At 29.1% G+C, this 144,179-nt stretch overlaps 5 protein-coding genes and 2 pseudogenes across 6 annotated transcripts; 3 read left to right on the top strand and 4 right to left on the bottom strand.

The window, feature by feature from the left end:
• Positions 1-41,889: 41,889 nt before the first annotated feature.
• On the top strand, positions 41,890-86,112 carry LOC132932973 (cleavage stimulation factor subunit 1-like). The gene is made up of 15 exons (XM_060999314.1): positions 41,890-42,118; positions 42,190-42,293; positions 42,403-42,573; positions 43,779-43,933; positions 52,538-52,812; positions 64,055-64,106; positions 76,967-83,550; positions 83,620-83,819; positions 83,887-84,041; positions 84,096-84,326; positions 84,387-84,547; positions 84,615-84,765; positions 84,840-84,933; positions 84,990-85,121; positions 85,589-86,112. The coding sequence occupies exons 7-15, from the start codon at positions 83,477-83,479 to the stop codon at positions 85,702-85,704; spliced, it is 1,314 nt and encodes a 437-aa protein (XP_060855297.1). The 5' UTR covers positions 41,890-42,118; positions 42,190-42,293; positions 42,403-42,573; positions 43,779-43,933; positions 52,538-52,812; positions 64,055-64,106; positions 76,967-83,476; the 3' UTR covers positions 85,705-86,112.
• On the bottom strand, positions 44,224-44,700 carry LOC132953647 (uncharacterized). The gene is made up of 2 exons (XM_061026019.1): positions 44,346-44,700; positions 44,224-44,264 (listed from the first exon to the last, which is right to left on the bottom strand). Exons 1-2 carry the CDS (start codon positions 44,698-44,700, stop codon positions 44,224-44,226), a joined length of 396 nt encoding a protein of 131 aa, XP_060882002.1.
• LOC132953646 (phospholipid-transporting ATPase ABCA3-like) lies at positions 53,630-75,342 on the bottom strand. Its single transcript, XM_061026018.1, has 17 exons — positions 73,569-75,342; positions 73,344-73,498; positions 73,123-73,278; positions 72,961-73,032; positions 67,358-67,496; positions 67,044-67,293; positions 66,004-66,116; positions 64,907-65,019; positions 63,998-64,232; positions 62,612-62,835; positions 62,277-62,555; positions 61,455-61,776; positions 61,149-61,390; positions 60,936-61,083; positions 57,675-57,885; positions 57,391-57,607; positions 53,630-53,809 (listed from the first exon to the last, which is right to left on the bottom strand). The coding sequence occupies exons 1-17, from the start codon at positions 75,193-75,195 to the stop codon at positions 53,630-53,632; spliced, it is 4,683 nt and encodes a 1,560-aa protein (XP_060882001.1). The 5' UTR covers positions 75,196-75,342.
• Positions 86,113-98,939: 12,827 nt separating the features above from the next.
• Positions 98,940-101,462, bottom strand: LOC132935719 (cleavage stimulation factor subunit 1-like). The gene is made up of 9 exons (XM_061002334.1): positions 101,333-101,462; positions 101,064-101,263; positions 100,842-100,996; positions 100,557-100,787; positions 100,336-100,496; positions 100,118-100,268; positions 99,950-100,043; positions 99,762-99,893; positions 98,940-99,430 (listed from the first exon to the last, which is right to left on the bottom strand). The coding sequence occupies exons 1-9, from the start codon at positions 101,404-101,406 to the stop codon at positions 99,315-99,317; spliced, it is 1,314 nt and encodes a 437-aa protein (XP_060858317.1). The 5' UTR covers positions 101,407-101,462; the 3' UTR covers positions 98,940-99,314.
• A 3,670-nt stretch (positions 101,463-105,132) lies between these two features.
• Positions 105,133-121,594, top strand: LOC132953645 (uncharacterized; annotated as a pseudogene).
• On the bottom strand, positions 114,367-124,114 carry LOC132932972 (putative zinc finger protein 840). 2 transcript variants are annotated; one of them, XM_060999312.1, is made up of 5 exons: positions 123,976-124,114; positions 123,510-123,870; positions 121,317-121,389; positions 121,020-121,212; positions 114,367-117,224 (listed from the first exon to the last, which is right to left on the bottom strand). In XM_060999312.1, the coding sequence occupies exons 3-5, from the start codon at positions 121,376-121,378 to the stop codon at positions 115,269-115,271; spliced, it is 2,211 nt and encodes a 736-aa protein (XP_060855295.1). In that variant the 5' UTR covers positions 121,379-121,389; positions 123,510-123,870; positions 123,976-124,114; the 3' UTR covers positions 114,367-115,268. The 2 variants fall into 2 exon arrangements, with proteins under 2 accessions (XP_060855295.1, XP_060855296.1); XM_060999313.1 differs by lacking the exons at positions 121,317-121,389; positions 123,510-123,870; positions 123,976-124,114 and having other exon boundaries at positions 121,012-121,114.
• A 6,976-nt stretch (positions 124,115-131,090) lies between these two features.
• LOC132953644 (ribonuclease E-like) lies at positions 131,091-131,776 on the top strand (annotated as a pseudogene).
• Positions 131,777-144,179: the final 12,403 nt, after the last annotated feature.

The following is a 144,179-nucleotide window of genomic DNA, read 5'->3' as shown; positions in this document are numbered from 1 at the left end:
CTCATCAAATGTGAACAAAACGAATGTAGTCGAATGGTTTATTGATAAATCTATAGAGACAGCACAGCAGTGCATAATATTATTTTTTTTTTGCGAGCGCAAAAATTCTAAACACGACCCTCGAGTATAATATGCAAATTTTGTACAATTGTAGAGTGTACGAGTCGCGACGCCAGCAGCTGTAATAATAAATTTATAGACACGTATTGCGTGTCGGCGCAGGAAGTGTGTTTCGAATCAAAATATTGTTTTTCGTCGATTGCGTCGCCGTTAATGCACCGGGCCAAGTGTATAATATTATGCAGAAGTCACCCTCGCGTTTTATGCATAGCTTATAATCATAATTCGTAGTGCCTTAGTATAATATTATTATCGTTTTGTGTTACCCATATCGATATGTATATGACTTGACCTCCTCACACGAGTCACGACTTCCGCCGTGCCGCCGCCGAACCGATTCCCTGACGATCCCACATCATTTAATATTCGAACCTAAAAACAAGATTATATCGTTAGAAAAACGATTATTTCAGTCAGTTCGTTGTAATTTCGTGTCATCAAAAAACGCCGAATAAAAATTTATAATGTTTTTTTTAATTGCAAAAAAAATATACTGTATAGGATATTATAGGTACATAATGTTATGCAGTAAAAAAACTCGTTTTCGAAAACAATGTGACATAAAAAATTGAACGTCAGCGATGTCACATTGTAATTCATAACATTATTTATACACATTACATACCGTTATCATAAAAAGAATTTAGATTTTGATATCATTTTTCAGATCGTGACGCTTCGAGCGGCGATCATTTTTGGCGATGAGGCCCTTCTGCAAATGTCTTACAAAAATCAGTATTATATTCTCTGCGTTCGTCGGCCGAAAATACACGTATATTATTGAACGCAGCATAACTTAACATAAACAATCGTAGTGTTATTATTTTACCATTATAACTACACGGTTGTATAATAGGTAGCCAGGTAGGCACAAAAATATGAAATAGGACAAAAGTCATGCATAAAACAGCACGAAATACATATCATTATAATTACTTCGGCATCATCGCTACCGCAGGACGATTCCGTCTAAAACTGCAATAATATTAAAACATATTATTTTAATAACGCGAGGGGATTTATTGAGACGAGTCTGAAGCTTGCGGTTCGCGTATAAAATAATCAAGAGATGGCGGGGTGGAGGGTATTATAAGCGTCGCTGTTTAATTATTAATAATAATAATATCGAATCGTGTTTTGTATAATGTCGCACGGGCACTATCATCTGCTCAAACCCCTAGGACGATGACGACGACGCCACCGCCGCAGCTGACGCGCTTGATTGACACATTTAAACGCTCGTCCCTTCGTAATATACACAGGAAACAATCAGTTTCATCGGTACGATAATAATAAATTGTATTAATAAAAATAATAATAACATAAGCGCGTGATTCTCTTAACGACGACGGCCCGTATTCGAAACTACAGCCACGACGGACGCTTTTCAAAAACGTTCGTCCGCGATTTATTATAATATTATTATTGTTTAAACTCGAGACTTAGGTAACCCAAAATAGGTCGAATCTTAATTAGATTGTGTTATTGATTCGACGACGATAATATTCTAATATGAAGCGTTGCGCATCATAAATGTTATTCTGCACGAATATAATATGAACATCAATTCGCATTTAATAACTATAATATTATTATATACGCACCGTCAGTGGAGCAATTATAAATCAAACCCAGGTAATAGGTATAAGGTTACGTATCGTGTACCATAGTACCTATACTGTTATCGTAATAAATAATAATACATATTAGTTTGCAGTATATTCCATTGTTGAATTAAATTTCCAACAATTGTCACGCACGAAATCATAATATAAAAGTATTATGCTTCTCATCGGTATTATAAAAAATTTGGTCACAAATATCGTTTAACGAAAATACTGTAATAATTATAATACTTTATGTAATAATTCGAGTCTCGAATTCAAACAATCGAACAGGGCACTGCAAATTTCATCAACGCATTTATTATATTATGTTTTATTATACTTTACGCCTGCCTACATAAATTCAGGGACATATTATAAAATTTACCATATTAGGCACGATAGGAAACGTGGCCTGCTGCGTTCCCATTAGAGAGCATCGGAATTTACGATATAAGAATAAAAATGTTACGATTTCTAAAATTAATAATAATATAAAAAAAAATGTTTGGTTTGATTAATATAAATATACGTATTATTTAATATTATAGAACATCTGAAGGGACACATAATTATAGTGTTGTAATTTTGTTTGTGAAAACATTGAGTTGGGATGGTTGACCATAATACTCGTGTCCTGGATTATTGTATGGTGGAAGAGTCAAACAATTGAAACGTTTCATGTGGTCGAGTGACCAAGATTTTAAATTGTAATTATTAATTTAGGTACTGTTTATAACTCGGATCAGTGTTTATATGAAATTAATGGGGGTGGTCAGCCTCCGAGTAGGGAGGGTGAAGAAACGATACTGTTGAATAGAGGTCACATATTCTATCTTGCCTTATGTCTCAAAATATCTAAATCAGGCTCTGCCAAAATTCATTGGCGTCCAATTGGACCATGCAAGGTAAACATTTGCGTATTTATAATCCAAAATTATTGAGTTTTGGCCCACTTCGTACATTGGTTGACCTTCAAAATGGTTAAATTCTATACAAGGTTTCTGCAGCTTAGATAAAAATATACGTATTTATTAAAATAAAATTTAAATTACCCCGCTGCCAACATTGCGCGCTGATACAGTGATCATACCCGTTACATGCGCTGCAGCTCTGCAGTTTGTCAATTTCCCCGCAGGATTAATTTTTCAGACTTAATTCCATCAACTTTGAGACATAAATAATGAATAAGACGCAAATGGTAGGACCTGATATTACACTATCTATGTAGTTATAACCGCCGTCATATACTATGTAATATTCGTAAAATCATTACTGTCCCATATTTAATAAATATATAGTATACTATGCTAATATTATAATATAGGTACACTGGAAAACGTCACGCCACAGACTAGATTATAATATCGTTTCTTCGAAGTCGTTTCGTGAAAAACAATTTTTTTCCTACCATAAATATATTATATTCGTATGTATACAGTATAACATAAACACGATATATTTATGAAAAAAGTAAATGCAGTATATTTTGTATTTGTTAATTTATTTATAACACAATATTTTTCGTTACGCAACGTATCCGATCGGAATTAAATAAGTAGGAAAACATTTTTCCCCGTTGGCCCGTATACAATATTTATAATACATCTTTGCAGTTTATGGCGGGAACTATTTATATTATGTTATGTAAAAGTGCAGAGAGCTTGTGGCCATAATATTATATTATAGTGTAGGAAAAGTTTTTTTAAAGAGATTACTCTTTTACAATCGACCAAGCCGTTGTAATTTTTCTTTGATATTTTTCTTTCACTCAAGTCAGAAAATATAATATTTACCTTACGATTTTTCATTTTTAATGAAGTACCAACTCTGTCGTTCTCTTCGTCTCCAGCTTGCAGGCCGTACAAATATACGTCTATGCGACTAATAATTTGATATTCCACGATATAATATATGCGCCTCACGCACTCGCTCTACCACTCTATTTTTCTCTTATAATAATATAAGATATATATGAACGCACATTAGGTTTTCCCTCGGCATCGAGAAAAATCCCTCAACCGTGCGTACTATATATTATAGTAATATAATATGTATATTAAAATATTATATACGTTGCTGCATATGAGTACTTGTGCATACTTTCCCGTCGAAGTCTTTAACGAAAACCTTTTGGCTTCTTTCTTATATGAGGAAAAATATAAAAAATACTAGATGATATTGCAGCCCGATAATACTGTCGTCGTATTTTATCGTTATTTGGTTTTCGGTTTTGACCCAGTGTTACATGTGATTTTATAGCGGTGATTTCACATGACATTAAACGCTAATAGACACGAGACACGACCACTAACTGCACGACGAATTAGTGTATTATACCTTATACCAGACGAACCGTAGGCGAACACACGGTGACACACATTACGTGGTGTTTAATTAATGTAATTTATTTATTTATTAATCCGATCGCGATTTACACGTTATGTCCATCGCATTCAATTGGACCTAACCTGTAGCATTTATGCTGTCTGTATGATTCGTCCTATTATATGCAGTTATACCTATTAAGTGCTGTGCATACGTTACAACATCCGAGATCGTAATTTGCAAAAATTATAGTAATTTTCCACACATCATCTGGTTTAAGACGAAAAATATAATATCATAAATCACTCCTTTCTTCCCACCCCCTCTCCCCTAACGTTTACTAATATTATTAAGTGAGACTTTAATTAAGTTCAATAGGTACAATATAGACTGTTATAAGATAATATATTTTTTGTTATGTATACGTCATATTGCAGGCAATGTGATACAGCAGTATTCTCTGTCGTATTAAATAATTGGGCATTGTAACTTTAATTATAACAAAAACAAAATGAAAACAAATTGTTATTTGATTAAAATATTACCAACACAATGTTTCCTGTCAGTTTAGTACGTATTATTGACTGGAAGTGCTTACGTATTTTCGTATGGTAAATGGTAATGATATACGCACTAATGCTATTGGTAGATGAGACTTTATTGTTCACTTTTTTCTGTTTATGTATTTAAAATACCCGTACCTATATCAAACCCTCGATATTATCTCGTCAAAATTATCGCAGTGTCGCAGAGATTATTTCATCCACTAAATTAATATGGTTTATCGAAATAAATAAATTAGTATTTTTTTCAATGTAACAGGGTAACATACTATAATATATTATTTTATATCTGCAATTTAAGATGTTTTACTATTATATCATTACGTCCATACGTGACATGTGATTTGTTAGTATTTAGGACTTTCTATTTGTGCATATTTTGCAGTCGTGTATAATGCATAGTGTTATAAAAAGTGTGTGCCGTGTTTAAATTCAATATTGAAATAGAAGAGCAATATTAAAAAAAATTAATAAGTTAAATTATAAAAGTATATATTACTATATAATGTAATAAGTAATTATTAATTGCATTACACATTTGACCAACACTATAGTTAAATATTAAATAAAGTGAAATCGGGCGCAATACAGTATAATATACCTACTTAATGGGTACACATTGCCCTATTAGTCCATTTAGTCTAAACAGATATATAAACCGTATACATATATACATATACTGTAGCAGGCGAAAGTCATTTACACATGTAGGTACACGCATTAAAAACAAATAATAGTAGTAATAATAATAATAATACCAAATATAATACAGCGAGATTACTGTACAGCCCATAATATATAATATAATACCAGCTAGTACGGGGTACAAAGCAAACGATTGTTATATAAAACGTTGTAATACGATATAATAATAACGCACTGCGAGCACATACGAGTTGAGTGCGGTGTATAATGCGATTTGGGGGGGCGTAGGCATATAAAATTGGTCATTTGAGCGCATTATGTGGGATGTAGAGGTATTTCTACGAAAGGGTTGTTGTCACAATGGGAAAACGATCGCGTCTTAAACCCCCGACTAACTACGGCGTACGGTCCGTATAATATGCTCTGCTTTCGTCTGGTAATCACTAAACCTACTCAAACACGTTAATAATATCTTCAACACGGCCGCCTGCAGCTATGCCGTTTACGAGCATAATATTTTCGTTGTTATATTTTTCTTTTAACCCGACCGCCGTCTGCGTGAAAGAGCGTTTAAAATATTCCACGCGCGGTCCACGACTAACCCAATAATCGTTTTTTTTTTTTTTTTGTTTTGCTTTCCCACGTCCGTCGTATTGCAGTTTTATCACGGACAGGTATATAATATTGTCACCTCGAACAGCGACCGTCGCGAGCATAATTATTATTTTACTCGTCCTTTCGGATAAAATAATATAATGGGTGGTTCAATTTTCACCCAAAAATTAGATTATATAAACATATTATTATTCCCTCTCGCCGTAGGCGTACGTTTTTCCAGTATAATATTTGAAGTGTTCGAATACATAATATTATACGCCTGCTATGTCGTATTTTGTTGTTATATTTTTATTTTAACGCAACCGCCGCCGTCTCTGAGAAAGTGTTTGAAATATTCCACGCGTGGTCCGCGCTTAACCTTATCTTTTTCTTTTTTTTTTTGATTTTCCGCTTCCATTATATTGCAGGTCTTATCACCGACAGGCATATTATTATCACCAGCTCGAACAGCGATTGCGAGGCGCTAGTAATAGGCCGTTAAATATACCTACCGGCTTCGGTGTTATTACTTATTGGTTATTAGGTAGCTAAAAACTGATTCCAGAAATAACGCAATATATAAGCTTGGCAGCAATCTCAAACAATTAACAGATCGTTCTCTGAGTTATAATAATATAATGGGCGCGTCCATTTTCCTCTAAAAACAATAGGTTTTCCATTGTCCTTCAATGTCCGTTTTCTTCCACAAAAAAACAAGGCTGGTTACCGTTTTCTTGAAACATTTTCCAGACATTATTGGTGGAACATCCGAACATGGACGACTACGGACAATATTATAAAATATTAATATTCCTTCTCCTTATAGGCATATAGATATTATTTTACGAATGTTTTAAGTGTTATATTATTATATACGATTAAAATACAAATAATAATAACGATAGAAAGAGCGTCATTATAATATTATTGACGCAGGCTATATTAATTTTAAACATTTGATAAGATAACTCGGACACAATGCCAAACCAATGCGGTTCAAACAGTCCGGTGCATCTTTAGTCTCGTCATCGTTATTATAATATAATATTATTATCTCCCGAAATTCCGATTATTGTGCACGATTTCCACTGAAATTCAAAATCCAAACAGTACACAGTAATTATTATACTCCTTCACAGCGCAGACAATATTAATTCAACGAATTATTCACATTACACGTTTTTACTATCGAACCACATTCGAACTCATTACTATCGTATTTATTGTATAATATAACACAATATTATTAGGTATTGTCGGTTAACTCGTCCGCGGGCTGTATATGATATGGAATTATTCAAATAAGCGATTCGTAATGATTATCGCCTTTGAACTGTATAATAATATAATATGGTTTTTATCGACAACTTACTGATTGTATATTATGTATATATTGGCCTAATCGTAATCGATTCAATATAATATCACTCGATTCGTGTGTATAATTACGACGATTAATCGGTCTTTTGAACTGTTTAATATTAATAATGTGGTTCGTGGCCGCGTTTTGGTTTTCGAACGTTCTGTAGCAAATCAGGCAAACATCGACCAGTGGTTTGGTAGGCAGGTATATTATTATCCGAGCCGGTAATAACCGAAATTGAATTTCGGCAGACGAACCCGCAGAGCTCGCGCGTTTTATGGCCAAAGGGTGACGCGGGTAATGCGGCCGACCACTTAAATAAATAATAATAAAAAAGAAACGCGTAACGATCGAGTGCACTAACAAAATTTGTATGAAATGGAAAACAATTTTTTTTTCCTAGAGAAGTGTATATAAGTTTTAAACGAACGTGCGGCGTGTATATACCATACATTACGGCGGTAAACGTCGACGTGCGGCGCGTGCGGGTGGTAAGTAAATTGCTTTGGCCTGCAGTGGAAAAACGTACATAATACACAACTTAGGGGTAGGTATATATAAAATATATATTATATAAGGCCGGGCGGGTGATGGTATACTAACTCTATAATATGCTATATACGGCGGGGGGATGCGATATTCCCTCTTTTTGCGCAGAATACACCCGAAACGAATACCTAACTATATACAGGTATTATTATTATAGGCGTACTATATTATTGTACATCTAAACATACCTGTATGCCTGTATCGTATATCACGTAATATAAACATATTGTATTATTATAATGTATTTGCGACCTTCGCAGACTTTGCTGACAGGGGGGCAGAATTTTCGGAAACACGATCTTTGTCGATTGTTATCGCAATATTTTTTAAGACAATTTATTGATATCAGTCATGATTCTAGACAATAATATAAGATTGCCTTGTATTTAAAAAAAATTTCAGCTCTCAGGAAAGGCGCACCCCTATAATATGTGTGCAACAATTACAATAGTACCTGTATGATTTATGTATATTATACTGTTGGGAGTCAGACGTTTGAGCATGTTTAGATTAAAAAAAAATTATCGTAGAAAATAAGTCATGATAATGATATTGTGAGCGCAATTTATTGCAATGATCAATTGAGAACGCTACGTCGAGTAGTTGTTTTATTCAAGTAGATAAGTTCCACGGGCCAAATTAAATCGATCATAAAAATATTCGAATTATGGTTTATAATATATATTATATTATATAGCGTTTTATTTCCAGTACTTTATTATATTTTTTTATATTGCACATTGTGAACATACGTTTTATAACTCGTTCAGTAACTAAACTGTTTATTAGTTTAAACGTTTCCATTGTTGTTATAGCTTCTTTTGATCGTAATGGAAATGAAAAAAAATAATATTTAGTAACATGAAAAAGTTTTCAATTGATTATGGATACTAGTATCGTTTAAATTAAAACTTTTAAACGAAAAACCCCTTCTAATCATTTTTATTCAAAAATTAAAAAATTAATTTCGTTTGTTATTAATTACAAACAGAAATAAGTGAAGGAAATGATTATTTTTCCTTTAAAAATCAATCTTCGTCTTACAAAAATAACCACTAAGAATCCATGCTCAAATTGCCTTAAATCAGCGGTTTCCAACCTTTTTGCATCCTGCAAGTACCACTCACACATTTTGAAATTTTTCACGTGAGTATACCACTTGACCTAATAATCTCAAGTTGGAAATTACCGCTGACCTACATAGCGTATTTCTAAGGTAAAAAAGGTATCTGTTCTCAAATATTCTAAAAAAGTGAGCTTATAATATGACCTATGTTACCATTTTAGGGTAAAAAAGTCACCCGTGCTCAAACGGCCGACGCCCTTATTATTATAATGAACGGTCTCCCGAATAAAAGTTTAATCTTCCGTCACCCGCATGTAGTCAATTGTTTAGACCTTGGCGGCACATATTATAACATTATACTATTATGAGACATACAAAATATTATGTACAATATAAAATAGTAGGTATATATTATTATAATACATAATAATATGTAGTGTGTCACTATAGTAAATTCCATATTATGGAGGGGTGCTCTCTATAGTATATCGAGTACTGACTACTGAGTAAAGTGTATTATAATATAAAATGATGTACAATATAATATAAAAAAAGTGGGCCGCGTTTAGCATTTTATCAACCAGTACGAACAGATACTGCTCCCCTACCATATTTTCAGTTTTTATATTCATTTTTTATATTTTCTTTTAACAAACGACGATTAAACACATATTTCAGTGGCAGCTACAAGAATTCACTAAATTAAATAACATAATAATATAATGTACCACTATTATAATTTTGTTATCAGTTTTTTATTTAAATATCTTATTACTGTAAATGTCAAGACTTGGATTTTGAATTAACATTCTTTTCTTTTGTCTTTTAAACATTCTACTTTACAATCATTTTGTAATTGTATTATTTCCAGGATCACCCTCCATACATTTTCCTCCCTCTACGATTCCACTACCTCCTAAATGTCGACCAGTGAAAAAGTTATTTATATATTATGTATATACTATGTAGTAGATATTTATATTAAAAAACGTTTACGCATACGAAATAATTTTAATAAAATTTCTCATTATACTAGTTCTGCGGGTTTGGTACAAAATTCCACCTGGAAAGTTATGATCTATATACGGTATTCGCATAATATAGAATTTTTTTATTTGTCCATCTCGACACCAACTGAAAGCAGTTTGCTAATCATTACAAGAGCTCACAAAACTCGTAAAGAACTATTATAGAAGCTACGAAAAATAATTATAATATGTATCTAACAAAACCGATAGTTTTATTAAAGCAACATAACGAAAACGTCAATACGAAAAAATGTGACATGAAAATAAACTACAACGGTCAACGCTATCACGATTACCTATAGTATATCCATGTATAATACATTATATAATAACCAATTTACGACAGAAACCGTAGTTATTGATAAAATAAAATTAAAATAAAAATGTTATCAAAATATTAATTGATGTTTATTGGCAAAATCTACATTAATGATCCGACAAAATAACGAAAAATTGTATACTTACCTACGTTATGGGTCGTTCTTAAAAGTAAAACCAATTTATAACTATATACATAAGACAATGTTTAAAGTTTAAAGTACAGTTACACTCGGCATTAAACTTGCCCAACTTTTTGTAACTACACTTAAACAAATATAAAACTTAATACAATATTTGAGAAAACGTGTTCACGATTTACATAAGTACCTATCACAGGGCTTAATTCAAATGTTTATACATTTTACGGTTTTGAAGGCATTTAATTGTTATTCTAAAAAATAAACAAAATATGGTAATTTAAACTTCGTGTATAAACGTTTTGTAAAATATCTTTCCATGCTAATCAAACAGTAAACACGGCGTTATAATTATTATAAAACAATCAACTATAGTATTATTTTTTAATTACAAAATTTCGAATTTAAAACTGTATGTAAATTACAATATAATTAATATGATATTATTATAATGAATCGAACTTGAATTATATCGATTTGTATTGTTATAGTACCTATTAATAATACATTATAATATGTATAAAAGCTAAAAACAAAATATTATCATATAATTATACCCATTTAATCGTTTAATGACAATTGTTTAGCAATTAGTGGCAATTGCTAATTGTTTTCAATAACCATATTATTTAGCGAGAAAATATTAATCAGATTCTGAAATCAGCCTTGAAATAGAAATTTAAATACAAAGAACAGAAATATGTATCAATACATCATCCGTGACGGTATTTTATCCAAAATATATATTATATTAAATGGTTAAGTATGTCCAGAAATCAAAATCTAATACCTAATATTTTGATAAATGTACAACCGGTTGTCAATTCCGTCGGAATAATGATCATAGGATGTGTATTGTGTATGGAATATAGATACATCCGTGTCTCATTTCTCGTGTACAAATAAGTCAAATATTGTATTATTAATATTTTATTACATAACTTAGATAATGCCAATGAAAATAATTTTTTTCTTAATTTTTATGTAACAGTTATACGTAAATGAAATGAAATTCAAATGTGACACAAAATTAATAATAAAAAAAAAATTAAATGAACTATGATAGCTTATAATATTTTTAGACGTCATAAATTCTATTAAATTCGTCTTAAATTATCAAGCGCTGTGGGATGTATACAGGGGCAATAATATTATAATATGCATCTAACATTATCATCTCGAATTAACATAAAATACCCATTGCAATATCGATATTGCATACGTGCAGTTGCTTAATATTATTATTTAGGATTCGAGATGGGTACATACAACATACAGTCACCAACCCCGGTTTATCACCCGCAATCATTTTCCAAAAATTTCCGTGGGTTATGTTATATTATACCTTGTATTTGTGTAGGTACCGCTATAGATTTACAAACGAGTTATAGTGGCTCATAAAATATAAGTACCTACCAATAAAGTACAATTTGTTTATTTGAAAATAATTTTAACATTCAAATTTTCATTTGAAAAACTACCAAACAAAGTATTCTTTCGTTCAGATGATTTTTATTCATTATATAATATTATGCATATTGGACAAAACATAGCAAATAAAAAGTGTTCAGTTTTTAGTTTTTACTACAGTCTACGGATTACCGCCGGAAAAATGACTTTAGTATAGATTGGTGTGTATGATAAAATTATTGAATTTAAAATATGACCACACTTATCGATTTTGAGCGGGCAGTAGCAATTTTACATAAGTAAGGCGATTAATTTATAGTGATCAGATCGGAACTAAAATTTACTAAATTTCTCTTAACGTACTGATTTTCAACAAATAGGTAAATTTTTTTATCGCCGTAAGACATAATAATATACTATGTTATAAAAAAATCGACTGTAAACGACTTAAATGTACTTTAATATTGTTTAGTTAAGCTTCAGTTATAATGTAACAATACTATTGTCACTATAATAAAACCAGAAGACATTATTATTTTTATGTGATGTCCGAGGGGAATGCCCGACATAAAAAGAGGCAACTCATTAACTAAACTAGATTCCTAGAAACAGAAAAAAAAATCACGTTTTTATCTTGCCAGTGTTTTAAATATTTCAGGTCCATAAGGCTCGTAATTTTAAAAGTTAACTGCCGATAAATTTCATGTTTTCACCTAATACAAAAATAAGATATCACTTATTTGTGTTTTGTTTATAATTGACAGAATTAACATTTTTTTTTTTTTTGAGAGGAGCTGTTTAAAGGACGGCGCACAAGTCTAAAATAATATACAGGGCGTAGTGAGCTGTCAGTACAGTAATTAGTGAGATATTTTAAGGTCGCGGTTATGGCGCTTATATAATGACATAATAATAATATCATAATTATGATTATGACTGGTATTTATAAGTTTCCGGACAAACGTCGGACTTCGCCACTTCAGGAGTGCAACGCGAGAACCGTCAACCGAATAACTCTGAACTAGGCAAAGTCTGACCGCGAAATGCCTCTGTATTACAATAAACCGCCCATTGTTCTGCTAAATACCGCGTACAAAAACCACCGCATAAATAATATTAATAATAATGACGATGATGATGATGATAATAATTATAATTATAACAATATCGCAATAATAAAATTACCGCGACCGAGTCACTATCCGTCCCTGTCCCCGCTAGTGTATATTAATTTGATAATAGCGACGGAATAGCGACACAATGACAATAATATTATAACCGCAGACGTGTATTGTTCCACGCGACTCCCGATGCTAAATTTATGAACGCGATAGGTCGACCAACCGAAATGCAAATGTGACCGTCGAAATGTACGCGATAAAAATGTCGAACGTTAACGTTAAAATAATATTATAAATTGGCCGTGATAATCGTACCATCATTATTATCATCAAAAGCAAAACCGTATTTTCCATCAACCCTCTTTGCGTCGTCGTCTCGACGAGCCACCGGTTGCAGCGCTAGCGTTGACTCGCGCGCGCTGTATTAAATTATATTATTATTTATTTTATTCTATTCTGTGTTACAGCCGTTCCGTTCTCTCTCCACTCGGCGGCACTCGCGCCCCACACTCGGCCGACCGACGACGACGACGACGACGACGACGACGACGACGACGTTCATTTGGCTCGCGTGTGCCGTACCGGTCCCGGTGCGGCGGCGATGGTCCTCGACGACGACTCCACCTCGTCACACTCTGCGCCCGCTGCCGTTTCCGACCTGCAGGACCCCAAGATCGACATGGCCGTTTCGTTCGTCGTAAGTATTCCTGGCTTTTGATATCGTTGTAGTTGTTACTTGTATTGCAGTTGTAGTTGTTATTGTCGTTATTATAATGCTGCCGGCGTCCCAATTTCGCGGTTCTCCTTTACACGTCATTTCACACTTAGGTTCGAACCACGTGTTATACTATAACGATCATAAAAATGTTCCATCAAAATTATTGACACTAATGTCACACCCCGCGGTGATCGAACAACGAACTTTGGGCTCGGGAGTGATACTTTCTCCTCCTCCTCCTCCTCCTACGAAGCACATTTCGCACATCGAAATTCAAAATATAGGTATAGTCAAAATTGAAAAGTGTAAAAAGATAATATTATTTCGGTGATGAAAAATCACACAATGATTGCAACAACTATGTATATTATTTTTTTATAATAAATTATATTGCGAACCCCTTCTCCGCAGCCATACTTCTACGACGATATTTTTGGTTTATATATATATATATATAATATACAATTTCAAACGAAATTACGTATTCCCCGAGTGACCGTATATCCTCGAGATCCCTTTTAGTTATATAATGGTTGTAGGTCACTGGTGATACGATTTAGGTAAGTCTTAACGTGGATAACATTTTACAGGTCTAAGATAAAAAAAATCATTGTGGTCGCATATTATTATTATTATATTAAAAACTATTATTTGGCATATTTTCAGTTATAATTGCCAGCTAACAATGTCATTTTATCAGATTATAAAATAACAATAATTATTGTTGAGCTGTAAATTTTTTTCGATAACATTTCCTGTACAGTATGACAATTGACAATATTATTATGACGTACGAGTGAACAACGCGCATTATACAATATATTGTACACGCTCGCCCGATTTTAAGATAATAATACTATTCAAAATTAAAAGATAAGATAATCGTTTGGAGCTGCCGTGCTGGTCACCATCGTATTACGCATCATATTAATATTACATAGTCAATTCAAACGTTTATTTTTATTTTAAACTACATTATTATAGCAAGTGTGTGTAGACGGTATGAGTGTACGACAATATTACAATATTGTTATTGCCATGCGAGATCATTGATCCAATCAACCTAGTGACCTTACACATTATATTATTATATTGTTGAACGTTCCAATAATGATACACATCGCTTTGTATAAATTAATCCGCACGCGTTTAATTTCGCTCGCCTATTATGGCATTTTGTTTTCTAATGCGTCCGGCCACGAATTAATTTATCTTGGCAACGACGGTTAGACCGAACGGTTGTTAACGGTGTCGATAATTATCATTCGTCGCAGCTGCGCCTTTTCCAGAATTAATTTCTATACCGCATCGAAAATCGAGTTGTATTGTATATGAGGAGGTACCTATGCTGCACTGCATTATACGATATTATATCCCCCTAGCACCCTACTTGCGTCTTCTCGCCACGGCGTCCCTCTGACATCGCCGGAACAATATTTAAGCCGAAAAAAAGGCATAAACGGATTTCCAAAGTTTTTTTATGAAACTTACCCGGAGCGCATGGAAGTTTGATGTCTGTGAATATAAGGATAAACGACTCCCGTTTAAAATCCCATCATCCATATTTGATTGTAGTTTAGAGTTAGTGGCTTACTTTGGGGGTAGAAAAAACGTAGACATTTTTATAACATAATATTTTATCGTTATATCATGAAGTTTTATGGGTATATTTCCCGCGTTTGAACGTCGGTTATACAGGTTAGGCGAGGCTTTATGGAAGTCGACTAACGCCGAATAAGTAAATTCGTTCAAAAAAAAATTATTACGGTGTTCTCTATAAAAATCAATCACAAATTTACAAAAAACTAAAAATGTACTTTTATCTTTCATATTACGGGCCAGCTAGAATTTATCTACCTATTGATTTTTAAAGCAATTTAAATATTTTTATTACTATATACCAAGATAACGAAGTCTATTACTGCAGAGGTCGTCGCTTATTATTATAATCAGTTCCTAATACGTAATAATATTATAATTTATAAGTAGGTATCGAATTGTTACATTTTAAATGTTATTTTATATTTTATGTCATTGATCTTTTTAATACAAGGAGCACAACTTGTGAATCAAAGTTCCATTTTAATGCGTGGTATTAAACTAGATGCTATATATTGAGATATATTATTAGTTCTGATAGAAAATAATATTAAATTAAACACAAATAAACACAATATAAATTCTATTTATACATTTTACGTAAACAATGTATTACTATTTATTTGACTTATTTTTTTTTGTTTTTTAAACAAATATTTATTAGGATATAATATTTTTCTCTGTCGATCAATATTTGCTTTGTTCAAACTTCCGTAAAGTATTGTTTTGTAATTTCGGTTATCAATTGAATTTCTAGTTATAAATGTTCATCAAAATAACTCCATGATTTTAATTAGTGAACACTAATAATCATAGATGTCAATCACATTTATTGAAATAATGATCGTCATATTAGTTAGTAAATAAAAAAAAAAATGTTTTTGGTCCGATTATATTGTCCTGATGACTTAAAATATTATTCTGCTACGCCTGACATGATATTATAATAGTAAGTTTTTAAGCTCATAATACTCAATAGGTACCTATTAACTAATAACGTTACCGGCATGGCATTTTTGAGAACATGTTTTGTTAAACCTTAAACGTATGTGTTAAATTGAATGATATTATTAAAAGTTGTTTTTTGTCACGATAAAATAACATGTTGGGAAACTTATAAACGAAAATATTTTAAGCCTTTATAGTGGGTGTAGACTATGGGATAATGACCGAGGGTCAAGTATGTATGATTTAAAATGTGACACTTTATCGAATTTTTATTCTTTCTTTCTCTTTTCGTTATTTTTTCGGGTGGACAGAATGGCTTTTGTCATTTTTTTCTGGGTCACAGTGACAGTCAGTCCCACAAAGTAATTAAAACGTTCGCTCGCATTTTACACGTCTGACAAAAAGCTACAAACAAATGAAGGGCAGAGGAAATTTAATAGTTTTCCATTGTATTCGACATTAATTAATGACAATAATTCCGTTTTTTTTATTTTAATTTTAATAACAGTCATTGCTACGGAATGCATTTTCAAATCGATCAGCAAATATCATACATTACTGACCATCAATATTATATTTTTTTCATCCGCATATGCGCATGCGTGCAGCCGACACACTATATTGAGATTCACTCGGACTTGACAGAGAAAAAACCGTTAGGTACAATGCGTATTTTAGACGTTATAGGTACCCTGCAGGAGGGTCGAATCGCACACGCAATATGTCCTGGAAAACGGTAATTTTAAATATTATCTTTTGTGCGTGCATGCCGAATATCGCAACCTTGTTTAATCGATATACACAAGTGGCGTATGGCAAAAAAAAATAATATTATCATTGTTGATTTTTTATTATTATTTTTTCAGAGGTAGTTAATTAAAATCGCATTTTTTCCCTCCTTTTTTATTGCTACGCTATGCACCCCGGTGAATGCGTCCGGCATTCCTGTGTAATCCCTTCGGGCAAGTCACCAACTCGTGTTTAATTCTATTCCGAACAATTCGTTTGATGTGCTCAACTTTTTCATAAAAGCCGGTTGACCGTTTTTATCTCGTAATTTTTTTTTCCAGAAAGTTTGTGGAACTATAAATTGTGGTGTACACGGCAAACTGCAGCAGTATATATATATATACTGCTGCTGTGGTGAGTTCGGCATAGTTATAATATGTATATAATGTACATTATAATATTATGTTCGTGCGGTTTTTTTTCCTCTGGTTAGCACGCGCACTGCAGCCGTCCTGCTTCCAGAATTTCCCTAAAGTTAATTAAAATTTTATCCCGGGCTTACACGTTACTAAACAACAATGAACCCTGGTACTATACGTGCATAATGTATTTGTGCTGTGCCTCTGCGGTATCGAATCTATATCCCTTTCGCTGGCAAAAAGCTTTTTAATATTGAATTTTTATCGTCACGAAAACGTCCGACGAACGCGAGTTATTATTATTATTATTATTACCATTATTTCTGGCTCGGTTCACTGCTGCACAATAATTTATCAAATGGGTACGAAACACACATACTGTTACACGGTATACATATTATACATAAGACACGCAGCCGGCTGCAGTCATCCCTATATAGTATAGATGTGTATAAATATTTTGCAATGTGCGTGCGCGGGTCGAAGGTATATAAGCCGTTATACTTGACCGCCATTTTTTGTCATCAGACGTTTGATTTATGGTCGTCACATATTAATAATATAATATGAAACATATATAATATGTATAGTCACCCTACAAAAACGAAAATGTCCACCTCGACTGCCACGCTAGCTATGTTGAAGTGCGTTCAAATTAAATGTCACCGTGGCAAACGCGCCGCTTATAATATATCAAATTACCACTGTGTCATTTTCGAAACTAAACTTGATCTTCAAATTAAATATCATTCTAAATCCCGACGGTTAATTTAGAAACAAAACAAAATATACATGTTAAACTTATCAAACAAAAGATACGAAAAAATCATACGCTATATTATTATAATACTATAACTAACCGTATAGGTACAAACATAAATCCTTGTATTTTATTTCACAAATTATTTGACATTTATACTTCGTAATTATAATTTGTCGCCTCCGTTAGATTTAATAAACATAAATGCTAGCGTTCATAACGAGGTCGATATCGTACATTTACCTACCTATTCGATAGTTAACATCATTCATAATTTACGACGTAGAGTCTACAATTATTTTTAGTCGCATTATCGGTTCGTGTGACATAAACAATATGAGATTATACGTTAAACGGTTACGGTTCAAACATAACAATTTGTTTGCTATGACGTAGAAGGCAGAACGTTTAAAAAAAAAAAAAAATGTTTTAATGATACAAAATAGTATTTAGTAACACCACCTAAAATTAAAATAACTCACCAAGTCGTATGACTTGTATAAACGCGATGCGCACGCATATAATGGGGACGGAATTTACACTTAATTAATATATATTTCATCGTTTTCGTCTTTTCATACAGAAAACTGTTTATCTATATTGTTATCGATTCACTATTTATAAGGATTCACGGCGGCGCGTATTTCAGACACGTGTTAGCGATGTAAAAAAATGTTTACCATAAAATGTTGTTATTTTCTTGTAGTCTGTATCGGCTGTTCGTTTGTCAGCGACTGGCTTTTAGCTGTACAGCTAGAATTTTTATGTATAATATTTATTATTTCTTCTTAAAAACTATTTTCGGCGTTTCCGACACGGTTATATTATGTTTCCCTCGGTTTCCCTACACATTTCCCTACCGCTGTGCAGCTCTTATACTCTCTAGTCTCTACTCTCGTGTTGCGATCGCACGTTCATCAGTATAAAACCGAATATAATCCTATTGTGTTGCACAAACAATAGTCACCCGGAATAGTTGAGGGACCTAAACAGAAGAATAATAATAATAAGAAGAAGAAGAAGAAGAAGAAGAAGAGAAATACGATAAATATAAATCAAAGGGGATAAAAGCGGACGCGTGATACGTGACCGACGCCGCCAGCCGTCCCTCTATATAATATTATAACCTTCTACCCGGTCGCTGTCGTCCCTCTTGGAAATGTCTTTACAATGTCTTATACGACCAAAACGCACGTGGTAGGTGTTCTCGATGTGCTCGTGTGTCGTTTTATGTCGGTGTACACAATACCTACGAAAATAACAATATAATATATATATTATATTATATACGGCCGCCGCCCTAGGGGGAAAGGCCTTTGTTGTGATAATTTTTCCGCTCATACGCGCAGAGTCGTGGGTTTTCAATCGTTTTACATTGATATTATTTTTACGAAATAGCACGCGCTCGACGTATTGTCGTTCGCCTATAGTTGTTTAGTAACGCGCGCAATTGTATTTCGTATGTATACATAGAGTATTATGACGTAGGTAGGTACTTATTATGCCCAGTATTATAATATTATACCTATATCGTACGATCTGCGTCGTTATATTTTGCGGTAACCGTCGAAGCCGTCGCCACTGCATGAAATCTTTCGAAAGCAACGCGGAAAAAAAACAACAATTAAAATATTACGACCGAAATAGTCATAATAATAATAATAATAATAAATAATACAACGACCGGCGTACAACTATGGCCGTAGTATAGTGTTGTGTCGCTGACGCGAAGAACGGAGCGAATTCGACACGGATTTTATTTCACCGAAAAAGCGGCGTTACAATATCATAGGACGTACACTCGCGAAAAGAAAGCGTCGTTTGCCAATCATTCTTGTATTGTTTTTCCGTCATCGCGTTTCGTGAACAACGATTCGATCTGAACTGTAACCGTTCACACAAATATTTCGCGTTTATAACCGCTGTAACACAAGTCCTGGTTCCAGTTTTACGGCAGAGCCCCGTTAAAACCATAAATATTATACCAATATATTATTTTCGTAATATTATTTTATGGAACCTATAGTACATGCTCGTCTTCGTACCCGTCGAGCACAGGGCCGTCCAAATTCGAAGTGGAACGTGACAATATTGCCCCGGGCCCCATTTTAAGACAATTTAGGGGTCCCCTAAAATATTCTCGATGGATTTGTGTGTTAGTCAGATAATACAATAGCTGGTACCTACTTATATTATTATTAGGACTACTCGGCGTTACAATAAACTATCATTGCTAAAACCTTCTTTATGAAATTTCAATAAGACAATATCATTTCGTGAATGAGGTAAATTACATAAACAGGCTACGTTAGTAATTTATTATTGTCGCGGTGTTTTGATGCGAAGATTAATGATAAAAATATCCAAATTTCTTCGTAGGAATTCGTTATTGCAAGTATCAACGCGTACCAGAGTCGGACGCTATTACTATAATTATTATACTACTTATTAGTGTTATTATATTAATGACCTTATAGGTAGGTGAAATTTGCTAACATCTTACAAATATCTGTGAATTTTGACTTTGACTCTGTAATATTTTTATCATACCGTGTCATGATGTTTTGGGGGCCCTGAAAAACAAGCTTGCCCCTTGGCCCGGAAAACTTTTGGACTTCTCTGGACTTGTACAAACGAATAATAATATCGTGTTGTGCGTACGACGCCATCCATAATACATAGATCATTGAACAATTTACTACGTAGATAGTATTATATACCCCGTCGATCGTCTCGTAAATAATTATCTGCTGCACTTATTACATTGTAGATTGTCTTTGATCGCCGGAGTTCGTGGACTTTTTTTCGAATAGGGAATCTTTTCTCTTTTCCCTTTTTTTTTTACCGACCAGGTGTTGGAGGGCATACCGCGTGTGTACGCTGCTTTTATAATCACAAAAGGGGACACCCCCTCCGTGGCACAGCTGCGCCCGTTATAGCTGAGAATCAGCCGGCCCGCAAAAATGTGTGTGAGAAACGCGGCTGCAACTAGCTAGCTGTACGCCCAAAATAATGTGTCTGTGATTTGTACAAAAAACATTTTTAAAAAAAACTTACGTACATTTGTTCGTCATATTATATATATACAAAATACATGTGCATGCGTGTGCATCATGCGAGTAGGATATACAAGAGATTTTTTATGTTTGGTGTACAATATTATGATCTAATATTATATTATTGTGGATGGTAATATAAGCACGCGTTTGGAACTAATTAGGTAACTGATTTTTAACTTGAATATTTTTTACAAGACTGGTCAAGTTAATTTTTATACGTTTACGAATATATAACTATAATATTTTTTTTAATAAAATAACATAATATCAATTTAGATTGAATTTAAAAACAATAATATAATATAAAGCGTATCCCATATTATTGTAGGTTACACGCTTTTTAAATTTTACCGTCAAGTTTTTTTTTCGTTTCTTATAACTGTAGGTATTTAAATAATCGATTATTAATTAATCATACTCTGTACATATATTGTTTAAAAAATAAAAATAATAATAATAATTTAAAAAAATAGAATAATTTTATCGAAATTAATATTTTTCACATTCTCAGTTTATATAATATCAATTAACATAAATTAAGAATGCACCTAATAATAGTAATAACATTATTTTGATGATGTTATTAATTTCAAATATTCAGACATCGAAACAAATATTATGACTAGAATCGCGTGATGTGACAAACGTGTTTATGGAATAGGAAATACGTTAACTTCATGTCGTAGGTACCTACAACACGAAAGTGGGTTATGGATTATGTTATGATTGCTACAGCACTGTATATATTAAAACCACTTGCAAATTGTCTTAATTACATTTGAAAATTATCGTTATAATAATATGATACTATCATTATTTTTTCATGTGATGCAATTCTCAAATAACTTGACTGGAAATTTCGCTTATAAACTAACCACTCGCAGGTAATTTATTAAAACACGTTCCACGTTGTATCCGAACAACTTCTAATTTCGTATAAAATCGCAGTACAGTGATATACAATACGGTGTAATTTTCCAAACTTTTAATGTCGGCCTGTAATTGAATTTTTAAACAAAAAAAGTTGCACGGTGGCGTCAAGATTATACGGCCCCCTCCGTGGGTATACCAGAGGTCGGAGGTGGGTAGTTTCGACGGCGGGACAGGGCCGGCCGGGAACTCAAAGTTATTCGTTTCGAAATCGAGCGAAAGAGATTTAGGGCGACGACGAGAACGGTGTTGTTTTCATTAGAGCTAGTTTGGTACGGGTGTTTATTTTTTAATTATTTCTGCCCCTGCGTTTAATTATTACGTTCGGCAAAAAAAGAAAATTGAACTCGGTCATGCGTGAGCTGTACAAAGAAAAAAAACCACTCTACAATTCACGATTTATAAATATAATTTCTGATTGAACAGCGCCGCTAAAATGAAAAAGCATTTATTGTTTCGATAAAAAATTGTACGATTTGAATATAATAATAATAATTAATAATAGTTGTTATAATACCCCGTTGAAAAAAAAAGAGACCCGCATTTGAACGACGCTATAATGAAATCACGTCTGATAAAAATGAAAAATGTTTAGTAATAATAATAATGAATAAAATATAAATAGGTATATAATATACATTTATTATAGTACTATAGTAATCGAAGGAATAAAAAATGGGTTCAATTACGGACTACGGTATGTCGGCGGCAGTTGACTATGCCAAAGAATTCGATTAAGTAGATTTTGTTTTTTGTATTATTACAAAATAATGTTTAGCAGGATTACACTAAGCGCATCCCCCAGTGAAAAATAAATAAATAGAAAAGTGAGTTTATTCAAACAATTTGAGAATAATTATTAAAAATTTACCAATTTACAGCAGGTTAAGTTTTTGATATGTGAAATATTAATAGGTAGTTGTTGGAAAGTATAAAATTTTGTTACTAAAATGTGAAAAAATAAAAATATTTTGTGATTATGATGGACGAAAAAACTTACTAGTTTTCAAAACAAAAATTGACTAAATTGCATTGAAAATTCTATCTAATAAATCATGTAAAAATCTGCATAAAATCGATATTGATGTAGATTTAAGACGAATGCTGTCCGTTTTAATATTTTGATAATAGTTTATTAAATGTATGCCTAAATTATCAATCCCACACACTAACTTCCTGTAAATATCTCCTGCTCTAACTCGGGCACATATTAATCGTATTATAAATCGTTTGACAAAAATGATTATTTCAAAAATTCCAAAAACGTAATGGCACGAAAATAAAATTTCTCTGAATTTTCGAAATGCGTATACGCCATCGAACCATAAACGGAGAGCGGAAGATAAAGCGATACGGTTGACTTATGTTGGGACAAACTGTACAATATTATAGTGCGGGCACTACCATGCATTGATGAATATTGTGAACAATGAATTTGGAGCAATCAAAATGATCGTATACGATATACGGCCGACAGATGTTGTCGTGGGTTTAATCCGGGGTGAAACGTCGAATGGGCATGAATAATACGTATCAAATTCTGAACAGTAGGTATATTATGTATACAATGGTAAACCAGCACGACAGTATAGTCGGAATACGATATTATTGAAAGTATAATATTATATACGTGACACTACAATATAGATAGTATATGCCATAATATATATATAATATGGTGTAGTGATGGTATCATTATTATATATAGTGGTGTTTTGTATTTTACATATTATGTATTAATAATATATTATAATATTGTATATAAATGTATAATACCGCATATATTATAATATCGACAGCCTCCGGTTTCGGATATAATAATCCGCACATTTGTGTATTTATCGAGCGTTCGGCTTTAGGCGTATAATTCGATAAAAACGAATTTGAAAACGGAATTTATTGTGCTACAGTGCGTATAATATTATTAATACATGTTTGATATTGTGTGTGACCCGACTGCGACCGCGACCGCATACGGTCAATTTTTTTTCCAGTCCGTCGCCGTATGCTGTTACACGCACGAACTGTCGTCAGATCAAAATTACTTCCGTCAGTTGATATATTATTAAATATATAAACACACAATATACTATTTATTATTATGTATCAATATGAGTTATGTGTTTTATGATATTATTATAGCGATTGGATGAAAAAATCGGGTTGTAGGTATGTGTAAACATCGCTGTCAAACCAACAATAACATTTTAATAAAAATTGAAAAAAAAATCTTAATTACGTGTAAGCTTTTCGAAGGTTAATCGAATAAAAACGTCATTGAAATAATAATAATATATTATTTTTCGACTAATATAATTGAACATTATGACGGCCGCGGCGTTGACGTGGGAGCGTCGACCGCGTAAAGACAAAACAGTGGCGCAGTGTTTATTATAGTAGTAGTTGTGAAACACACGGTGTCGGATAATTAAATGTGTGAGTGCGAGTAAGTCAGATTAGACGACAATAGCGAAAAGCGGACGTTCACGATTATTATTATTGTTATTATTGGCAGCGCGCATGTAAATTAGTATATCCGAATTTCGAAGTGACGCCACTGCGACCGATGGTTATGCGTGAGACAGGTCGTATAATTGTATTATTATAGTGACACATTTTTTGCAAATTTATATTCCTCAACTTCTATAGTATTATTATGCACACGCGACTGCAACGATATCGGGGCTGAATAAACGCGATTACGCGAATTCGATCGTTTTGACATTTTGCATAAAGTCTCCGAGGGTTTGTCTACGAAAATTATTATTTCACTGTTATTGTATTAGTATTATACTTTCAATCCACGGCGCCAGCTAATGAGCATACGTTCCACGTTATATTAAAACATAGTTTGTTTTTTTTTTTAATGCAGAAACGCGAATATAAGAGAGGAAGCTTCGCGGGGAGGAGGCGTTTTGCAGTACGACGTCAACTGTCCAATATCGTTCATAATATCTTATACCACCATGGTACACGCACATCCAATAAAATAACTCTTCGGCGAGGATGCTGGATGGACCGCAAAGCAACGTGACTTCATACAAAACACGACGTTCGCATACACCTCGAGGTACATAATATTATCATATAGGAGGTACCTATACCATTCGTCCGTAGTACTTTATTATAATAACATATGCGTATACCGCTAACTATCGCGTCCTCTCCGATCCAATTTACCTTCACTGTGTGTGTATGTTATAAATATGTATTACATATTATAATATTATATTGTATGTAATATTATTATATATGTGTGGGTGTATTTGTGAAATATGCGGCAGTGGTCACGTATAACGTTGTTCGCCGTTACATTATTATTAATCCAGAGAGATGCACACACAGAGAGTGAGTGAGAGAGAGAGAGAGAGAGAGAGAGAGATACTCACTTATACGACTATATAGGTACACATAATATGTATATATAAGTTTATTATTGTATAATATGTACTGCAACAATAATTGTACACAGCCGTTTCGCGTGCTCGACTTTGCAGAGTGTTGAATGTAATACGTACCCTATTTGCGTATAACGCTGTATAACACGCTCTGCACACGCATTGGTAGGTACGTATTAAAACAACGTCCGTCTCGTGTGTGCCGCCGCTGTACGAATTAATAATATGCGAACGTATATCTACATAATATTACTGCGAATATATAGGTATAGAGGTGTATACCGGGGTTATGTTATAGTGCACCAGTATACATTAATGCATAATAATAATATGTTAATCGCATTACATTACAATATTATACTGTCGCGCTCGCCTTCACCTCGTTCCGCGTTTTACTGCTATTCCACTGCGAGCTTTTTATTTCGAATTTTTTCCACACGTACTTACCCAAATGATAATCGTACGCATATTGCGCAGGATTTTGTGACCCCGCATTATTATTCGGACGCCGCCCGAACGTTATTTATATCCGCTGTCGTGTGCCGCACGTGCCTATATAATATAATACCATATAATATTGTATGCCTACCCGCGTGTTCTGCCGTAGGTATATAATATACCTATGTAATTACCTATGCATAATGTAATGGTACTTAGTACAGTAAACTGCTGAAAAACGCGACTGCAGTGACGCCGACGCTACGAGAAACGGAGAAAAATGACTCGATCGACGACGATCGTATACAATATGGCCTCCGTTGCTCGGACGTGGCATATATTATTATAGACGGGGCCGGGTCGGCGAGGGGGGGGGGGGAACGTGCACCTCCCCACGAGGGATCGCGTACATGGTTATTTATTTATTTTTCTCGTCATTAAATAATGCTATCGATTATACTTTTCTCGTTTTCAATCAATCGTGCAGCGCGCGTAATGTTATTTTTTTTTCCGAGGGCGCAGGACATATTATACTACTATATATAATATGAAAGCAGCGACTATGTATAGCGAGTGACAAACGTCGCCGTAAAACGAGACGTAATATACGATGTTTTGTTGTGCGCCTACGCTATAATAATATATTATATTACAAAGTATTCGCACTTTTTCACTCGTTTTTAGACGGAAAGTCCCAAAACATCGTATGCTTTTTTTTTTTGTCACGTGCTCGCGAATCGCACAACAAAATCGCGAATCCTAAGCGTATTATTTATATAATATTATATATATATATATGTGTGTGTGTCGTACGTGTGACGACGATTTGTGGTGAATTACCCTCGTATATTCGGTTACGATACGAGACGTGTTAAATTTCCGGTCGATTTATCGCCATCGAAAATGATTTCTGCGAAAACTAAACGTGTGACGGAGTGGTGTGGTGCTCGAAACAATTATATAGACTGAGTGCGTGGTGGTGTTAGCGTATTATAATATTATATTATTTACACAGCTGACGAGGGTGGACTTAGGTGTGCCGACGGGGGCGCGCGCTTATACATTGTCATTCCAATCTGATGCACTCGGTTAGACTATTAATTTGCAGTTATTCGAGCAGATCATCAGTAAACCTCTAGCCCGTAGATTACTAAAATGGAAATATTAATTTCCCATCATAATTTGCAAAACTAAAACAAAAAATAATAACACCCTCGACGAAACCGTGGTCCTTAAAAATCGTATGAGACCGAAGCCCCTCAAAAATTACAATTTTAAATTAGGCCTGTGTGCAGCGTGTACATGATAATTTTACGCGATTATAATACATCTCGCCTGGCACGCGTAATTTCGGTGTATATAATATTTTAGGACTGATGGTCAGGCGCTATGTGTTATGCACTCTCGCCACTACACCTAATTTGGTTACAAAAATTCGATATGAACACAGTTATATATTGTATATATACTTATTGCATTTTATTATTATGCATAATATTGTATAATATATTAACATGACCAATTCAACGTGTTTTTAAAACGTCATTTGTTTTGTGTTTCAGACGTGCGTGGATCGTGAAATCGTTTCACATACCGGTCCTTATCATTCTTCGCCTTGTGTGCAATTTAAACAACTGGACGGAGAACTGATAAGGGCTGGTATGTCGATACTGCTTCGTGCAAGACCTGCCCAGCGACGACGACGATGACGACTACCAAAACCATATTTTGTACAATATTTATAGCTAACTTTGTTGTGAGGTGTCATGTCTGATAGATATATCCAACCTATGACTTGCCTTCTTTAAATTTTCCAATATAAAGTGATATTTTTACCACACTGACATTTGTGTCAAGATACAAATTACCAGCGAATAAAATAAAATTGATTTTCGTTCTAAAAAAAAATTATAATTTGTAAATTGTTGTTGAGATATTATACTCAATATATGTTTGCTTATAAAAATAAATACACGGGTATGATACACAATAATATATACCCACGCATTTATTTAATACTACATTATGATTTTGTTACATTTTCGTTGTATTGTTAATTTGTTTTTCTATAATAATTATAAAATAAAATTGAGCAACTATATTTTAATCTCAATATTGTATAATATATTTTTTTTTATCATATATTTATAAACACTACTTAGGTACTAGAAAACGAATTAAACTCATAAAATATATATAATATTATATTATACTGGAAAAAAAAGAGGGCAAGTCTATTTGACATGGACGTTTCTTTGAACTGTAGCCTATCAGCCGTTTGGCTTGACTTCAAGGTTAATAATATTATGATGTATGACGATAACGTCGCAAAAAAAAATGTAATAAGTTTTTTTTTATGAAGAAATTACTTTTGCAATCGACATTCTCCGCCAACGACCGCCGCCGGACATCTATCCATCTATTATGATCAGGGGCTTGGGACTTATCGTAATTACATATTATTATCTATATTGACTATTGAATATAGTAAAACATGATGGCAGATTAGTAATATAAAAATACGTTTTAAAATAGTTACAGATAATTAAAATACAAAATTGGATATCAATAACACTTTTTTCCATTTAATAGGTTAAGAAATAATTAATTTGGTACTTATGGTGTTTTATTTGTTCTTCGTACAAAACACTTAAAAATGAATTAAAAATGTATTTGATTGAAGAAATATTTGGCCTTGTAGGTAGGTAAATCGTTTTAGTGTATATAATTACATTTTCGGAGAAAAATAATATATAAGCTATATAATATCATATTTTTACGTTTTCTTAAGTCTCGAACTCGTCTGATCATGGCGAACTGCATAGTTATATTAGAACAGGATGACGAATACGATTACAAAAGTGTTTCGTGTACCAAGTGGTTTTTAGTCTATCGCGTGCGTTTGTCATAATTTTACGATTTAAATATATCTTATAAGTTATAAATTTATAATATTTACGTATCGCGTAGATGCGAACCCTCAACCCATATTGTACAATATATTAGGTACTTACCTACCTACAATATTATAGATTAAGACGTGTAGGGTAATATGCGATTTATTTAAATGGAATTTTTAAAATGGAGTTGTAGACAAATTCATTGACATTCTGAGAAAAATGTTTAATACATTTGAATTCCGATTCAAAGTATTTTACATTTGGTCCCATACCATTGTCATAATATAGTTGGTCATTAAACATTTATCACGAAATAATATAGAAAATTAAAACATGTTGATGTAGTTCGACTATTACTGTGTCTAGACCAAATTAAGAATTAAATAGCGTCTAAATTATTACTGTAATATTATGTACTTGCAGTAAGATAATAATGTTTTGGACAAAATGCAAAGTCTGTTTATAGTAAATTAGGTTTTTTTTTTTTGAAAACTCTTTTGCTATTCCCAATTTTGGAAAACTGGTTTATGTTCTAGTGACTTGCGTACAAAAATATTTTTTTGAATTATTATTTTTTCTAAAACGATCGAGTAACTTCTATTTTTCTTACATGATCATAATCCGGTGCACACAAAAAGTTCAGATCACTGTAGTTCTCACTGCTCCTCCGTCGGTGTGTTTTCACATCACCATATACGATTTCGACGGTTTACCGTCCTCTTGATATTCCTCGAAACATAATAATAATAAACTCGGTGTATGACGGTATCATACCTATCGGTTTAGTCACACTGCTCGGCCATGTGTGCACGAAAATAATAATATTTCATCGCACAACACATTGAGCCTGTCCCGATGCACTGCACGATGTGTGCGTATTATATACACACACATAATATATACACATATATATATATATATATATATAGAGCCCGGAAACCGACCATTTCGACAAACAAAACCGAATACATATGTACACACATATGTGTGTATATATAATATTATTATATATCGTGTGAGTGTGTACCGCTACCCGATCGTTAACGATGGTCTCGGAATTCCATTAAATAACGTGGACGCCACACGCCCTAAGCATATAATATATATGCATGTGTATTATGTAGGGTATATATATAATAATAATATGTCCCTTATTATACGACGACATTCCCATAATATATATATACATATAAATAGGTACCCGCCGAAACGTTGTTCTATAACTACATAGGTACTTCGCAGATGAACCCGTGTCCCTGATACATATACATATACATATATTGAATACATAGAACATACACACACACATATATATATTATATGTGATATTATTTATTAGGCGTGACGTGTGTTCCTCGGGGACATGATATTGGCATTTAGCTCCATTACGCATATTGTATATCTTATATATTATCTGGAAATGGGTTCCATTAAAATTATGTATAGATACATTGTACAAATTATTTTATGAATTCCTCGTGGGATTGGACGTGGACTGCCTGGGGGGCAGGGGGGTGTTAGGGTGATATATCTCCATATGGAACGGTGAAAACAGTAAGACTGTGAGCCAGCCCGACCCAGGGACGTTGTAGGAGCCAGGAACAAGGAAGCTAAATGAAATATAATAATATACGATACACATCATCACTAATAAATAATAATTGTTATAGTATAATAAATATAGGTATATCTACATTTTTTTCCGGTTTAACCGACTGCCCTGGAAATTCTAGACTGCTAGAACAGTAATATATCCTACTATTACATCTCTGACGTTCGTATCGTATAGTAATCCTAAAATGCAATCATGTGTAATATTGTGTATTCACTCAGTAATATTGTGCCACTCTGTTGATAAAAGCGACAGCTCTTTGGCAGTTGGAATAAATAGGCTATACCTATATAAGATCCTTAAAAATATAGTTTACAAACAATAAAAAATATGGAAATTAAAAATTTATAAGATTGAAAACTATCTTAACTACTTAAAACGCAAAAAAAAAATTGAAAATAAGTTTCAAAATTAAATTTATAAAAAATTACATAGTTCAAAATGTTTGTTAAAATTTACTTATACTTTAATGTACACTCTATTATACTTATTTATCATAGATCGATGCAGATGGTCTTATCAGTTAACATAGAATAGATTTTAACACTAATTGCCTGTTAATGAAAGTTTAGTTTTTTAGTGTTAAATCTACACCAATAAATTACTTTAAATTTTAAGGTATATCTGAAAAAAAAGTCCCCAATCAATTCCGAAACAATCAGTTGATAAAATATAGGTCAAGTCGAAGATTTGAAAGAAATATTTAAATATTGATTATATTATTAATCAATCATTATTTTCTTTTTATGTAAAAAAAGCTGCTGTTGCAATAGCAGCATAGTATATTTTTAGTGAGGGCTTGCTGACATTTTGAGGGACTGAGATCCTAAATCATCACTCTATTTGTACCTGAACTCTGCAATACTGCAGTATTACAGTAGTTAAAGAGATTGGTTGAATTTATTGAGTCAATATTTTTTTTAATTTTTTTTGGAAAAGACTGCTTTACAAATTATATCTGTGTTATGACGTTACTAGTTCTATTAAGAAATATACTTGGACCACTAGATGTTTCTAATACCACTAGATAGTGGTATTAGAATTATTACTTATTAATTATTAATTTTTAATTAACCAATTATTAATTATTACCCCTTTCATAGTTAACCACTGCGTGAAATATATTATTATAGATCATCTCAAGTGTCTACCGGCATGGGTGTCGAACAAGTCGAAATTCTGGAGTAGCAAAAAACGATTTTTACAAAAAAATTGCATTTGATTAATTTGCTTTACTCGCTAATATCCGTATCCTCTACTTAACACTTGATATTCAAATACAGCTAATCTCATATACCATTATAGCATATTGTCAATATTTAAACTATTTTTTTATTTAAATGAAATCTCTACCCACATTAATCTATCATGATAATATAATCTGTAAATTTTTTTATAAAAATGCCTGTTAGGGCAAGTACCTACCTACTTGTTTTTAACTATATTCTATAGTACTTTTTGCACTTTTATTAATATAATGACTCAATCTGTTACCAGTTACAAATTACAGTTTACAATTACAAGTTACAGTTAAAATAGCGTCCTTATTATTTGTAATTTGGCAATACTTATTTCAATTCCATTGAGTTAGTTTTTTTCTAGTATAGTATTTTTTAGGGTACCTAGCAAAAGTATCCTCTTGGTACCCCCCTTGGTATATAACGCCTGTACGACTACCGGTGACTCAGCACCCTTGGCGAGGCAGTGTCTCGTTGATAACATACCTTATTATGGTTATGAGGGGAGAAATGTTTTTTTTTTTTCAATTTACACAATTTTTTTTTTTTGTCACATACAACTATATTGAGTAATAATTTATACGAATTGTAATATAACCCATTGATATATTCACGATTTTGAGCCTATATCTTTGCATACGAAAATCAGATCTCAGCGGAGATAGCCTGACAGCCTCTAATTCTAAAGAGAATTTTAATCGATTTTTATTTTTGTTAGGTACTATTATGTTATATAGTAATTTATTTTACTATTTAATAATACGGTAGGTTGTACTAATTTTTGCAAAGACAACACATTTATAATAGGTATTGTAGAATGGTGGTGTGAATCTTAATACCTATAATTTGTTGGAAATGCATCTTAATGTTTTAAAAATTACATTGTGTTAAATTGGTGTAACAAAATAACAAAAATCGTTGGAGGAAAATATTATTTATTTAAAATTTATATAAATAATATTTAAATTTTAAATAACTAATTTCATAAAAATATTAACCCCCGAAAAAATTGTGACATTGTATTTTAGGTATTGGATTGCATTTGATAACTTACGAGGGATATTGTATACAATTTAAGATGTTCAAATGTTGATTTAGAAAAACAATTTTAAATAGCTATTAAAAAGAGTCGAATACTTAATAAAATTTTTAAATTGTATTTTAATGTCAACAATATGCTTATATTATAACTTTTTGGTTAACATTTTAAATCTCAATGGTTTATAATTTTTGAAGTATAATAAAAAAATTAATCGATGTTGTCAAAAACTAGTGATGCGTCAATATTCCTATTTAGTTTTTTGGTACAATTTTTGGTTTTTAGACTATTTTCAAAAGTTTTTGGGAACCACAAGAGACCAGTAGACCATCATCAAAGTTAAAGATTGAAGCATTTTTACTGATCCTAAGAGTGACGTCAGACATACACAAATTAAAATTGTATCATTGTAATACTCCGCTCAGAATCTAAAATAGAGTAATTCAGCGCCTAATCTATTTATTTTTCATCACTTTTGCAAATGGACCTTACAATTAATATAGTCTACACCTTGACCCTGCTTTACTTCGAAATTATAATGTAAAAAAAATACAATGTAAGTATAATATATCATTTTTTGAGTCGTACATAATTTGTTTCCCACGGGTGGAAAAATCTTATGACCCAGGCTTTTATTATTTTAAAAGTGACCTGTATAATTAGCGCATATTATTATTGTAATTATATTATTATAATATTCCTTGCAGCCATAGACTATATACACTAGTACGCTGAAATATTTTTTAGTAATTTCGATGTATACTGAGCAGACATTCATGACTAATATCTGTAAATAAAAAGTACTCTATTACCTATACAGCGGTAATTAAAAACTTATCGAAATTGTATGTAAAAATATGCGGGACCAAAATATTGTCTGTAATTCCTACGAGTTGCTTTGGCATAATTCATTGCTCCCCGAACTTTTTTTTTTTTTTTTTAATTATGCAAATGCATTCAATTCCTGGTGCTTAATTTATTGGTCGTTGATATCATTTATGTATTATACGACGAACAATAATTATTTACTCGCAGGCAGAATGAATTTGTTCACTATTTATATGTAAATATTATAATATAAGCGTGCAGCAATAATTTACAAAAAAAAAAACAATTTTAGGTAGGTAACCTATTTATTAAATCGTCGCAGTACAATAAAATTAGTACATTTTTTCAATGCACATTGTTAAACTCTAATATCTTATTTTAGGATTATTTTTTTTCAACATCAAATTAAATTCAAATTCCGCAATAGTTTTCTAGGTGGTTGTGACGTAATTTTTTTTTCTGCAGTGGTTCAGAAGATTATAGATTGATTAATCAGAATAGCAATAATTTTCGTTTTTCGAGTAGGTACCTATAAATATATTAGGTAATGGTCCTAACCTAACCTACCTACGCATTATACAAATCAATTGTTAATGTTTAATAAACCTACTCACCTGCACCAGAATTTGCATGGTAAAATGCATGAAACTAAACACTAAAAGTATATAATATAAACATATGGCAATTTAATTCTTAAACTGTAGAAGTTATTTATTTAGTTTGTAATATGTTTCTAGTCTTTAGTTAGAACTTTAAAAGGCTGATGTTTTTTACTGAAAAAGCGTAGTCAAGAAACTTACAATAATTCAAAATTAAATTAATCAAACTTGGAACAATAACATATACTTATGCATATTATCAATATGGAATTGACACCAATACATTAACAAAACTGTCAAATTCTCGACATTTTTTATTGATCCTGAACCAGGAGAGTAAGATAAATATGAAAGATGTAATATTAATATTAATTTCAAAAAAATTGCCAGAAGACTAGATTTACAATTGAATAAAAAGTGTTAAGTGGTAGAAACCCTGCTACTATGTAATACAGTATGACGTATACTGAGTGCTATTTATCAAATCCACACTGGTGGATTGCCCATCTCGGTCGAATTGAACTGAGATACCTCGTACTTACCTATACTAAAACTGAGATGTGATACACCGATATTGCGCAGTATTTTATGTCTGTAAATTTTTTCCCGAGTAAGAGTGCCATTATTAATATATAAAATATACACATAATACATAATATACATATACATAATATACATATATATAATATATATAATACATCATGTACAGGGGCCAGTGACGAACTATGTTTGCGGGATATCAGGATTTTTGGGCTATATAGTCACACAAATAATAATTAGAGATATTAACGTTTATATAGCTGTTAAGAATAATAAATTGAATAATACTGACATTGTTAAAAATTAAAGTAATTTATTAGATATAAACAAGTTAGAAAAGCTCACTCTGCACGACCGTGTTAAATTTCCGGCGTTCAAACGCAATTCAATATAACGCAATAAACTATAATTATTCCAAATACAATTTAAACAGAATTTGCCATTTGGTAACCCTAATGTTTTAGTAGTATATTATACAATATCCGCTCAGAATCTAAAATTGAAAATTTGTTATAAGCGTTGTGCATGTGCGTAAACCGATAATCGTGTACTTCGTAAGACTACTATACCATAAAAACTAATGATTTCCGGCAATTAATTTTTGCACCATCGTTCTTAACTGGTTGTAATAGGTACATAGGTTTCAGAAGAAAACAATTGAAAAACTCTCGTGGGCGCTAAACTCGTTTTAAAATATTTTGTTTGAAAACAAATTTCAATTCCCCCCCCCCCCCCCCCTCAATCCAAAATTCCTGATCACGCCTCTGCTTAGACTTGTCTATTTGATAAATTAATATTTGTGTAATTGAAATTAAAATTAAAATTAAAACTGATTAATACAATATTTTTATGGCCTATACGAGTGAAATTATTTCAAGTGAAAAAAAACTCCGCAAAACTAACGCGTCGAAAATATGCTGCGCGCTTCGTCGGAATCTGCAGCTGTACTTGGACCATAATAATACTACACGAGCACATTACGATTCGTTTCCCACGTGTGTTCGTCCCGATTTGAGATGAATTGTTTTTTTTTTCACTTCTTTTTTTCCCCGTCTGGCGCATAATTATTATTATTATTATTATTACAGCATATACTATTAATTTAATTGTGCATACACCACGACGTTACGCGACCACAGACCTATAATTGATCATTAAAACATTTATGTACGATCCCATGATGACGTAAAGACGAAACATATTTTTACGATTCGTTTTTCTTGGCCAAATGTAATGTCTTATCGGACAACATATAATAATACTGTCTCAGATCTTTGCACTTAAATTATAATATTATATACGTCCAAATAATATATTCCGCCCCATACATTGAAACATTTTATTAAATTGGGTAGGTATCATCGAAATAATTAATATTTTACTACTTCGGGTTGGCCATGAAGTGAGTAGGTGACCTTACTTATACACAATAGACAGTTATTAATAATTATTATTTATTGTTGAGTACCTACCTGCAGTATAGGTACCACGGCACATTATTAACGCACTTTAAAACAAAATTAACAATAGTATAGGTAGTATTATAAATTATAATATATCAGCTTCCTGCTTCAGCGCATACTCATATTTATATTACCGGTTCACTTTTTAAAGTAAAAAATTCGCAGGCTGTTAAAATTAACCATGGACAGTATTGGTCCACTCCATTAAACTATAATGAATAGATAGATACTATTTCAAGCACAAAAATTCACAATTTCGGTAATATATGGTTAATTTTACACAGAGCACTGATAGAACTAAAACAACACTAAATATAATATAAGTATCATATGAATATAGACTAGTACAGAGACAAGATTTCTGACCTAAAACACACAAAAGTGTAAAATTCCCTTAAAAACTCCAAAAAATGAACTAAAAATATACTATTGTCTATTGTCTATTGTCTATTGTTTACCTATCTAAGTACGTCAAGATGATTTTCTAATGCCATCGATGACTTGTGGTTGTGCGTACGTGTGATATATAAAACATATTATATACCACGCTTGCCCGAATACTAACCAAACTCCCACACACTAATAATAAACTACGACCATCAAAAATATAACAGGCGCAGTAACGGCTACATTAGAAATCACTTAACTTTTATTAAATAATAGTATAATTATTAAAATTGTTTTCAGACAATAAATATGATGTATACGATAAAGCCTTTGGTAAGTATAAATCCAATTCTCCATGTGTCAATATAATTCTATAAATGTATCTTAAGGGGGCTGCAGCCGATGAAAAAAAAGTGACTTCTAGACCAATAAGCTAGACAAAACTGGAATAATTTGGTTTGACATATTTTAATTTTGAAAACGGATTATGATTGATCAACAAGTTTACTAGGGAATGATCGAGGTGATTTTGAATTTTTTTTTTCAGCTGTGATATCCAATATTAAAAATATCGAAAAAATATGATATTTTGTATTTATACTATTCATTATGACATTAACAATAATTGGAATATTCAAAATCACCTCGATGATTCCCTAGTAAACTTGTTGATGAATCATTACCCGTTTTCAAATTAAAATCTGTCGAACCAAATTCTTCTAGTTTTGTCTAGCTTATTGGTCTAAAAGTCACTTTTTTTCATTGACTGGAGCCTCCCCAGCCCCCTTAAGGTTTATTTTATGATACGGAATTTAAATAATATATTAAAAAACATTATAACAAACAAAATTAATGTTATTAGATTGGTCAAATCTACATTAGTTTTGACTTTTGATAAAATCGGCTGCAGCCCTCTTAACCAATAGCTACTAAAGAGCCGCCTTAAATAAGTGAAAAAATGAATTATTATATAATACATCACATAATACATATATTGTATTTGCACGAATTAAAATTTTTTATCACCTACATAATATGTATAATATTTTGTCATTTGTATTGTATAAAAATCTTACATGCCTATAATGTAGACTTGTCTAAAATTTCAAATTTTATATTTTTTTCTAAAACATAATATGTTATATTATATTATAATATAAGCCTTGTGTTATTAATTTAGCAAGTAAAATATTAGCTGCTAATAAAGTTGCACATACCACTAAATTAAATGATGATTTTCGATTGATCAATATTATTGGATAAATTAGGCAATTTTATTACTTGAATATTTTTTTTTCACTTTTTTCAGTTTTCGTCAAATTTATCTTGTATGTTTATATTGACTAACGTGTTTTGCATCTTCAATACTAATAATAATAAAAATATTTTAAAAAAATTACCTATACCTATAATATGAATTATGTACAAAACATAAAAATGTATTTATTTATACCCATATATGCCACATAAAATTTATATATTCCGAAACCAAATGAAATTTGTAGTCTGGTTAGTGGTTACCATTGTATAGGATTAAAAGGGAAAAAATACAAAAGTTATACATATTCTATTTCTATTAACATTGATTATTTTATACACAAATACATTGTTTTATATCATCAATGCTATTAATGACTTATATGGTATAACTTATTAACACTCATATAATACGGTTAATATAATTATACAATTTATAATTGAGAATTATTAATCGTGGATATAATTACCTATTCTGTTGTTATAATATAATATAATGTACCTAAGTATACCTATGTCCTACGCAGTTATATAAATCAGACAAAGAGAAATAAAAAATGTACCTACTGAGTACTAATAATGTTTTGATACCATGTATTATTATTTATTACCATAATATTAATTTATTTTTAATTAAATTATATTGTATAAATTGGACTTATTTTATATAGGTATTTAATTTTAAATTGATCTTTTGTTGCATTGTTTATTCTAATATAAATAATGATGTAATTCTAAAAATGTAAAAACAAAATCACACGTAGATAACGAGTTACTTAAAAAATAATATCAAAGACAACTATAATGGATAAATAATTGCACTTTCGTTATAAAAACCATAATTTCTTTAAAATCCTTTAATTTTTTTCCGTCTCAACTAATGAAGTACCTATATTTATTTGGTATTGTTACATTATTATTACTTAAAAGTTACAAATGTATACATCATATTATTATATTGGAATAATTGGAGTTTACAATCAGTAGCAATATACAATCTGATCGCAATAAGAAATAATACAAAAAATTAACGATCCAATTTTTCAATATTAGCCATGTTTCAAAATTAAATGAATTTTTCCCGGCTGCAGAGAAACATTGTGTACACAACTTTGAGTTTTGTCAAGTGTTAAACTCTTACACAGAATTGTATTATGTACACATTAAGCTTCGATACAATGTCACGAAAGACATTTTAAAATTACGTGAAGACTTTTTGATCTTTTATAATCAATTTTATAATTTATTCGTTCACCCGATAACTAATTTCCTTTCCAGACTGCTGTTACATATTTTTTCTTCCTGTATAAAAAAATGCACAGCATACATTAATCTACTTAAATTATATTATAAAGTCCCATATCGTTTGTCGTAATTACGCTGAAAATGCAGAAACCTGTAGATAATCTATACGATCTTTTCCTTAAAAACATACTCAGTTATATGCAGTGGTGTACGCAGGATTTTAATATTTGGGAGAGAGAGAGGGGCTTGAAAATGAATTACAATTTTATTTTTATTTGTCTATATTAATAATTTCAGACGTTTATATGTGGTGTATTTGAAAATGTTCTTACAATTTCAACTCATTGAAAATTCTCGGTATTTTTTTTAAAATAACGAAAAATCAAAAATAGTTAAAAAAATTTGTTAAAATTGTTCGGTATAACCTTGGCTAGACCGTGTCTTTGCTTGGACTGTATTTGATTAATTTTAGTTTTTTTTCTAAAAATGTCAATTAAAAATTATTCGTTTGGTCAAAAAGCTTAAAAATGTAATATAAGGTTTCTCATAAGTTTTTATTATAGCTATTTAAAAATATTAACGATATATACATGCACGATTATTTTTTTTAAGCATTTAAAGTTCAAATTTTGACAAAACCACAGTTAATTTGTAGCTCAAACTTTATAAAATATAAGACAAGGTCTTTCACGCATGTAGTTCATATACTTTTACCACAAAATTAATGATAATTTTAGGAAAATCGGTATGTAAAAACAATATTTTCACATAAATTAATTCATTCTGATAAAGCGTATATAAATGTACGTCTTTCTTACTATATAGTTGACGACAGTTGAAAGTTGATAAATATTTTTTTTTTAAGTAATAATACGGGCAATGGGGCTGAGAACAACCATTGTTTTTTATTTAAAAGTTACTAACTAATAACTATAATAACATATTATATTTATTGAACTTATTAATCGCATATTATATTAATATTTAATAATTAATTTAAGTACTTATAAGCGTTATATGTTATAAATCCTAAAATGTTGACATCAACTACTAATTTTTAACAAAATAAGCTATCCATGTTATAAATATCTATATACGTCATTAATTTAAGTCATGAACACGGTACTGTGTAAGACCATAATCATAAATCATCATCATAACTAAACATAAATAACAAATTGTACAATACTATAGCGTCTGAAAGTGGATAAAGGTGTAAGCGAATGTAGTAGCAAAATATCATAACTATTATATGATATACGAATCATGAATATTCATGATTGAACAATTATAATTTTATTCGATTAGAAAGGTATAGTAAAGGGCTGTAAAATGAATTAGCTTTTTTTTTTGAAAACAGATTTACAATCACTTAGGCAACAAAACGTTCTATTGTTATCTTAATATAAAGCTATTCTTAATAGCTATTCTGTTCAATCAATCTCCACATCTGATAATAGGTAGGTACCTATACGCATTTGTCGTCGAATACCAAAACTTATTTTTCTGTGTCTATACCTACTAAACATTTCTTGTGGGCTATCCGGCAATGGTGTTAGTAACATCGTACTGTCAGTACAAGAGATCCGTAGGTATACTTATATCAAAAATATTAAATTGTACAGGAGAGCGTTTTTAATATGTAATAGCTTAAAGACTACAGTAATTTGTAAGTTACTTGCAGCAACATAAAAGTATAACAAATTTATTATATTCGAAAATGTTGTAAGTTTGATGATGTACTTTTTAAAAACTTAAATTTTCTAGAAATAGAATTTATTTATAAAAACAATAAATATTTTGATAGGTATATGACGTAATTGACATTATTACATTGATCATTTTATTATCTTACTATGGGAATCGCTATCATATATATAATAACAAAGAAGAAATGACATATAAACTTTCAGTAGAATGCTCCATGTACATTGCTGAAGCAATTTCTATTCTAAAAGCACTCGAATATTCACTGGAAAAACAAAATAATAACTTCGTCATCCTAAGTGACTCCCTAAGTAGTAAGTTCTATAACAAGTATTGCCAACACTCACAAACCCAATGACATACCAAAGAAAATTCATCTCGCCATCTCTGCTCACCACGCCAAAGGAAACGTAGTCAAATTAATGTGGATTCCCGGCCACTCATCAATAAATGGCAACGAAAAAGCTGACACGCTCGCTAAAAAAACAGCATCAAAAGCCTCCAAACGTAATATCTCAAACATCTCAAGATGCTAAACACATAATTAAACTTTTATCAGCACAATCCTGGCGAAACCTTTGGTCCGTACAAAGAACTAAACTTAATTAAATAAACCAATCAACCATTCATCGGCCAAATAATCACTACCGTAAAATAGAAACCAGTACCAATAGACTCCGAATAGGTCACACTACTCACCCATGGGTACATGATTTCCCGAGAGGAACCCCCCCCCCCATATGCCCATATTTTTAATTAAAAAAAATAAATTAATACATTTTACAATTTTCTTTGATTTTTTTGTTATTACGGGCACTTGATAGATTTTATGTCCATTTCCTCAGCCCCCCTAAATTGGAATTTCAAATTTTCGTTTATTCCATATATTCGTTTTTAAAGGTTTGTAAAGATATTTTTATCGTTTGTAAAGAATTCGTTTTTCTAAAAAACAAAATAACCTATGAGGGGCTGGGGAAATAGTTAATTTTTGTTTTTTAGGAAAACGAATTCTTTACAAACAAATTAAATATATTTACAAGCTTTTAAAAACGAAGTACAATCGAATGGTACATACATAGATAATAATATATATATATTATAATATATTATCTATGGGTATAAACGGAAATTCGAAATTCATAGCTCAATTGAATCACGTGATAAGCATTGTCGCACTGCTAAATGATAACGTTATCGTAATCTGATCAAGACGAGATAATTTTGAACTTTTAGTTGATACATACCTACCTACTTGATAGTTTGTTACTTGTTATTACTATTTACCTGCCTTACTTACTGTTTCACTATTGTCAACATTTTATTTCGACTGAAATCAACATAATATACTTCTCTATGACTGAAATATGTCGCATCGTTGCGGGCGGCGAGCCGGAGCAAAATAGACAACCTACTTTTCGACCAACAACAACGGCGATGACGTTCGTTCCTATTAGTAATGGATTTCAGCCATCAATAGATCATCGACGATGAAGGGAAGCTATTAATCAACTCTATCTATTTCAGAATCTGGAATTCAGACCAACTGGTATGGTCATTGGTTACGACTTTGCCCAGGCAGGATTGCACGTTAAGCATGTTGGACACAAGGTCTGGGCCTTTTAGTTGTGGTTAGTATCTGACATTTATTAAATACCTATTAATATTACATAGGTGTACCAGTAGTAACAAATTCTACTAAATAAGACAATGATTGTTGAAAAACTTTATGTTTATTAGTTGGTTCCAAAGCGCAAGTTTCACCTGCATGTGTTGTCCTTCTTATACAGTGGCGCTGAAGTAAAATTATAAATCTAGAACAAACATCAAAAATCAAAACACCGCCCTCAAAATATATTACAAAATGGTCAATTCTAAAACCAGACCTCTTAATATATCCACGCACAGTTGGTAATATTTTTGATAATAGGTTTATTGGTGTACTATTATTTGAATCAATGACTAAACATATTATTTTTGAAAATGGTTCCCTAAAACAAGAACAGATAGGTTTATGTTGAATTAGTTATGTTAAAATTTTAAATGGTATTCAAGGCTAAATACGTTAAGTATAAAAGTTTTGTGAGTCTAACAATATAGGTACAAAGAAAATAATAATTAAAATTAATAAACCATATTAAACATATAACTATACGTTTATAGGTTTAACCTATGAAAAATAAACAATATTGTTAAACATGTAAAACATAACATAATAGGAAATGTTTCTAAAATGGTAATTTACTAATAAAAACATAACTTAAAAAGAATAACATTTATTTTAAATTTAAAATATGTTTATGTTAACTATAATACTAATATTATCTAAACTAAAACAGTAATATATACTCATATCATACACACCATTAAATGGTTATCTATTCAAGCCCTAAATTATGTAAAAACAATTTACTATGCGATTCTAATATTTTTTTAGTAGTTTGGTAAAAAGGAAAAAATTCATTTAATTAAAAATGGTTAAATAAGCTCCAATCTGGCTTAACAAAATATGTTCTTCACTAAATATTAATATCGACAGACATAAATTGCGTCCTAAACATTTCAAGTATAAATTTCTATGCAGTAAATTGCTCTCAGCAGAGATTATTAATTAAAAGTAATATTATTTTTAAGATAGCCATTTAGCATTACCCTGAGGAGACAACTATCGCTGTTCTCCAAAAATGATTTTTTGGTTTGATTTACATTAAATAAATAAATCAAAAATGGAAAAATTAAATAATATGGATTGGTGCCTCTATTAGCTGTTGAACATTTTTTTGTTAGGTTATTTTTGGTAAATGGTAAATGATACCTAATTATAAAAAATACATTTTCACATTAGGGTTTTATACCAATGTACAACATTGTTCAAAATATATATCGCCGAATTTCAGGTCACTTGGATACTATGGGCACAATTTACAATCTCCTATTAATACAATCACAATTTTTTGTACATTATGAAATTGTAAAAATCTAATTCAGCGTTTAATTTTAATATATATATATATATATATTTTTTTTAACACATTGAATGCATACTGACACTTGATAATCAAGATAATAACTCATATTAATATTACAATTTGAATTTTATTTATTTTTAATTTCAGATACAGAAGACAAGATCATCGAACAGCATTGTCATTACAAAAATGAATTTGCCAAATTGGATAAAAAAAATTAATTTACTGAAAAAGCTGACCTTTGCACTTGTGAACAGGATATAAAATTATATTATACCTCATATTGGACAAATTAAGTATAAGTGAGTTCCTAGACTCTTTTAATTAAAATATTGAAATTATATTTTATTTAAGGTAAAAATCTTAATTATATATCATAGATCATTCCTTATGGTTAGGGTTTGGGACTTATTGCACACAAATTGTAGGAAATTGCATGCACATATGCACTTAAAATAACTGAAATATGCACAAAAATATGCAACTAACAATTTTTTTTAATAAAATTAAAACATTTGATTTATTCATTTAAATTTAGACAGTTTTTTGTAATTAGTTATTTTTTGACAACAATAACATTATCAACATTATATTACTGAAATGTATGTTCGATTTTGTTTTCTTCGTCTTCTCCTACAATGAAAAAAAGGTCGGGTTTTTTTTTAATATATTAAATTATTATTAAATATAAAAATTTAAAAATGAATTGTTTACCTGTAAAGTTTGACTGTACAATAAGACATTTTCTGATATTATCAAATTTAAATGCACGACGGTTGTTGGTCAGCATATTTTTATAAATCGAAAACGAACGTTCCACATCTACTGACGTTATCGGCGCATATTTAAAATATACCAAGTCATTTAATTTCAAATCTTCAGGTAAACCTTCGAAACTTTCTTGGTTTCCAGATAATATATTTAATATTTTAACCATCAATTTGTAACCCACATTTTTCTCCAACACAGTTTCTATTTTTGTTTTTACCGCTGTTCCTTGTGCTCCACTTATTTGAGTTAATTTTATTTTTGCGTCTTTTACTATTGAAATAGAACTGGCAAGTGACATTCCTTGTTTTTCTAGACACGTTATAGCGCTTGGTAAGAAAGAGAAGTTGGATTTAATTAATACAAGTTGAGTTTGAATATGTTGTTGTTCGATGTATTTTTGTACGTGTATTGTTCGTTATTTTCGGCATCTTTAAAATTACGAGAGCTACACGAATAACGGTTTTAAAAGACTTCGGTTTGTACAATTCATGAAACAGTAATATAGAACAAAATACAGGACATTTTAATATTGCTATGGTATGTTGGTTTTGTATTTTACATAAACATTTTAGATTCTGAGTGGATTGATGATTGTATTGGTTTTACAACAATGTGTAAATATATTTGTTGGGTAAAGAGTGTGAAAATGTAATACAAGGGTCCTAGTATATTGTTAAAAGAGCAGTTGAAAAATATTTAAAATATATATGCACAATTTTTTTTAGAATCCTTTAAATTTTGAATTTTAACAACATTTAAAAATGATTTTGTTGTTAAAAATTTATAAAATGTTCAACTTTTATATCTAAGGTTTGACAATTTAAAACAAGATTCTACGTAAATTGTTAAATAAATTACTTTATTCACAATAATATCAACAAATATACCTAGTATTATCATAGGCTGACTGAGTAACTGACCGTCTTCGCTCAGAATCATTTTTCTTATACAATGATATTATATGTCTGTAGCCCATAAGCGCAAAATATGGCCCAAATGCAACCCAATAGTGCAAAAAAAAAAATAACCCGCGCAAATCAATTTTATAAAAAATTGTGTATTTTATTAAAATTGTAGTTATTATTAATATTTAATTAAGCATTTACAGTGATATTGGAATTAGTTCAAAAAATTATTAATAAACATCAGTAAAAAATAAAAATTATAATTGTGAGTATTATTTTAAATTAGTTCAAAAAGTATCGTGAATAAATAAATTAACATATTAAACAATATAATAATGAGTAGATACCTTAAAATAAGATTTTAAATTTGAAGCCACTGTCTTTAAGTATTCCAATCTGGTAATTTTTTTTTCTTTATACAAGGTCTAAGTTTTTGTATTGGAGATTTTTATTTATTTATTTATTTATTTATTCATTAATACGGACAAAAGTCCAATTCACAATATATTTGTATAGATAACAATAATATAATATAATTTAAAATAATAAAATATAACATAATAATAGATGAAACGATTAATATATAGAATAATAGGAATAATAATAATAATAATAATAATAAAATACATTCAATGTTTATTAAAATAATTTACTATTTTCCGAAGACATTAAAATATTTATGGGGTCGTATGACGTATACTTTTTAGATGAATGAGGAATATAAAATAAATGATTGTTGCAAGTGTAGTTTTTGACTTTGAAATTTAATTGACTTAATAAAAATGAATCATCAATCTTGTTATTTAGCAATTTGGTGAGAAAGGTGTTGTATGATAAGTGTCTACGTACATTTAAAGGTTCTAAGTTTAATAATTTTAAAATATATTCGTAACCAGAGTGAGGAGTTCTTTGAATATTACATTTATGACCTATAAATCTGAGAGCTTTATTTTGAACTTTTTCAAGTTGATCATTATGTCCTACATTGTTGTGGTCCCAAATTAATGGAGCGTATTCTAATAAAGAGCGGACTAGTGAGGCATATAGACATTTTAAAGTAACTGGATCACGAAAATCGGAACAGTTTCTTTTTATCATACCAAATACAGCTAAAGCTTTATTTTTAATCGCTGATACATGAGCATTGAATAATAGCTTGGAATCAAATAAAATCCCTAAATCTTTAAACAATGACAAACGATGTAAGTTAATGTCACATATATGGTAATTAAAATGCAAGGGATTGTGCTTTTTGGAGTAAGTAACAATTTGGCATTTATCAATATTTAATGAAAGACTATTTGAAATGCACCATTCGTTAAATGAAGCTAAATCACTTTGAAGAAGATTAATATCATCGGGGGAAGAAATAGCTTTGTAAATTTTTGCATCGTCGGCAAATAATAAAATGTTGGAGTGTGTAATGGAGGATACAGCATCATTTATAAATAAATTAAATAGGAGAGGGGAAAGGTGATCGCCTTGAGGTACTCCAGAAATTACGTTTACAGGTGTTGATATAAAATTTTTATATTTGACTAATTGGATTTTTTGACTTAGGAAAGAGTTAAACCATGATAATAGGGGATTTGCAAAGCCGATTTCCTGTAGTTTATTAATTAATAAATCGTGGTTTACTCTATCAAAGGCTTTTTCAAAATCAGTATAAATAACATCTGTTTGTTGATTATTAGAGAATGATTGTATTATATGATGTTTAATAGTTATTAAATTAGTAAGACATGATTTATTATTGCGAAATCCATGTTGTTGTGGTGCTAAGATATTTTTAAATATGGGTGTAAGCTTATCATTTATTATCTTAGAAAATATTTTTGGGAGAATAGAAATTATTGATATTGGACGGTAGTTTGAGATAAATGATTTGTTACCTTTTTTGAGAATTGGATTAATATAGGTGGATTTCCAAGACGATGGAAATGAGCCACTATTTAAACAAGAATTAAAGAGATATGTGATAGGTGGGGAAAGTATAAATCTGCAATTAAATAAAAATATAGAAGAGACCATCAGGACCAATTGCATTTTTGTAAGAGAGAGTATCTAATTCATTGAAAACTTCTAGGAGTTCAATATGAAGTGAGTTTAACGAATCAATAGATTCAACTATATTAGACTGGGAAATAATATTTTTTGAAGCTGTATCTTTATATACTGAGGAGAAGTATTGACTGAATAAGTCAACAATTTCTTGACCATTATCAGCTGTCTTATGGTTAAATGACATTGTGTTTGGTAAACCAGATGATTTTTTAATATTATTAATAAAAGACCAACATTTCTTAGGTTGAGATTTAAAAGATTTTTGAATTTTAATTAGGTATTGGGAGTAATCAAATCTACTTAAGGATTTGCATTTAGCACGTGAGGAAGAGAAATGTTGGTAATCATCGTGTGAGTTAGATAACTTAAATATTGAATGTTGGTATTTTTTAAATTTTATTAGATTTATTAAGTCTTTAGAAAACCAACAGGGAAATTTAGATTTGCAGTATCTTTTTTTAGGAATAAAAGTGTTAATAGCATATTGTGTGCTATGTGGGTGTGTAGAACTGAGAGTAATTGACATTAATAGGAGGGTGATAATTATCTACAGGAACTATAGCATCCTTATTTAAAGATATAGAATGAGAATTAGAATTGGATAATATTAGATCCAGTATTGAACCATAACTATTGAAAATTGTATTAATTTGAAAAAGATTAAGAAATGCTAGGTTTTCCAAAAAAATAGCTTCAGGAGAGGATAGGTTTAAGTTAGCATTTAATGATGCTTTATTTAAATTTGGCAAATTAAAATCTTCGAAGAGTAGAAGATCATCATTTGGGCAAGAAGAAATTAGGTTATCTAAAATATAAAAATATTCATTATACAAAGAAGATGGAGAATTTGGCGGAAAATAGATACAACCCACAATTAAATTTTTAGTGTTATTAATTTTTATAGAGACAAAGCATAATTCTAACGATTTTACATCAATATCAATTGGTGAGGAGATACATTTTTTATTAACTGCTATTAAGACTCCTCCTCCTCTGGTCGACCAGCTAGATAATAATGATCTATCACATCTATAAATTTCGTAATTTACGAGACCAAGTTCAAGTGAATTTACTTTATTATGTAACCAAGTTTCGGTAAAAGCTAAAATATTAAAAACTAAGAAATCTATATTGGTTTTTAATAAATTTAATTTAGTATTAAGACCTCTTACATTTTGGTAGTAGCAGTTGAATATATTGTGAATGGAACTTAGTTTTTTGAATTGATAATTGTTGGAGTGCCTTTGATGTATTTAATGATGAGATCCTGTTCTCCATTAGATTGACGGTTGAGAAGTTCTTGGCGAAGGTGTGACATGTATTCTTGTTGCTGTTTGGTGGGAGATGACTTAAGATTTGTGATTCGTAGTTTTTTGACCATTTGACTATAATTTAAAATAAACTTCTGCTTGGTGTTCTTTAATCACTTTAATAAAACTATAAATAGATGGGTTCGGGTTATAAAATTGATCTTTCAATGCCTGTGATATGATTCTGGACCACGGCTGGCGCTATAAATTGCAGGGCCCTGTGCAAAATTGTTAAGATAAAATAATACTTTGTTGAATTATACCTATATAAATAAATTATAATATAAAACATTTATGAAGGGGTTTAAAACTAAGAATTACACTGTAGATATATTATGTGTTGTTTTAAATGCCGTACCTAAACATTTTGAAAGGGACAATTTGTAAATTTATGAACTGTAGAGTGATTGAATGTAACTTTTGGACAAAGTTCGCTACCCGAAAATAGTGTCTATGAACTATAGATAAAAAATAAACTTCTCTTCACTCAGAAATCAGAATCAGGGTAAGCAAATACTAGGTATAATAGGTTATTAATTTATTATATTGAAATAGACTGAAACTTAATTATGCGAACGCCGCACGCCATTGTTGCAATCTGTCGTGGAACGGCCACGCGCACATAGAGAGCGTCGCGCGTTAGGTCAAAATAATGTATCAGGTAATACAATTTATTTTTGCGCTTTTATTCCACTACCGAGGTACAAAAGCGCAAATTTGTTTTGCGCTTTTGAGTTATCGAAAAAAAAAAAGGTCGATTTGCGCTTTTGGGTTTCACCGTATTATATCATTGAACTCAAATTTAACACTATCCATTACAGTGACCCACTTGTAACCTACTATACAGCAAAGTGACACCCACTGCCCATCATTTAGTTTTAAAATTTGTGTGTTTTATGTTGTGTGTGTTATTTAAAATTATTACAAATTAATAATATAACATTAAAAAAAAAAAACAATCTTATAACAGCTTTATAAATTTGCAGCACTTCATTAAACTTATAGCATAATCAACTTTATTTTAATCTATTAATTATTTCTTGAGAATCAATTTTGTAACACAAAAAATCCTCCTTACCCTTCACAACCGTGACCATGGGAGACGGTATTTTGGCCAATTTGAGTTCTTCCAATTTGCTTTGCCAATAGGTACATTTAAATACGTTTAATCTGCACCAAAATATAGAAAAACAATACGTAATTTGCGCCACATTTAAATACTGTGAGTTCCGCCTAATTTGATTACATTGATACTGGTCATTTTGATCTATTAGATAATTAGTTAATTCCATAAAATTAATTATTTTTACTTAAACTTTAAATAAAATTAAAATAACATAAACAATTACATTTAAAATAAGGAAAAGAAACTATGAATTTATTTTTAGATTTGACATGAGTGTCTTGTAATTCGCTTTTCGTTTTTAAAACGCATATATTATTATGTATTTTTCTATTACTGTTTTCAGGAAAGAGAAATTGTTTTATCCATTTTCATCAATTTGCTAGTGATTTTTAAAATGTTGTTTAATATAGGCTAAAAAATTTTCATAATTAATGTGGCTTTTTTTGAAGTTGAAAATTGAAAATAAACTACTCTCGTATGTATTAACACACAAAAAAAATAAGACATTGTTGTAATTGCTACACTTAGAATCTAAAACTAGTGATTTTGATAAAAACCAAAGTGTTAAGTTAAACAATTTATTTTTATTTTGTTTATTTTTATCTTACATTATAAATTATTGTTAGTTATACACCCATACCTATCGTGTTCAATAGTATTCATTTATTATTATTATTATTTATTATTACCCTATGATCATTATTTGAGATTTTTAAACTGTATACATTAATCAAATGAAAAATGGCATCCTATCATAAAAATTGTATACCTTAAGTAGCCCATACACAATAAACATTATTGATAAAATAAAAATTCGTCAAAACGGTTTTGATATTTTCAATATAATTGAAGTACTTTTAATATGATACAAGGTCAATAATATTGTCAATATCAAATATTGATTGTGTATGGGCCGCTTTATTGAATATGTAGCCGTCTATCTAGTTGTATATTATAATATGTATATATTTCTGCACTTTTAACTTAATTGTTGAAACTAGTAAGTGCCTAAATAATATTATAATTTATGAATGATAGTTTTCAAGAAATAAACCAAAATTTAGGTACAAGATTATAAACTTAAAAACAGCTATCATAAAAAACATTTATTTATTTTTTATGTTATTTGATTGGTGAAGAATTGGGCAGTTCTCGTAAAAGTTTCGCGATTTCTGTAGGAATTCAAATATAAGTAACATTACATAATTATGCCTCAGGAGCATATTTTCAAGTATTTTAAATATATAATTTATATATTTTGAGTAATCAAGATTAAAATTTTAGTTGAACAATTTAAAGACCACTTTCCATTTAAAAATTCCTATGAATAAAACATTACCTATCACTTGTAGAAAATATAAATTAAAATGTATTTAAATACAAGTACAAATTATCTACTTACTATTAAAGGTAACCTCATTCATTCATACATAAGTATTAAGTATAGGTGAATTGTGTCTTTTTAGATACAATACAATTGCACACTTTTTACTTTCTTACCTGTAAAAAACATACCTTACACAATTGAGCATAAAAAATATTTTATATTGTTGGTTTTAAACTCTTATAATATACATTAAATATGCATATTCATTTATATTAAAATTATATTTAAAAAAATTATATTCTTCTACAAAAATGAAGAAACAAAATATAAATATAATAATAATATGTATAACATATAGTAAGAAATATTTATTGTGCATTTTCGCGTCAAACAAAAAACAAATTATAACATAAATTAAGTTCATACAATTTTTAAATTTCCCAGTGTCAGTTACATAATCATAACGTGATATGTATAGGTAATCAAAAATAAATTATAATACAACATTATCAAAGATAACATTTTATAAAAATTGAACTCTTAAGTCCCATTATATTATATTCCCACCCCTTATATAAGGAAGAGGCAATGATGCTCTATAGTAATATAATAACAATTGTTTATAAATATTCTGTAATAATTCATGAGGCTGTCATTCGTTGGAAATGTACATAAGTCATAAACCGACCATTTATAGAACAATAAAATGTGTGTTACTAGCAATTTGTCGAATTTAGATACAGTTTATTAATCTATATTAATATATAAAGCTGTAGAGTTTGTGTGTTTGAACTTGCTAATCTCAGAAACTATTGGTTCGAATTGTAAAATTATTTTTTTGTTGGATAGTCCATTCATCGAGGAAAGCTATAGGCTATATAATATCGTATACGCTACGAACAATTAATAGAAGTGCTCAAACAGGGATTTTGAGATTTACGATGGAAATATTTGTTTATAAATGGTTGCTATTGGTTAATTGGGAAGATCAGGTAGAAGCATGCATCAAATCGAATTTTCGCACTTTGCCTACCAGGGTGGTTGAGTGCAGTGAGTTACACCAAAAAGGAGTTGAACAATTTTTTTGTCATTTATTATGGACAACGAAGTGCGCAGGATCAGCTATAGTAAAATAAAGTACATAATATGTGGATGTAGCTGTAAAATAAAACATGGAACAAATATGTTGATCTTCTGCGATTGTTAAGTTATAACTCACATCACTAATAAGCAGTGTTGGACATAGGTAGTTGAATAGTTATCGTGAATCGTGGTATATAATATATATTTTTTAATACAATCATTTTGATGAGGTAAAATAAAATAAAATTATCTAGATAATAAATAACCTAAGAAATTTGAACTTGTAAACCGAAATGTAATAATTATAATTTATTTTGTAGATGAACCTTACAGACCATTGTGTTGTGATTTTTGAGACTGAGTGGTATGTCAATATTTTGGTCGCATTTTCACCAGCATTGAAAGTATGCAGTGGCCAAGGACAAAATACATTACATGAACTCCTGTCAATTAATCATCTTCAACAGAATGATAATATAAGAAATGTAATAAGGGGACAACTGCTTAATGAGGACAAATTAGCATAGTCCCGAACGAATGTATTCGTCTAAGGCAATTTAACTTTGTTCATCGGGGATAAACCATCGGTTATAAGGTACAAAAATTAAAGCGTCTAACTAGATATTCTGGCCTAAATTATCTACTTTCTTATCGAAACTGTAATTATCTAATCTTTAATGGCTCTATTATATTAAATGAGTATAATATTATATTAATGAAAATAAATACCTACATTATTTGTAGGAGATGATGATAAACAATAACAACATGTTTTAAGTACAATTTATTTTTATTTTTTCTTAACACTTTATTTTTAAATTGATTTAAATGTAGTTTAAAATTATAGGAGCATTGGCCAAAATCTATGATAATTGATTAATAATTGTTAGTATTTATCTTATATTTTAAGACATATGACCTTTAATATGCCAAGTATTTTATAGGTATTATCATATAATATTGTAAAATATTGTTTAAAATTGTATAATATAATTATTATATAAAATATTGTTTGTATATGGCCTTATTTAGCCCTATATTCTTTAAATATAGCAATAAATATAAAACAAAATATCATGAATGCTAAAATCTCAATAATATAAAAATTAATAAAAATACAATTAAGTTTGTTACAGATTGAATGTAATTAGACAATAAGCTATATTTTAATAAACACTTACAAATAAAAATTATCTTCTTCGGATGTTTAATTAATTTAGTAACAATAAACAAGTATTAATAATCTTAACTTAAATACTTCAATAATAAAATTATAAATTTCCAAATTTAATAAATCTGTTTTATTTTGAAAAATGAGGAATTATTACTAAAATAACAATTATAATAAGAGAAACACACAAAGTAAATTGAATAGTGATATTATATTATGCAAAAGTAGTAAAAACAAGGTCTTATTCCCTTGTATTTAAAACTGCCCGGTTCTTTGCAAATGCGATGAATACTTGTTCAAGGGTTGTATCACCAACAGTAAAGTCTTCAATTACATTATAATTTTCTTTAGTTTCTTTCATTTTACGAAATATCTCAGACAATAGTATATTTGGATTGGTAACGTGATAATGCAATAAACCCTGCAACATAAATAACATTTCAATATCAATACAGGTGCAAGTGTACTCTGTTACCCACGGTGGAAAATTGTTTAGTCCATTTATGGTGTGGTAAATTTATATTGACATATTATCATTGTGTATTAATTGTACCAAAAAATAAATACATTTATATCAAATAATTTTATAATTATTATTACATGTTTAAAGAAATTATTACAGCTCAAAAATGTTTAGATGTTTTCATCAATTATAGTCGGAAAATATTAAAATCTCAAAATAATACTAATAATTACAAAAATTATTTAAGATCAACTATAAACAAAGAAATATGTTTTTTTATTTAGAAAGATATTATTTGATGTATTAAAGTTTTAAATCTATCTAGATTATTAAAATTAACAATAATATTAAGATCAGAAAAAATGCAATAATAATAAATAATACATTTTTTTCAGTTTACATTTCATTGTCATAATATTAATATAAAGTTATAGTTATTATAATAATATAAACAATAATTACTTGATTCTTTTAATGTAATATTATGTAGGCACAGTAACATTTTTTTACAGTAATAAAAAAACATTAAACACTTATAAAGAAATGTTGTATTAATTTTTGTTTTATATATACTTATTTTTATGAAAACTTTAATTTGTTTATTTAACATTGGCTTTCCTAGCAATTTAAGATATACCTACCTAACTAATAGATGAAAATATGCAATATTGGACGGAATGCAGTTTTAGCTGTCCATGAATTTTTGTGAATTTTAGATTCTGAACAGAGCCATGAATGTATTGATTTTACAATGATGTGTGTTTTTATTTTTATTTTTTGTTTCTGTATACACGATAAGTAGTCGAAATAATGCATCGATTTTCGAACTTCAATATCTATTGCGATGGGAAAGTGAATCAATTTGTTGCATTGCGGTCAAAATTTAAAATTCCCAGTAGTTTTTAAAACCATTGGGAAAAACGGGAATTCTTACGTAAAATCGGTTTTTGACAAAATTGATTTTGGTTTTTGGTGTAACTCTTAAACAAATGACCGTAGATACATTCAATTTTCACTGAATTTTTATTTTATGAATTTTTATACTTTATAACATTTACAAGCTCTCAACATTTGAATTCTGTTGAAGTAGGTACTCTGTTAATAATACATCTATTCAGGAGATTTTGAAAATATTACTGGTCTATCAAATAAAAAAACGTCTAATCAGAATAATTATCTTGTAAATAAAACAAAAAATCAATTTTAGTTGTGATGTAACCTGGCACAGACATAATACACTCTATTTTAAGGGGTTTGATATAGGCAATTTTTATGAAAATTTAGGCAATATTAAAATTGTATATCTTATATATTTAAATACTAATTCAATGTGCCTACTTTGAATGTGGTCCCATGTAATCACGACATAACCAACAATGTTTATTGCGTAATTATTAGATTATACCTATAGAAAACACTGTTATATCAGGGACAAACTTCCGAGTACAATATTTACTGCAAATTTACCAATTAATGTTCAAACTTACTAGAAGAGAACTTAATCTGCTATAGCGTTTTTTTTTATATTTATAGCCATACTCACAAATTTCTGATAAACAAATAAAGAAAAAAAATATGTTACAGAATTTAAGTTACAAAAAAAAATAAAATTAGAATTTACACTATTCGTTATATTGAACAATAACTATACAATGTAAAAATTATATATGCACTGAATGAAAAAAATCGAATGATTAGGCCAATAAAAGGAATTATTTGCAAGTAAAATTTACTTTGCGGCAAAGTCTGGTAATACCTACGAAATTTAAAAACAGTAACCACGAGCTATAACATTATAGGTGACAAATTTGTATATTAAAATAAAAGATAATTATTGTTTGTTATTCAAATGTACATCATCAAAACCAATATCCGTATAATATAGACTCAAAAACTAAAATATGAAATATCTGTTATTCCCATAAAAAATGTTTAAACATTAACACAAATAAAAGGGGAAAATAAGCTGCAGTTTATGCTGATACCGAATATGAGTGTGATAATAAATGAAATATTTCGTAGTGTGTTGATTTTACAATTAAAACTGTTATTATGGTCAAATGTAGGCCAAGGCCAATGGACGATTCAAGTTTTCATAAATAGTGTATATTGGTCGACGGCCTTAAAAGTTGTTTGGAAATTTTGAAAATTTGTTGACTTATATTTGGAGGTTTTTTTTGGTTTATAATGTAATCCACAGTCATTGACTATTTTTATGTCCGTAAAAATATTATTCGGATTATTACGGACATTAAAAAAAAATCAATTACCAACGAACAGCATTTCATTTTTATTTATATAGATAATATCAAAAGTAGAAAAACATGACGTTGCGTATCTTAAAAATGCCTTACTCCTAGATATAGGTACCTATTACCAAAAAACATAACTTCAATACATCAAACATCAAAAATTTTTCAAAATAGTTCAACTCATTTTGAGCTGTTTACGGACATTTTCAATTTTTTTAGTTTTGTTTGTCTATAAATGTCAAAAAGGTGTATTTGTTTGGTAAAAAAGCAGTGCAAACTTAATACAACGCTTCTGAGTTCTGATGAATGTTTCAATAGCAGTTGTAAAATATTAAAAATATTAAAAACACATTCTTTTTATAAGCATTTAAAGCTTGAATTTTGACAAAATTTATCAAATTTAAAATTAAAAAACGATTTTGTAAGTAGTTAAAAATTTATAAAATTTACAACTTTTATAGCTATGGCTTGAAAATGTAAAATATGGTTCTACGTGAATAGGTAAATAAATTACTTTTACTATTATGAAATTGTTACTCTCCAATAATTTTGGTTTTATTTATTTTCCGCATGAAAAACGAAACCAATTTGACTACCTATTGGTATATATATATTTTTTAATAACATGTTATGTTATTTGTATTATTACACGAATCTACAAAGTTTGTTTCATTCTGATATTACTTAAGAATGGTGTCACGATATTAGAATGATGGTTCTCAATCTTTTTAGTCTGTGGTACCCTATACGTTAGACAAAATTCTGAAATTCAACAGTAGTCTCTTTCTGTAAATACTACGATGAACAGATATAAAGAACATGAGTTCTCAATGATTTTCAATTTAAGGTTTAAATATCAGCTAAGTATGAAAAAACTGAATAAAAATGATCGTGGAAATTGTGCGTTATCAGCATTTATATGGTGTTGTACAGGTGTGCGAGGCCTGATTACTATATAGGTACAAATGTGTGGAGGTGAATAATAATTGGATAAATGTTTAAAATAATTGGACAAAAAGTCCGGAAACAATAAAAGATAATCAGATGAATAGTTCATTATAAAACTATTATTGATATATTAATAATATTATTCTTAGTAGGCGCACATTCAATTTGAAATCAACAAAATTGAATTGCAATGAATTGTAAATAATATTAATTTTTTTCGCATGGGCTGTGATCACCTATGGTAGGTACTGTAATACACAATTTGGACCACTGAACTAGTACCTATGTATAGTTAGGTAGGTACTTCAATAACATAAAATTGTAATAACTTAATCTCACCGTATGTTCATCTTTTAAACTGATGTCTGGAGCAAACTGACTTTCTAAATCAGCTTTTAGTTCAGAAACATTGAAATTTTCAATATTACGTAGTTTTACCATTATTGTATATCCTTGTCCATAACGATTTTTCAAATATTGTATATTACCAATACATTTTAATAAACCGCCCACCATTATTGTCAAACGGTTGCAAAGTGCTTCACATTCATCCATACTATTTATGTCAATCAAATAAGAATTATAATATCTCAATATAGAAATCGTTTACACAATTTTTTTACCTATGCGATGTAAGTACAATGGCTTGTCCACCTCTTTGACTAGCAGCTAATAATTGCCATAAATTACGCCTTGCCACAGGGTCTACTCCACTAGTGGGCTCATCCAAAAACACAACAGGAGGATCTCCAATTAATGCCATTGCAGTGCTCAATTTTCTCTTATTACCACCACTATATGTCCCACAGAGTCGATCTTTATGTTCTTCAAGACCTATAACAATGATAATAATAATAATAAAAACGCTGACAAAAACATTACTAATAGTACATTAGTACCCATACAAATGTTGACATTTTCAAGAAAAACAGTTTATGATTAATTGCAGGTTGTAGAGATAGTTTTTAAAAAAAAATTTAAAATGTAATGTGAAAAGTTATAATTTTTCAAAAATATGTTTATTAATATTTCATATTTACAAACTCAAATAGTGAAGTGAAAGTCACACTATATTCTTTACGATAGTACAGCTGCGGTGGTTATAATATATCATTCGGATGCATCATGCTAAGTTACTTTTGACTAGAAGAAAGTCACATTTGCATATTTTTTCTGGCTAACTTAACTGTATGCTTAGTAAGTACCTACACAATACATTCTACTACGTTTGTGATCAAGTTTTTAGTGCATATTTTTGCATATTTTGAAATTTTTGGGTTCAAAGGTTATATTTTTGATTATAAGAGCATATTTTAAGTTTTTAATGCATATTTTGATAGTTAATAAAAAATAAAGCACTTCGGTAAATATTTTTCATCATCAATCAAGGTCAACTGATACTAAACTGCGAATTTGTCATAAAGATAGAAACTAATTTTTATCTTAATGTTAAGTGGATAGATTAGATAACAATATTTTTTTATACATATTGGTACAGGCATAGTTTACAGAATAAAAAGTATGCTCAATGATAGGAATGCACATATTTTTTTAAGGGGCAATGTATAATATTTTATATAGGTAACTTTATGCAACCAACAATAAACACAAGGTGACGTCATGCGTATACATTTATTTGTATGTATTCACAAAAACACAAGGCGATGCACATGCCTAGAACCAAGACGAAAACACGGCTTGTGTTGATCATACTTCTTATTCCTTATACTATGAGTACAAGTACATAGAGAATTTAATTAAGTAAAATAATTAAAATATTTAGAGAAAAAATGTACTTTTTTAGTTTCATATGAGTGCGTAATTTTTGTTTTAGGGCATATTTTTAGTTTTTTGATACATAAGTGCAATTTTGATGATTTTTAACTGCATAAAATATAATGTCCTTGCTCTACTTATGAGCTGATATGACTATATGGTAAAAAAAAATTATTGTAATTTAGTTTTAATATGGAAAGTACTGTAATTCCGTAATGGTGTCTTGGACATGAGGTGTAAACAAGGATAAAATGATGGAATAAACAGACAAAACATTTTAGATTCTGATCGAAGCGATGAATGTATTGATTATACAATGATGTGTGTCTTTGTGTCTGTCATCACCTTTTAAGACAGTAAAAGTGCTTGGATTTTCTTCAACAGTAACTTTTCTGATAGGAAAGTGAATCTAGCTGGTACTTTGGGGGGTCAAAAGTAAAAATTTCCAAGTAGTATTCAAAAGCGACATAAAAAACAAAAGAAAAATGAAGGAAAAACGGGAATTTTTGCGCAAAATCTATTTCGAGAAAATCGATTTTGTTTTTTGGTGTAACTCTAAAACAAATGACCGTAGGTACATGAAATTTTGATTGAATGTTTGTATTAGCATTTTCTATACAACATAACATTTTCCAAATATTTTGACTTATTTTGAGCTGTTTACGGACATTTTCAGTTTCAATTTTTTTTCCTACAAATATTAATAAAATTTTATTTGTTGGGTAAAAAAACTTGAAAATGTATTACAAGGCTCCTACTATATTGTTAAAATGATATTTGAAAAATATTAAAAATCCTTAGTCACAGTTTTTATTTATAAGCATTTAAAGTTCTAATATTGACAAAATACGAAAAAATCACGAAAATTAGCAAATTATTTTGAGTTAAGAATTCATAAAAAATTTTAATACAATATTATCCTGAAGTTTATCTACCTTTATCAAAAAAAATGTCTACAAGAAAGTCAAATTAAATTTTTATGAACGTTTGAAATTCATAATTTTACAACATTTGATATTCACTCGTTTTCCCGTGTAACGATTTTCTTATTTTGTTGTAATTAAAAAACGTATGACTGTAAATACTTGAAAATTTCACTGAATGTTGGTATTAGCATTTTCTATACACGACAAAATTTTGAAAATAATTTGACTCTTTTTGAGCTGTTTACGGACATTGTCAATTGTCAATTTTTTTAGTTTTTTTTTCTATAAATATCAATAAAATTTTATTTGTTGGGTAGAAAAGCGTGAACATTTTATGCAAGGCTCCTGATATATTATTACAATAGCAGTTGAAAAATATTGAAAATACATAGTCACGATTTTTTTTTATAAGCATTTAAAGTTCAAATTTTGACAAAATTTATCAAATTTAAAATGTAATAATTATTTTGTAGTTAGAAATTTATAAAATATTCTACTTTTGTAGCTAAGGATTGAAAGTTTATAACAAGGTTCCACGTAAATAAGTAAATATATAAATTACTTTATTCACAATAATATCATCAAATATACTTAGTAATATCATAGGTTGACTGACCATTTTCACTCAGAATCATTTTTCTTATACAATGGTCAATGCTATTATATCATTGAATTCAAAATTAACACTATCTATTACAGTGACCCACTTGTAACCTACTGTACAGCAGAGCGACATCCACTTACCCACCTTTTTATCTACAAAGAATTCAAAACCAAATCACTTAAAACTTATAAAATTATGTAATAATAATAATTATTATTATTTAAATAATCTGATTAAACATTCTATAAAAAATCAATATACAAGAAAATGAAAATTAATAAAAAACTACAAGGTAGTTATTTTTTTTAAGGCCAAAAGCATACAATGAATATTTTTTTTATAGTTCTAATTATAATAAAATAAAATACAATAATATATTTTTTGTTCGACGTTTTAATTTAGGTATGACGTTAGAAGATTTATTTATTGTATTGAATAAACAATCTTTATTTGATTTGATAAGTCTACCAATTATTGTTATATAAATACAATCTTATTATTTTTACAAATAGGTACTATAGGTAACTGATGATTACTAAATTTCCTAAAAGTTGCTATTCTAGTAATATTTTATTTACCTAAAAGTCTAATCCATTTATCAACATGGTTTTTGGTGTTTGCTGGCGAAATTCCTCTCAAAATGGCCATTAGTTTTAAAGTTTCTCTTGCAGTAAGTTGATCATTTATCGCATCGAATTGAGGACAATAACCAATCAAAGAAACATACTATACAGCATTATTAATTAATTCATACAAACATTATTAATCGTTATTCTATTTTTTTTATTAACCTGATTTAGGTCAGAGCTGAGTTTGTACAACTTATCAGTAAGAATAGAAGCGTCACCTTTTGAAGGAAATGTATCTCCAGTTAAAATTCGGAATGTAGTTGTTTTACCTGCCCCATTCACACCGAGTAAGCCAAAACATTCACCAGGGAAAACAGTAAAACTTATACCCCTTACACCGGTGAATTTAAAACTAAACTTTTTAACTATGTCATCAACCACCAATAATGGTGATGAAGCACTATCTAGAATGTAAAACATAAAATGTATTAAATTGTGATTCGTTTACAAAAATGTTTCATTTATTACTTGAATGAGTCTTAGCTGCATTAACTTTATCTCTTTCACTACCAACATCTGGATCTTCACTAACATCTCTATAACTAACACCAGTGCCATAGATTCTGTTAAATACACACTGATTTAACCGATGAAATATTTTATAATCAAATAATAGTATAACGGATATGTAGAGTATGCTACTAAGTAATAAAAATAAAGTTTCTTCTAGTATGGCATCAGGATCCTCATCAGATTTGAAAACAAAATAACTTTTACGTTTAGAACCAATAGCTAAAATATTAAAATTATCGACAGTTGACATGAAAAATAAAAAATAAAAAGAACTTACCTTTACACACTTCAATCATTTTAGGTGATTTACATACTTTACACATGTTGTTTTCCCATGTTATTTTTAGAAATCCCGATAAACACAATGGAAATGAAAAATGTGGAATAATTAAAATTATTAACCTTATTATATTCATTGTGTTAAAGTAATTTATTTTATTTTTCTCTCTTATAAAGTTGTTCATTAGAATTAAGATAATATTTATAAACATTCCTGTAAACATATTAACCTTAAAATTATCAATACTTAGCGTAATAGCTCATAACTTCAGAGTTCCGAACTTGAAATATATATAAATATATAAAATACCTAAAATATAATTAAATGCAATATACAATAACATGGCGCTGACTAGTGTATTTTTTAAATAGCTATAAACATATGCATAGATAATTGCACTCCACCCATAAATAAATAATAATGTTAATAGACCACCTGTAAAAATCATATTTAAATTATACATTGGTTTAAACTTAGTAATAGATTAACTTACCAACTTCATTTAAACCAGTAAATATGTCGTTTATATCCATTAAATACATAACGGCCAATGTTAATAAAACCACAATTATGTAACAAAAATAGTCCCAAATGAGACAAGTAACCCAATACATGATTGGTGAAAGTTTAGTCATCATTTGTAAGTGTTTGATTCCACTTACTCTTTCATTTAATGGTAACGCTATAAAATATCCTATTAAATACACTAAACCAGGCGTGAAAGTAGTCATCCAAAGCAATACTAATAAATGGCCAAGTCCTTCATCACATTTTTTCTAAAAAAAAAATTATTGTATCTTGACTGTATATTTAATTATGACGAATACCTTACTATACTACTCATTTCAATCGGTTCATTAACAGTTGAAATATATGATTCATCATTGCCGGACAACTTTTGTAATAGTGCATTAGAATAAAGATTTACTGCAATTGCTGGAGTATGAATAGCTATATTATTGTAAAAGATAGTTGATTTTGTTTTGTTAAAGTCACCAGCAATCATAAGATTTGTTCTGTAATTTAATACGTCTTTTTTGCACATTTTTAATAAATCTATAAAACAAATATTTCGTTATTAATTATATTTTTAATTTAAAAAAAAATGATGAATAAATAATTCAAATTTGTTGTATTTTAAGTCTTATTGGCTATTGGACAATATTGTAGATTCTGAGTTACAATATATTGTAAACAAAATCTGGTTTTACTAAAGAAGTGGTATGACTTTTGTTAATGTAAAATATATTTAGCTATTACAAAAAAAAAAGATATTTATTGCATTAAAAATGTACTACCTATATCTCTTCTGTATAACTTCCATTTTTATACTGCATAGTTTTGTACAATTTAAAATACAATTTAAAATGTCACTAGTTCTTTTAATTTTAATAAATTAATATTTAAGTAATATATTTTTAACATTAAATATTAATTGTATAGACTTAATCATTAAAAAAAATTTAAAAGTAAGCATATTATGATAATGGGAAAAGCAATTGAAAACTCACATACTCTGTCCAGCGAGAGAACACGCTGATTCTGTGCATCCCCCCCGTGTCTTCTTCTAATCTAAACCGGTTCCCCTACAGCAGGATGTTGCGTGGTGGAATCAGTTTTGGTCAATTTGCGGTGCGTTCTCTCGCTAGACAGACCATAGATACCTAATATATAATACAATTATTTGAAACAATACCAAATGATCATAGTAATAGAACATAAATTGTGGTAATAACATAGGTGAACTTAAAGAAATAATAATATTTTTATTATAAACTTAACTTAACTTATGATGTAAAAATAGTAACAGAAGATGTCTAGTCATATTTTTATTTGTTTATCCAATGTATTTAATACATACAAGATGCAAAATTGTAGAAACAATAATATACATAAATAATATACATAAGTAGTAATAGTACTATGATAACCTTTTAATATCCATGGTTGTATATATTATATTGATAACAATCAAAATACTCATTTATCTCAAGGAAACTACCTACTATACTCTGTTTGCCGTAACCCGTAAATAGACCCAATTTTTTTTAAAAGTCGGCAGACTATAACTATTTTTTAAGTGCAATATTCTGTAAAATTAGAACTGTTTATGACATAAATCCACCACCTAATATACCTTTTACTTTTTATTACACTTATTTTATTAAGAATTAAGGTAATATACCACGTATATGAGCAATGATTATATTAATCTTACCATTAATTATATTGTTTTCTGATGATACTTCATTGACAGTAGCTTTATTTTTTCTAGAAATGGTTACAAATGTTGGCTCCAAATTTTCCGGGGAATTATCTCCAGCACGGTAATATACACTGCTACCTTTGTAGGTGCTTAGTGATATTTTTAAACTTTTAGATACAATGGATGTATTGATTGAATTATTAGTTAATTGCATAGTTAACAAGCCCAACAGAATTGGTGCAATTCCCTAGAATAATAATGAGGATAAAATTAGTTGTTAAATACCACTTGTTTGTCATCCTGCTAGCACATCATATTATTATATTTATAATACACCAGACACCAGACACCAGACATCCTTAGTAAAGGACTATGAAAATTTTTATGTGTACCTATATACTAAGTATAATATTAATTATTTACTGTACTTCATTTATTTGTAAACAATAATATATAATGTGTTTTAGATTCTGAGCAGAGCTGATAAATGTATATAAGTATTTAGTTTTTTTTTGTCGTCATTTTTCATACTAAAAAAAAATATTTACTTTTCAACTTCTGGGTACGTTCAGTTAGAAAATTGGATGTACTTGATATTTTGGGAAGTTAAAAGTAAAATAATAGACCATACCTACTATTCTTTATAATTGGGAAAAATGGGAATAATATACATCATACATAGTAATACTGTTTGACAAAAGCAATTTTGTTATTTTGTTGCAATTCAAAAATAAAAACCATATATAAGAACTAGAAGTCTGAGAACTTTCTCACTAAATATTTAAATTGGCAATTTTAATCATTTTATTCATTATTGAGCTCTTTATGATCATTTTAAATTTTAAATTTGTGATTTTTTTCACTAACATGGCGGTGGCCAATAACAAACCAGTACCAATTGAAAATATATTTATAACTTACAAAAAATAATGATGGAACCCATCTCCTGTATGTATAAACTGCTTTTTTCTCCAACAATACCTTAAACCGATGTTTCATTGAACTTTTTTTACTTGTATACTCTGGAAGAAATACTAAAAAACATAAACGATAGTTAATGATCAGCATTTAGTAGTAACTAATAAGTTACAATATAAATATATATACTAAAGAATATTAAAATATTAAATAATTATTGTTTAGAATTATATTTCTATTGATTATGTTTATAAAATTTGAATTAATAAAATTAATGAAATTAACAAGATACCTAATGCATTTCACACTTTATTTTATTACATTTTAATGTGATGTATATAGACAAATTTAAATAATTTGATGAAATAAAAAATAAAAATATCATAACAGTTTTATTGTAGTTTTTTAACAATCATTTTTGTATATTTTTTTCTTGGACTTTTCTGAGATTGTATTGTTTAACATCAATTAAAATTTTTGTATTTCAATAATTATTGTTTTTCCTCATTTAAATATTACATTATAGCTTTTAACAATATAAAAATCTAAATATCAAAATGCATATTAGGAATGAAGGAAATACATTTCAAAAATTACATTACACAGTACCAACAAGCCTTCAATGTAAATATATTACTTGTAGACTGTATAGTTGATTGTAGTTATTGTTTGTTTTAAATTTTTGAAATACACTAAGTGACTAAAATAACAATATAATATCAAATATTATATGATACTTTCACTATAAAAATGTAAAACTGATGTAAACGTTTCATGTTTGGGTAAACACAAGTGGAAATGTTCAACAACTAGTCAAGAACAAAGTCGCGAAGGAATATCAGGGATTGTTCATGTATTGATAATAATCTGTTGTAAATATCAAAAAGTATACACATAATGTTTTATCTATTAACAATGAAATCATCATATAAATAATCAAATAAATAGATTCTTCATTAAGCGCGAATGCAACATTCAATTATTATTTTAATTTAAAGTCGTATAAAGAGTGAAATTTAGGAGAAATTTTATCTGCTTACCTATAGTATATTTAATTTTATTTCAGAATTTCATAAAAGTACTGAATTTAAAATATTTACTTTGTGTATCATTATTAGATGGTTCTTTTGGTTCATCTCCATCAACTCCAGTTGTGACTGAACTATGAACTAACATATTATCATCTTCACTATCTGGTAAATTGTTTTCAGCTCTAAAGTAAATAAACATTTTTTTTTCTCAATAACAAGTCAAACAGTGCAATTTCTTAATAATTTCTTATACTGGTGACATAAACTATATTAAATTATAATTATTTAAGTGTACTTATTTTAAAATCTTGTCAATAAAAATTAATAGTTTCATTAAAATCGGTATAAATTTAATTAAAAATGAAATATTTAAGATTGAATATTAATGTTATAGACAGTAAGTTTGAAATATAAACTAAATGATAAACTGAAAAAAAAAAATGATTTAAATATTTACTAAAAATTAAATAAACTGTTTTAATGTAAGGTCGTAAGGTGAATGTCCGGTAACCAAAAATAATTCAGTTAGGGGGGGGGGGGGGAGTTTGGTAGATTTTGTAGAGGAAAATCTATCATAAAAAAAAAATTAAATTAAAAATATAATAATAATTAAATAAGTGAAAATGTAATACATAGTTTATACATGATTATATAGTAGGATTAGTTCATCGAGTTTATGGTAATATTAATATTATTACATTAACCTTACAAAAATAACATACTCAGTTTGTCTTATAAGTTAAAGGCCACACCCGCATGTGTTGTATACATCTTACAAACATACAACATGGCAAATTTTACGTTCACAATTATACATTTTTACTCTGTAAGTTTTAAAACTAGAGTGATTTGACCTGTTATAAACCTAAATGGTAATATTATTATACATTTTTTGTATATTTTAAAACAATCATAACTTACTTAAAAATAATAATATCATTAAAATCCTCCGAGATCACCTAAATAATTATTTTACTTTTACATTTTATAACGGATAAATTTACTCTAATTTTAAAAATAACAGAGTTAAATACATTTTTGTTAACTTAGACTTTGTTACCTATATTGTACGTTTGTGAGACGGATTATTGATTTTGTAAAAAGATTACTTTAGAAAAACTTCTTCCATTGTTGTACAAGATACACCCATTCCTTTTATAGAAAATGTTTCTCTATTGCGTTCTAATATTTCAAATAGTTCTGGAAATTGATCAGTATTTTCATTAGGTAAATTAATGACAACTTGAGCAGTTAATGAGCTTTGAACTTCTGCTTCTGGTATAATGTTTTTAATTGCTTCTATAATTTTAGATTCATCGCATGGTTCTTCTTTTACAATTGTCAAATTATAACCAGTACCTGATAATTTTTATGAAATGTATGATTATTTTGTAATGCTTCAATTGGTTCATTTTATTCTTACCATAGGCTTTTTTTAAAAATAATGTAGAGCCATAACATTTTACTTGTCCATGGTCCATGATTGCAATCCTGTCACCAAGGACATCAGCTTCTTCCATAAAATGTGTTGTTATCAAAATAGTTCTTACTCCTCTAAAAGACTAATAAAGTTAGAAATCTAATTAAAAACGTACCATGGAGAGGGAGTTTTAAAATACATTTTAAATACAAATATTTATGGTATAATAATAATTTGTTTTTACCCAGTTCAGACGTCTTAAAAATATTATTAATAAAAAATGTACCTATAGATATTAAAATGTCAAATTATAATGAACAAAGTCAATTAAAATAAAGAGATACATTTAAAATAGATGTCTGGGCAGATGATGTAAAACTAAACAAATCACATAGGTAATATTTACTAATAAACAAAAAATAGGTATGCAGTAAATAATTGTTTTTAAAAAGAAATTATATGCATTTTTTGAATTTGAACTTTAGATTCTGAGTGAAGCGATGAATGTATTGATTTTACGATGATGTGTTTTTTATTTTTATAAATTTTTTTTTTTTTTGTCTGTCACCACGGTTTGGGGCCTGTGGTGTATTTAGAAATTTTGATAGGGGGGGGGATGAAATATATAATAATAGGTAAATCTATAAATACGTACATAATATACATTTTTAAAATCCCCTAACTTGTTGAAGTTAGTGTGGATCAAGGCGAAATAAGAATTAACAAAAATTGTATAGTACCTAATAGCATTTATTATAAATTCGCCAATCCAGTGTTACTACGATAAACAAAAAAAATAGTTATATTACAAAATCCCATTTTTTATTTTTTTGGATGCTCAGTTCATCGATAACCTCATCTGGCATGATTATTATATTGACTGGTGACATGCCAATAAAGCCAACACATTAAGGGCCCATATTACAATAGTTAAACTAATGTTAAACCTTGGAATTCGACCGGTAAAACCTTATAGGCTAAGCGTAACTGAGGTTTAAACTATGATTGTAAAACGGGCCTTAAGTCGGTTCTAATAAACAAAATATATAATAATTACTACTTAATTTATAGTTATTATTTAATATTAGATAAGAAAATTGATAAAATATTTACTTCTGTCTTACTATTTATTAAGTAAGATTTAATACTTCATAAAAACTTTAAAAACATCGTGTAACAGTGTTAATAATAGGCAAAGTACAAAATATTTTCAAGAGTTCATGAATATTTGGATACAACTCTTTATTACAAACATCTAAAGCATGTAACCCAGAGGTGAATACAAACCATTTTTCAGTCACTAGCTACACTTCAGTCACTAAAAGTCTAAAAATAAACCCACGCACTATGGTAAATCTACAGTCTTCATGGCAATATTGTTTTATTTACCAACTATTGGGTTTATTATAAACAATCATGCGTGAAAAATAATTCGCAGAAAATTAAAAAATACAGTACACCATACTACCATAGAGGTATATGTTTTTGTTGTCCAATAGTCACATATATGCCGCGATCGACTAGTGGCGTATAGTATATCAGAGTGGTAAAATTACCACGGCTAGAACATACAGAAAACAGAGATACTTCAAAGTAATATCATATTGAGAAATACAGAAAATAAGAAAAATTAACTTAACAAAAAAAGGGTCAGGGAGGGGGGGGGGCAATAAAACTGCTTCGAATTTCTTTAACAGTACCTTGTTCGATGGGAAAGTGAATCTAGTAGGTGCATTCGGGAGGTCAAACTTCAAATTCTCAATAGTTTTCAAAAGCGCCGGGAAAAACAATATAAAAATTAAGGCAAGACGAGAATTTTTACGCAAAATTGGTTTTTGAAAAAATCGATTTTGGTTTTTGGTGTAACTTTAAAACAAATGAATGATACATCACATTTTCACTGGTTGTTTATAATTGCGTTTTCTATACACGATACAATTTTCAAAATATTTTGATTTGTTTTGAACTGTTTAGCAACATTTTCAGTTTCAAATTTTATTAGTCTTTTTTCTACGAATGTCAATAAAACTTTATTTGTTGGGTAAAAAAGCTTGAAAAATTAACACAAGGCTCCTACTATATTGTTACAATGAAATTTAAAAAAATTTTAAAAACCTTAGTCACAGTTGTTTTATAGGAACTTAAAGTTCAAATCTTGACAGCATATTTTATCAAATTTAAAATTTAATAATTATTTTGTAGTTAAAAATTTATAAAATGTTCAACTTTTATAGCTAAGGATTGAAAATTTAAAACAAGGTTCCGCGTAAATAGGTCAATATATAAATTACTTTATTCACAATAATATCATCAAATATACTTAGTAATATAGGCTGACTGACCGTCTTCGCTCAGAATCGTTTTTCTATAAAATTATATTATATCATTGATTTCAAATTTAACACCATCCATTACAGTGACCCACTTGTAACCTACTGTACAACAGGGAGACACCCACTTGCTCATCTTTTTTTTAAACTGTTATTAAAATGTTAACAGTGTACCTGCCTGCATATATATCTATAATTTGAGAATGTTTGTTGTAAACATAATACATAGGTATCTATAAAATATTCACGGTTGTACTTTATTAAATAAAATAAAAACATTGATGGAAAATTATTTAAAATGTATGTACCTATTTTACCTTTAATAAGTATAATGTATGCTTCCAAAAGTAAATATCTCTCAAAAGTAGTTAAACCCATAGTATGAATTTATATGCAAACAAAATAACCAGGTATGTTTTAGATAATATAAAAGATATTTGTTATTCTGCTATTTTTATGGCTGTGCACAACAGTTATGCAAATGATGCAGTCCTAAAGTTGCCGCATTAATTCAAAATTATAATCCGGGACACAGAACTTCGATTTCCTTGACGAGGAACGTTACAAGACTGACAATCATTCTTGTATATTGTAAAATTAATAGAAATATAGAATAATATATCATAGTACGCTACTAACCTGCATCTAACATCTGAGTGGTATAACATACATAATATAAACTTAAGATGACGTCAGCACAATATTTGATATTTTCTGACTCACGCGCAACATAGACAAAACACTTAACCTAACCGATAATTTACGATTTTTAAGTAGTCTTAGAATAAAATAACCTATAACAAAAACTATAGAGGATAATATTGTTGAGGCTATAACATATCGGTTTTATATTTCATTATTATTTGAATTTGTAGTTAGGTACTTATTCGACTTTTGAAATAGAAAAAAAAATGTTTGTAAAATTAAATTATTTTAAGAAAATATTTATATAAATCAATATGTCATACTCTCAAAAATATTATTCTCTGTTGTTCTTGTAATGGGTGATTTCACTCTAAAATAACTCAAAAACATAAAAAAAAAATGATTCTGCACAAATGCGTTTTGTCTACCTATGTTGCGCGTGGGCCAGAGAGAGAAAACAAAAAGTGAGCAGACATCCTCCTCTTACCTAATATAATATGGCAATTTATTTAGAAGAAAATATTATTTTTACTAAAGCTATAGCACAGTACATTAGTTTATAAAAAATTAATACATGGCACTAATTTTTAGTTTCCGATTATTACGTACCGACTGAGGTTTAAAGAAATACTGGTACCTAGGTATTGTGTGCTGATAACCGGTAGACTAGCAAAATATTATGATTGGCAACTCTATCTGTGGCTCTACCCTAGTAATCTAAAGAAAATACCACATTGTTAGTTAATCAAATGATCTTGATGGACAATAGCTGTCATAATTTATTTTTACTTGTTAATATATACATTAAAAATTATACAAACGGTAACATAATAAAATCATAAATTAAAATATCAAAACCATGTTGAAAATGAAATAAATTGCAGTAAAATGTGTATAATTTTTTATTCCCTTTTTATTAGTATAAAAATAATTGTATTTAATATATTTATTTTAATTAAAATTAAAATTTGTACCTAGAGAAAATTAAAAATTATTTTTAATATTAATCATAGTTTAATATTTTTAAGCAAAAGCAGTAATTTATTTATTAATGGAATCTACATTTAAATTTGTTTGTTTTTAAGAACAAAAATATCAAAGGTAGCACTAAAAAATTAAAATAAAGATGTTTAATGGTTCAGTAAAATATTTGTTACGAGTGACTCAAATGAGTAACATCTAATTACTATAAACTCTTATACTGTGACATTTAGAAAATATTGTTAGATAGGTATTATTTGTTGGTGACCGGGAACCGGCGTAGTTTTAAAAGATCATATGGTACTAATGGATAGTGTTAGGTAGGTGTGTAATGATTAGTTAGAGCGTGGATTTTCATGCAATAAAAAGTAAAAAGTATAAAAATATTTAAATAATCTATATAATATATATAAACGAGTGTCCTGAGTGACTGATTCATAACAACGCAGAGCCGAACCTGTTAGAGTTAGGTATCGATTTGAAATTTTGTGGGTAGATTAATATTATAATTTCACAGTGTAGATACTAAGAAAGGATTTTGCAAAATTTCAATTTTAAAGGGTTAAAATTGGCAAAAAACCAAATTTTCCTTGTAAATTGTATACGAAATGGTTTTGCTTTTGATTATAGGAGAAAAAATTAATAGAAATAATGGAACATTGGAACATAATTGATTTGTTTTTGAAATTTTTTTTTAAAAGCGTTTTTTACACATGCTTATTTCAAAAATGTTTGAAAAACTTTGCGGAAATTTTTAGTTCAAAAGTTATGGTTAAACAACTATTTTTGCTCCGGCTGCCCACGCTCAGGTCTGACTGGCGCACTGGTAAACGCGTCATGCAACGAAACTAGAGGTTTGACACATACAATTAATGCAAACACCATTTTTGTTATTTGTCAATTTAAAACGAAAATATCCCTCGACTTGCTATGCAACACCACCTCAAGTAGGTCACAGGATAAAAAAACTGCGCACAGCAATGCCCGCGTGGCCACTCGCTTGCTGCGCTGCGCTCGGGCAAAAAAATCGAAAATATCCCTCGAATTTTGTGTAAAACCATCTTGGGTAGGCCTTGAAATTAAACAAAGTTTATTTTAATTTAATTTCAAACATTCTAAAAAAAATAAGCAAATAATCTGCCAGCGTGGAAACTTGCTCGCTGCGTTGCGCTCGGCCAATAAAATCGAGGGCAGACGGATAACCTAACAGGTAAACTTAACATTGTTAGTAACAGTAACGCAAGTATTATAGTTAGTCAATTCGCCTGCCGGATCCGGTCGCCAAACTAGCCAAACTGAAGGTCGTCTACCGGGCCTTTTAGTAGTGTTGCGCCCTTGAGTACAATAAACGTAAAATCACAAATGTTGGAAGACTATGGCTTCCATAATAATGAATTGCACAATTTTTTTTTGCATCATCGTTCTTAACTCGTCACCAAATTCGAAAAAAAAGGTTGCCCGGTAAAGTAGACTTATACCTAACCCCCCCCCCCCCCCCCCCACAAATAAAATTATTTTTTAAGTTTTTATAGATTATAGTTTTTATTCTATAATTACATTTTCTACTGTAAATAAAAGCAAATTAAACATATGCACACTAAAATCTAATAAATAAAATTAAAAAAATTAAAGATAAATTAATTATCATACAATAAGTAAGTCCCACATTTCTCTTCGGGATTCAGGATCCATTCCAGATGTTGGTTCATCTAATATAAGTATCTGAAAATCAATTAATGATTTTTTTACCTAGTTACTCATAAATTAAAAATATAACATAACCCATATGTAGTACAACAACTAATATCTTACTTTAGGATTTCCAGTTAATGCAATAGCAAGAGACACCTTTCTTTTCATTCCTCCAGAAAGATTACTCACTAGGTCTGCTTTCTTATGCAATATATTTAAAAGTTTAAGCAACTCTAAGCCCTTTGATTTTGCATTTTGCAATGACAAACCCTTTAGCTAAATTAAATTACACAAATATTAAAACGTCCTTAAAATTTATAAATTAAACATTTAAAACATACCATTCCAAAAAATATTAAATGATCCAGAGTAGTCAAATAAGAGAAAAGTAAATTATGTTGAGGACATAAACCGAGATCTTGTCTAAAATTGTCAATGTCTTTAAATAAATCATTCCCATTAACATACACTGTACCATATGTTGGGGATAATAACCCTAATAAATAAAGAAAATTAATATAATTGTGTAATAAATAATAATAATCATTATAAAATGTAAAAACCACCTGTTATAATTGACATTGTTGTTGTTTTCCCAGCACCATTGTGACCTAAAAGAGCAGTAATTTGCCCTTTATATAGGTCCAAATTTACTCCATTAACTGCATGAAAATTTCCAAAATGTTTATGTAAGTTTTGTACACTAATTCCAACTTCATAATTGCTTGGAGGTTTTTCGAAAAGCCTACTGTTGCTTATACCGATGGGAGCCATTACAGTATCTTCGGTCTTGTTTTTTGGCCATTTACACAAGAAGTTAAATGGTTTTGCTATACCAAATCTTCCTGGCTTGACTGAATCAATGTACCAAGCAATAAATCCATATAATAAGCAATCAACAACAAACATCAGTAAAATAAAGCCAACCGAAAAATTGCTATCACCTTTTCCAGTAATAAATAGAGTGGAGAATTGAAGACCTTTTCTTTGAGTTTCAAGTGACATTATAGGTATATAAGCTAATGCTATTGCGTAGTTTGGAAATAATGTGAATAGTGTTTGGATTAGAATGTTTGGAGAATTGCTTAATAACTGTTGCGGTAACATGTAAGAGACACACCATACACTACTACCAACAATTAAAGCAATTAATGGCTGATTAAAAAAACTACTAATTGCAAAACAAAAAAATACTCCAGCAATCATATAAGTCATTAACAAAATCCAGAAGAGTAATGGATTTGTATAATTTAATATCATTGTTGTTTGGCCAGTAGATGTTCCAAAGCAAGTAATAAACGTGATAACTGTGATTGATATGGCATATACAAAAAAGTTGTGTAATATCCATCCTGTCCATATCATCCATGGCTTAAGACCCATAATTTTCATCAATTCTTTTACTCCCGAATCTTTTTCTTCAACGACTCTCTTAATTGTATAGGTACACATTAACAAAAAACTTAAAACGGTGAGTAACGGAATCATTGCTTCAAATATAAGTCCAGATAGTGAAGCTTGTATGTAATTTGTATAAGGATATGACTGAATTGCTAAATTATAGTCATTTATATTAAGACCACTTTTATTATTGACACTCAACAAAATAAAAGCTTTGTCTAAGGTTAATTGTAATGCTACAAATCCCATTTCTAGGTATATTAAACCTTCATTCATAGGTCCAGGCAATTCTATTATTGGAAACAATTGATCTGTTGTCCATGATTTATATGTGCTTCTTATCTTGTATTTTAAAACCTGGGATTTCATAGTTTTTTCAAAAACAATTCCATATCCACTATATGATAAATTTCTTTGACCTCTATTAAATTTGCTTTTAAATTTCTTTATCATTTCATCTTCATTAATAGCTGTTTCAATGTTATTAGGCAAAATATTCAATTTTGTTTTTACAGTGTTCATAATTTGCTCTGTTTCAATAGTTTGTGGAGTATATATAAAATCAAACGATGATAATGCAGTCCCATAATCTGCATATAAAATGTCTTCAGAAATAGGGCTTGGTATACTTTGGTTTATCATTATAGGTTCATGTGTTTTATCTTTTGAAACACGTGAATTCATAAAAAAAAATAACAAACACGGTATTAATATTTCAATTATAGTATTTAACCAATGTCGTTTTCGTAGTTGTAAGCTTTTCCATAAAAGTACTTTTAGTTTTAGCCACATCTTTACTTAGTTTCTGAAAAAAAGAGAATATAATATAGGTATACTTACTTTATAAATATAATCAATAAATAGTATTGTTTATGTTATAATCAGACATTATTTTTACCATAATACGTTAATTATCTATTCTCTCGCATAATTATATTGTATCCGTCTTATTTACGAATTACAAACATAAATTTACTTTTGATATAGATCCTATATGTTTTTGTAAATTTGGGTGAAAAGACATCTTAAGTGGTTCTTAATATGTTATTAAATGTTTAAAATTTAATCATGTATACAATATATTTATTGTTTATATAAATTATTGATAAAAAATAAAAATCTTTACGTTTATTCATTTTTTAATCACAATAAACACAAAATCTATTTTTTCAAAAGCTGGTTAAAAAATATTAAACAGGTACTTTAAAATAATACAGTATACTGTAAACATAATTACAAGTGGTATGTTCAAAATTTGTATGTATAGATAAAATAAGGTTGAGAACCACTGAGCAATATCCAATTTTCGGCTGCATACGAGTTGACCAGGGTCGCTATGTATTATTTTCAATATTTAGTCAAATATTCAGCATATTCGCCTAATTCAAGAAACACCGCGAGGAAGTTGGCTGACAATTTTCTCAAAATGTTGTTCTCTTTAGTTTTTTTATATTTTGAAAATCATTCAATTTTTTGTTAAAAAATTATGAGTAAAAAAATATTATTAAAAAATTTAGTATTTAGGTAAAAAAATTCTTATTAAAAAAATGTAGTAATTTTGTAAAGATTTATAACACATTGTTTTTAAAAATTGGTATCTATTAATGAGATTACTAGTATATCGTGACATATAATGACCCAGGAATCAACTCGTACATACCAAGATCTAACCTAAACAAAAAATTAAGGAAAAATTAAGATTTATCAGCAAAACCAGTTTTAAAAGCCTATTGGTGTAAGGAACTCTAAAAAAATTAACGTAGATATTAGCATTTTCAATACACTATATAATTATGATTCATGTATAAGCATATGCAATCTTCGATGTTTATTATTTTTTTTTTAAATTATGTCTATAAAAAATTTTTCTTTTGTTCAAAAAACTTGAAAATGTAATATAAGGTTCCTCTAAAGTTGTTGTAAGTGGAAATTAAAAAAAATTGAGCGTAAATCCCCAATAATTTTGTATAAGGTAGAATATTGATACAATTCGTTAATTATTTTGAGATAGAAATCCATATAAATTGTTCTTTTTAAATCTAAGATTTTAAAATGTAATACAAGATTCCTCTTAAGTTTTTCTTCCTTTATTTAAAAAAAAATTTTACTCAATTTCTCATTGAGTGAATTGAGAATAACTATAGTACCAAAAGTATCAGGGAAATCAAACAAAAAATTAAAGAAAAACCAAGATTTTTTAACAAAACCAATTTTTAAAACCTCTTGGTGTACCTAAAAAAAAATACCGTATATAGGTACTTGAAATTTACACCTTATGTTTATTTTATCATTTTCTATATTTGATAACATTTTCAAAATATTTTGATTCGTTTTGAGCTGTTGGACATATTTTGTTTTAAATTTTTTTAGTTTTTTGTTGTATAAATGTCAATAAAATTGTATTTGTTGTTTCAAAAAGCATGAAAATTTAATAGAAGGATCCTGATATATTGTCACAATAGTAGTTGAAAAATATTAAAAATACATTAGCATAATTTATTTTTACTAGCATTTAAAAATCGATTTTTGACAACATTTATCAAATTTAAAAATGATTTTGTAGTTGGAAGTTTTATACAAATTGTATGATGAAAAGTATGGAATCAATATCAACTGGACCTATTTTAAGCATTCAAGGACTTCACCAAACAAACAGTTTACAAATTATTATGTAGCTAAAAATGTATAAAATGTTCAACTTTTATAGCTAAGGATTGAAAATTTAAACCAAGGTTCTACGTAAGTAGGTTATTCTGTAACAAACAATTTTTTTATAGTTATTTTATAATCAAATTTGGACGAAAATACATATTAAATAACCAAGAATAACGATTTTAGTTATTTTGTTGTAATACAAGATTCATTATAAGTTTATCTACCTAAATAAAAAAAAAATGGCTACAAGAAAGTCAAATTAAATTTTTATGAAATTTATCTATTTATCAAATAGCGTTTGAAATTCAAATTTTTCCAAGATTTCATATTCACTCGATTTCTTATGTTTTGGGCTGCTTACGGACATTTTCAGTTTTACATTTTAAATTATAAATAATTAAATTCACATAATTAAATAATCGTCAATAACATTTTATTTGTTTGGTAAAAATTTGTGGAAATAAGACTCCTGATATATTGTTTTGCACCAACTAGATACACTTTCCCATCGAACAAGATACTGTTAAAGAAAATTAAAGCATTTCTTCTGCCCTAAACGGTGGTGACGGACACAAAAAAAATAAAACACACATCATTGTAAAAGCAATACATTCATCTTTCCGCTCAAAATCTAAAAATATTAAAAATACATAGGCACAATAATAGTTTTAATAAGCATTTAAAGTTCAAGTTTTGACAAAATTTATCTAATGTAATAATTATTAACTTAGATATTTTTTTAGTTAAAAATTTATAAAATGTATAGCTAAGTATTGAAAAATTAAAACAAGGTTTCACGTAAATAGGTTATAAATATATAAATTACTTTATTCACAATAATATCATCCAAATATACTTAGTAATATCATAGGCTGACTGACCGTCTTCGCTCAGAATCGTTTTTCCTAAACAATGGTTTTATATCATTGAATTTAAATTTAACACCATCCATTATAATGATATACTTGTAACCTAAGTATAAGTAGGTAGGATGAATTAATTCTTGCCAAAAACATGGCATTTGAAAATGTCATTAAGTGTATAAAATATAATAATAATTATTACATTTTAAAAGTTTCAAGTACCCACGAATATTTTTAAATTACAACAAAATAATTAAAATTGTTATTCTTCGTTTAATTATCAAATTTCGTCTAAATTTGAACTTAAGTATAAAAAAAACATTGTTTAGTTAAGCACCTATATATTTTTTTTAATTTACATTTTTTGGTATCAGTATGAACTACTTAATATGAGAAACTTTATTTTAAATTGTCAATCCTTAGCTATAAAAATGTAACTTTTTATACATTTTTAAAAACAAAATAATTTTCAATTTTTTGAAATCGTAATGAATATTTTCAACATTTGAACTTTTAATGCTTATAAAAAAAAATCTTGCATATTTTTCTTTAATATTTTTCAACTGCTGTTATACCTACTAAACATTAACCTTAAAAGTTAATTTGCATTAACCTGAATGACGTTGACATCAATGAAGCTCTGGTGTTAATATTATAAAATAGGTAGGTATTATATTATATTTAATTTAGGTAGGTACCTTAATAAGTAACTTTCATTACATCCAGCAGACGCGTTTAATGAAGGACTGGTAAGTAGGTTTCTACTACGGAAGCTTTAAACTCTGAACGTAGAAACTAATATTTTTTTTAAATTTAAAGTTATAACTAATAATTGTTCTTTTACTCAGCACAATATTATAATATAATAATAATACCTATATAAACTGCGCCGATGAAACAGGAAGCTAGAACTTTAATGAATGACGACAGGAGTCTCGAACGTTTAAAGCAGATCAATTATTATTGTGATTACTGGTTTGTAATTCCGATTAGGAATCATAAAAAAATATTATATTCTGATCATTGTCTGATATATTATAAATAATATGTATATTCCGTTTCCTAGGCATCTGCAACTCACAAATCGTTAAATTAAGTCGTTATGGACATATGGTAAATAAATAATGCAATTGATAACTTTCGTCTCCCAACCTTGAGAAGAATAGGTAGGCATAACATAGAAAATATCTTTTCTTTATGTACCAATCCATTGGGGCTAAAAATTATGGAGAGATTGGAATTTTCGGTCAGAATTATAGTTTCAAAGTTATGGCCTTTGGAAGTTTGTTATTTTTCACAGTAATCACGCCCGATCGCGGTGCGAAATCTCATTTAACGAGATTGCAGAAGTGGACTGTGAGTCAAAATTAGTTAATATACATAGATTATAGCAACTATATACTATACCACTATAAGTACTAGATAGTAGGTAATAACTATTACCTATAGATTCTGAGCAATGATGAGTGTTTTTCTTTTAGATTCTGAGCGAATCGATGAATGTATTGATTTTACAATAATGTGTGTTTATTTTTTCATTTTTTTAAAATTTTTTTTTTGTGTCTGTCATTACCTTTTAGGACAGTAAAAGTGCTTGGATTTTCTTCAACAGTAACTTTTCTGATAGGAAAGTGAATCTAGTTAGTACTTTGAGGAGTCAAAAGTAAAAATTTCCCAGTAGTTTACAAAAGCGACGTGAAAAACGGGAATTTTTACGCAAAATCTGTTTTCGAGAAAATCTATTTTGGTTTTTGGTGTAACTCTAAAACAAATGGACCGTAGGTACCTACATGAAATTTTGACTGAATGTTTATATTAGCATTTTCTATACACCATAACATTTCCCAAATTTTGACTTATTTTGAGCTGTTTACGGACATTTTCAGTTTCCATTTTTTTTAGTTTTTTTTCTATACATTTCAATAAAATTTTATTTGTTTGTTAAAAAAGCTTGAAAATTTAATAGAAGGCTCCTAGGTTATTGTTTCAAAGGCAGATGAAAAAAATTAAAAATCCATACTCACAATTTTTTTTTTAAGCATTTAAAGTTCAAATATTGACAAAATATGTAAAAAAGACGAAAATTTGCAAATTATATTGAGTTAGAAATTTATAAAAAATTTTCTTTTTAAATCTAACATTTGAAAATATAATACAAGATTCCTCAAAAGTTTGTCTATCTTTATCAAAAAAAAAAAAAAGGTTAACAAGAAAGTCATATTAAATTTTTATGAGTGTTTAAAATTCATATTTTTACAACATTTGATATTCACTCGATTTCTCATTTAACGATTTTGCTATTTTGTTGTAATTACAAAACGTATGACTGTAGATACTTGAAAATTTCACTGAAAGTTTATATTAGCATTTTCTATATACGATGAAAATAATTTGACTCTTTTTGAACCGTTTACGGACATTGTCAGTTCTCAATTTTCTTAGTGTTTTTTTCTATAAATATCAAATTATTTTCTTTATTAATTTTCTATAAAGGCGACATCCACTTACCCACCTTTTTTAATTTGTGTCTGTCATCACGGTTTGGGGCAGTTAAACTGCTTTGCATTTCTTGAACAGTATCTTGTTCGATGGGAAAGTGAATCTAGTTGGTAGATTCGAGAGATTAAAATTCCCTATAGTTATCAAAAGCGCCGAGAAAAACAACATCAAAATTAAGGAAAACCCGTAATTTTTCCGCAAAATGATTTTCGAAAAAATTGATTTTGGTTCTTGGAGTAACTCTAGAACAAATGACCGTATATATAAGGCATTATCACTGGTTGTTTATAATAGCATTTTCTATACATGATAAAATTTTCAAAATATTTGTTTTGAACTGTTTACAGACATTTTCAGTATACATATTTAGGTGTACAATTTACACGTTTATTTAAATTAATAGATAACACAAATTTGAATGAACTTAGACAAATGCTATTGCGATAGGAACCTTCTCCATGATATAAACTAACATAAAAAAAAAAATTTAGACAATCGGTCGTGTAGTTTCCGAGAACATTAGCATCAAAGGTGTCGTTTCATTTTTCGTTACAATTGGTTTTCCACCCACTCATCAAGAAAGAAGTTTTACTTCAAAAATATATATTTATATAAATCAATCAATAAAAATATCAGTAGTAAATGTTAAAAAATATTAATAAAAGATCAAAAAGGGTGGACAAGTGGGTACTGCTCTGCTGTACAGTAGTTGCCGAGCATGTCATATTTAAATTCAATGATAAAAGATTGCATACGAGAAATGATTTTGAGCAGAGACGTTTTGTCATCCCAGCATACTTGCAGTATACTTAATCAAGTTTAATAAATAAAAAAAAAAAATATAAAAATCGAAAATATCTCAGGGCTATATTAGTGTAGCTTTCCAGTGATTTTTTTTTTATAATATGTTTTTATAATATATCTATGTGTATATTATTATTTATTAATGTTATTATAATTATTGTTTCCGGTTTCGTATTCAACTAATCCGCGTCCGTCCCGCAGTCATCAATCGCTAAATTACATGGGTATGTCCAAATAGGCTTAAGGAGGGTTTAACAAATATAAATAAATCAATTAAATGAATAGTCTAACATGAAAAACGTTTTTAAATTTTTTTAGAAATTTCGATACGAATCAAATTGATTAGTTCCCTAGGACGGTAAGTTATAGCACAGAATAAAATAATATAATAATATTAATAATAGGTAACTATTAAAAAAAAATATGAAATTTAATTTAAAAGTTACAGGATACCTCTATGAGGTACGTAATCCCCGTATACCGTCGTAGATATTAAAGAATGGATAGGCCATGGCTAAATTAATAAAATAGAGGGAAGGGTGCCGGAATAGGGAAGAGAGAAAGACGGTTTTTTATCATTGCATCTCATTCTGGCAGAGCCGCAGAGGTCTTATCATAAATAATGTGGCGCACGAGGAAAATGTGTTGTTGTTGACTTCGTGGTGATTCCTTCGTAGCGATAATTTTTGTGTGTTACTCGATGAGAGGTAGGTAGATGATGAGATAACACATTGAGTCTAAAATTAAGGAGATGTTTATTGTTTATTGAGCCGAAAGTGATAGTAAGATAATTATTACGAACGAAGGGTGCCGGTTGTGCTGTGGTTGTAACGACGGTGTTGTCTCCGAGGACGAACAATGTCGGCGAAGGGGGAGCGCGACGTTGCCACTCGGTGCCGGTCGTCAGGGAGACCAAAAAGGGTGAGGGCGTTCGTAATTGGCGCGACGGCGTCGTTGCCGCGTCGATTGAAGTTCGAGCGGTCGTGCATCCCGGATGGCAGATGCGCAGGACTAGGGATTAGAGCCGTGAGCGGTACGTGTGTACGCGTCGGGGTCGTTACCAGAGAGGGTGAGTCGAGTCTGGCAGCCGCGGGGACGCCGAGACATGACGGACGAGGGTCGGTGTCGCCTACCGCAGCAAGGGGACAGTAGAGAGGGAGTATTGTGGTGATGGCTCACCACAATAATAATATAATATATATCTATTTGTGATAAGCTCTAGGTCCTCTAAACCTCAAAATATTTTTATGTTCGTTCCCGTATGATAAGCACAAAGGCCTATCCATTCTTTAATATCTATTGGTACTATGGTGTAACTCGGTTTGTCCGGGTTGGCCAACAGTCGTTATGATTATGATCGACAACACAGTTTTTATTGATTCGGAAGAAATGATACATATTATAGTGGTAGTGTCGGGTGGTTTTTAAGATTCGCTGTCGGGATGTGCGAATGCCGCACGGTGTGCTGCGGTCGTGTTGCGTCTCATAGCTGGGGCGTAGAAGCCGTCGGTAGCTGAGACGAAAAGACTCGGTCGGCGAGCAGGATGGCGGCAGACGGCTAGGTCACTCAGTACGATGCGCGAGTTAAAACAGGGCGAGGCCGAAACGTTGTCGCGAAGGGGGGACGAGTGAGCGAGTTGCTGGGTGCCGAGAGAGCAGCTGCTTCCACTCGGCAAGCCGGCCGTCGCAACGGACGCCGCTGTACCGGGCGGTGCTGCCAACCGCGACGGGGAGACCAACGAGAGAGAGTATTGTGGTGATGCTCTAGTTCACCAAGTTTATAGATAATTATATAAATTTCTGGTTCACCAAAGTACTCTGGTGACTGTGTATAAAACTGATAGTGTCGTCATATTTCAAACTTAATCCGTTCCGGCCAATTATTATAAAGTAAACAATAATTTTCTACAAACTACAGTCTACGGTTATATAAATGATCTAAAGTATTGTAAAGTTTCAAGGTTGGCTAGCCTGCTTTGTTAGACACTCCCTACTGTTACACAAGCGCAGCGCCTCAGACAGTCATTATGAGTATCCATCATTCGGTGTTTACTGATATTATGTTAAAGATTATGTTGTAATAGTAATTAAATAAAGAGTTAAAATATAGTATACTCGAGTTGATGAATTGTGCGTTTGGTATTGCTGTGTTTTTAATAGTACGATCAAAAAAAAATATTAATAATAATAATATATTGCGTAACTGTCTATTAATTATTTTTGTTTGAGATTAAGTTCAATAGACATTTAAGATGAGTAATATAAATAATTTCAAACCTGAAATGTGTATTAAGAATAAAGATCATTTATACAGACTCATAATAAGGTAAAGTATAAATCATAGTAAAATATAAACCATAGTATTTTTATTTAAACTCATTTCAATTTTGTTCAGTCAACTCTATTATGATGGTTATTCCACAATTGCTTCAAGCTTAGCTACCCTAGTAAACGCTAATCCACCTTGTGCTCCATCGGATCGACTCATGCATGTAGTGACAAAAGGTTTACAACATGAAACCGATAGACAAAAAGCATCTGAACAAGCATTAAACTTAAATCCAATTCAGCAAATGTTAATTGGACCAGGCATTGGTATGCTTAATGATTTATACGTCACATATTATATTTGTGTATTAAATTCTTTATTTGATTTGATAAGACTTAGAATTTGAAACTAATGTTATGTGTACTGCTCCTGAACCGTCGCTGTATGAAACTGTATATGTAACATCCCACAAAGCAGCCTGTAGGGCTGGTGCATTTAGTCCTGATGGCCAGTTAATCGCAACAGGAAGCAATGATGCATCAATCAAAGTAATTATATTTTATACTATAAAAAGTAATGACTTATTAAAACAACAATTATAGATTTTGGATGTTGAAAGAATGCTGGCTAAAGCACATGACATTGGCAGTACTGATAATCATGAAGGACAGGGTCATCCAGTAATTCGGACTTTGTATGATCATTTGGAAGAAGTGACATGCTTGGAGTTCCACCCTAAAAACCCAATTTTAGTTTCGGGCTCTATAGATTGCCATGTTAAACTTTTTGATTATTCAAAAACATCTGTGAAGAAAGCCTTCAAGACACTTAACGTAAGATGTATAATCAAGTTTACTTTTGTCAAACTATTTTAATCGCATACAACATTACAGGATGTCGAACCTATAACATGTATAAGTTTTCATCCCGATGGAAACTATATGGTAATGGGCACCAATAGCCCAATCATAAGGTTTTATGATATAAATACAGTTCAATGTTATGTTTGTTCAATTCCTAGTCATCAACATACTGGTCCTATTACATCAATAAAGTATAAAAAAATTATCTTATGTGTAGTGTCTATTCAATTATTTGTATTGCTTATTATGATGTATTAGGTATGAACCAGGTGCCAAGTATTTTGTGTCTTCTAGTCGAGATGGTTCAATTAAATTGTGGGACGCTATATCTAATAAATGTGTTAACACATTTGAAAGAGCACATGATGGTAGTCAAGTGTGTTCTGTGACATTTACAAGAAATGGAAAGGTGAAAATGTTTATAAATATGTTTATTTTTATACACATTACTTATATTAAATAATTTTCTATTATCATTTGTAGTACATCTTATCATCAGGCAAAGATTCTGTAGTGAAACTTTGGGAGTTATCCACTAGTAGATGTCTGATTGCATATACTGGAGCTGGAACAACTGGTAAACTAGTGTTTGTTTTCATTAAAACTGTATAAATAATCAATTTTTCTGAATAGGAAAACAAGTTCATCGTGCACAAGCATTGTTTAATCATACTGAGGAGTATGTCATGTTTCCAGATGAAGTCACTACATCTTTGTGCGCATGGAATTCACGCAATGCTTGTCGGCAGCAACTTTTATCTCTAGGTAATTTGTTTTGTCAAATGCATTTATATTATTAAGAGAACGCTACACAGATATTTGTTGTCTCCATCTTACAAGTACATAACATTGAAAATTTGCGTTCAGCAGATCACGTTTAACTTGGTTAGTTAAAAAACTTTAGTGAATCGACCTATTATGAAACTTGATGGTAAGAACTTTATCTGTATCTGTGTGTGGGTTGTTTACAATAGTACAGTTTTTAAATGAGTTATGAGTATTTTTAAATTACGTTATATTATATACACATCACTTACTAAAAAATTAATCTATCATAAAAAAATACACATATACTTACCATCGAAGTTCATAATATGTGAATTCACTCTAATTTCTAAACTAAACGCTTTTTCCTGAACGTTATTTTGCTAAGTTACGCACGTGTAAGACGAATACAACAAATGGCTGTGTAGCTTCCTCTTAAAATGTTTTAAATGTGAACTATTTTGCAGGCCATAATGGACCTATTCGTTCAATTGTGCATTCTCCAAATTCAGCAGCATTTTTGACTTGTTCTGACGACTTTAGAGCTCGTTTTTGGTATACAAAACACTTGATTGGAACATAGATTGAATATTTTTTGTTTTTATGCACAAACTTTTTATATATTTAATTTTGAATAATTATTTAATGTACATTGGTAAAAATATATAACTATTGTATTCATTGAAATGTACATTTTTAATTAAATAATATTTTCAACATTTCAAATTATACATAATAATATACGGAGAATGGAATTTTTTGGTGTAATAGTTAATGATTAAATTTAAAAAATATATAACTTAAAAATTAAAATGAACATAAATATTTAGTCAAAAATGATTTTGAGAATGCATCTCAGACTTGTGTTTTTACCGTCTTATGAACGTACAAGTGTACAACATATTAAAATTGTATTCAATTTGTGTAGTAAGCTTTAATTATAGAGTTAATTGATCTATTGTCAATCTGAAAGGATGTTTGAATAAATAATATCAACTTAATTTTCAGATATTTAACTTTTTGTTTTAATAGTTAATATGTTCCTTAATCATTTGGCTACAATATGATCTATTGGTAGCTACAGATCATGATAACCCGTTCATCTCTTTGTAAAAGTCATGGTAGTTGATTAGGTAAGCTAAAACACCTTTGCCTGTGCCTTTGACCCTATATCCTAAATCAAAAACTATATGGTAAAAACTAGAAGTATTTATAATCAATGCTACCTACCGAATACTGAATGTCTCTTTCTGACCCTTTTTTATATTCATATGATCAATGAAGAACAAATTTTGGGGGAATTAGTCAGGATAAATCTCCCATAAGGACAAAAAAAATAAAAATTCAATGAAAAATAAACACAAACTGAATATTTTAACTATAGTCTAAGATAGAACCTATTTATATTAACCTATTACAAGTACTGAGCCCTTGCCCCAGAGCATTATACAATAAATAATATATTGAAGCTAGGAATAGGTACTATAATGTATAATAAACATAAATAATGATTGGAACATTATTTAGTTTCGGTCAAGCCGTTTCGGAGGAGTTCAATAACAAACACACAGGGCATTTTTATATATTAGATATACATATCTACTTGATATGCTGTCGAACTTTGTCCACGATTCGACGTAGTCGGATTGTCTACCAAGGTGGCTGAATTATTGCACTTACTGTTGCGAGTTAGATCCAAAAGGATTTGAGCAGTCACAACTTTTTAAAGGGTTAGTTTAGGTAAATTACAATTAAATATTGGCTGGAGGAGGCTTAGCCCCCAAAATAAATTATTCAATTCTTTCATAAAATATTAACAAATCTTTAAAAATTAAACTGCATTTCTTATTTATTTAATAATGTAATTAGGTATTTAATTTTTTTAATTTTTATTCAAACTTTTTTTATATTAAACTTTTTTTATGATAAATATTGTAAATATTATAAGCTGTATGCTTGTATTCGTTTTAATAAACAATTTATGTCGGTATGATATAAATTATTTTGTACTTGTTAAGATTAGTACACATAATTTTACAGTGTACCTATGCACTGAACTGAAACATATAGAGATAGCTAATAACGGAATATAAATCCCCGACCCTAGGGAAAATGTGGCCTTCAGTGCAATAACGGACTAACCTTAAATCAATAATATTGAGAAATATGCAAAAATAAAAAATGACATTTTTATGGATCTTCTTTTTCAACTGCCAAAGATGTATTTTTTTTTATTTTTAGTATATTTGTTTTGATCAAAGAAGTACTTATGGTTGCATTAATTTTTTTGAAAATCACCCCCACTCTTGACTTATTGTGGGTTAGTCCATTTGTTTATAAACTTTATCTTGTACATGAATCACAACACAAGTATATTGTATAATATCTAATGATAAAAGAAAAAGCATGAATATTTAAAAATTTTCAAAACTTTATTATTTTACCAAATTACATTTTCATCTACAATATTACATAATATATTAATTTAACTAAAAATTTTCGTATAAGAAATTTAAATTTTTTTTCGACAATTTAATAACAAAACAAAATATAACTTTTCTTAACAGATTGACTACTTAATTTAACAAATAAAAATATAAATATGTAATAGAAAACATTTTTTTTTTTCATTCATCATCACTAGAGTCGTCATCTACTTAAGGTAGAGTTCATTAACATCAATATTTTGATTATTGGTCTTAAGACTATTATAAAACTAGCATTCGAGTATGTGACCGATATTAAATATTACGCTCATCCGAAAGTAGAGATTGTTGGCCTACGAACTATGGACAAGTAATGTCCGCATTGTAATGCGCTTAAATTAAAAAATGAGCCAGCGGGTATGTGTTGCGCTTCAGGAAAAGTGCAACTACCGGAAATTGAAACACCACCTGAACCAGGTTTTTTATTTAATAAAAGTATAATTAATAAAATTAAAATTGATAGTATTAAGGCAATAACTCCTCCTAATTTATTAGGGATTGCTCATAAAATTGAATATGAAAATAAAAAATATCATTCTGTTTGGATATGATTAGGTGTAATTATTGAATTTGCTATATCAAAATTATTATGATCATTTAATAAATAAGGAAAAATTAAAGTTAAAATAAAAAATATTCATATAAATATAATTAATCCAATTAAATCTTTAATTAAGAAATAAGGTGAAAATGTGATTTTATCAAAATTTCTATTAATACCTAATGGATTATTAGATCCTGTTATATGTAAAAAAAAAAGATAAATGAAAGTAAATAAAATAATAATAAAAGGTAAGGTTTGTTTATAATATGGTATATTTATATAATATGGTTTTAACTGTCCACGGGTGCACGTTTTTTCTAAAAGCGCTTGAAGATCGTCGATAATACGATATAAGATGAATTTGAAGTGTATTAATTTTATTTTATAAATAGGTAGTCAGATAGATAATCGCTTACGATTTGATATCGGATTGCCTGGATAACATTTTATTTTTAAAATGCATATTTTAAGTATAAATGTATATTTTAGATTCTGAACGGAGCGATGAATATATGTATTAATACATTTTACGATGATGTATATTTTTTTTAATTTTTTATTTTTTCTCTGTGATCATCTTTTAAACAGAAAAAATATTTAGATTTTCTTCAACTGTATCTTTTCTGATAAGAAAGTTAATCTAGTTGTTACTTTGGGTGGTCAAAAGTAAACTCCTAATAGTTTTCAAAAGCGCAGGGAAAATAAAAAGAAAAATTAAGGAAAAACGGGAATTTTTACGATGAATCGTTTTCAACAAAATCGATTTTGATTTTTGGTATAACTCTGAAACCTTAATATATTGTTTCAATTAATACAAATTAAAAATATTAAAAATACATAGGCACATTTTTTTTTATAAGCATTTAAAGTTTAATATTATATAAAAGTACCGTATCTTTAATAATATTATTTATATTAAATTATTATAATTCAATAATATTATTCAGGAATATCAGCTGTAATTAAATATGCAATAAGTGTTGTATACCTAAATATCTCATTATTAAGTATATAATATTGTAAATATACAATATATTATACTCAATGGTATTAGGTATACAAAAATATCAACCCACTCATCATCATTTTATAGATAGGTAATAACACTTTATTTTTATCGGCTGCTAGTTATAACTATTCTAATTTCTAGCTCAACAATTAGTGTACTAATTACATTCATACAAAAAAATAACTTAATACAACTTAATTATAGAAATTCAGAATACATTAATAGATCGGATACAGTAAATAAAGACATTTTGGTAATTCAGTTGATGATATAGAGATAAATTTGGACTACGTAAGCTATGTTGTTTATGTAGTACGGCTGTAAGGAAGGAAATTAGGGGATTTATGAAAGCGTAAAATTCTGAGATAAATTAGGAAAACAGTTTATGGAGCTATATTTGGTAATGATATTATTAGAATCGGTGACGAAAGCTTAAGGAGCTTTGAGAAGACGCGGTCGTGATTTGATAAGGGGAGATGTGAGTATATTGTGTCCTGATTATTTTGACGATTTGAATGAGTTATTGTGCGACGTTTAAGAAGTAGTAGTTTATATTATTTTGGACATCCTGATCCTTTGTAGCTGGAAGTATGATCACCCACGCAAAGGACGCACTCTGCTGGGCTGCTTTTCTTTGGTCTGTCCGTGGAGAAAATTAGTGAATATGTTGATGCACAAAAAAATTTCCTTACACAAGTTCTTATAAAAAAATTATAAATTTACTATGATACACATTCAATTATTATAATTATCGATGTTATTATGTAGGTGAAAAGTAAAAGAGGATTAATGATTTCCAAAGACGAAGCTCTATTCAAAAAACATAAACATGCTGAAGATTAATTTGTCTCTATCTTAACCGTTAATATTACTTACACTTATAATAGGTATTGCATTTGATTATTTTATTTAAATATTTAAATATTTAATATTATTATATTGGTTGATCCTACAACCGAATTAAAGATTTCGTTGGCCGAGCCATCAATTACAAACAATAAACTCGTTCGCTTTGTTGAGAAGTCAGATCCGGTTCATATACCTGAAAAAGGTCGTATAAAATTATAATGATCAAATATTCAACATATTATTATACAGCAGTTGATATTAAATTGGTTACATATGCAACTGTTCGGTATTAATTGTAACATTATTATTTATTTTAATTTATTAATATCAAGTCTTAAGTATTTACATAGTTACATTCAAAATTACATTATAATTATTCTAACAAACATTGGCGTGTTCAAGGGGTGGGGGGTTCAACCCCCACCACCCATGGACACTTTACAAATATAATATATGTACCAACTTAAATATAATAATTACAATAATTTATTGGGAATAAACCTAGTTTACGCCCACGCAAATTTTTAAATTATTTTTTTTTTTTATAAATGTTAACAAAAATTAACAAAACAAAATTAAAAACACAAAAAACGTGTTACCAGTCTGCAATTGCATAATTTGTACACTAATAGGGAAATTATGTATAGGTAATCTAAAATATTTTTATAGCATTATAATTTCATTAGTCATTACTCGTATATTCAATCATTTAAATTTGATAATATTATGTAGATAAATTGCATTGTTAAGAATTTTCTCAGTTAATAAAATCTGTATTTAAAGTATCTCAGCGTAAAACACTTGAGAACCTTATAAAATCAATTAGTTAAAAATGTTGTAAAAAACACATATAATTGTAAAATTAATAGCTTATCCACTCAGAATCTAAAAATATTGAGTGAAATTATTTGATAATTGACGATGTATTGAAGCAAATTAAGTTGTTGACTTCATAAGAATAATAACTACTTTTACAAAACACGAATTGCACGACTTCAAAAATTAATTTATTAATACACTTTTCCAGTTATACGATGAGTCGATGAATGTTAGTACCCGAAAAAGATCGCGATAATAAACACATACTAGGTATATAGTGCTATATGGGAGATCTATAGCACTGTTAATATTTTAACCAATAATAATATTTTAATATTTACTTTTCTATGAGTTTAATAGTAGCCCGTGACCCGTGTAACTCGCTGCGAGTGTATGAGTACACCGATCTTTGGGAGGTGTTTTTTGTCCATTATAGGAGAGGTTTCAGTGTGTGTGATATATAATATATATATATATATATATATATATTATATTTAGGTATAGCCATATAGGTAATATGAAAATGCGTGCTGAACCTTCATCTGCAGCTCTTCCTTCAATAATATCTTGTTCTTAATGACCTGGAGATATTTTCCAAATATCGAAAAATTACAAAAAGTTTTAATAGATATCGAACTTATTCAACTTAAACTGTTTATAACAAATACTAATAATTTAAAGACTCATTAAGGTGGGTTCACAATTAATATTATATGATACAATTATAACAGGTATTGTATGTCATATTCCATGGTTACGTATACCTAGGTACTCGTATTTGGCCGGAATGTTTTGACGAACCGACAAATTAAAATTAAGAAAATCCGAATCGCTGGTGATTGCAAACGCGTTAAATGGACATGATTACATAGTTGTCAACTTGAAAAAGTTAAGCGTACATTTTTGAAATTTGTCGCTTATGCATTAGGAATTGGGTGCGCACCTCATTAGTATGAACCAATGTGGCAGAATCTCCGTTTGTCTGCTCTATGTGATAGGAGAAAACAGGGTAATCTAACATTTTTTTCTAAACTTATTAATGGTGAAATTGATGCCCCTGCCCAGTGGCGTGGCGAGCATTTTCACACAAGGGGCAAAGATTTCATTCTACCCACCCACCCACCCAATATTTTATGAAACATATAAAAAAATTACGTTAAATTAAATTATGTTTATTATTTACTTAACATTTATATATAAACATATAGGTACAATAACAGTACATTCTTAAAACGATTGAAGTTCATACATTTTTAACTACAAAATCATTTTTTAATTTTAAATTTGATAAATGTTGTCAAAAATCGAACTTAAAATGCTTATAAAAAAAATTGTACTCATGTATTTTTACACTGCTATTTAAGCAATATATCAGGAGCTTTGTAATAAACTTTGATGATATTTGGCTAAACAAATAACATTTTGTTGAAATTAATAGAAAAAAAAATGAAATTTTAAATTGCACGTAAACAGCTCAAAATAAGTCAAAATATTTTGAAAATTTTATCTAGTATAGGAATTGATAAAATAAATATATGATATAAATAAAATTAGCGGTGCCCACTTGCCACCCTTTTTTTTACATTAGTACTTCATTAATCCTATAGTAAATTATGTACATATGTATGCAAAAATTAATACCCATTAACCAATACCCACCCACCCAAAGTTTGGAGGACCGGCCGTTCCTCTAGACCCCCTTCACCACGCCACTGCCCCTACTATCTAATGTTAATTTCAGAGTTCTTACTTATTGTTTGTGACTGCTCGAACATATTACTCTTCCATCCAGAGTCATGTGGCCGTCTCCGAAGAAAGCCGACTGGCATAAAACATGGTCAGAGTTAAATTAATAATGGACATCTGTTTTATAATAAATAATAATACACAAAATACCTATCACACGTGAAATTATTTGATAATTGACGATGTATTGAAGCAAATTAAGTTGTTGACTTCATAAGAATAATAACTACTTTTACAAAACACGAATTGCATGACTTCAAAAATTAATTTAGTAATACACTTTTCCATGTCGACCACGCGATGTTAATGGGACGACATGAACGACGAATAGCAAACGCTGTACCACCGATGGTGGCCGTCAACGATAATCGTGACGTAGCAAACACTTTCTACTTTTTCGGACCTAAAGGTACCAGAAAACCTACATCGCCGCGTCTCTCATCGACGGTGGCTTGCACTCGGATTGCTGTACGGTTCGCCGACCAACGACTGTACATCGGCCATGACCATTCAGGCTCAGCGAGTGCACAAGATACGTGAAACGGCACTCAAACGTGGCTTTCAGATTTACGCTTTTTGACTTTTATAAAAATACAACTACTAGAGAGCGAGTGACTACGCCGTATCATATATTATCATTGTCCTTTAGGCTTTAACTGCTATTTGCAAAATACTATATTCACTTTCTATAGTCCATCGTTGTGTCCGCAACGATCTGAACTTCGTACCTGTGCTTACCTGGTGTACTGATTATATATTGTTCTCTATTATATATTTATATATTCTACTTAAGAGACTAAATTGAATGTTAATAGATTCTTACTTGAGGTGATTGACTTGCTAGACACTCAAACACGGTTTTCGACTTAACACTTTTGACCTACAAAAAAGCACCGAACTTACTCGGGGATGCCGTATCAAACCCGTTCAATTACCGATTTCCATGGACCATTTGAGATTTATTGACTCAAACTCGACTATCGAACATTCCCGCCATCGAAACGAAACCGCTTAGACTTCTCACAAATCCTTATAAAATATCGTTCATTTTGTTTACCACTTGTATAGGTATCAATAATTATGGTGTAGTAGGTGACCGCAATGCTGTATATTGTATTGCCTATAACATCTCTTACAAGGGGTTTTAATAAACATAATATTATTTATTTTTTCGGAAGATATGATTTAGAATTCAAGACGGATGCATAATAATAATAATAATTATTATTATTATTATTAAGATTTGAGATTATACCTTCTATTAAATATAAATTATATTAAAAAAATTAAAACAACTTATTAAATTATTTAATATTATATGTATCTATTGCGCATAGTATTATTTACGTAAATAATTTCAAAATAATTTATTATCTTTAACTATCTACTGGTGTAACTCACTGAGAGTGAGTACTGACTTTGGATTCAATGTCGATCAAATTATACAAGTCACGCCTGCAGTGACTACGTTAATTTTAGGTTAAAACTCAAAAGTTTGAGGAAGTGATGAGGATTGTAATTTGGTGAGAAGAGTCGTTGTTTTTTGACACGGCTTGGTTAAAAGCTAGAATAGTAAAATATTTTAAAACGTTTCATTACCCATATCATGTTTTTTAAAGTTAATAATAATTTAATAAATATTTGAATTAAACTCATAATTAATATTTATAATTCAGTATTACATAATGCATAATGACATAAGTTCAACAAATTGTTAATGGTTATAATATAATGGTTAATTAATCTTTAATCATTATTAAATAAAAAAAGGATAAGCTTATAGTTTAAAAAACTAATATATTATTGTTCTTTCAACATTAATAAATTATTACTAAATAATATATCATATAATATTTTTTAAGAGATTTTTCTGGAAATACTGGCGGTGAATGGGAATATATAGTCAGTGGGTGATAGGTACTGGTTGCATTGTAATCTTGTAAACTAGAGCATATTGAATTATGCTGTCCATACAAAAACGCGAAGAATGATAAAAAAAACGTATCAATATACTGATATTTTTTTAGTACGATATTATCAAAAACATTTCATATTCTTATGTGTTATGTGTACAATTAATTTTTAGAGTAGATTTATCTCAAAAAAATTTTCTTGTTATCCCAATGACAGATATATTTAATAATATATTTCTTACTTTATAAATGTAAGTATATAAAACAAAATATTATCACTGTACATTCATATTATGTATAGATAATAGTATTATGTTTTACCACTTAAAATTATTTTCTTATAAAAAAGACTCAGTTTTTTTACGGTTACTTAAATGTATTAAACTAATCACCCAAATCCATATCCGGAATTGATATCTTATTACTTCAGAGATGAAGCGTTGGAACATCAAATACCTCAGGTCTCGAAAAAACTGTTATAGTGCTGTGATGTCGACATCAACGTTATTACATAAAATTCTGGAAAGCGTCACGTTTGATATGCTCACGTTGACCTTAAATTAAAAATATGTTAGTTAAGATGATGTGTATTCATTAAAAATAATTTAGTTATACTAACAATCGGAGAATACTCCTGGTACGTCATAAAAATATCTATCTGCAATTTTAGTTATAACAAATTATATAATATAATAATATATAATAAGTTACATAAAATGTCTTACTAGATATTGTAAGAAGAGAGTTATCTAATAACATAATAATATTATATTAATTAATAATTAACTATCCTAATAAACATTTAATTCATAAAAATTAAAAAATGGAAAAAACAATCTAAATAATCAAACAAACAAATGAATAGGTAGTAAAAATAATCAAAACAATGAAAAATACAAATTAAGAGTAAAAATAATAAAAACATGCAAACATGCAAATTTCAATAAAAAAATTTTATTAAGTTCATATACCTAGACATCCATTATGAAAAATTCGAATGTTGTATATAATATTTTGATCACGTAAACCCGAGAGCCGGATGTTCCAAATCTCATGGAGCGTAGGAAAATTGAAAATAAAAACGGTGTTTTACATAGGTAATTTATTATAACAGTAAAAAATTGTTCATTTTTTAGCGGCAGTGCTAAAGGTTGTTTCGACATTAATCCGAAAAGAGTTGTTTTTGGGCATTTTTTTCAGGAAATAAAAATAGATATCAATTTAAAATTATAGAAAGAAAAGCTTTTCAATTCCTAGTTAAAACGTATCGCACTCAGGTACACCTGACATGGACAACGGACGTTTATCGTCATGTGTGCATACCCTATGTATCTTGACTTTTGGTATTTTATTCTGCTCCATACGTGAAGCTCATATCGAGCTATATATCAGGTACACTTGTTAAAATACCGTAATTTTTCGTTTTGCTTCAGAATTGTAAACGACGTCAAACACCTATTTACAAGAAATATGAATCATTGAAGAAAAAAGCTAAAGGTTACGATGATAAATATAAAAAAATAAGAACTTAAAAAAAACACATTTAAAAAACGATGACAGGTCACCCGCAAAAGGTCTTTAAAGGTAGCGTTTTCTACTTTCCTACTATATTTTCTGATATCCGGGTGAACAAAATCAATTTTAAATAAATTCCATATGTGTATCAGAAGTGTTGGTGTATTAGAACGCTAGCATGAACTAAATTTAAAAAGTTTCGGCGCGTACACTCATCCGATCGCTTCCGATGTTCAATAATCAACAAACCCGATTAAAATAAAATTATTGCTTTTTGATCTACAGTAACAACATAAAGCGATCACTGCTAATGAAGTTAATAGAACTCACTTTTGTCACTTATATAGTACTAGTTGAATAACCCGGCGTTGCCCGGGAAAAATTTTTGATTGATCAACTTCTTTTGGGTATAATTTGCTGTGCATATGGAAGCCAAATCATATTATATTTTAATTTTTAGCCATCCTGCGTGGCGTAGCGCGTGAGACTCGCTTATGGTTATGTGAACAGTTAACAGTATATTATCAGGTAGGCAATCTACCTGCGGTAGATTGCGGACACAGCGAGGTGGGTGATAAAATAAAACCTATATTACTATAATATTAGTATAACTTTGTATTTCAAAAAAATGTTTATACAGTGTAAGTACCTAAAATAATATTGAAGTCATAGTTAATCGTCCCAAATTGTTAGGAGCATTTAATATTTATATATCAATATATTTTAGGGGTTATTTTATTTCAATTTATTTCATTTTATTTTTACGGATAAATCGGCGTAAATGGACCTAGCTTTGTGAAATAATTCGTATATTTTTTTACAACCAAAAGCAACCATTGATTAACAAAAAAAAATTACCTAGTAATATTAGTGTTAGGCAGCGGCGGGATAGAGGAGGGCTTGAAAATTCATTACAATTTTATTTTCATTTTTTACGGTCTAATAATTGCAGACGTTTAGGTAAGGTATTAAAATAGTTTGTACAACTTCAATTACTCAACTTTTCTAATAGAAAAAATGCTCTGGTCATAAACTACAGTGGTGGTTTTTAGAAGAAAATTGAATCTAGTTTGTACTTTTGGGAGGTTTAAATTGAAAGTCCTCAGTATTGTTTTCTACCTTTTCTGGTTTTGGTTTCGGTTTCAAAAAAGGTTTACATTAACAATAATATTTTTTGCTTAATACCATTATATTATATATCATTATAATATATCTCCGAAATGGACAAAGTTCGACAGCATATCAAGTAGATATGTATATCTAATATATAAAAATGCCCTGTCACTGTGTTTGTTATTGAACTCCTCCGAAACTAAATAATGTTCCAATTATTATTTATGTTTATTATACATAATAGTACCTATTCCTAGCTTCAATATATTATGTATTGTATAATGCTCTGGGGCAAGGGCTCAGTACTTGTGCATATCAAATTACGGAGTAATCTTTCATGTATTGTTTTTTTTTAATCTATGGCTATAACTATGTATAAAAATATGTATTCAAATAAAAACAAAACTGTTAATTTACAATATTTATCATAGGCAATATAAAAAAAAGTTTGAATAAAAATTAAAAAAATTAAATACCTAATTACATTATTAAATAAATAAGAAATGCAGTTTAATTTTTAAAGATTTGTTAATATTTTATGAAAGAATTGAATAATTTATTTTGAGGGGCTAAGCCTCCTCCAGCCAATATTTAATTGTAATTTACAAATCACATCACACTATATTACAGTGTAACAAATCTATTGCTATGTGATTTATGCTTATGGTATCTGTAGAAAATATTAACTTAAATGGATACTAAAAATATGTATTGGACTATTGAAAATATTGTTATTTAAAAGTTTTATTGTTAAGATTCTATTATATGTTATGAGATTTGGTATACACATTTGTAATTCAGGGCCTCAGGGGACTGAAAAGACCAATGATAAAAACATAGGTAAGCGATTAGTAGGTATGACTATTATTTGACAGTATTCTAACAATATTTACCTACTTTAGTTAGTTTAAGGTTGCGTTATCCATAGGTACGTTGCATGTAAAATGCATATACATAATACAGGGTTACAATTTATATGGGTGACATATTATAGTACCTATTCCTAGCTTCAATATATATGTATTATATAATGCTCTGGGGCAGAGGCTCAGTACTTGTGCATATAAAATGATTTTTAAATCTATGACTATAACTATGTAAAAAAATATGTATTGAAATAAAAACAAAACTATTTATTGTTACAATATAATGAACTTTAGATGAAAGTCAAGAGTTCAGTATACGCTCTGTCTCAAAATAATAGTACAATTAAAAAAATATTAATACAAATTAATAAATATCAAAAAGCTCATAAATAAAAACAAGGTAGGTAATTAAATGTAGCGTTGAAGGTACATTGCAATTTTTTTATGGTGAGAGGTCGATAAGATTAAATTATATATATAGGTAATAATGCTTAATGGAGTGCTTCATCCGACAAATTAGGTTCTATCTTAGACTACAGTTAAAATATTCAGTTTGTGTTTATTTTTCATTGAATTTTTATTTTTTTTTTGTCCTTAAGGGATCCTGACAAATTCCCCCAACGTTTGTTCTCCATTGATCATATGAATATAAAAATGGGTCGGAAAGAGACATTCAGTATTCGGTAGGTAGCATTGATTATAAATACTTCTAGTTTTTACCATACAGTTTTTGATTTAGGATATAGGGTCAAAGGCACAGGCTAAGGTGTTTTAGCTTACCTAATCAACCACCATGACTTTTACAAAGTGGTGAACGGGTTATCATGATCTGTAGCTACCAATAGATCATATTATTGTAACCAAATGATGAAGGAAAATATTAACTATTAAAACAAAAAGTTAAATATCTGAATATTAAGTTAATATTATTTATTCAAACATCCTTTCAGATTGACAATAGATCAATTAACTCTATAATTAAAGCTTACTACACAAATTGAATACAATTTTACTATGTTGTTCACTTGTACGTTCATAAGACGGTAAAAACACAAGTCTGAGATGCATTCTCAAAATCATTTTTGACTAAATATTTATGTTCATTTTAATTTTTAAGTTATATATTTTTTAAATTTAATCATTAACTATTACACCAAAAAATTCCATACTCCGTATATTATTATGTATAATTTGAAATGTTGAAAATATTATTTAATTAAAAATGTACATTTCAATGAATACAATAGTTATATATTTTTACCAATGTACATTAAATAATTATTCAAAATTAAATATATAAAAAGTTTGTGCATAAAAACAAAAAATATTCAATCTATGTTCCAATCAAGTGTTTTGTATACCAAAAACGAGCTCTAAAGTCGTCAGAACAAGTCAAAAATGCTGCTGAATTTGGAGAATGCACAATTGAACGAATAGGTCCATTATGGCCTGAAAAATAGTTCACATTTAAAACATTTTAAGAGGAAGCTACACAGCCATTTGTTGTATTCGTCTTACACGTGCGTAACTTAGCAAAATAACGTTCAGGAAAAAGCGTTTAGCTCAGCTAGTTTAAAAATTAGAGTGAATTCACATATTATGAACCTCGATGGTAAGTATATGTGTATTTTTTTATGATAGTTTAATTTTTTAGTAAGTGATGTGTATATAATGTAACGTTATATCAACTTTTCAATGTTATGCACTTGTAAGACGGAGACAACAAATATCTGTGTAGCGTTCTCTTAATAATATAAATGCATTTGACAAAACAAATTACCTAGAGATAAAAGTTGCTGCCGACAAGCATTGCGTGAATTCCATGCGCACAAAGATGTAGTGACTTCATCTGGAAACATGACATACTCCTCAGTATGATTAAACACTGCTTGTGCACGATGAACTTGTTTTCCTATTCAGAAAAATTGATTATTTATACAGTTTTAATGAAAACAAACACTAGTTTACCAGTTGTTCCAGCTCCAGTATATGCAATCATACATCTACTAGTGGATAACTCCCAAAGTTTCACTACAGAATCTTTGCCTGATGATAAGATGTACTACAAATAATAATAGAATATTATTTAATATAAGTAATGTGTATAAAAATAAACATATTTATAAACATTTTCACCTTTCCATTTCTTGTAAATGTCACAGAACACACTTGACTACCATCATGTGCTCTTTCAAATGTGTTAACACATTTATTAGATATAGCGTCCCACAATTTAATTGAACCATCTCGACTAGAAGACACAAAATACTTGGCACCTGGTTCATACCTAATACATCATAATAAGCAATACAAATAATTGAATAGACACTACACATAAGATAATTTTTGTATACTTTATTGATGTAATAGGACCAGTATGTTGATGACTAGGAATTGAACAAACATAACATTGAACTGTATTTATATCATAAAACCTTATGATTGGGCTATTGGTGCCCATTACCATATAGTTTCCATCGGGATGAAAACTTAAACATGTTATAGGTTCGACATCCTGTAATGTTGTATGCGATTAAAATAGTTTGACAAAAGTAAACTTGATTATACATCTTACGTTAAGTGTCTTGAAGGCTTTCTTCACAGATGTTTTTGAATAATTAAAAAGTTTAACATGACAATCTAGAGAGCCCGAAACTAAAATTGGGTTTTTAGGGTGGAACTCCAAGCATGTCACTTCATCCATATGATCATACAAAGTCCGAATTACTGGATGACCCTGTCCTTCTTGATTATCAGTACTGCCAATGTCATGTACTTTAGCCAGCATTTTTTCAACATCCAAAATCTATAATTGTTGTTTTAATAAGTCATTACTATTTATGTTACAAAAAATAATTACTTTGATTGATGCATCACTGCTTCCTGTTGCGATTAACTGGCCATCAGGACTAAATGCACCAGCCCTACAGGCTGCTTTGTGGGATGTTACATATACAGTTTCATACAGCGACGGTTCAGGAGCAGTACACATAACATTAGTTTCAAATTCTAAGTCTAATCAAATCAAATAATGAATTTAATACACAAATATAATATGTGACGCATAAATCATTAAGCATACCAATGCCTGGTCCAATTAACATTTGCTGAATTGGATTTAAGTTTAATGCTTGTTCAAATGCTTTTTGTCTATCGGTTTCATGTTGTAAACCTTTTGTCACTACATGCATGAGTCGATCCGATGGAGCACAAGGTGGATTAGCGTTTACTAGGGTAGCTAAGCTTGAAGCAATTGTGGAATAACCATCATAATAGAGTTGACTGAACAAAATTGAAATGAGTTTAAATAAAAATACTATGGTTTATATTTTACTATGATTTATACTTTACCTTATTATGAGTCTGTATAAATGATCTTTATTCTTAATACACATTTCAGGTTTGAAATTATTTATATTACTCATCTTAAATGTCTATTGAACTTAATCTCAAACAAAAATAATTAATAGACAGTTACGCAATATATTATTATTATTAATATTTTTTTTTTGATCGTACTATTAAAAACACAGCAATACCAAACGCACAATTCATCAACTCGAGTATACTCTATTTTAACTCTTTATTTAATTATTTTTACAACATAATATCAGTAAACACCGAATGATGCATACTCATAATGACTGTCTGCGGCTCTGCGCTTGTGTAACAGTAGGGAGGGTCTAACAAAACAGGCTAGCCAACCTTGAAACTTTTAATACTTTAGATCATTTATATAACCGTAGATTGTAGTTTGTAGAAAATTATTGTTTACTTTATAATAATTGGCCGGAACGGATTAAGTTTAAAATATGACGACACTATCAGTTTTATACACATAGTCACCAGAGTACTGTGGTGAACCAGCAATTTATATAATTATCTATAACCTTGGTGAACCAGAGCATCACCACAATACTCTCTCTCGTTGCTCTCCCCGTCGCGGTTGGCAGCACCACCCGGTACAGCGGCGTCCATTGTCGCGGCCGGCTTGCCTAATGGCAGCAATTTCGGTGTTTCATGAGACGCTACCGTCCTGTCATGGAAGTTGTTAACATGGTTTAAGATAGAATTATCTATCTTAAGCCGTGGGTGTGAACCACGATGTAGAGGAGAACTTCTCTACATTGTGGTCGGGCATCTAGTATAGTAGTATATATCTGTACATTTTAATGATGAATATTATAATATTCAAACTTTTTAATAATATTAATAATAATAATGATAATAGTCATCAAGGAGATTAAAGACTAAATTGTAATTTTGATGTACCTATCCTGATTATATGTTATGAGTGATCACATTTTTGTTTTTTATTCTTTGTTCCGTAGGTATTAAAGAATTATTTTTTTTTCAATCACGTATCCGTTCCTTTTGATTCTTGAACATTCTACTGTTATACCAAATATATCGTATGTTTAATACAGACAGATGACCTTCGAATACCAGAAGAAAGAAAAGTCGGCTTAAATCACAAAATAGAAAATTGCATCATGAATTTTGGAACAATTTAACACGCGATTAAGTTCTATTGAGCGTAATAATTAAATTAAATAATCGAGCACTAACTTTCATAAAATATTGTGTATCATAGATGTTTATTGGTTACACATCACTATATTTAACAACCATAAACAAACATTATAATTTATTATTATTCATATAATTTTTATTGTGTAAGGATTGAAAATGTAAAACAAGATTCCACGTAAATAGGTTATATATAACCTATAACTTATATATAAATTACTTTATTCACAATAATATCATCAAATATACTTATAGTAATATCATAGGCTGACTGACCGTTTTCGCTCAGAATCGTTTTTCTTATACAATGATATTATATCATTGAATTCAAATTTAACACCATCCATCACAGTGACCCACTTGTAACCTACTGTACAGCAGAGTGACATCCACTTACCCACCTTTTTTTTAACTAAATTTTCAATAAAGATCAATAAAATGTCACTGTGTAGCAGTAGTTATAACAATAAAAATAGTTAGAAATTTTTAGGATAAAACAAATTTGAAAAGCATGAATTTGAGATTCAAGTAATTCACAAGTATTCTCCAATGTTTTTATTCCATATTATTAAACTAATATTAAAACAACTTCAGATGTTAAAATTTAATTTAATTTTATCAATTTATGTAATGGCTTCAAAATTAAAATTCTATTTATGAACACGTAAAATATATCTATGGGACATACATGCCAAATCTCTCTGATGGCCTTTGAAGTTTGAATCTGAAATAATTGTTACACTTATCATATTTGAATGACAAACCCAGTGTGGAATCTCGTGTGTAATCTTAAATATTTTTCTGTTTTTAAGGTTTTCAAACAAATTTCATACTGAACAAAGTTATAATTAATTATTTATAGAAAAGTATTTTGTCTTTCATAATTTTCGTCATATTAATTTTTATTAGATGTAGAAATATTGGCACTGTGGTTTTCACAAATGTGACCTAATTATATTAATTATAAATTACATTTGTATTAATATACATGAGTCGTGCCAAACCCGCGACCCTTTGGCTGAATCTGGTCCGCGGAAGTATTCCAACCAGCATTTGAAAATTTTATAAAATTAGAAATTTGTAAAGGTACCTAGGTGGAATAAATAAAAATAAAAATTACAATTAAAAAAAAGGTATTTCAATAAGCTTTTAAGAAACATAAAACATCTTACAATTATGTAGTTTCTGATTATTGTGAAAACAAATTGTTAATAATTGGCATAATTTTTTTGTTCATTTTTATAATAATATGAAGGGCGTTTTTACCACGCGTTAATAATAATAACGATCTATGTCATCATCAAAGCAAAGTGTGCAGCGTCATAGGACCGTCTGCAACATTTTTGTTTATTAATGTATAATGAATAATGATTTATAAAGAATAATAAATTGCTATTTATGGAGCTCGCTATTACAAGGAGACATAAAATGAAGAGAGACATAAAGGGAGAAAAGTGGACCTGCGTCTTGCGACGCTTCGAGTTACTTGCTTGTAAAGGAGAGGGGGGAAATAGGGACATTTAATATATTAAGATTGGCAGATTACTAGATTGTAAATCTAGCAGTTAGCTAAATTGCTAAACATGTAAACCTTAATTTTCAATTAATTTATCTTTGTCATGAATACAGCTAAAAATTTAGTTTGAATGTTTTTAATTGCGTTGTAAACACATTGTCAATATTACGATCTTTTAGCGCATCAAGATCTCTATTTTGATACATTAAATCAATGACATCTACTGTCACTACATATTTGTGTTTTAGGAATCCCCTATCCTGTAATGAACTCGCCATATGGCACATTTAAATTATACGTTTCTTCAATCTTTAAGTTTCTCTTTCAATGCAAGATATGTAGCTTCTTCCAACTGTTTATTTTTTGAGTGTTTAGTATTCACTTTAATTTTGGGTGACTTTGATTTAGTCGATGATGCTTTTGTTGGTGAAACAACTTCATACTTTTTATTAAGCATTGCGGAAGCTGCTTCACCTAGATGGAGTAGCCCTAAATCCAGGGTCATGACATTAACTCTTTTTTCTAGTGTATTTATTCTTTCTAGTAGTTCAACTGTGTTCTGAAAATTGAATGAAAATACATACTTAATGTCCGATATCAAATAATAATGAAATTTAAAAACATCAGAAAAATATAAAATTTTAACAACTACGAGAAAGAGATACGCCTTTTAGTATCTGTATATCCTGGCCACGATAAATGTCGGAAAAATAAATAGATTTTTGAGAATAAAAGAGGAATATAAAATTTCCATTGAAAAAAAAAACAACATTAGTGTGAGAAAGAAATACATCTCTTATTAGTATCATTATCCTACCGTATTGGTGAAAAATATGCTTATTAACAATAATTTACTTACAACTAGTGGCGATTCTGGCAATTCTGTTGAATTATTGTCAATCTGTAATGAATGTAAAGAAATCATATATCTTAAAAAGATTAAAACGTGTAAAATAGGATTACAATTTACCCTAAGCAAATAAATACACCTTTGACAACGAGCACCCCTGCCCCATTCTCGTCGGTGAATCAGATAGGAGGTACCTATATAATTTGTCGTTACGAAAAATAAGTCTAAAGCTATTCACTCCAAAATGCATTACAAATGAATATTAACGCAACAACTATGTAAGTATATGCTCTATAGAAAAATGTGTAGGCTTCTCAATGGCTTCGAGTCTAAGAGTATTGTTTTCAATTAGTATTAACATTGAAATTTTATATACCTAGTATTGTACCTAATTTATTGATAATATAATAAAATCTTTGAAAAGGTTGTCTAATTGTTATAATGACCTAAAAAGATGCATAATTTTTCTCGTGTAAATGTGTAATGTTCGTAGATCGTAGAATCGTAAGGCGTACGTGAAGGTAGAAAAAACAAAATCCTACCGTTGGGGACCATTTAAAAAATTTAAAAAATATATCTCAATAGGATAAAAAATCTTATATTAATATTATATTATTATTTTTATATATTGATCTTCTATTTTAAAATTTAACTTGGCTCCTTTTATTAATATTTTATTTTTTATTAAATAAACATTTTTATTCGACTGATTTTTTATGCCTCATAGGTTTTTTAGATTTTTTTTATATCTAAAAAACCTAAATAAAATAAAAAAACAGTTGAATAAAAATTTGATATATAGTAAAATCTCAAATTTTAATAAAAGGAGCCAAGTTACATTAAAAAAAAATAAGATCAATATATAAAAATAATAATATAATATGATATAACTTTTTTTATCCTATTAAGATATTTTTTCTACTTTGGTTTTTTAATTTAACTAATCTTTTTTTATTGAAATTACATTTTATTTAATATCAATTTCTATTTAGCTGATTTTCTTAACCTAACATTAGCAATTTATTGTGTATTCATTGATATTTGTTTAATAGAATTCCCAAGAATGAATATATGAGAAGAAAATGGCTATAAGTTTTTGGAATTGATTGTTGTCACGATTGGAAACGTATATGCAGTGATAATTTTTTAGAAGAAAACTAAGAGCCAGGAAAAAAGCGATTTTTTTTTTTCAAATACTATTCTCCAACCTTATGATCAAAATGGTTTTCCTTCTAAGTAATACTTCTGGATCTCTATAATTTAATTTTTAATTTTCAATAGTATTATTATTTTTTTATAGTTATGTTATTCAAAGTAATGGTGTTGAAACTAGGAATTATGTAATTTTACCAATGGAAAAAAATATTATAAAGTGAGTTAATGAAAATTACAGACTAGTTTTTGTTTTTACAATTATTTGAAAATCTAGAACATTGGTTTATTATGATGAAAGGGATTGCATAGAATCTGAATTTTACGGAGAGGAACATAATGGAAATGCTGTTCTAAATAATTTTAAATCACCAAGACGGTCATCTAGACTTATTATAAACAATGAGGATATGAGTAGTAAAAATATGTCGGTCAGTAAATAAGTATTAATATTTATAATAAACATGGTCAATACAGTCTAATATCTTTAATTTTTTATGATTTTCCATGCTTTCCTTATTGAATATGTAGGGCCTTAGTCTTCAACCTCCTGGTTTCTCTTCTTTAGTACCTAAATTAGTGCTTCTCATTAGACATCAGTAATATTCTTGTCCACTTATATTTATAAAATAGTTAGTAGTTTGACCATCAATGTGTGTACTCTTTTCGGAAGACTCTCGGGATATATTTTCTAGCCACTGTTAGTGTATTTTTAGGAAATATCTACTGTAATTAATCGGGGATTTTTGTGATTCATTTAAGCATTTAACTAGTGTCATGGTCTTTTGTGAAAAGACAACCAGTCCTACTATTTTTCTGAATTTCCAACCAAGACACAGTAACTGCATCCTATTGTAACGTCTTTGGTTGATTTATGCTACTATGAGTTTCGTTGGTAATCCAGAAAAATAGTAAACCAGATAAAAAAAAGTTTTTTGTAAAAATGAGTTACAACAGTTTTTGTTGCGGCAGTCAATATATAAATTACATAATTATTCCCTTTCATTTTACTTGACAGTATGAATTTCTATTTTAAAATAGCAACTGAACATTTTTGATATACTTTAATGCGTACATAATATAAAGCAATATTTTGTAAAATATAAAATCAAAATGATCAACTACTAACGCCCAAAAAAAGCTGTGTGTATATTTACTATAAGAAAATAATCATCGTGTAGGTTGTTCATTATATCATAATATACGAATAAATTTGAACACACAACTTGCTTTGCATCATATACTTTACAGCAAACGAGGCTTACACCTGAACAATATTGCAATGGTTGGGAAAGGTTAGCTGGGTTATCAAGTGTACTATAGTAATGAGTAGTATTCTGATTCTATGTTATTCACAACCAGTACTCTGTAGTTCGTTATTTTGGTTACAAAGACATGGAAGGATCCATACCCTCTAGTTTCTACAAAAAATAGTCTTTAGACTATCCTAAGTATATAGACTCTACACAAACTAGACTATTGAATATTATATCACTAAAATACGTATATAGCTCATATTATATTTTAATTTGTACTTAATAATTGGCAACCTAGCTGTTTCTAATATTAATATATTTTTTTAATATGAATTATGTGTTTAAATTTTAAAGGACCATACTTTAGGATCTGGATTACGATGTTCCGTTCAAAACTGCTTTAACAGGCTTTCAAAGAATCTTAGTCTCTTAGGCTATTCTAAGGATTTCAAGCTGAGAAATAAGTGGATAGAAAAATGTGGAATAGAAAAAGATCCTGCTAAAATAGTAATAAATGGAACAAGAGTTTATAGTTCTCATTTTGAACCCGTTTGTTTCAAGAATACTGAATTAAAGAACAGATTAAAACCAGGCGCTGGTCGTTCATTATTTTTAGATAATGGTAAGAAAAAAATTAATTATTTGTTATTTTATTTTGTATTAACTTTTTAATTATTAATTAGCATTCTATTATTATGATTTAGGTAAATACAAGATTTTATTTTGCTATATAATGTAATAACTTTTAACTTTGGTACTATGTAAAAAATTTATATATTTTGCATATTTTGACATTTATAGTTATGATTAATAACAAAATAAATTAATACGTGTACTCGTAGGTGTAAACGGTTATCCCAGGGAATTAATTTTTTTCTTATAGATTAAAACTACCAACAAAGCACAAATTATTATTTAGGTAGGTACCGCTTAGGATATATTTTGATGTTAAGAGGACGCAACACAGATATTTGTTGTCTGTCTTACAAGTGCGTAACATAACAAATTTACGCTTAGCAGATAACGTTTAGATTTGTTAGTTTAAATATTAGAGTGAATCGACCTATTATAAAACTTTATGGTAAGAACATTATCTGTGTTGTTTTTTTTACGATTATACAGTATTTAATTGAGTTATGAGCATTTTTAATTTATTTTATATTATGTAAGCATAATTTATTAAAAAATTGAATCATTGTAAACTATGGCAAGGACTTTATCTGTGTTTGTATGTTAAGGACACAGATAATGTTCTTACCTTCAAGTTTCATAATAGGTTGATTGACTCTAATTTTTAAACTAACAGAGCTAAACGTTATCTGCTGTGCGTAAATTTTGCTATGTTACGCACTTGTAGGACAAATACAACAAATGTCCATGTGGCATCCTCTTAATTGATTTTTATTTTTCTGATAGATTAAAACTATATACTAAATACAGATATTTTAAAGAAAAGTATTAATAGTAGCGTTCCATAATTTTAAATTTAACATTCAGAAAATAAATGAATTTTGGAGTGCACATTTGAACATTTTAGTGGATAATATATATTAATATATTTATGCATTTTTAAGATTTTTTAGCGCCTTTATATTCGGTTATTAATTCATACACATCCGTGCTCCAGTTATAAGTATTTAAAATTTCAATGAATGAATGCGGAAACACTCCATATAATATTATGCCTATGTAATTCAAAATGTATGTTTTAACTCAAAAGGTTAAAAAAAACTTCAAATGGCTTATGGTATAATACTTATGATAAAAAATATTGTTTTGTAACAAGTTAATATTATGTAAAATAATTGTTTTCAAAAACATTTATTTTCTGAAAGAATGAGTGTCTAGTAGGAACATGTATGTGGAATCTTGTATTAAAATTTCAAATCTAAGATATAAATCAAGGATTGGAACCTTACCGATAACAACCTTTTATGGAACCAGATTCCGGAACCCTTTGAATATTGAAAACCGGTACCTCACCGAAACCCTTATTTAAATTAATTTAAAAACCGAAACTTTACCGAAACCGATACTTTTACAGAAAGGTTTTTTTAAGATTAATTTTGGTTTCTTATTTGAAGTGGTTCGCATATTAAGTGACAGTGATGAGTAAATTTTTACTTATTTAGCCATAAGCAAATTTTAAGATATCTTGTTGAAAATTGGTTTTGACCCTCCACAATTGACGCCAATTTACAATACCAATATTTTATTATAATTTTTTAAGGACCTAAACAAAACCAAAACAGGAATCTAAATTTTCGTTTTCTTAAAAACCAAAAAGAAACCCAAACCATAAAAACTATCAAAGTTCCAGTCCCTGATATAAATAGAAAAGTATATATTAATTTCCAATTCTAAAATAATGTGCAAATTTTCGTAAAAAATATTGTCGATTTATACACTCAACTTTTTTTTAAATTCCACTAAGAACCCCACGAGGAACCATGTATTCAATTTTCAAGTTTGTTATAAGTGAACCAAATTTTTTGTCAACATTAATTAATAAAAAAAAAGGTGGACAAGTGTGTAATATCACTGCTGCAGTAGTGTAGAGCATGTCATTGTAATAGATATATTATATTTGAATTCAATAATTTATAAGTGATATATTAATTATTTTATTAATTTATTGTACTATTAATAATTAGTATTTCAGTAGGTAGAACTCATTTTGGCCTAAAAATTGTATTTTAAAATATTTTTTCACTATTTTATCATAATTCTAACTTTAGACGCTCATAAAATTTTTTTGCAAATTTACGCTAATTTTTGAAGTGAAAACTTCTTTAGCGGGGTTGGGTACTTAATTAGTTTTTTTTGTGATGGATAAAAGAAAAATAAACATAATTCTAGAAGTCCAATTTCAATTTTGAAAACTAATTTGAATTCAATAACTTCTTTTCTATGTTTTGTAGGAAAAACTTTTTCATTTTCAACCTTTAAAGTACAAGTTCATTTTGAGAAATTAAATAAATTAATTTGCAACTGTACTACAAAAACTTTACAAAATATCGAAAATCTATTTCCTACAAAACATAGAAAAGAATTTATTGAATTCAAATTAGTTATCAAAATTGAAATCAGACTTCTAGAAGTATGTTAATTTCTTTCGCTTTTGGCATTATTCGCTCTCATGTAAGTAGAAATAAATAAATAAAAAAACGACGGGTTTTATTTTATTTTCATATGTTGCTCTTATTGATATTTATTAACATAGTAGATGTTTTATCTAGTAGTGACTTGTTATTGTTAGTGTCTAGTGTTCGTTTTGTTCAATTACTTTAAATTTTACTAAAATGAATAATTGGCGTTGGAGTGGAGATTTCAACATAAACTTTGCAGACGATAAAAATCAACTATTAATTGAATTTTTAAATAATGAATTTGGTTTAACGAAGTCAAATGATCGCAATCTTAGCACAACGAAATACAAAAGTACTATTGATGTGGTCTTTATTAGACTTTTAAATAGATTCGAATCAAAATTGTTCGTTTCTTACTTCAGCTACCATAAACCTACTGTATCAGTTTTGGAGATGTAAAATAATTAATTTTAGGGCAATAAATGAATATTGTATTTTACCACATAAATGATAGTACTTTTATAATGATAATTAAAGCAATTCGTGCAAAATTATTACCTAACCATTCCAAAATATCAAAAATGCACGACGTTAATATACAAGTTTTCACTTCTGCCGGCACTCCCTGAGTGCAACCCGTCGTCTTTTTTGTTTAATTTTCACAAACAATAGCTTATGAGGAACCTTCTATTAGTAACCTTCAATTTATAAATCTCCTTTTCAAGTTTTTTTAACAAAGTGAAACAATTTTTTATTAACCTTGATTAAGAAAAACATATGGACAATATTGTAATGAATATGTTATATTTGAATTCAATAATAAGTGATTACATACGAAAAACAATTGTGAGCGGAGTCGTTGTGTTCTCAAAAAAAGTCAATGGTTAGAAAATGTTACAATATATGGAAAATGGTAAATTTAAACTTTAAAGGTTTGCTGCACGCTGGATCGAAATGGAACGGAATCAAATTCCTACAAACGGAACTCGTCGGAACAAATCGGAAGTCTTCTGCCTACTGCCATTATATAAACGTTGCGTATTTTTCTCTTGCCACTTGTGATAAACATATACCTAACGTATGTGTTAATATAGACATTAAGAGTTTAGCTAACTTATATTCATATTTTATTTTTTACATTAGTTTATATTACCTACATACATAGACATAATGTCTAAGACATTTATTGTGAGTGAAACAAGTAATGATGAAGAAAATATGATTTTCATATTTTATTTTCTGCTAAAAAATCCATGGCTTTTTTTAGCAGAAAAGAAAAAAAGGAAAACACTGAAAAAAAGACTGTGCAAGGGTTCATAATATTAACTTTGCAAGAGAAAAATAAGGAGAGTTGCAGACATTATTTCCGTATTTAAAAAGGTTAGTAAAAAATGTTCCCAATATTTCCGTATTTAGAAAAATGTTCCCAATCGTTGGACTTTATTAAATATGATATACAAAACCAAAATACGAAATTTCGAAAATGTATATCCCCAAAAGAACGTTTAGCTGAATCCGGATTTCAATATTTTTACTCGAATACTTATGAAAAATAGTATTCAGAATATGTATTCAAATAAGTATTAAAACAATGATACATTTTTGGAGACCATTTGAAATTAGGGCCAACATAATAATATGTTCTATAATTCTAATATAATATAATATAATATAATTTAAGGCCACACCCGTCACCCGTATGATACACGGGTACCTTATGGCTAAAGAAGACCACCCTCATGCACTACTTGCAGAACAATAATTACGGTCAAGCACATCCTCCTCGAATGTCGCCAGTTCAATGAAATGCGCATCCAATAGGAACTACCAGAAACCCTATATGAAGTACTCGGTGTAACACGATTGAATATTTTGGACTATTTGACATATTTTTGACTATATGTATTACGTTATTACTTATTACTAAAGACAGGATTTATATTCTCTTCAAATTCCTAAAATATGATGCTAATATTCTCTAAAAAACATTAAAATATTCTCATTATATTCTCTTAAAAATTTAAAAAATATGCTAAAATATGCAAAAATAATCAATAAACATCATTATTTGCTTTAATATTTTTTTTAATATTGTTTTAATAGTGAGGTATTAATAAGTATTAAAAGTTGCGTATTCTAATGGAATACAGCTATTGCACTTTAGTAAGAGTTTGAAATGATAAAAATTTAAATGTTTAAGAAATTTTTTTTCTAGGTTCCGTAAAATTAAAACTAAAAATAAATACGAATTTTTTCTCACAATTTACGAAATATTCCAAAATATGCTAAATGGATTAAATATTCTCTAACCCATAAAATATTCTCAAATATGCAAAAAAAACTTTTTCCTACGCATTCAGAATTGAACGAATCGTCCACATTTTATACTCTCATAAGACTGCATAGACCCAGTAACAATATGTAAAAACATATAAATCCAGTCTTTACTTATTACTAATATCAGGGAATTTTTTGAACTTATAATTGGTTTTTTTTTTATTTGACGCGCAATCAATATTTCTTACTAGGTATACGTAAATTTATTATTATTTTTATTATCATTATGAAAAAATCTCATTTCTTTATTTTTGTAGATGAATACCGAAGATTATTTCTTTTTTTGACGCATAGTAATTGTGATGTATTGTATATTACATTTATTTATTTATATTTTTTTATTACGTTATTATTAAAGTTGGGAAAGTTTTTGAATTTTATAAACTTAATGTATGATATAATTTGTTTTTTATTTCATATTTTCATGTATATATTAATATATTATAATACACTAAGTTGTAGTATTGTTTGTAAATAATTAAAGATATTATAGGACAATTATTAATGTTAATTTCTTTAACTCCAACAATACAAAATATTAGGTGAAAGGTGCGCAATCGTGTTGGATTTTCTCAAATATAAAAAGCTAAAAAGTGCGCAATTGAGTTACGCCCGAGATACTTTCACCCACTCCCGAGACGCCCAAAAAAATAATCAAATTCATAAATGAAACTGAACGCGTCATCTCATTTAAAATGTACAAATTTAATAGTAATAAGTAATTTATATTTAATGTAATTTAAAAAATGTAACGCAGGCTAATGGTGCCTTTAAAAATTAATAATAAAAAAAAAAAACAAATTTAATTTAAGTTGTTAATAATTTATTTAAAATTTTTAAATGTTTATAATATTGTGAAAATGTCGAGAAAAACAAAGCAAACAATTATTATTGTAAATAAAAAGTATTTTTTTATAGGAATAAAAATATAAAATACTTTATAAAATATTCTAAATAGTTGTTCAGAAAACTTTTTAAAAAAGTATTTTTATGTTCTCTGAACTCTTAGAAGGTATTCTAATACTTAATACTTTATTCGGAATACTACCCAATACACATTATTTACTGATATAATTTGCCCGCTGGTTCTGTTATATGTAGAGTTGGTTCCTTCATGATGTTTAAATAATTGTTTGTGTTTAGTTCTTAAATGTACTTCGTAAGAAAATTTTAGTTTAAATGTAATTCCACAAACATTACAGGTCATATGTTCATAAGTTTGTTTGTGAATCATGGATGTGTGGCGAATTAAACTATATTCACTACTGTGTATTTTACCACATAACTCACATTTAGCACCATTAATGTGATTACTAGAGTTAGGATGTTGATGACCTAAAAAACACACAAAAATGCCCTAAAAAAATGCAAAAAAGCCCTAAAACTTCAAAAAATGACCTTAAAAATTATTCAAAATACGTAGTTCCAAAGTAAGTGAAAAAACTTATTTATAAATAATAATTTTTATTAGAGATATGGGTATAATAATGGGTGTAATAGTAATTTAAAATATGAATTATAAATATATTAAGCATTTAAATAATTTATAGATAAATTTCAATATTAAAAATAAATTAAAAATAAAAATATAAATAAAAAAAAATTATATTAAAAATATTTTCATTATTAGTATTAGGATGTTGATGTTATAATAATATTCATATTGCATTGTTGCACTGTACAATTAATATGTGTCTGATGTTATCAAACAAAACACGACGACGTCGATCAGTTAATAAATTTAAAATAAATAAACAATTTATAAATATGATACTCGATAAGCGTGTATGATCGGCGTATGTCTGAAAGAGCACTTGTTTCATCAATATATAACACTCAAAGAGTAAATCTTATCGGAACACGATAAATGTAATCACAAAAAAACCCCGCAATAATATCAAAATTATTTTTTACTAATAGTCCAAATCTAAAGTTAGATTTTAAATAAATTAAATTTGTTTCCAAACTTGGGTGTAACATTTGCCCTAAAATCTATAATTTGTAAAAAATGCCCCAAATTGTATAAAAAGTACAAACAAAGGCCCTAAAAGATGAAAAAATGACTTAAAAATGTTGAAAAATGACGTTAAAAAACAAAAAAAATGTATTTATAGCTAAAAATGCAAAAAATCCAAAATAAAATTAGAATATTCTGCATCAAGGGAGCATGAAACAAATTTTTAGCTAGGATAGTATTGTACAGAATAAAAGGAAAAAAAATGCAAAAGTCATCAACATCCTAACTCTAGTGATTACTTTTATTTTGTTTCTTAATCGTTGGTTTTTGTTGAATTATGTCCATTAATTTGTCTTTTTGTGAGCCGGTATTGATGTCTGTTTTATTCAATGTAAATTCTGGAAGGTAACTTTTACCATGGCGACGACATTCCTTGCTCATTGATATATGATTTTTCCACTGAGATATTGAGTTACATTCTTTTTTGCAATATCGACATTTTATTTTATCTTTTTGACTTATACATTCAATCTTTAGTTTTGAAATGTTTGGTTTTAGATTATTAGTAAGCTGTTTAATTTTTAAATTTGAATCGTCTTTTTAATAGTGGCTTTTTAAATGATGATTCCATCGATATTTCAACTTATATGATTTATTACAAATCGTACATACATATGGTAAAATTTCAGAATGTGACTTTCGGTGAACATTTAATTGGAATGGAGTAGAGAATTTTTTCTCACATGCATCACAGGGAAACTGTTGTCCATGAATACGCATGTGATGGATTAGCGTACCAATATATGCAAAATGTTTGTTGCAAAGTATGCAAAATGTTGATTTTTTCTTATTGCTTTTTTTAACACGGTTGTTCAGATTGTTATTTTTGTTATTTACCGGAATTGATAATTTGTTTTTGTATTCATCAGTCGACTTTATGTTTTCAGACTGAATGATTGATTCGTTACAATCAATCGATGTAAGTTGTTTTGGTGTGTTTGTATTTATATTATGCTTCGTCATCATATGATTTGTAAAAGAACAGCGCTTTGTAAATTTCCTATTACAGAAATTACAGAAATTCGTTTTTTTAGTTGACGATGATTTGGTTTCTTTTTTTTGGTTTCTTGACATTGTCGCAGAATCAGTGTTTCTTATTGTTTTGCATTTTCTATCTTTTAAGTTTGTAAAAACTTGAGGTTCCATGTTTCTAGAATTAATAGGGTCGAATGTATTAGATTCAGTTTCTAAATGATTAAACTGAACTGTTGATACATTTAAATCTATTTGCTGTTGATGATATATCATATGGGCTGTCCAAAGAACTACAGAGTTGAATGTTTTATCGCACACAATACATTCATGCAATTTGCACTCCCTGTGTTCACTCATGTGTAATGCAAATGAATGTATATCTGTAGATGGAGAATTTTTACAAATTCTACATGTAAATATAAGCTTGTTTTGTGAAGTCTGATCATAATCATCATTGCAAAATTCACTTTTAATATTAGACAATTTTCTAATACAGAAATAAGGCATGTCTCTGACTATAGATACAATATTATTATTAACTGTATTAATAGGGAATTGTTCTGCCATTAAATCATGAGGTTTGTCGGCCAAAATTGATTCATTGCTATTTACCGAATCCACTTGATCTGAATTGTTTCTTTCTCTGACATTTGTATACAAGTTTTTTTCTTGCTTTATTTTTTGGATATTTGTCATTGAGTTTTGTGAAGCAGTCAATACGATTGATTCATTGCTGTTTGCTAAATTCATTTGATCTGAGCTATTTGTTTCCCTGAGAGTTGTCCTGGAGTTTATTTCTTGCTTAATATTTAGAGCAGGGCTATTGTTGTTTGATATTGCATTATGTCTCAATACATTTGATTGCAGTTTGTTGTTTATTAGTTGAAAATGGTCTCTGACCATTACTCTAGAGGCATCTTCTTCCTTCATTAGCATTATGTTTGCGTCTGATGGATATGACTCTGGATATTCAGGACTCCACACTACCTGGTGTTCTATTTGATCTGAATTGTTTCTTTCTTTGACATTTTTATGTAAGCCATTTTCTTGCTTTATATTTAGGATGTTTGCCATTGAGTTTTGTGAATCAGTCAATACAATTGATTCATTGCTGTTTGCTAAATTCATTTGATCTGAACTATTTGTATCCTTGAGAGTTGTCCTGAAATTTTTTTCTTGTTTAATATTTAGAGGAGGGCTATTGTTGTTTGATATGATTTTAGTTTGCCCTGGATATGAAATAATGTCTTTGTTCAGGATATTGGTGTGCGGAGCAGTTGATAAAATTGTTGCACGCATGGAATTGTGATGTTTTTGAATGTGTCTAGCCAAACCAAATTTTAACTTAAACTGTTTTCCACAAAATTTACATTTATTAGTTTTATAATTTACTTGTTTTTTGTGTTTGGCCAAGTGTTTTTTTAAAAGATAATTATAAACAAAGCTTTTTCCACAAATATTACAATGAAATATTATATCACTTGTATTTCCAGGATTCAAGTAAATATTATCTGTGACATCCTGTGAAAAAAATAAATAATTTATCAATAAAATAATTAATTAATGCTCATATGTTTAAAACTTTTAAAGTATTCTTGATGTATGCTATCTACCACATGTGAGTGATTCACCACTCATAACTAGGGCCCAGTTTAAATGCCCTTAAAACCATACTAAAAATAGCCATAAATGCTCTTAAAAATGCCATATTAATTTTTTGGGGCATATTTGTTTAACCCTATTAAAATTACGAACATGAAATAAAAACATACAAAATACGACTGTGATGTAACACAACTCACTAATTATTTGTTATTTACCTATCCGAGTACGGGTGACGCACCACAGTCAATAATTAATATAATAAGATAAAAAATGATTTGAATGATTGACAATGTGTATGGAATAACCTTATAAACCTATTAACAATTTATCTTTAGATAATATTTTGAATAGGCTAAATTTATACAGTATATTGAACAAATATACATTAAAACCAACAAAAATGACCCTATAATGCTAAAAATGAAAATAAAATTTTTAGCTTTGAAGCACTTATTACATGAAACAAATTATGTACTTGGAAAGCATTGTCCAAGATCAACCAAAAAAATATCCACTTTGCATTGAAATCCGGGCCCTACTCATAAAGCATAGTGTTGTATACGATCTACCGTCAAATGTGTATATCTATAGACTATTCCAAATAAGTTAGGTACGCGCAAAGATACTTTGATTGTTTTTTTTTAGAGTTGTTAAGAGTGGTGTTTTATAACTAGAGCTAGGTTTATAGCGTGGTTTAAAGTCTGTTTTGAAAAAAGTTGGACAAAAAGTACAGGCTAATTTTTTTATTATTGGACAAGTCTGAGCTAATTTATTTTATCAGATAAAAAGTACAAAAATATAAAATATTTTATTATATTTTCATTTAAAATTATAATTATAACTAGCTAATGCTCAAAATTTGCCGTGCATTGACCCCACTTATCAAAATTAAATATATACTATAGATCCTTGGGATAGTGTAGTTTTTTATCGTACCTAAAATAATTTTAAAAATTGGTTAAGTAGTTCTAGAGATTACCCGGAAAAAAACAAACAATTTTTCTTCTTTATATATTAGTATAGATTAATAATATACTATATTATTATATAAGTACATATATAATTAATATTCATTTAAAAAATTGTAATTAATTTTCTTATACAATATTATTATATTATATCCTTATACTTATTATTCAAAATAATGGTCAATATAATTATTATTATTCTTGTAGAGTGATTGATGCATGTGTTCACTATTTTTTAAAACTTATATTTAATACTATTATTATTATTTTTATTTTTAAAAAGATACAGGCCTTAGCCCAAAACAAATTAGATATATAATAGATTTAACAATAAATTAAATGATATGTAGTAAAAATTATAATACAATTATCAATCTACCAATAATAACTAAAGGTAATAATGTTTCAAATAATATTAGCAAAGACCCAGTTGAATCAATTTTTAAGGATAATTGAAGGCTGGGGTTTCATTAGCAATCCACATAAGATGGTTAATAGGGGAGTTAGCTAAATAATTAGAAGAAGAAAATGGAATTAAAATGAAGGAATATATCTAGTGGTGCGTGGCGAAACTTTATAACTTACTTGAGAGAGTAGGGTAGGGCAGTCTATTATGTTAGATAGATAATAGCTTTTTTATAAATTAAATATTAGCACTATGTCTACGATCAGTAAGTTTAGATACATTTAAAGCAATACAGGTTTGTCATCATGTGAAGAACACTATACTTTTAGTAAAAAATCAGCAAGTTATAGACATTTCCGTTGAACCCTTTCTATCATTAAAGCGTCTATGGACAATCAAGTGTCCTAAATACCAGATTCATATTTAAAAATATGTCGGACTAAGGAGCAAAATAGAATTTTTGATGATTGGTCCCATTTGGATTCAAATGCATTTAATGAAGTACTTTCAGAGCTTTAGAGCAGATCTCTTGAATGTGTAGCCTAAGGGATAAATGATGACCGTAGATACATGAAATTTTCAGTGGTTGTTTATATTAGCATTGTCTTTTCTATACAGGATACAATCTTCAAAATATTTTGATTTGTTTTGAACTGTATAAGGACATTTACAGATTCCAAATTATTAGTTTTTTTGTTCAATGAATGTCAATAAAATTATATTTGTTGGGTAAATAAGCTTAAAAATGTAATACAAGGCTCTTAATATATTGTTATTATGACATTTGAAAAATATTAAAAATCTAGTCACAATTTATTTTATTAGCATTTAAAGTTCAAATGTTGACAAAACATGTAAAAATCACGAAAATGTGCAAATTATTTTGAGTTAGAAATTCATGAAATTTTTTCTTTATAAATCTAAAATTTGAAAATGTAATACAACATTCATCAAAGTTTGTCTACCTTAATCAAAAAAAAAAAATGTCTACAAGAAAGTCAAATTTAATTTTTATGAGCGTTTGAAGTTCATATTCTTACAACATTGGATATTCACTTGATTTCTCATGGAACAATTTTCTTATTTTATTGTAATTCAAAAATAAACCACTCTAGATACATGAAAATGTCACTGAATGTTTATATTTTTATATTCTATACACCATTACATTTTGAAAATATTTTGACTTGTTTTGAGCGGTTTACGGACATTTCAAATTAAAATTTTTTTAGTTTTTTTTTTCTATTAACATTAATAAAATGTTATTTTTTGTGCCAAAAAGCATGAAAATGTATTACAAGGCTCCTGATATATTGTTACAATAGCAGTTTAAAAATACATAGGCACAATTTTTTTATATGCCAATTTTATATATATTATTATTTATATGTATATATTTTTATGACAAAATTTAAAATTTAAAACAATATCAACGTAATTAGGTACATATAAATTACTTTATTCACAATAATATCATTGAATATACTTAGTAATATCATAGGCTGTTTGACCATCTTCTTTTGATTGAATTCAAATTTAACACCATCCATAACAGTAACCCACTTGACAACTAATGTACAGCAGAGCAATACCCACTTGCCCGCCTTTTTTTAAATTGTGTTTAATATTTGTAAACTGTAGGTAAGTATAAGAAATAGAAATAAAATAAATTATAATATTAATATTTTATAAGAAATTTAATTAGGTAGGTACATTTTTTAAATGAGTATAAATTATATTGAAATACATGCCTGTATAATATATATTATATAATAAGTAATGAAAATTAAAAAGAATATTTTTTGACTTTTTGTCTGGGATTCATATGGCGTATACCCATTTACCATTTGGTGATTTATAGTATACCATTTAAAAATAGTACATATACTTTAAAATTAAAACAAATTGAGCAATCTATATCCTGTATTATTATTTATCGTTATATGACATTTATTTATTATCTATTAGTTAGAACCGTACAATAAATAATTAGTATTGATTATTACCACATTTAAGTACATAACGTATGGCTGTATTAATCATCGTTCAGGACTTTGCTTATTTCATTTTTTTTTTAAATAAAATGATTAAGTTGCTGCCATAGATCAATAAGTATTTCCAATAAAACTATCAAGTTAAATGTTATAAAATATTAAATCTTAAATATTGTAAAAATAAAAACATAAGTAACAAAAAATGTGTTTTTGTTAAAGTTTGTAAATTTGTAAATGTATTTTGTAAGAGCCTTGCAAAATAGTTCTTCACGAGCTGCTTTTTGAAGGGTTGAATTTGATTTATTTTGAACTTATAAAATTACAATATTCATTACCATTGTACCTGATATTCCAAGGGTAACTCCATATTACTTTGGTTGGCAACATCTTTGGTAATTTTGATTCTACTTTCCCACATGCAATCATCCAACATATCAGGTTCAAGCTTGATACATTTTTCAAAATTTTCAGATACCAAAGAAACATGATTATTTTCAACTGTATACAATGCAGGATTTTCAATAGTATATTCAACACTATAATATTAAAAATGTAGTAAGTTAAGTATATTTTATAAAATGTAATTATTAAATTAAAAATAGAAGAAAATAGTATAAAGATTTTAATTATGTGCAAATACCTAATAACAGCATCAGCATCACCAGCGACTTCAACTTGTAGGCAGTCTTTCATTGAAGTCATTTAAGAATATTCTAAAGATCAAAATATTTATTAATTCAAAGTACATATAAATCTTATTACCTAAATCTTATTTGAACTCATAATTTATTAAACATATCTATTTGATGGTCATTTTTTTATAGGTATAATATACATCTGGATAATTGATGATAATTAAAACTGAATTCTATCCTATAGGTAGTTTGATTTAAGGTCCTTTTAACCTAGAAGGAGAGCCTGAAAAACTATGAATAAAAAAAAAACAATTGACGAGAAGGAGGACACAAATTATTGTGAATGTGGAGAAGTTCAGACAATAGTACATCTACTAATCTGCAACTAACTACAACAATCTCACTACAAATACGAGTTAGTAGACTTAAAATCAGCAAATGACAGTTTCAATCTTTTATAAAGATAGAAGAGTACTGAAGCCACAATATTAAAAAATTACTGATCATAGGTAATTCACCTTTATTATTATAATACATTATTTGACCTCTGGACTGTCCGATAAAATGTTTTATTTATTTATTTATTTCTCAGGAAAATGAAATCGGCCATACACAGTAATATAATGTTTATAGTTTTCCCAATTGTTCTCAAAAAATGAATGAAAAAAAAATTATCTAAATTTAAAATTGAATATATCAAATTTTTGTTCCTAATTAAAAATTGTTATTAAAAGACAGTTACCTAATTCAGTTGTATTTTTGGTTTATTTGAAGTGCAAATTATGTGCATACAATTTTTGAAAAATCGTTGAAAATAGCAAAAAAAAACACTATTAAATTTCATAATTGAACGTGTTGTAACATTACATACACATTATACTTCTATAGAACTCTACTACATACCATAAAATAAGCAAATGATATAAGTACCGAGCCCTGCTAATAAATAATAATCATATTTTATGACTAACACAATAATATTATATTATATAGATCAAGGCTGGGCAAGTTAATCATTTTTTTTAACTCAGTTAAGTTAAGTTAATATGCACCAATAACAAAAAGTTAAAAGTTAAAAGTAAATTTAACTTAAGGTTAACTCGGTTAAGTTAAAAGTTAATACACACTTTTTGTTGACTTTTTATTAAGTTAAAAAAAGTTAATTTGTTTATGCAACGCTAGCGTACTTAATTGTTTTCCAACCCAAAACTTAACTATAGGATATAGTGTTAATACTTCATACAGTATTTCTATATAAGTTAGATTCAAATGATATACATTTTTAACTTTAACCAATCTAAGATACATATTTTTTGACATGAAAACAAAATAGACTGAAATAGTGAAATATTATAAAATTAAAAACAAAATAAATTAACTTAACTTACCTCTTAAAATGAAAAATTAACTCGTTAATTTCACGTTAATTAAGAAAGAAATTTAGTAAGTTAACAGTTAAGTTGATGAAAAGCCAAAAGTAACTAGTTAAGTTAAAAAGTTTAAATTAAATTAACTTTTTAACTCATTAATGCCCAGCCTTGCAATTTCAATTTCCTACAATGTGTGTGCGACAAGTCCCAAACACAAGTTATAAATAACAGGGAAATTATTTTGAAAAAAAAAACATACATATTAGGTGGGCCAGTAAAATGAAGTAAACTCAATAGTAAAGCAACAAAAATGTTTACCAATATTATGTTTTACAGATGTCAGACTTTAAATAGATAGTTGAATAATGGTTGAACATATTGCACAGTCTCAATACAAACTGTTGTATTATGTATACTAATTTAATTTTGTTTCTTAAAATTTTATTAACACTTATGTTTAACACAATTATATTATAATCATAATGATATCAGATAATTTTTAAATGGACCAAATGTTTTAAATTTGTTATATTATAATGTACAATAATATGTTAATTATACGATTGAAACAAGTAGGATAAAACAAATTGGAAATGTTTGTATATAATTAAAAAAAAATAACAGAAGGTGCCTTTCAAGTGACACTATAAAATAGCGTTTGCAACAAAAATTACTTATAAATTATTTCTTCTGCGCCAATACCAAAAACTCAATAAAACTACCTATAATGAAACTAAATAAGTTCAAATAAGAAAACAATTAATAATATAACCAAGAACAGTTGTGACTTATATAAGTAAAGTTAGGTTATAAGTAAGGTCAACTTACTATTTTGTCACTCGGAAATGGGTGACAAGTTGATGGCGATCACGCGCATAGGAAAACCATACTGCGTTGTCAAGCTGCGCACAGAAACTCAAATGGAACACACACACATTCCTGTGTCGATTTCAAATACTGAAACTTCAAAAGCCTCGGGCAATGTGCATCGACAGTGGAGTGATCAGTGGGCATACGTTTTGAATGTTTCGGTATTGAGTGTTTGTGTGATTACAGCTATCCCCAAGGCAGGTTGTGTTCTAAACCGATGTCTGATCACAGAATAACCGATTCTGTGGTTTGATTACACAGAAGGTCCCGAAATCAATTCAAACGACTGTCTCAGCTGCGTTCGGCTACCAACGGATGGCTGGAAATATAGCAAACAGAAATTTAAACACAATTACGGAAATGAACATTTTTCGTAATGTAAACTGTAAGCTACTAAAATATTTAAATATAGATAATTATATACCAATATACCGCATCGACGAGGAATCTCACAGATGCCAGACGGCAGACGGGAATTAAGATTTACAACAAACTTTAATATGTAGTTTATTATATCATGACAAAAACCACGAGGAGTCACGGAGTCGTCCGGCCATGATCCGTCGTCACATCACTGTTATCAGTTTATACAATGCTCAATATGCATATTGTATAGATTACTACTATATAGTTCCCCCTACGTAGAGTCCTGAGAATGGGAGATTGTATTAATCATGGTATTAATTATTTTCCCGACATTTCCCATACATTTTGTCTTAAGTGAAGTGTATTTAAATGTATTTGATAATATTAGTGGAAATTGTACTTACCAACGTATACAGTTAGCTATAAAAGCGTATAAAAGTTTCGATTACAAAATTAATTTATTATAAAAAGTAAAATAACCAATATAAAATTGTATCTATACATTCCGAATCGGAAGGTACTAAGTACATATTGTTTTTTACCAATAGAATATTCTAGTCTTCATGATTTTATCCATGAACATTTATTTAGAGGATTCTCATCACTCCAGAAAACTGAGCTATCACACTATCACCACACAATAGATAAAAAATATAAAAACTCACGACCATGGGACTCACCAGTTGGCAGTTACGCCTGCCTATATTCTGTAACCTGTCGGTTTTAACACAGATTATATTATAAAACAAAAATTTATCTGTATTTAGGTCGGTGATTATTGAATAACAGTTACTGCAATTTTACATTTGCTAATTGCCAATTGCTATTTCAATGGTCTATGGATACCGACTGTGAGAAAAGGTTATAAAACAATTTCTGGACGGACTCGAAACTAATTAATTATGCAAAATCGTCCGATCTATCTACTACGGTGGTGGAATCTCTGTGAATACCCGACAAGGTAAAGCAACAGCATTCATAAATTATATGTAAAATATTTTATAATACTGAAACTGTTACATTAACCATTGTTAAAGCAATAAGTATTATGAAACAAATTAATTACATTTAAAAAAAAAAATGTATATTATGTACCTAGAATTATATGTTTGAAAAGAATGGTAGTCCATTAAAATACAGTGCCACATTACAGAAATCTACAACTGTAATCATTGACAATTGGTGTTTACCACTGTTGTGGTTGTGCATGTCTATTTAGATTTATTATATACATGTTTAATGTTTATATTCCATATGTGTTGAAGTTTGCTATTATAACTTGTAACTTGTTTTAGATGCTGAATTGTTACTCATTAGTCGAAAGTCAACCAGACTACATCAGACCGCCAGTACAGCCTATCCAAATGTCTGTCCCTAATAATATGCTTGCAATCTTTCAGAATAACAACATCATGCATACTCATCCATATCAAGCTGTTCAACAGGTACATATGACACCTATGTGTTGCAATTAATTATATTTTTAAAAAAAAATTCAGGTTATTTTGTAGTTTCTAACCATGAATCTATTCCTATAATCATTGACCGCCATGTAAAAAAATAATTTGTTAACGTTAACCTTATTACTTTTTATACATAATATTTCTTATAATATATAGAGTTAGAAAATTCCATTCAACATTTACGTTTTTAACCATTACTAAAAGATTACTAGATAAAAGTATATAAACAGTAATATATTATAATATAATTATTAATAATAATTCTTTATTATTGAGGTACTGTTATAAACTGTAGATCATTGAATCTAAAATTAGTTTAAAATAATATAACATAATTAAAACTAAAATTTATTATAGTGCTATTGTTCTTACAAATTAAATTGTATAATATATAAAAACAATTTTCAAGAGAATCCAGAATTTGATTATAATATTGACTGTGAGAATAAACAGTTATTTTTGTTATAGATTCAAATGTCTTACAATAGTTTGCAACACCAAAACTTAACTTATTATAATATTGATTTATATATTTTTTTAGAGGCGATGTTAAATGGAAAAAAGAATCATTTGGTTTAGTAAAAATGCATATTAGTGGTACACTTAATCAAGGTGTTGGAAGAATAGTTGGAATATTTGAACTGTAATTCATACTCAGAGAAGATCCTCTAGTAGAAAACCCCTGGAAAATTCTTAACACAAATTGTATGATGAAAAGTATGGACTCAATATCAATTGGACCTATTTTAAGCATACAAGGACTTCACCAAATAAACAATTTACAAATTATTATGTTGCTAAAAATGTATAAAATGTTTATAGCTAAGGATTGAAAATTTAAAACAAGATTCCACTGAAATAGGTGAATAAATTACTGTATTCAGAATAATGTCATCAAATATACTTAGTAGGTACCTACCTATAATATCATAGACTGACTCGCTCAGAATCATTTTTTGTATAAAATTATATTATATCATTGAATTCAAATTTAACACCATCCATTACAATGACCCACTTGTAACCTACTGTACAGCAGAACGACACCTGCTTGCCCACCTTTTTGTAGTATTAAAAAGGGTTAATAACTGTATGAGATCTAGTTTATAATATAATATTATGTACATAGTACATATTTATAAACATGCAGTGGTAACTGGTAATCCGATAAGCCGGGTAAAACCTGACTTCGGAAAGATTCGGCCTAATGTGTTTATTTTTGGTTAAATCGTAATTTATTAACTATTTATTATTGAAATAAAAATTTCTTTTATGTAATTTAATTAGACAAATTTCTTAACGAGTCCAATGAGGAAATAAATCTACAGAAGTAGTTGATGGTAAGTAGTTCATGTCATATTATTTATCAATTACCTACACATTAACTTACCTAACTAAATTATTGAATGAATCAATGTTACAATCTGTTTTAATCTTAATATCTCAATAATTATAGTCAATTAGTGTTTCAAATGTTTCTGAGCTTTTGTCTTAACATTATATTTATATTGTAATACAAATGATAAATATTTGAACAAATTTATATTAATACTTGGGTATTTGTCCAATATGCTATCTACCTCATGTTTGATGAATACTAAGCTATCATAAAATTGTGGTAGATAAAATATTTACGGTAGATAGCATATTGGACAACTGGACGAGTACTCTACGAGTACCTACTCTTAAAATATTTATAATTCATCTTATGAAATAAGTTGTTTCATACATTTTAATTTTAATTTTAATTTTTAGATAATGAGGAAGATTTTATAATTCCAAAAGACACAGATCCAGATATGATGTATATAGTGGAACTGGAAGCAAGAAATAGGCAGTTGGAATTGGAAAATATTCCATTTTTTCGTGTTCCGAGTATCCTTCCTTCCTTAAGCGATCAGGATAATAATTGTATAATATGCGCAGGCGCTTAAAAACATATGCTTTAATTCCTTGTGGCCATAGAATTTTATGTAGTGATTGCTTAAACCAGATAGAACCTAAACGTTGTCCAATATGTAGCTAACATTCTACCAACTCTCTTAGGGTTTCGTAAAACATAAAAAATTATAATTATATTCTGTGTTATAATAAGTATATTAATAAATTAAACTTTATTGCATTTATAAAAAAAAATAGTATGATATATTATTATATAATATGTACAAGTACAACATATATTACAACCACTGCTACATTTATCCAAGACAATTATTGTTAGTAAGAATTGCGTTGTAGACAAGTGGTGTTGAGTGTACGTGTTGTATTGATAATAATTATTTTGTAATTTACCAATTAATTTTTAAATAGTTAAAATGCCTAAAATTCCAAATTTAAAACTAGCATCAATTAAAAAAAATAACCAGCACTAAAACCTTCTCTTTGCAACTACCCATTCTCCTAACAATCAAACACATTACACGTATAAATATTAATAGGCAAATTAATAGCAAAACAAATACAAAGGTTTACGTAACTCATGGCAGTTAAATATTATTTAATATGCACATAGTAAGTACAGAATATTATAAATATTATATTATTAATTATTTATAATAAAATTTCTAGTCTCCTTTTTTTATTGGATAGTTCAACCAGCACTTCATCAGGAGTAATTGAATCATTTTTGTTGATCGAGAGCATAGCTAGACCATTAAGAGTTCCACTAGAGGAACTTATAACTGTTTGAGTTGCATTCAATGAATTTGACAATGAATTCATTATTATATTTACTATTTATTTTACCTTCAAAACCTAAAATATATCGAAATCGAATGATAATGATTATGATGTGATAATAAATCATTAAAAATTATTATTAACAGTATTCACGTTGATACTTAAAACATTAAAATTAAAAATACCTACTCATCGTATTATGATGTACACAAATAATATCTGTTTGAAAGACAACTAAAATATATAATACTTATTTATTATTATTTATTACTTATTACTTATGTGATAGGTAACTTCTGTACTTAAAAATACAATATATACAGCTATATCTATGTGTATGCATATTAACTTAACTGAGTTAAAAAAAAAAAAAACTTCCATTTCACCGTATTATTGTCACTCACGCGAAATTCAACGATTATAACGCAATCGGTTTTTTCTCCGTTGTCTGATCGAGTCGGTCGAGATAAAAACAATATTAATATGTATTTATATCCGCACGCAACTAACTAACTGTGTACGATCAAAATAATGTCTATTTTGATTGATATACCGTATTATACGGCACCCATAATTTCGTTATGAAATCTTTTTTCATTGTTGGTTAAGTATAGTGTTTACTGTTTACTCTATAGTCATATTATTATGACGTATATTTGTGTATACACGGTTGATTAATAATAAGAAATTCATCAATTATATCATATTATTTTTTTTTTGTTTTTTTGGTCCTGGGGGGGGGTTTGAACCCGAAAACCCCCCCGTATGTACGCCACTGTTACTACCAGATTTGGTAAATTACGTCAATGACCGGTGAAAGATGTACATTTGAGTTTAAAATATGTTTTTTTACAATATTTACCTACTTACATAATTGAATCATTTTGGTTAATTACGACATTTACCAATTTTCGTCTTTCACCGTAACATATATATATATATATCTAGGGCTGACAATATTGTATTGTAGTTCTATTAAACCATAGTGCCTAGTACCTACCTATATTGATCTATACGACCAGGCACGTCCAGAGAATTTTACCTATATTGATATTTCAAATAAAAAATTAAATATAAAAATTCCTTCTCTGTTAATTTATAATTTATGTCCATGATTATACCTAAAAATATTGGACCAATATAGGAAATACCTATTCTAAGAAACCATCGTTTGTCGCACTTTAGTACCTACTGGGTATAATCACGAAAGAATGGTAATACCACGCTTCTATTAATACATTTATTTTGGTCACTATAATAATATTATTATAAATTTCGCTAAGGAGCCTCTCTACGGATATTATTTAAGGGTCAACATTTAGGCAATTTCTAATCAACTAAAGTTCACAATAATAATATTATAAGATTTAATATTTACAAAGTGTTCCGTACGATCTGTAGACAATTTTCTGCCGAGTTCAAATATTTTTCAGAATAAAAATCGGACACCGTAAACTAACTTTAAATTTGTCAAAACTTAAGGTATTTTAAGCTAAATGTACGGTAGTAGCAAGGCCTCTTAACTTACTGTGGTACGTTAATGTTTGATCAATTCATACTAAGTACTAACATATTGGTGTTTGTGTATACTATATGAACATAAAATATTATAATAGTATTATATATATTATTGAAGGCTTGTAAACCTTAAAATACATTGTTTATTGTATTGTTATAAACTTATATCCATATTTTAATTGCAATGTAAAACAATAACATTTTATGCTGAAAATTGCAATCAAAATTTTTAATTTATCTAGTGATAAACTAGTTAAAAAAGCCATGTGTTACATCAAAAAAAAAAAATTGTCATTGTATAATGGATGGTATTAAATTTGAATTCAATAATATAATATCATTGTATTCGAAAAACAATTCTGAGCGGTAACGTAAAAACAATAAAGCAAAACCCTGGCAATGATTTTAAGAGGTGGTCTATGACCGCGCGGTCGAGGAGCTTAACAGTCGCGGCGAGAGGCGAGCCGTAGTCGGTGTCGGGCAGTCGGGAAGACGCGCGCTGCTGGGCACCCATACTAGGGCACGACATCGGAGTGGTTAGCGGTTCGGCGTAACGCACTGCACGGTTGTCGGTGGTCGGTTGCATGGTTTCGGTACGGCGGATCGCGAGTCGGTCGGTTTCGTGTGGCTCGGTCGGAGGCGGTGAGCAAAGAGAACGAATCACAGAGGTCATAATATAAATGTTACAATAATAAAAACGAATATAATGCAAAATAATTATTACGAATATAATACAAGAGTCCACGCTGCGGAACGGTATTGCGAAAAGGCGGGAGCAAGTGGTGATAAGGCTATCGCCACAGATGTATTGATTTTACAATGGTGTGTTTTTAAAATTTTATTTTTGTTTGCGTACACGATAAGTAGTCGAAATAATGCTTCGATTTTCAACTTCAATATCTTGTTCGATGGGAAAGTGAATCTAGTTGGTGCATTGGGAAGGTCAAAATCCCATATCCCAAGTAGTTTTTAAACATTTTTAAATCTTTATGAGCGTTTGAAGTTCATATTTCTACAACGTTGGATACTCACTTGATTTTCTTATTTTGCTGTAATTCAAAAATGAATAATTGTAGATAAATGAAAATTTATACTCTCATTTTCTATACATCATAATATTTTGAAAATATTTTTTCCGTCACAATGCAATCTCTGGGTGCTTTTAAAGTAATTAGTAATAATTTATATCATACTTAATAAAGTTAAAGGACTGCATTTTAACGACGTGGTTGTAAGGTATCGGGCTATAATTAATTGTCAAATTATGTGTAACTAATAAATAATAATATATCACACTAAAATATATAGTTACACAGTCACGATCATATTTAATTTATATTTTATTGTTGCTGGCTGAAATAAAAATATGACCACCGTGTTTGCTATGTAAACGCTGCGTCGCGTCGTAGAGATACTTTGTTAATTATCCGACAGAATTGAGAAAGAAGATATAAAAATCTTATGAGTGCCGTCTGTGGTTAGGTTGAAACTTTATCCTGGGTTGACGTTTATTATGGCTGACAAACGGACTAAAAAGCAATCGACGGCAAATAAGTTGCAACAAAGAAAACGATGCGTGACGCAGAGAAATCACGAAGACGTATCAGACGATCTTACCGACGTTTTGGCTGATGTTAGCGGTCAAGTAGAAATGAGACGTGGTCGCCGATCCGGGAGGCGTAGGTCAAGGAGGAGCCGTCGCCGTCGGGGCAGGAGACGTAGCGTAAGCGGTACTGAAGAAGACGACGACTACGACACGGCTACAGACACCGAAGAAGATGACGATGACTTGTCAACGGTGGACGCGTCTTCCCGGAGGAGGTCGAGAAGGCGGCGGAGGGGCAGTCGGCGACGTCGCCGTCCATATCAGCCCAGTGGTAGCGACGACGATGATAACACCGACGCAGAGGCCACTGATGCAGAGACTACAGAAAGCGCTTCGTCAACTAGCGGCGGTAGCATCCTCACGACGGCAGCCTCCGGGTGCGGAAATCCTTGTGGCAGACGTCGCCGGAGGAGGAGGAAGAGTAAGTGCATGGCTAGACGTCCGAGACGACGGTCGACGGGGTGCAAGAAGAGGAGGAGGAGAAGAAGGAGAAGGAGAAGTAGCGGTAGTTGCTGTGTCACCGGTCTAGCCGGCGACTTGACAGAGGTGAGTGGAACAGCAGGCCACAGGCGCACAACGATAAACAGCACTGAACCGGACACAGCAGATCGCACTTAGTGAGATGCCTATAAAACTGAGCTTGGCGTCCCGTCTGTCGTCCACCTAAACCGATAAACATCACCTCTCCAATTCGTGTTTATTGTCCAGACATGTTTAATCGTAAATAAATATCCAAATTATTTTTTAAAAAAAATACCAAATAGTGTAAAAATTTGAACTTCAAAAGTTCATAACAATTTAATTTGACTTTTAGGTAGATATTTTGAAATACTTATGAGGAATCTAGAATTAAATTTTCAAAGATTAGATTTAAGAAGAAAAAAGTTTATGAATTTCTTACTTAAAATAATTTGCACATTTTCGTGATTCTTACGTATTTTGTCAAAATTCAAACTTTAAATGCTTAAAAAATGGTGACTATGTATTTTTCATACTTTTCAACTGCCAATGTATTAATATATTAGGAGTATTAATTAAATGTTACTGGCATATATAGAAATAAAAACTAAACAATTTGGAGAAAGAAAATGCTCATAATTATATGTATAAAATGTATACAAAATGCAAACATTCAGTGAAAATTTCATGTTCATATTTACGATAATAATTTGTTTTAGAGAGTTACACTAAAAACCAAAATTTTTGCGTAAAAGTTCCCGTTTTTACTTATATTTTTTTTTGTTTTTTCCGGCGTTTTGAAAATACTAAGAATTTTTTCTCTTCTTTCCCCAAAGTAACAACCAGATTTAATTTCCTATCAGAAAAGATGCTGTTAAGAAAATCTAAGCATTTTTACTGTACTAAGAGGTGTATCAAAATTTGATTCAGATTAAATATTTGTTTTATTAGTATTTATATTATATAATATTACTATATTAAAATATTATTAAGTAATCAATCGTACCCAAACCTAATTAAAAATTCAAGCCCATTGCAGTTGGTTGACACAGTTGACCCGGATCTAAGACGTTTCGGCGATATGTCAATTAGACGATGTCTGTTTCGACGAGTGACCATTTCGGCGAAAATTAATAGTAAAAAAAAAATATAATATAATGTAAAAACGTATTATATAATATAATAAGTAATTTTAAATCATAAATAAATCAATATAATTATAATTATTTATACCTAGTTAATACAGTTAAACAGGTAGGTATAACATTATTATTTAGCGAATATATAAAAAAAAATGATCTACAATTTCATTTTAAAGCAATATTATTTGCTATACCTCTTAGCAGTCCCTAAAATATCCAAATTTCCGTACTACACAGAGTAGTAAAATCGGTTAAATCTAAATTATTTCTAGACAAACACTAGTATAATATATACCACTGTTCACTACTAAGCTGATATAGTAATAAAAATAGCTACTCTTAATACCTAACAATGAATAATAATAACCATGACGAAATAATTATTTAATAGTTATTTCGTCATAAAAATAACTATAATAAGAGTATAAGTCGTAACAACACAAAATATTGTTTACTGTGTGTCTGTGTAGTAGATAATAATTAAAATGTGGTTTGGCAAAAAACCATTAAAATTTTAAAAAATGTGAAGATATAAAATTGTACATTATATTATTATTATAAAGGTTTAATTAGAATAACACACTTTTCAATTTCGTACTACACACTATACACTTTTCGTACTACACAAAGTGTGTCATACTACACACAATTTTACCCTCTTAGAAATATCATTTTATTTTGCCTATCATAATCATTTACTAATCTTTTATCTGTGTCTTGAAATTTTTTCAACTCCCTTGGAGGACTATTTCCCGACACAAGATTTTCATAGTATGTGTCGCGCACGGCTTGAATTTTTTTGAGATTCGCAATGAAGGTCTTTTTTAAAATTATCAGATCATCCATATCGATAATCGTGACCACCTTATCGTGTAGTAATAATAACAATAACTTATAGTAATAAAGATAACATTTCTATAAGTACCACACGCCATACGGCGAGACAATGTTACAGATAAGTAAATTATTGCCAAATCGCCGAGACGGTTACGCGCCGAATCGCCCGCGCCGAACGTCCCATTCCCCAGTTGACCCGTATCGGTACAACACACTTCGGAACTAGGAAAACACAATTAAATACGCGGTTTATAGCTCCGACTGCGTAGCTTACTCTACCTAAAAATAACTTATAGCTTAAAAGTTATAAATTAAATCATTATAATCATTTTTCCACTAATTTACTGTTGACGAGTCACCAAGACAAGATAACAATGAAATGTAGGTATATCTGAGCACTAAGCTGGGCCCCTAACAAAAATATCAATAATAAATACAGTGGATTCCGCTAACAGGGCTGGTCCCAACGTGCCCACATTAAGCGGTTGCCCATAAGAACCGAAATTAGTTAAAACAAAAGAAAAAATTCTAATAAATAAAGTTATTATTTGCATCGAGGTTTTAAGCTTTTCCTAACTACTAGCAGCTTTCTTTTATCACTCCCGATCATATTGACACATATTAAAAACGTAATCCTCTCCATTGTTTCTTCTTTGAGCAGTTTCGGCACCATTGATTTCGGAACGCATAATTTTTCAGCGATTTTACGTTGTGAAGTGCCTGGAGGTAGCGATTTCACTTTGTCCAAAATCGCGATTTTCTCCTCGAGGGAGAGATGTTTTTAAGACATATTGTCACGTTAAAACTGGAATGCGGGTATTGGCCCGTTACAGAACGCGTGCCGTCTATTGCTTTATTTTTATAGCATCTAATAACATTTACACACATCAAAATCCCATTAAGGTTTGAATGGTAATGAATTTTATTACTTTCAATAAACACAACCACATAGATACGACGAAACCCGATTAAGTTAGTCGTTTTTAAATACATATGTGTATATTCTAACGCTATGGTAAAATAAAATTGTCCACATGAACCGAATCGAGTTCCCATATTACGCGGTTACATTTGTATTGGGACCAGACATGTTTGCCCACAATAAACGGATGCCCATATTAACCGGTGGATACATTAAGCGGAATCCACTGTAATAGGTACCTAATATACAATATTATTATGAGCATACAATTTTTTTACTAAGATGACGACAATTCAAATTTAAAGTATTAATTATCAAAAAAAATAAATTGACAATAAAAAGGATATTTCATTTTTTGTATAGAGACGAATTTATCTAGATGAATTTTTTATCTTAGATAATTATTTAGATAAAACGCAACTATTTATCTAGATAAGATAAAGATAAGATATTTAAATAATTATTTAGATAAGTCTCAACACTGGTCACTTAATGTATTAACTACACCATTGGCGAGTCGTAGAGTAGGCGATTATATGTAATGCGGTCGGTTTAAAACACATTATCCAGCGCCAACGGTCGCAGTGCGAGCTAAAAAAAAATATAGCGGCGGCACGACTGTGTATAATATTATCTCTATAAGGACCGAATTTATGTATTTTAAATTGTAAAATAATGTAATAAAATAATTGCAAAACATGCACTAAAAAAAGTCAAAATAAGATTAAATTTCTATTTAAATCTTAATGTCTGAGCAGTACAGAATTTCTATATAATTGATTTCAGATTTGCGTATGTCAGTATTTTGATGAAGTTAATTATGTATATTAATATATTATTTTGATTTTAAATACTAAAAAAAAAGTTTTTTTTAAACACTGCATCGCCATTTTGCAATGAGATTGTCGTATACAAGATACAGGTTACCTTTGTGAATGTAAGTTCTTACACGATAGAAAAAGGTACATAATATGCAGTTTTCTACACGGTAAAAATCAGGTACGTATGTTCCTACACGGCGGAAAGGCGGAAAATATTATATACGCATGGGCATAACTAGGATTGAATAGTTACAGTTATAGTTATAGTCATAGTCCTAGAAAACAAAAGTGTAAACTGTAAATACACCGTGGGAGGCAAAGCCACCCACACCCCCCTAATCAGCGTCACTGAAATTTAATAATCACAAAAACTTTGCTAAAATCAAGTATCTATATACTTCAAACACTCACAACAATTTAATTTGGCTTTCTTGTATACATTTTTTTTGATAAAGGAAGACAAACTTATTAGCAATCTTGTATTAAATTTTCAAATCATAGATTTAAAAAGAACAATTTTTACGAATTTATAACTTAAAATAATTTTCACATTTTTGTCATTTTTACGTATTGTGTCAAAATACGAACTTTAAATTCTTATAAAAAAGAAAATTGTGACTTATGTATTTTTAATATTTTTCAACTGCAATTGTAACAATATAATAGCAGGAGCCTTGTATTATGTTTTTAACTAACAACATTTTATTGATATTTATAGAAAAAATTTAAAACTAAAAATTCCGTAAACAGCTCAAAACAAGTTAAACATTTTGAAAATTGTATCGTGTAAGGAAAATGCTAAGATAATGCGAAGGTATAAACATTCAGTTAAAATTGCATGTACTTCATTCTACAGCCATTATCGATTTTGCGTAAAAATTACCGTTTTTCCTTAATTTATTTTAGTTTTTCCGGGTGCTTTTGAAAACTAATGAGAATTTTTACTTTTGATCACACAGTACGATGCAACTAATATAACTATATTATAAGAATAGGTAGGTAAGCCAATAAGGGTACCTATTTAAATATAATAAAATAGTATATAATAATATTATGATGGTCCATAGCCCATAAAGGCGTTATATAAGCATGAAGCTAATATGCATTAAGCCAGCGTTTCTCAAACTGTCGGTCGCGACCCATTGGTGGGTCGTCAGTCAATTTTTGGTGGGTCGTGAAAATTTTTTTGAATTATATAGATTCCAAGAAATTTATGTTAAATTAATATTAAATATACTTATATTGTTATAGTAATATAGTACCAAAAATTATGTGGGTAATAAATAATAATTTGTCGTATATTTATTTATTACGACGGGTATTAATACGCCTCATTATTAAAAGTACATTATTTTGTAAAAATATATTGATTATAAACCTATAAAATAATAAATACCCCCGTAAATACCTAATAAAAGTAATAAACAAATTTTGTTTTTATAACTACTTTTTGAAAAGTTAAGCCACGTGGGTCGTGAAAGATTTTTTGGGGAAAATTTGGGTCGAGGTACAAAAAAGATTGAGAACCACTGCATTAAGCAGATAAGATATACACAGCACGCACATTTCTTCCACGGAAACTATGACCAATATTACGATAAATTCGTACTTGGTACATCCACGTATATTAAATTATATTTTATATTATTATAATATAGATAAACATTACCTATTAATTATTTTAAACATTTTTTTTTTCTTCGTAAGGATTTGGGTTTTAACTACGAGCCTATAAGGAGGGGCTGAAAAGTAAAACCTTTTAGGGGGATAAATACTAATACGGGAGGGCTAAGCCCCCCTAGCCCCCCCCCCTTAGTGTAATCACTTGCATGACTGTGTGTACGATTTATCTGTATATTTTATTAGTTGGGCATTTTGACCCACAGTATAAACTTTTGCACTACACTTCTTTATAACACAATAACACTTATTTTCATTTTTTTTAGATGTAGGATGTTTAAAAAATTTTAAATCATTTAAATGATATTGCTCGCCTTTTTCACTCAACATGAATGATAAATTTTCACTCACTGTGATTTTGTATGATTCTTTATGATTAGTATAGACGAATATAGATGGATATGTACGGACACACGGATGTTTTGAACAATATCTACTAAACAAAACTTTTAAGAGAACTAACTCAATGTACATTTTACTGTGTATGGTGACAGGGGCGGTTCCAGGGGGGGCTAGGGGTCGCTCCCAAGGCCCAAAACCCGTATTTCTAAAAAATTGTATATTGCTGACAAAAATCTACAAACAAAAAAACATACTATAGTATTGGCTATTATAGATACGTAAAAGTATGTAATTATTGGAGGTACGTCGGTGTATGACTCGGTGTAGTATGCATCTGATATCTGTATGGACTATAAGAATAATAATTAAGTAAAAAAGACTTGAATTTGTGTAGTAAAAATTGTTGTTTTGTATTCGTTAAGTTAAGTTGTGGAAAAACTATAAATATTAGCCCCCCCCCTCCAACCAAGTCTCTGGAACCACCCCTGTAAAGTTATTACTATAGTTATTAGGTCATCGAACCAAAATCAAGTTTTCTGTATCGTTTTAACAATGAAAAGTCGTAAGTATTTTGTGTGTCGAAAAATCGAAGGTTTATCTATAAGATTTATAGACTCCTGTCGGACTGATGGTTGGGTGGGTTCCCCCCTACGTCGAGTCAGTTACTATTATCAGCTTGTATGTATTTTCCCGACATTTCTTAGGTATACGTTTTGCTTTAATAGTGAAGTATATTCGAATGTATTTGATAATAATAATATTAGTAGAACTTGTACTTACCAACGTAGGTACACAGTTAGCTATACTAGAATATAAAGTTTCAATGGAGAAATTAAATTATTAGAAAAAGTAAAATAACCAATATAAAACTATATCTATACATCCCAAATCGGATGAATCGGATAATCTCATAGTAATTTCTCCACCGTATAATAACTAACTAACGCACCTTTTTTTTATCATGTAGGAATTAAAACACGTACCGGTTTTCATGTATATGTATATGTATATAAATGGGTATTATTATATATTTTATATGTACCTTCGTATACTGCTCTGCAGGTGCTCTCTTTGTACCCGTGGTGCAGCGACATTTTGACGCCAAGACGTGTCGCCACAAAAACATAATACCTACGGAATTTCGAACTATAATATTGTTACAAAATATACACTGTACACATGGATCAAGGACACAGGGGTGGCCAAACGGTAGATCGTGACGAGTCGATCTCAGACGATTTAAATTCCGATCCGTATATTTGTTAGAACTTATATTATATTATTATACATTTAGAATTCGGTTGCATACATATTTTAGCTGGTTAACCGGTTTGTGTAATTTGTGAATTTTCTCACGTGAAAGTTATAAAAATCTGAATGCTGATTTTTTAAGATTTTAATCTACTTGTTTTCTGATGATAATTTATAGCAGTGCGTCTTAGTTTAACTATCAGCGACTATTCCCCAGTTTCTTATCAACTCGAAAATCTGATAATCATTGAATATCTAAAGAATTCTGATCGAAGACAGATGGTGTCAACCAATATGACTTTTGTCCATTTTGTGATATGTTAATATTGCTATTATAGTAATTTGTTTTACAATTAGCAATAGTGCAAATTGGGCAATAGGTTGAATGTGTTTATATATTATTACTTAGATTTTTTAGTCATGGTATGAACTACTTCTGAAGAAACTTGTTTTAAATTTTAAGTCTTTAGTTATAAATATAAAAATATTTAACAATAAAATAACTTGCCGATTTTCATGATTTTCATGAATTTTGTAAACATTTGAACTTCAAAAGCTTATAAAAAAAATCGGGTCTACGTACCATTTATATTTTTAAATATCTATACCTAATAACAACTTATGAGAAACCTTGTATGAAATAGTACATTTTTGATGTTTTTGACCTAGCGAAAATTGTTCATATTTAAATTTATTGGAAAAAAACTAAAATGATTGAAAATTGAAAATTGAAAATATCTATTAATAGTTTAAAAATGGTCAAATTATTTAGAAAATTATACCGTATTGTGTAGGGAATGATAATATATAAGTATTTAGTGAAAGTACTGTTTCAAGTAAGATATGGTTATCATAGGCGAGACTACAATTCATTGACATGGGCAGCCGGGGTAAAGTAAGTTCCCACACGAAATATAACAGGTAAGCGGGTACATAATATGTAAGTTCTCTCACGGAAAAAATACACCCATACGTAAGTTCCTACACGAAAAAAATTATACCCATACATAAGTTCCCACACGAAAATTTATTCGGACTTAGGACTGACAACTTAAACGTAGTTGGTCCAAATATATAATAAAAATGAATAATATAATGTGTAGGTATGGTCCACATATTATTTGTACTTTCGCAAGCGTTTGTAGTAAGACTTGTATCAGAACTAGCACTAGCCCAAATAGTAGTTATTTGTATAAGTACTTATTTATTTTATTTAAATGTAATTATTAATTTATTTTTTGTAAATTTTCAGTGCATATTTTAAATTTAATTAAATATGCATTTAATTATTGTGCATGCACATTTTATACATTTTAGTTAACAGAATTATGAAATATATATAATATATCTATATCGTCAAACGATCGGTCATGGATACGAGATGATGTACTATAGTTTATCATCAAGTCATTTTATATGAAATTGATTATAACAATTAATAGATAATTTTCTAATTTTTATTTTTTTTTCTGATATAGATGAAGTATCTGAAACCGAGTTATATGGCAAGTACCACTGACGTCTTAGTATAAAAAAATACAATATTTTTATACCGACCCGTAACACTATGAATGCGGCAAGTCGTGTTTCTAAAATACCTACTATATAAAACATGTGTGCACGTGTGTAGTGTATTCATGGGTCCGTATTTACTATTTAGTGAGTTTCGAAATTGGAAATCGACCTTGAGTCCGAGCGACGCGGCGATCAGTTTTTTCCTCTGCCATATATTTCTCGAGAGTGTACTGACAAAGAGGCGCCAACTCTTGAATTATCGTCGGAAATCAGGAACACATGACCGGTTTTACGGGGCCAGGTGGGTATTATTCAAGTAATGTATAGTGCACGTGCAGCTGCATCGAACGAATGGATGACACGAACAATAAACATGTTGGTTTCGGGATAATGGGGAATCGGTTTCCGGTCCAAACTCGAAAATAAGACTCCGAAATTACTTTATAAGTTAAAAATGGTTGTGAATTGTTTTAATTATTGACTCTAATAGTTCTACTTTTTTCAGTGTTTGGAAAGAACGTCGTTCACGCGTTCACATTCATATTTAGTGAACAATACATAAACGTCACTCGTTTTTCCAAATAGAACGTAAACGTGAACGATGTTTATATAGTTAATGAATTTGAACGATTTTTAAGACGTTCAAATGTATGTAATATTTAATAAATATTGATTGATAATAGTATTATGATATAATATAATATATTACGAATTATAAAAATAAAATACCTGCGATTCCTGTGGGCACGCATAATTATTCGCCTAATAAATAACCCTATAATAAAAATGATTAGTAAGGTGTACCAGATACTATCTGGTACATAATAATAAATTAGTAATACGGTGAAAACGTATGGAAATGTCAATAATATATAAATAAAAAAAATTCACCATAAATGTGTAATACAATACAATTTCAATAATATAATAATAATTTAAAACAAATTGTCCATTTTTTAAATCACAGTAAATAATATGTAAAAAAAATATATATATTATAATATTAATATTATCTATTTTATAGTTATTTTCTTAAATTAAAGGATATTTTTTCAAAAAACATGTCCACTTCAATTTCATTTGAATTTAACCGTTCATATAAGGTTATTTATCTGTTTTAAGCGGTTTTTGATTTAGAACATTTACTATTTAGTTTTGGACTCTCCTATAACTTGCAACGCAAGTTTTGTACAGTTAGCCGACAGTTAATTTTAGATTTTGAGCGAAGCGATGGATGTATTGATTTTACAATGATGTGTGTTTTTTTTTATTTTTTAGTTTCTGAGCGAAGCGATGAATGTATTGATTTTACAATGATGTGTGTGTGTTTTTTTTTAATTTTTGTGTCTGTCATCACCTTTTAGGACAGTAAAAGTGCTTTGATTTTCTTCAACAGTAACACTTATGATAGGAAAGTGAATCTAGTTGGTACTTTGGGGGGTCAAAAGTAAAAATTTCCCAGTAGTTTTCAAAAGCTACGTGTAAAACAAAAGAAAAATTAAGGAAAAACGGGAATTTTTACGCAAAATCTGTTTTCGAGAAAATCGATTTTGGTTTTTGGTGTAACTCTAAAACAAAGGACCGTAGGGACATGAAATGTTGACTGAATGTTTATAATTGCATTTCCTATACACCATAACATTTTCCAAATATTTTGACTTATTTTAAGCTGTTTACGGACATTGTCAAATTCCATTTTTTTTAGTTTTTTTTTCTATAAATATCAATAAAATTTTATCTGTTGAGTAAAAAAGCTTGAAAATTTAATAGAAAGCTCCTAGGTTATTGTTTCAAAGGCAGATGAAAAAATTAAAAATCCTTAGTCACAGTTTTTATTTATAAGCATTTAAAGTTCAAATCTTGAAAAATACGGAAAAATCACGAAAATTAGCAAATTATTTTGAGTTGAGAATTCATAAAAATTTTTCTTTTTAAATCTAAGATTTGAAAATGTAATATAAGATAACTCATAAATTTTTCTACCTTTATCAAAAAAAAAATGTCTATAAGAAACTTAAATTAAATTTTTATGAGCGTTTGAAATTCATATTTTTACAACATTTGATATTCACTCGATTTCTCGTGTAACAATTTTATTATTTTATTGTAATTAAAAAACGAATAACTGTAGATACTTGAAAATTTCACTGAATGTTTATATTAGCATTTTCTATACACCATAACATTTTGAAAATAATTTGACTCTTTTTGAACTGTTTACGGACATAGTCAGTTTTCAATTTTTTTAGTTATTTTTTTTATAAATATCAATAAAATTTTATTTGTTGTGTAAAAAAGCGTGAAAATTTAATGCAAGGCTCCTGATATAATGTTACAATTGAAGTTCAAAAATATTAAAAATACATAGGCACAATTTTTTTTTGTAAGCATTCAAAGTTCAAATTTTGACAACATTTATCAAATTTATAATTTATTAATTATTTTGTAGTTAAAAATGTATAAATGTTTAACTTTTATGGCTAAGGATTGTAAATTTAAAACAAGGCTCCACGTATATAGGTATATAAATTACTTTATTTACAATAATATCATCAAATATACTTATTTCATAGGCTCCTATCACAGGCTGACGGACCGTTTTCGCTCAGAATCGTATTTCTTATACAATGATAGTATATCATTGAACTCAAATTTAACACCATTCATTACAGTGACCCACTTGTAACATACTGTACAGCAGAACGACATCCACTTTCCCATCTTTTTTATTTTATTAATTAATGTCCAAATCGTTGGATGTTTTCCTCTGACTAAATGATTAAATCTATTGTTCCATGACTCGCAAACATTATTGGTACGGTGATTATTTTGTAAAGTTGTTTGGTGAACATTCCATGTTTCCGGAAGAAATATTGTTGGAAAACGTCAAATGGTTAAACTTGAAACATGTTGTTTATTAACTCGACGTAACGTTCGTAAATTACCACTTCTATAATATTATTATATTAAAGATAAAGTTATTGGTATGTTTCTTATCCATTATAATGATTTTCTAATATATAACCCCGCATTGTCGCTGTAACTACCTATTTATTATATTATATCTGATCGATATGACGGACAGACTGGCACCGTGCTCTGAATCGTTTTATCGTAGGTATACAATATTATCATTGAACCTAAAATTAACGTTATTTGTGGGAACATAACAATTTTACGTAAGTAATAGGTATGTCATACTTTTGACAATTTTGTAATTTTTTTACGCAATGGCATAATACCAATATTTAGATTAATTTGCAAAATCTCATATGGGGTTTTTTTTTTCCGTGGTTATTTTTTCACGGGGTTGTATTTTTGGGGTTCTTTTTTTCAGGGTCTAAATTTCCGGGGTTATTTTTTCGTGGTACCACCTGTCAGGTACCTAGATATATCACACCACTATACGCCTACAGTTCCCAAAGTCTGCACCGCTCTACTGAAGAATCTTATGTGATCTAAAAATAAATTTGAAAACTCAACCATGGCAGTGACGGACATAATTACGATTAAGTAGATAAAAATGTATAAATTATGTATAATTTATATTAATTAATTTTTTTCATATTACCCATCACAATCTTTACAGGATTTTATTTTATTTTTCTATTTTTTTTTGATAAGTCATAATATTACTTGGGGAAGGACGCCCTGAGAAAACTTTGATTCAAATAGGGCGCCGCAAACCAAACAAGTTTGGGAACCTCTGCTATATGCATTGGAATTTTTCTTTTCGTCTTTTCACAATATTTTAACAACGCTATCCTAAACACAAATGTCCTACTTAAAACACATATTACTCATTGATAAGTGATATTGGTATACTTATTATATTACAACATTTAAGAGGATGTCAGCGCACTATTTGTCTTCTCTTTTTGACCCACGCGCAACATAGACAAAACGCATTTGCGCATAATCGTTTTTTCTATGTTTTCAAGTAATCTTAGAATAAAATCACCCATTACAAAAAAGATAGAGAATAATATTTTTAAAGGAATGTCATATCGATTTTATATTTTATTGT

This window comes from Metopolophium dirhodum, chromosome 1 (assembly GCF_019925205.1).
Source record: "Metopolophium dirhodum isolate CAU chromosome 1, ASM1992520v1, whole genome shotgun sequence".
Taxonomy (NCBI): Eukaryota; Metazoa; Arthropoda; class Insecta; order Hemiptera; family Aphididae; genus Metopolophium; species Metopolophium dirhodum.
The sequence above is the reverse complement of the archived record's forward strand: the minus strand, read 5'-3'. Positions and strand labels throughout refer to the sequence as shown.

Bases quoted from the DNA above. Each gene is read 5' to 3' on its own strand.
- LOC132953647 (XM_061026019.1), bottom strand. From the start codon at position 44,700: ATGTCACTTGCCAGTTCTATTTCAATAGTAAAAGACGCAAAAATAAAA. The intron at 44,265-44,345 runs GTAAACAATTCA...TTTTCATTGTAG, and splicing joins TGTACAGTCAAACTTTACAG to GAGAAGACGAAGAAAACAAA.
- LOC132953646 (XM_061026018.1), bottom strand. From the start codon at position 75,195: ATGTGGCTAAAACTAAAAGTACTTTTATGGAAAAGCTTACAACTACGA. The intron at 57,886-60,935 runs GTAAATAAAATA...TCATTGTTATAG, and splicing joins TAAATGGATTAGACTTTTAG to GTCTTGAAGAACATAAAGAT. The intron at 57,608-57,674 runs GTAAAAAAATTG...TGACATAAATAG, and splicing joins ATTGTACTTACATCGCATAG to TATGGATGAATGTGAAGCAC.
- LOC132932973 (XM_060999314.1), top strand. From the start codon at position 83,477: ATGAGTAATATAAATAATTTCAAACCTGAAATGTGTATTAAGAATAAA. The intron at 84,042-84,095 runs GTAATTATATTT...CAACAATTATAG, and splicing joins GCAATGATGCATCAATCAAA to ATTTTGGATGTTGAAAGAAT. The intron at 84,327-84,386 runs GTAAGATGTATA...ACAACATTACAG, and splicing joins AAGCCTTCAAGACACTTAAC to GATGTCGAACCTATAACATG.
- LOC132935719 (XM_061002334.1), bottom strand. From the start codon at position 101,406: ATGAGTAATATAAATAATTTCAAACCTGAAATGTGTATTAAGAATAAA. The intron at 100,497-100,556 runs GTAAGATGTATA...ACAACATTACAG, and splicing joins AAGCCTTCAAGACACTTAAC to GATGTCGAACCTATAACATG. The intron at 99,431-99,761 runs GTAATTTGTTTT...ACTATTTTTCAG, and splicing joins GCAGCAACTTTTATCTCTAG to GCCATAATGGACCTATTCGT.
- LOC132932972 (XM_060999312.1), bottom strand. From the start codon at position 121,378: ATGACTTCAATGAAAGACTGCCTACAAGTTGAAGTCGCTGGTGATGCT. The intron at 121,213-121,316 runs GTATTTGCACAT...TTAATATTATAG, and splicing joins GATGCTGATGCTGTTATTAG to TGTTGAATATACTATTGAAA. The intron at 117,225-121,019 runs GTACAATGGTAA...TTTTTTTCACAG, and splicing joins AGTTACCCTTGGAATATCAG to GATGTCACAGATAATATTTA.